The 144,179-nt window shown below is 33.9% G+C and overlaps 1 protein-coding gene and 1 long non-coding RNA gene across 3 annotated transcripts; one reads left to right on the top strand and one right to left on the bottom strand.

Annotated features, from left to right (window-relative positions):
• Positions 1–41,586: 41,586 nt before the first annotated feature.
• LOC113503486 (serine/arginine repetitive matrix protein 2-like) lies at positions 41,587–96,481 on the bottom strand. Of its 2 annotated transcripts, XM_026885488.1 has the most exons (7): positions 96,414–96,481; positions 71,217–71,312; positions 49,752–50,181; positions 45,191–47,257; positions 44,599–44,743; positions 44,364–44,483; positions 41,587–44,257 (listed from the first exon to the last, which is right to left on the bottom strand). In XM_026885488.1, the coding sequence occupies exons 1-7, from the start codon at positions 96,414–96,416 to the stop codon at positions 44,071–44,073; spliced, it is 3,048 nt and encodes a 1,015-aa protein (XP_026741289.1). In that variant the 5' UTR covers positions 96,417–96,481; the 3' UTR covers positions 41,587–44,070. The 2 variants fall into 2 exon arrangements, with proteins under 2 accessions (XP_026741289.1, XP_026741290.1); XM_026885489.1 differs by lacking the exons at positions 71,217–71,312; positions 96,414–96,481 and adding an exon at positions 55,083–55,483.
• Positions 69,434–71,369, top strand: LOC113503488. The gene is made up of 2 exons (XR_003401450.1): positions 69,434–71,095; positions 71,228–71,369. It is a non-coding gene; the product is annotated as an uncharacterized LOC113503488 (long non-coding RNA).
• Positions 96,482–144,179: the final 47,698 nt, after the last annotated feature.

A 144,179-nucleotide genomic window follows, 5' to 3' on the forward strand; every position in this document is an offset into this window, starting at 1 on the left:
GGACAAAAGAAGTCGTGTTGTGGAGATCGTCTGCGACACTTGTCCTCGTTGTCGGCCGGCCCTCTTCAAAACACGAGTCGTTGCAGAACTCGATGTTAAAAATAAAAGTGTAGCGGAATATGGATAAGATATTCTTTTTAAAATACGGCTTTAATTAACTTGAATATTTTTGATAACAATGGTCTTTTGTTGAATAGTAAATAATGCAGAAATGGAATATATTTTTTGTTTTAGTAAAAATAGGTCTGCGAGTCATTTAGTCAAAGTTTCAAATAACACACCCATTTTCATTGTACTTTTTTTTCATGTTAAGATCCTGCTGCAAATACCCATCATAGTAAACTACCTATTGCTAATGTCTAAGTTGAAGAGATTTTTCTTAAAGTATTTAACAAAATTGATAAATTTGTTTAATTAAGAGTTTCCTAGCATGAAGTCTTTATTCGTTCTATGAGACGCCACAATATTTCCGCAAACCTGACGTCACATCGCAAATTCGTCGATGCTTGTACATCGAAATTGTGATGTTTGGAAAGCGCGTTTGTTTTCCCAGGGCTTCGTGTCAACAAAGATGATTCATTATGTACGCGCACGCTCATTAACGAGGTGACGTTTCGCGATGCTAACGTTTCATAGTCAGACCAACTCCAATAATGATGATTGATTTTATTCAATGCGAGCAAAAACTCCGGTTATATTTGTTTTTCAAGTAGTTTGAATATGAAGTTTGTTTTGATCGATGAATAGCAAACAGAATTGCAATTTGCAATATGTATTCGTTTTATAGATGTAGATTAATAAATTGAATTGATATCTTGTTTGTGGTATGAATATTGCAGTATTAATTAAACTTAAAATTTCAATAATGGATATTAATATTACTGTGGAATAAATTGTTTTGATTTCAATTACGTGCAAATATGCTATAGTCTTTCGAATACCGGACTTCATTATTAATTTTCCCTGTTTCTCAGAACAGCGTTGCGCAAAGTACAGGAAAATTCTCATAAAAAAAGATATGTACAATTTTCCACCTTATCCCGATTTTACTACTTTTCCTGGCAAAGAAATCACACAATAACACATACTAAAGTACTGAACCTCCGAAGATTTACACACGGACCGAGTCTAAATTATTTGTCGTAAAACTTTTTACGGGATCATCAAACTCTTATACCAATAACTTAAGAGAAAACGGTCAATAAAATGAGATTCGTTGGAAAGATTGTGACTATGAATCAAAAGTACTTATTCTGTGTTTTTTTCATCTATAATAGCTTAGACTGTCCAATTGGACTAAGAGCAAGTTTCAAACAAAATTGCGAACTGATTGAAATTGAATCGCAACTTTTATATTTTTATTTTATTTAGCAATTTTACTGCATATTTGATTTATTTACAGTCTCGAAAACTATAAAAGCAAGATTTTATTCCGTTGAAGTTATAACTTTAACACTTGAAATAAAAATAACAAGCGAAGGTATTTCTATCCGTCAATATTATTAAAACTTACGAATAAAAAGCAGATAGCCAAACTATTTTCTACTGTTTTGTGTGTCAAAATCTAGTAAGTAAGTACCATAAATCAAATCATAACGAATACAATATCGTAAACAGTTCTAAGTAAAATACAATATTAAATTATTAACAACTCGTATTCAAGTAAAATATATAAACAACTTACGTTCAGAAAACCGACCGTGGCATTTGTAAGGTACCTGAATAAATCAAACGTTGAATATTGGATTGAATTGTTAGCACCGCAAATAGAAAAATAATATTGAAAGAGGCGACACGTGTTTCATAAAACCCACGATACTCTTGTTCTACTTTTCTTATCAGCCATTGTCTGCAGGCTTACTGTAATGGCGGCAACGTGAAATACGACCTCCTTTATTTCGTACACCTTTTAAATAGGTGTTTGGTTTGGACATATAATAAAATTCTAATAATTTAAAATTGGACGTAAGGGTTTTCGTTCATGTTTTGAATAATGAACGCAAATTTAAAGTTTAATTTTTTTATGATTTTTACAAGTTTTAAAACTAATTAACCTTATTAAAAATTGATTTTGGGTGTTATTGCAGAATTTTGTACGGTTCGCTACTTGTTCACTACGGCTCTCACCAGGGCAAAATCTTGCTTATCGTTAAATTATCTTCGCCTGCTAGCTGAGATTTAATTTCCCTTCATCATTACAAACTTATCTACCGATACCTTGCTAAGATGTTATCAAAAATATAAGCAAATTAGAAGTTTATTAATACAACAATAAGTTTACAATATTGTCAAAGCAAAACAGTTAATATCAGTTAACCATACGATAACAGCTACAAGAATTAAATAGGCAGACAAAACAATAGGTCTACATCAAAATCCTAAAGTAGGACGAACATTAATTAGCTAAACACATAAACGTACAGACATCACTTGGATGTGACAATAATACATGTTGCCGGATGACTGTGAAAATAATAAGTCTGAAATAATAAGTAAGTTATTAAGCTTTTAGCGATAAGACCGCCATTGTACCCAAACATTGTATGTATTAAGAATCACTGCTGTAATTCTATGGTGTAGAATAAATCTAATAGAATAAAAAATATTCTAATCTAATCTAATCTAATTAACCAATTTCAAATTGTGAATAAGGATTTATAATTAAATGGGGAATGGCTTACGTCGTCGATCATTCCAATTCTATCCTTTGCCTGAAATTGACTCTTCTAAGACTATGATCCATTAAAGATGTGCAATGGAAGAATGATAGAAAGATGTGAATGGTAGAAACCAGAGCTGTACTGACCGAGGCGAGGTAATTGAAGCGATTGTATTGGTTCTTTACAAACATCCCTCGCTACGCATCCTCGCTCATCGCTGGTGAAAATGCAGTCTTTATGTAGATTTGTTGCCCTTGTGCGAGTAAGACAGCGCAATACGCGTCTCATAGGCGTCTTGTTTCCATATAGGCAATTGTTATTATGACCATTGAAGTTTTTGTCAGGGTGCTGATCATAGCAGCATTCTCATAAATTACAATTATATTTTTAAAGTCATCACGCCCTATTAAATTGTTTTATTTCGTTTACAATTCGTCGTCTGTAAATTTTACCTCCTAGTATTTTTACTAAGTGACGATCTTCACAACAGACAAGGTAACATTATATTATTGTCATAATGAATCCATTTTATCGTGACAACAGAACGCTGTATTAATGAAATTACTTTCGTTTTCACTCTTTGAGTAATTGAATGTTACGTGCTTCAATGTGTCGCTGATAATGTATTCAATTAACATTTAGTTATAACACGCAATTGAAATAATTTAAGTTAACAAATAATGAAATTGATTTTTGAATTTAAATTAAGAAACTAGCGTCGAGAAATTTCTGTTATATAATTAGGTTTTTTTTATTGCTGTAATAAGACAATATTTCCATGGTGCCGTGTTTGTCTGATCTGTCTGAATCCTTCTGTCTGACCAATCGATCAATCTGATCAGATCTTCCTTTGAAAAATAGAAGTACTGCTATCATAAAATAAGTCGTACAAAAGATTTTATATGTATTCTATTTTATTTTTCTAGTCTCATAAGTATCAAAACGTGTTCCAAAATACCGTATTCAATCACAACGCTTCATTCATCCGTGTTACCTCACAACGATGGCTGACGACCGTCAATTTTTAATTGGAGACATTTCCTTTCACTTGGTTTTTAGGTCACGTATCACGGGGCCCCTAAAATATGTATCGGGGAACTTTTACACGGCCCCGCACGGCCCCACGCGGCCCTACGGAACGTTACTATTGGATACTGTTTTGAAAACTTACTCTTTGTTGTGATTGAAGTTCAAGGGTCATTCAAAGTTTTTTTGTTTGATTCTTGTTGTTTGTCTCTTAGACGAGTGGTTTTGTTTTTTTTACTATCAATCGTTTACGTTTGTATGTTGTTACGTATGTTTGTGCTGTGAACTTCGCGATTTTTGTAAGTATGATAAGGTTACTGTCGTGGTGTTTAGCTTAATAATTTGTGTTGAAGCAAATTCATTAGTTTTATGAAACAATTTCTACGTGTCATGTTTTTTTTACTATTCTCATTATTATTTTTATAACTATAGAGCTCAAAAAATAATAATTACACTTGACCTGTAATTATAAAACAACTTATTGCCAAGCATTTTACATTTGCAGCAATAAACTAACCACAGCATCACATTGTGCGGGCCATAAATAAGTTTAAATGCACATAAAGTATGTATTTAACTACAACAAAACTGCATACTGTAAACCGAGGAATTTTCTAGTTATTTATAGTTTATCTTTTTATTACAATAAGAAAAAGAAATTAAATTCGAATTCCTTGGTAGGAATTGGGTCAACAGTACGTTGAAATGCAAATTTTAATGTATTATTTTTATTTGTTGAATAATTTTATGTCCTCATAGCACGCTATGGATTACTGTGGTTATGTTCATTCTTAATCCTAGTGACTACTTTTTTAAGTATATTTTATTCTTGTAATTTTTTAAATCGATAATTTATATATTTTACATTCAAAAAATTCGAAAAATAAAAAAATACGACCAATATAATTTGTTATCGGTTAATCGGAACTTCTTTCAGCACTAAAGAGAACGACTAATATAAATTATTATGGTTAAATCGGGATCTTTATTGATAAATGAATTCATAAATATCATGACCTTTTAATATGTTTTATGTCACCTACTCACCTCCCAGGTTATTTAATCGAGACAAATAAACCAATATAATATTCAATCAACACAAAATGGTTTTTTTTTAACTATACATAATTTTTCATTCTAAAACTTCTCTCGAGACTCCAATTGCAGGAACCTCAATGCATTATAAAGTATCGGTGTAGTTGCAGTACAATGGTAACGAACGATCCTGCAGTGTAATACAATCGAATATTCAACTGGAACTTGCGGGAACAATTCATTACAGGTACTGGTCTTGGAAGGTGTAACACTGGTACAATGGAAATGAAAAAAAACGGAAATTCAATCATTAATTAATTTTTTAAAATCACATTAAGTTCTTAAAGCGAAATACTGAAACGTCAATCTGTTTAAGTCTACGATAGGTCTTACGTAGTGTTAGTCACTTAAAGACAAAGCTGACACATTTACAGACTGAGATAGTTATAGACGTCTGAAAGTTAATTTGCGTTTTCGTATTTGGGTGTAGGGTTTAAAATCACTTGTCAATTAATGGACAAGTCAGTCAAATGAGGTCGTGTTTCCTAACTTTTCACTTAAAATCTTAATAAAAAACCGTTTAAAGTAGCGTATTTAAATAACAAACATAAAAGGTGTCGTGCGTGTCGTAGCACTATTGTAGCGCTACGCCGTAGGACATGATAACATTTATCATAAACATTATTCGTAGCACTTGTAGACACGCACGATTTCACTTGTGATAAGGTGTCTTCTGTCAGATTGAGTTATGGTACCAATAAAAAAAATTATTAAATGCAAAATTTATTTCTAAAATGTATTAAAAGAAATAAAGTGGAAAAATATCTCACATCTGCATCAGGTCAGTCAACAAATAACATCGAAACACCTCAATTTGTTTGAATTACGTCACAAATACTACAAGCGATTCGAGTAATAACAAACCATTGACATTTTCCAATAACAAGGTCTACGCAACCGTAGCAGCATGTCCTTAATGCCAACACACACATATAAATAAATACATATGTTATCTTTTGCACTCACACACCTTTAGACAGTACGTTCGATGCTTCGAAACAATATTGACACTTCAAAGAGCTTATACTTTATACAAGGCTTTAAAAGCAATGTTTACTCGTGACGTATTTTTTGTATGTTTGATGTTAATATTGATTTTATTATTAATCGCGTTTGTACTCTTTCAGTAAGTCCGATATTTTTCTTGTAAACTACGTTAGTATGTGAATTGACTGATGAAACGTTGTAAAATAAAACTTACCATTATTAAGAAAGTCCACAAAACCACAGAGCGCAAGGTGTACGGGTTCGATCCACACATGTTTTTCCTAAGTCTGGTCCACAACAAATTATTTATCTAATTATATAAAACGCGATTAAAAAAAAGTTAAACTGTCCAGTATAGTAAATTTTTTAAACAAAAACAAAAATATTGTAAAATTCAATTTTCCTCTTCGACTCGTTTCCAAAACTCTGTAAAACCAAACAAAATGAAAGCAGAAAAGCAGGAAAATATAAAATGTTAATAATAGGAAGTTCATGACTCTTTCGGTACATTTTCTCCACGTTACAGTGAATTCTATTCGTGCACGTTTCATTTTGTACACAATACTATTTTCGTACGTGAAAAGCCTGGTTTTCCGAGATTTCCTTTATATCCAGTTACATCTAGTTTGATTAAGGTCTTTTGTGACCCTGCCTCTACATTCTATGCGAAGTTTGTTTTTGAAGGATTCCGCGGAACTCTTTCCAGTAATCTTATTTTAAAACTTTGAACTTTGTATTCATGGATTTGCAGGTAGTTTTTAAAAGATTTTATGTGAATTTTTAGTCATGAAACTTTTAGTTTGTATTATATGAATGGTAGTATTTTTGAAAGAAGTAACATTTTAGTAAGGGTACTGAAAAGGAGTGGGAAACGAACGATGCCTGTTGAAACACTGATTGAAAGTAAAATTATATTCAAGAGCATAAACTCTTTGCAAAAGCCACAAAGGTACTTAATGCTCTTTTACAAATCATAAAAATCCAAGAATTTAAAAAAAAAAAAAACACAAATAATCAAACTTCACCTTTCCAATCAAAAGTTTAAAAAACGAGCACTTAAATCCTCAAAGTAACGTTTCGGAGATCAAAATTCAAACAGTCATCAAACTTAAGATCCAGGTCTGAGGAAGGCAATTCAGCTGAACTACACATCAAAGGTACTAACAAGCTTTATATGTCAAGAGTCATACTCCACGCTCAAAGACTGGAGACCCACTTGTCTTTAGTATTACATCACCAATTTCTCAAATAAAATTACTTATTCTGTAATTCTTTTGTTTTAAAAGTATGAGTGCTTGTTGTGTCGTTTTCTAAAAGAAGATGAAATTTAACGTTAACAATTTGAAATTTCTCTGTGTAGCATAAAATCATCAATTGAATTTAAAAAAAATTAAAATAATTATGAACTCAATTAAAATACTAAGTATAAGTAGAAACTGATTTTCTTCTGATTTCAATATTGTTTTATTACTACGCCTAACTAATATTCGACAAAGAATGTAATAAGTTTCCCAATTCGTGGAAATTAATTTATATGTTTATAATACCAATATAAACATCCCCAGATATTAAATATTTACTTTTATAATCATCATTCATTAATTTAAGAACTCAGTTTTTGCGATTTAAATTAATTCTGTACTATTATATCAAAAGCCAATTCTTTGGACAAACAAAGTAATCTTCAAAATATTTCACAATATCTCGATTAAAAACGACTCATTTAGTTCTCTAATATATTTAATCCTTGGAATTAAAAAAACTTTATTTATTTTAAACGACAATTAAACTCGGCTGTATATAAATATGAATAATTTATTGTTATAAATTTTCATTACATTAATCGACAGTGGTCCCCAAACCTATTACTTGGGGGCATGAGTATTAGAGGTACTTAAAACATTTTCTAATTTGGTAAAACAAGATTTTGCCACAAAAACAGTAAAATTGCATATGCACTGTGCACAGAACGAGGTTAACGTCCTCGTAACTCACCAACAGCTGTCTAGACGAACGTCAGGCCTACGTATGTTTGAATTTAAAGTATTTGTAGTAACATAACGTGGTTGTACCGAGACGGTAAATTAACCGGCTAGACACCACTATCTGCCGGATATCCGGTGTCTATAAATTAAGGAACGCTTGTACAAAGGATACTGGAGTTACGAAAATGCGTGTGCTCATTATTCCAAGTGGAAAATAATTGTTGAGTTAAAAGTGTTAATGTTCGAGTTTCGTGAGGATAAACAAAATTTGTGTCAGTAATAATAAAAAATAAATTTTGTTATAAAAAAAAAAAAAATTCTTCAAAATGTTCATATACCCTGAAAATGGAACTGAATCTTATGGCAAATCAATGATAAAACAGCAAAACTATCTACACATGTATTAATAACTTCAACACAACATTCAATAGATTTCATAACCTCCGCACATAAAAATATTCCTTTCATCTCAATATCCGACAATCCGAAACAAATGTTTTTCCATTACAAACACGTTGAATCGGCAAAGTTTGAGGGATTTCGTACCGTTGTCATGTTATGTCAATATACATAATATGCCATGCTCACAATCTTGAAAAATGTTGAGTGAGGCAAACACCTTGTTTAACTCGTCTTATATAATGCAATCCAAAATACTTATATGATCGGAGCTTTTTTGCAGTTAAATAATAAAATATCTTTCTTTCCCAAAAATAAAGGTAGTGCCACTATCTGTATTTTTGGGTTGTATCATAGGTGTTCATTGTAGTTATCATCGGTGGTGACTTTCTAACCGACGCGCGAAGTTGAAACTGAAACCTAAGCAACAATCCAAAACTATGCTTCAAAATAAGTATCGTTTATGTATTATACCAACTCATTGCTTCCCCTTATTCATACCTTTAAGTATATTACAATCCATTAATGCTTCCAAAACAATTGATTCCTTTTCACGTCATTTAGAAGCAGTTGATCCCGCAAACGTTTGTTCTACTTCTTCGAACTTCACTACTACTCAGTAAAATATTGTTTTAAAGATAGAATTTTAATTATAACTTACTTCGAAACTAGCTTTTCGCCCGCGGCTTCGCCCGCGTCGATGTTATCGCGTTTCCAAGAGAACTCTTCAAAAAACCGGGATAAAAACTATCCTATGTTCTTTCTCAAGGTCAACTCTATCTCTGTACCAAATTTCATTAAATTCCGTTCAGTGGTTTATACGTGAAAGCATTACAGATAGACAGAGTTACTTTCGCATTTATAATATTAGTAGGGATTAATGTTTTTTCTAAAAAAACCCAACCATAACTTGTCTAACAAAAAATGGGCATGTCTTTATCAAAACTTCATCGGGTGTAAACATTTCAATTTATTTTGTTTTCAGACGTACAATAGACGGTCAATGACTGCCCAAATAACGATATTGTCTGAGAATGGTGTTTGACACCCGTCTGTGGTTTGACGAAGGGCGGGAACTGATCGCACACAATAATTGTTCAGATGAAACTGAGGTCATAATATTTACAAAGAACTATAGAAAAACAGTCGATAGACTTCGACATTCTTTTTCAATTAAACATAAGCGTCAATCAGTATACAATATAGCATAAAACTCGTAGTTTGAACATTTAATTTTGATTAAATAATTGATAATTCAGTTGAACATGAAAGTTTAAATGAATAAATAATTTGAGTTGCATAATATAAAAGCCAGACCATTTTTAAATCATCTTTGGCGTTTTAATTAGAGTCTCTCGAACACCTTTCTTGCCGGCAATTTGCAAAACGACAAAAACAGAGGAAACCGCACGTCTTCTATCTCAATTGAATAATGTATTAGGCATTCACGTCCAAACTACGTCACAGACTCTAGTGTGTGTCGTTTGCTTAATTCACAGCACGTACAAAAAGGGATCGTAACTCGTAAACATAAGGTCTCGGCTAATCAGTGTTCATTAGATGCGGACATGTACTGTACCTATATCTTACTCTTAACAATGATTAGTGGGGACGAGAGTTATGGAGGTGATGTTATATTGCGTTTAACGTGATTTGATGAATATTGTTGGACTGTCTTTAAAATCCAAGAGCTATTACGCAATAAGAGTATGATTCATGTATCAAAATTTTCTGGAAAAAGTGTATGTAATTGAAACAAAAACCTTGTGATTAAAATGTGATCTTTCGGATAAAAAAATAAATGAAAATAAGAATGCAATGCACGCTCACTGGGATAGTATGTCCATCGACTGAAATTATAATCGCGGTACTTTCATTACAACATATATTTTTTTTGTAAACAAAATTTGGATTTTTTGTGTAGCAAGGAGACAAAATTTACAAGATTGAAATTTGTTTAACATTACTTTTGATTTTAAAAATATTCCAATTTTTAAAAACAAAAAATCCTCATGTATAATGTTTGTTGTAAGTTTAAAATACCTCATTCGCATTAGCTACCCACGTTTCGCACATCCACGCCATTGCAGCCTGAGCGCAATACAGTCGATCACGCAAGAGTTCCTTCACCTTTGACCCGGACAAACAAATCCAATCCAAGTCATTATACTCTACCCCATTTAAGTAGGCTTTACTTAAATGCACTATGCGGTATATTACGGGTTTGCATGCAATTCAGTTACATGTTTAAAGGTTTATGAGTGAATCTAATTTTATTATCAGTTTCGAATTATTTATGAGAGGTAGGAACTGTAAAAAGTCACGACAGGCTTACTCAATAAGTCGTGTATTTTATTCCTTACAGATTACTGATAGTCAAAAGTTTGCATTTACTTGTAAACCAACATGGTGACTGCGCGACGCCTATAGTTTTTGAACTGAAAACTTCTTTAGCCGCGTTGCATACTTTTTCTGTAATAGGTAAAAACTGTTAAACTCGCGTCAGGACATGTGACCTGATCGAATATTCGTAAGACGAAAACTTCTTTAGCACAATACTGCATCGATAGCGAAATAAATAAGTATTGTATTCTACCCCATAAATTATAGTAATTTAATAGTGATAATTACAACAATTTGTGCAAAATTATTCTCTAACCAGAATTCCAGAATATCAAAAATGCACAACGTTAATATTCAAGTTTTCACTTCTGCCAGCACTCCCGGAGTGCAAGCCGTAGCTTTTTTTCTAAACTACAATATCTCTACGATCATTAAAGGTATGTCACTAAAGTACCTTCTTAATACTAATCATTTTTTTTATTACTTAGATTTTACGAAAGTGGGTTTTTTATTTAATTAATTTACACTTGTTATGATTATTTTGTCCTCGCGTGAATGCTGTGGCCCGAAAAATTACACCGAACCTACTACGGCACGCTTTGACTACTACATATGACGTGTAACACGTCCCATGCTTGTCCGTCAGTGTCAGTTTTTGGCTGTTTCCTTCAACGACGTGACCTGTACAATCCGGTGACATATTTTAGCTGAAGTTTTTGCTATTGTTCTTGTTTCCTGGCTTGTTAGCACAATAATTGGAACCGTAGCTTTCCTTTTTTCACCAAAAAATTACTTGAGAAAGCTTTGTATTAGAGATAACTAGGTATATCAGGATTTTTATTAAAACCTTAATGTTTGTCTTTTTAGAAAAAATCTTCCGGCTTAAGGAAAGTAATGCTTGTGACGCAGGCGTTTCACAAACGCTCAAATCACATGCACCAAGACACTCAGGACAAGCATTGGTGGATCACATAAATGCGTGTAATACGCGAGGATAGAACCACTTGGTTATAAGTGCAGTATAAACACAGTCTAAATACAGTATTAAAACATTTATAACAACGAAATCAAACATTTTACAAGAAGAAGTCTAATGTCTTTATTTCGTTATCGCTAACATGTCAGATTAATATAAGTCGCTCAGTATGATTAGCATTTCAATACAAGTTACAAAATCCAGGAAAACTTTAGCTCTTTGCGTGACCGGTAACCTGCATTTTGGCTTCACCGATAAGCACTTGCCAACTTGTTATTTACAATTATCGTTCACGAAACTTACAAATAACATTAAAACTACCGAAATGCCGCATGACGGTATACTTGTTCAAACGTGTCGCAGGAAATAAAGTTTAACAAGATTAGATCGATTTAACGATATTACCGGAGCATGCATTATAGTAAGGAGGCTTATTATAATTTCTTAAGTAGTCAACAGACCATGCTTATGTATTAAACGTCACTTTTGAGAATGAACATAAACGAATTATCAAGAAAGTAATAATCTACATAATGAAGTCTAAACATGTTGTTCCTGGTACATAAATTTACCAGCTGATAGCGATTTCGTATGGACAAGCGTGAGTGAACACTGTTGACTTTTATGATTTTTCCTCTTTGAAAGTGATATGTTAATAATTTTACCAGGGTCGGTTAAAATATGTTTTATATCCCGTGTGATATGTACAAAGGGAATATGGGGATAACTCGAGTAGCTCTTAAGTGTGCTCTATTACTGGACGTGCTCCATACAAATGTCAATGCTTTCTGGGGTGCCCTGTATAACGAACAAAACAAAGAAATGTAGTTTTTTGCATAAACTAAATTGAATATGTACTAAAATGATATGTGCCAAAAGTTCTGGAAAATTTCTGCATTAACCCATTAACTACCTAACTTTGTCGTAATATACGTTTAATAATTAAAAAATAAGTCTCCAATATCTTTAAAGAATATTATACAATTTATTGGTCACTAAAATTTCAAAACACTATCCGAAATACATATTCTATTTCCGTAAGTTTTATTTTATTTCCTTAGCCGTCAAAGTTTATACAAGAGCATAAAAGTTAAACAACCGAGATCCAGTTAGAGACTCGTACGATAAGATGAGCGCTGATCAATTTATCTATTCAGGCGTATGGCGTATGCCAGTGATGCCCGATTGCACTACAAAAGCCGCCATTAAACTTATCAGATTAAGTTGTGTTTTGTTTAACAACCTTGCTAAAGACAAGTCTTTGAAAACTTACTCAATTGCTATAACTTTTGAGTTCTCTACTCGCCTATTGTCTGAACATTTGAAACTTGTTTCAGATTATCCTTTATCTAAATGCACGGTTAATCAACGTTTATTTGGTATATTGAACTGTATCTAATGAACTATATTTTAAGCTATTGTGTTAGTTAGTGACTTTGTTTAGCTTGGTTATTGTTAGTTTATCGAGCAAATCTAATATTAGGAAAGTTTGGATCTAAGTAACAGTACAGGTCACTCAAAATTGGATCTCTGGAAAGGAATATGTTAATTCATTTTATATTTTATCTGTTTAAATATAACATTATTTTAAAAAAGCTTCTTTAGAAACGTTTACTTAAATCAATATGAGATACATAATTAAATAATGACTCAGTTTATGTTATAAAACAATACATTTTCATGGATCTTTGTTTTTTCCAACAGAGATTGTATACTTCTGAACGTTCAAACGTACGAATACGTACGATTCAAACATTCCAATTTAATTCCATAATACGAATGCTGGAAGAAGGGATCTTTTTATTACGCTCCAGTTATTTTGAGGCAGATAATGATGACATTAATTTGTTGTTTTGCTATAATTAAATTAATCTTGCACGGGTTGGATGTTTACCTCAATATTACATTTTATTGTGATCGTAATATTTTAACCCTTTTTGGGTTGAGTTATCCACATTTTGGGCAAGCAAAGGGGTAATTTGCCGGTTACGTTGTTTCGTGCCATGGACGTAAAGGATTTTTCAAAGTTTTTCAAAGCCATATTAGATTCAATCAGTTTTTCTCACGTTTTTATGCACTCACTTTCTTGTTTGGTTGTCGTTCTAGTTAGATTGTTGTTACTCCATTTGAGGGTTTTAATCTATTATTTTTTTATTCAAGCACATACGTCAGATCTTTCGTTGGTTTAACCCTTGATTTATTCGGAATAATGCATTATCCCAACAAAAAAAACCTGAACATTAAAGAAGTACCAACAAAAATATCCATAGCAATCTTTTGTTCTTTTTCCAAAATGACAACATAAACCGCCCATAAATACGTGAGATAATCTCGCCTTGTTTCCAACAACATAATCTACCCAATATTTTTGTGTTGAGATTAAAATGAAAATCACATTTCGTGCAAGTTCGCAAAAATTATGCTAAGTCTTGGGTTGGATGATCCAAGCGTGTCTTTCCCAAGGCCTAAGGGATCGGATACATCGGCTATGAATAATGCTTCGTCATAGGTAACAAACATTGTGTACTTAGGCTTATATGTGGCTATTGAACTTTATATGAAGTTAAGTTGATGTTTGTTTTGTTGTCTGATAGATACTGATTGATTGCCTTTACTTAGTAACTGTAACTTATAGTTGAGTAGACCACAAACCGCTTAATATGGGAGAGGACACGTGATATTGTTTTGTTCACGTAACTATTCGTAGGTATATACTTGGTATAACTAAGCTTATATATACATATCTTAAACCGTCTAGGTCTAACTTATACAAGAAATGTTAAAGATAAGAAAATCATGATAAAAATTGTATCTCAACAATTTCATAGCAATTTTAAATTACGTATCAAAGTAAGCCAATTGATTCTAAACTTAACCACATAACCGTTAAAATTCAAAATCGAACATTAAACATTAAAATCTCGTAAAAACAAAAAGCTTTCAACGAGAGTGTTCTCAGTATTTCCATGATACAGTAATATGGTTGTTTTCACACTTGCGCTCGGGTCGACGATAAATCCTTTCCTCGCAGTATTTTACGTCAAATATTCAAAACAAATTGTTACTAATCCTCAGCTTTCCTGTAAAAAGCGTGCAGATAGATTATTCATGTTTGAGTCGTTATTCACAGATGTACAGGGACTTTGCAGGCTTTTATTTGAAACCAGCGTATTAAAATTGTACGACTGACGTGTAATTCAAAAATCATACTTATTTCTTTTGTGAAGGAAAATATTACAAGGAATTTTTGGAATCGGCAGCGACAGTGAGCAACCTGGTAATCAATGATCTATCCTATACAAGAAGAGACAATGGCCAGCAGTGGGACATTTACAGGCTTATTTCGCTTTCAGTAACTAGATTCTTCTCCTCTTTTTTGTATAATGAAAGAGTTTTTAAACCACTTGAAGGGGTCTGTTGCAGTTTTAAATACATCGTTGAAGAATTCTCAGTTGTGCTGCGTGTACTCAAGATGTTTATCTCCACTGCATTTTCAAGACAAAATTACTTTGATTTGACCCTACCTTCGAATTAACAGTCCAGTGGTCACACCACTAGGCTATCATTTGCTAACTGGCAATAATAAAGTTGGGAAATGCAATCCAAAGTATATAGGGAAAATAAAAACACATTTTCTTTATATCTCAAAATAAAAATCTTGCATTCCGTATAAGTTTATAAGCACTTACTTGTAGAGCAGAGGGTTAAGAGACATTCTCAGAATTGTTTAACGGACGTTATTCGCCAATAAACTGCTTGGAAACGTAACATCTACTGCTTCTTCAAATTCTTTCATTAAGACGACTGCAGCTCGCTAAAAGCCACCTCTAAAGTTTCACATTATATTTCAGGGTTTATTTAACTTTTTGAAATTTTCTAGACTTGTTCCAGCATTGCTAGAAATAACTTTTGCATTTTCCTGAATATACAGAGTTTTGTTTATCCAATATAAGTTAATTTTGTTCCGTGAATTTTTTTTTTACTTTTTATTTTAGTTTTCTAAAAGCGACGTAATATTTTTTTGGACTGCACTTTCCAGATTTCTCTGATATTTGTTTGTTTGATGTATGTACGTGTATTGTGAGATAGTTCAACCTACGGTAAATTTATACGTATCGTTGCGGAACCCGATTGGCGCGCGGTGAATTCGAACATTATCGAAGTATTACAAAGATCTGTATGACGTCTTTTTAGAAGTCTATAGAGATTCAATATAGATGTTCCTTGTCCATATAATTATAACCATACCAAATATTTTTGGGCACGCAAGTGTGACTTACGTAGTGACTCGTGACAAATTGAATAGTTCGTCAAGTCACAAATCATCAAGCAGCTCCTGATTACCGATTCTTAAAAATTCACTTAACGAAAGACTTTTTTACTTGGCATTATATAGGTAAATCAAAAGCCAGGCCAAGTTTAAAGTAAAGTTCATAATCTGATTACCATCTAATTTGCAGCCATACAACCTTTGTCGCTAATATAGATTCTTAATCAGGATTCTTGGAGTTTAAGCCACTGTAACTACTTAATCCTACAAAGCGGAAGGTACTAATCCCTTCATAAGCCTGGCTTAATGTCGTTCATTTAGCATTGCCGGGCCAGTTATGAAATTAATTGAATCATCAAGAAAGGAGTTTTGTTTAAGAATTTAATTTTGTTGATTAATTTTAAGTACGATTGTAATTTTATATTGACTTACTGTAGTTCACGTTCGAGTTATTGAAAACTATGTTTGTATATTACCTCTAATGTACTGAATACCATCATGACGTCTTAACGCAACTTTTCTTGTGTAAATGCCGTTACCCACAACTACAATATACATAGGTGTTATACTGTCACGTGAACGTCAGTAAATAAATTAAAAAGAAACAAATTTTAATAGTGTTCTTTTGAAACATGGGTGTCGTTGTGTACGTAACACAGGGTTTAAATTTAAGTGGAAGTCGTTTAAAAAAAAAAGTTCTTGTTTCTATTCCTATCACCCATTGTAACCAATTTGCCTTTGCAACGACCTTTTATTATATAAGTCCTAGTCCAATTGTTTTCGTAATGTTTCATGTCAGACTTTCCTGTTCAATTGACAAACAAGGTAGACTGGGAAAGGTCGACACGTTTTATAACAAATGTATTTTATTTTTATTATTCTGTTGTTAATTTCTCAATGGCCTTTTTTTCTTTATACCCATTACTTACATAGTTCTCGTGACAGTGTTTTCATTTTTATTTAACCCTGTTCTATCCCGTCAAGGCGGTAATATGTTAGAAGTTTCCAGTCAATGCCAGTCAAGGGCTGCTAAAGATTGACTTTCATTTGTTTTCTTTATTGTGTTCTAAATAATTTGTATTTTTTTAGAGCCGAGATGAGTGATGGAGAGCGTCACCTTATGATTAAAGACCGGTTGGATCGGAAGTTAGTGATGAGTGAGTGAATTGCTTTAAAATAAATAATTATAACATATTTACCTCTGTTATTAAAATGGTATATGCAGCAGTCTTAGTACAGGATTACTAGCGAGTCCAAAAGTAGCAAGATAAAGCTGAAAGTATATAAATCAACTATTTACCTACCTTAAAAGAAACTTGCATTGTCTATTTATAATATTCTAAAAACGAATTAAAAAAAACATCTATATAACTTCATCTCAACGTTACATCAAATAAAAAACACAAACATTTTTAATCTACCCGCGTTCAAGCATTCACAATTTTCCCCGTCAACTTTTATGAACAATAAAAACAAGCTTATTAACTCTAACTTATCTTTGAGTACAACTGTATCACCCGGTTGTTGTACTAAATGCGTTATAAAGATGAAACGTGGTACAAACACAGTCGTTGTCACATTACATTTTGCGGAATGAAATCGCTTTTGTATACTTTTCTCTTTTTGTTCTAGTTCGACGGGCCTGTTGGTCTAGTGGTTAGTGACCCTGACTGCTATACCGGAGGTCGTGGGTTCGATTCCCGCCCAGGACAAATGTTGTGTGATGAGCATGATCATTTGTTCTGGTGTGTGGGTGTAATTTATCTATAATATGTATGTATTTAGAAATATATAAGTAAGTTTATCTGTTGTCTGGTTACCATAACACAAGCTCTGCTTAGCTTGGGATCAGATAACCGTGTGAGAGGTGTCCCCGGATATATTATAAAAAAAAATATAGAGATGTATTTTATCTTGTAACGTATGTTGGAGTATCGCTATTTACTTAAACTAATGCCCTGTTTTTTTTTTTGTTATAGGTGCTCATAAGATGACGTCCTCGTCCTCGACGTAACCGTCATTTTACATGCAACTATTGAGTCTGGATAAATAATGTAACGTTTGGTAAGAATTGGAGAAGAACGAAAGAGGTTACCCACTTCGTTGCAATTTTCCTTATTTCTGAAAAACATGGCTTAACGATAATCATTCATATTTCTATCAATGTCTCCATTCTTTTTCTATTGTCAGCATTTCTTAGGTTGTTACAGAGAGTCAAACGAGTGCAGTTCCTCAGTCAACATCATTGATGAGATGATGGACAAGTTATTATTTCTCTATTTTTCTCGAAATTTAATGTGGTTAAATACAATGCAATCATTTTTAAAGGCTGTTCAATTAAAATTCTAAGCAAAAGTCTTAAATAAACCAGGTTTCATCAACTTTCTTTTCAACCAGCCCGCACAGGATACACAGATTTAGTGAATACAAGTGGCCAAAAGGCTCCCATTCATCCTGGTCTCCAAACAAAAATAAATGTCAGAATAGGTCACTTAAACATCGCGGAGGCAAAGCTTTAAGATAACGAACCTGAGATCTGAAGGCTCGCCGGAGGCTGCGTCGCGACTTGACTCTCGATTTACATGAAGCGACCGAGACGTGGAGGAAACCTAATCAAGATAATGTTCCATTGACGGTATTTCTCATGGTAGATGTGACAAATTGTTTTTAGTCTTTGACGAGCTGTAAATAACGTTAGTATTTTGATAATTGACTAGAATGTAATGTTACAAATTAAGCCATAAACTAGTCACGTTATTAATGCAATTACGAATATTTGTGGCATCTACAATCTACATTTGATACATGATATCGCAAAGCGTAAAGGACATCTGATATGTTGATTAATGCCTACTATTACAGTATTCAAATACTCATGAATAATTGCTAAATATAGGACCAAATATGTTGGAAATCTATGCGGTATCTACTATCGGGTGTAATTCGTTTGCCATCAATGATATCTGCAAAGCGGCCGCAATCCTTTGACAATTATTTATTTACAGCGCATTTAAATGAAGTTGGGTTACATGACGCTGATTGGATTTACCCACGACGTGGATTTCATTCCAGTAATTTTGGGCCGATTAATCAATATTAAAATCCAATACAATTTGCTTTCGTTTCTGTCAAATAAGTTTGTACTTCTTCTTTGTGAAGTCACGGTCAAAAAAAACAAACAAATTTATGAGAACGGCAGTCCTACCGTTCTCATAAATTTGTTTTTTTTTTAATAAACTGTTATTATACGGTCTAAGACACATATTCCAACTGGCAGCGGACGGAAGGACAGACGTCGCTTCTGTTTTTACCTTTAGCGTATACCAACGTAAAATGAATTTACTGTATTTTAAGTTTCTTTTTATGTTATTCTATGTTATTACGGCATAACAGACTACAGTCCATCAGCGCTAAACTACCCATCATTATGTTTACCCGCGAATACTTCACAACATCCTTTAGAAAGTTTAGACAGCTGTACAAAATTAACCTGTTTCTATCTAGCACCAACAAAGAGTGTAGAACGAATAGCACGTGAACAAAGCCTTTGCGAGTATTGTTTTGAAGATGAATGGTTTGCGAGATATGTGAAACGACCTCCTAAAGTAAGACAGCTGGAGTTGTGGAAGCAAGATGCCGCTCTACATGATGTAGAGTGCTGTCTCGCTTGCACGGTAAGAGAGGAACTTTGAGAGCTGATGGTAGGTCCCGTGCACTACTTTTAGTTGAAAGTCTTTATTTGTTTTCGTACGTTTGTTATTTTAATGACCATTCTAGTGTTGAGTTGTAGAAATGATGAATTTATACCAGAGTAATGTCCTATTGATAAAATCCAGTATATGAAGAGTTCCTGCAATGCATTATTGTTATAAATCGTGACGAATTACGAAATCAATAAGATATAAGATAGATAGCTTTAGTATAATGCATATCTATAAATAATTCATTTTTTCTACAAAATTTATATTTTGGATTCGAATTATTTTAAAGATATTTTTAAGGAATTTTTTGTATTACTGTTCTTCTAATCAAGATAACTTGATGTTAAAATTAATACAAAATTGGACAGATGCAAATATGTTCACACCAGCACAAGAACAGAAAAGAATCAAGTTTAAAATAAAAAATCTCGATCTTTACACAGTGTGCGGAGATTAAAAACTTTTGTTACTCAAAGTTGTTAACGTTTCTCGGTACTGGTGTTAATTTTGTTCCACCAAAGTTTAGCATCGTTACTGGTGAGCGCATTATTACTACAACTTTTAATTTTCACTCAGAATAGTCAAGTTTCATTTATTAAAAAACTGGTTGAATCGTAAAGAGTTGAGAAAGGGTTTAAACTATGAGTTCATTTAGAATTATTTTTTCTTATTTCATTTTTGAGAAAGAGTTTTAACTACGAGTTCATTTGGAAAATTAAATAAAATATTTTGTTTACATTCATTTATGCATATTTATGGTTATAGCTGAATAGTTTTGGAGTTAACCAAGGAAGAGACTTATGATTTCTACATAAATTATTAAAAAAGAATCGAATGGGAGTAGCTGATATTTGGATTGACATATAGGCTACTTTTATACGACCTTTTTTTAGAGACGATTTTTTATGCGACATTTTATAGCCTTAACAGTTATCCAGGCAAAGGAAGCCTCAAACAAAAATATTGTTTAAAATACTTTGTTAAATATTTCCTAACCATACTTTATATTTAACAGTTTATAACCTGGCCGTTAAAAACACTTTAAAGCAATCATAATCACTATAAAAATTTGAAACATGACGCCACTAAAGTGTTTCATAGTAGTTTTACACCAAAGTAACATTAGAAACATTCTACAAAGATTTTAAAAAGACTGAAAAGCTTCGAGAATTACTTTTTTTTTCAATTATACTCATAAGTACAACTTCAACAATATTTTTAATGTAAAGTAGTTTTTTTTAATATTTACAATAGGTAGAACAATTTATAAAAAAACGTTATCTACTTTTATCTGATTACTTATGTTTCTTTTCTTAATCTTGGACATAAAACCAACTCATCTTATTTAATGCTTAAATACACAGTAAAGTCCGGCGTTTAACATTTAAATTCGTGCGCGAAATGTTCATAAATCAAGGCTATCTGGCAAATCTGTGGTAAAGGCTTAATTTCCGTAACGTCTCGACAGGCTCGCCTGGCCGTCTTCGTTGGATCTCTGTGGTAAATTGTTAGGCATTCTCACAGACTACATTGTATATTTAGACCTTAGACTAACGCAATTGTACCTGGATTTTGCATTACGACTGTACCTAAAATCTCTACCAATTATTTGCTTCAGAAAAAATACAATCGCGTAGGTATGTTTGCGAATAAACATCAAACTCAAATAATAATATATTTTATTTTAACAAGAAAACTGCGTATATTAAAACGTGGGGAAAATATGAGTATGTACATAAGAAGACATAGAAAGATACAATTCAGCCATATGTCGACATACGCATGGAAAAATACTTATAAATATAGATACTTTTAAGGAACAGGCACAAAAATACGTCTTGTTTCGCGTTATTTAAATAGTAGAATCAAGATCAAATTGAATTTAATAAGTAAAGTCAGTAATATACGTCGATAATCAAGAGTAGAATTAGAAACTACGATAAATGAAATAACTATCCACATTGATCTCCAACAAGTTTTTAACAGAATTTTGTTTTTTTTTACGCTAGTCTGTTTCCCATTCTCAAACTCAAGTTTTATTTTTTAAACAGATATGAACTTTTAAACTATTTTATAGTTCAACACGATGAAGTTAAATAATGCAGTTTCTATAAAAAAGTATTTAATAACAATAGGTTGAGAGCTTAACTTCATTAGTCTGCGTCCTAGATTGTGGGGTATTGTACCTGTCTAGGTTTAATATTTCCAACCAAGCTACCTTAGAAATTTAATTTGGTGACAACAGACTTACGCTGGCTTTGGACACAAATGAAACTCGAGACATAAAAAGAAAATAAGTTTCGTTAGCTCACTGAAAGAGATGAGGTAAAGATATTAATGTAATTTGTTTTTACTATTCCAAAATCTCTTTTTTGTCATAGGTTTTTAATAAATTAAATTATTATTTTAATTTTTCGAACGAATAAACACCAAGACTTGACCACAGGATTTAAATAAAAAAGTATTAAATCAAATCTTCATTTCAGCAACGTAAAGAACATAAATCAGCAAACATTTCAATTAAAAATATCTGCACAGGTTCCATTCATAATTACAAATGCTGAGTACCAAATACCCATTCTGTTTTTTAAATAAAAAATATGCTCTACATTCCATAACGTATAAAAATCTCTACACAACATCATTCTATTTCCATTCTCTATTCCGGGAGTTTCGCATTCACTGCTACAAATTGGACTCTAATTAGCGTAATTGAGATCTCCACAGTGAGCGTCTAACCTCGGACGGTGCTTGAAACTATATTGCCAACAGAAAACAAATGAAAACTAGGTGAATCTCAATGTGTAGAGATACTACTGAAAAAAAAATTAAAGAAAGAAGAAGTATTGAATGGTATTTCAAAGGACGATATTATAATTAGAAATGCCTTAACAATTTACTGTTAGGAGGATTCGCGAAAGGAGTTTTGACTGTTTTAGAAATGAACGAGTCCGATTTCACAAGACGTTTAATGAATGGAATTGTGAAACACATTACAATTTTAAAAGGTTACATTTTATTGATGAACTAGTCTGTTTCTTAATATGCTCAGTTTTTCATTTAAACTTTCATTTAGCTTTATAAAATTTACTGATGCCGAAGTTGCACCTACAGTGCAAAATCGGGAAATAGTCTTCTAGAGCGGGAATCTATACCTATGTACATTTTAACGACGGCTAACTGAACAATTTTAGTATTAAAATTTACTTTATCGTATAACCAGGAAATTTATCAAAGCAGACGACATTAAATATAGAGTCCATTAAAACAGTTGTGGCTATTTCTGTTATTTTCCTTTCATCTACCGTCCTGCAGCAAAATTGCTTTTATCTGTTTTCTCTCACTCAGCAGTTTCCGCTCTACAGTTTCTTAGTGTTACTTCTTGTTTATTGTGATGCCTTAAACATACTATTTACACTACTTTCGCATGGAGACCATGTATCCAATGGAAGTCTTAGGGCCTGTCAACACCCTGAAACCGGGGGAAAAATTTTAATTGTGGAAGCAAGGTGCGAGCGAGATGGCGCTCTACATCATGCAATGTGCCGTCTCGTTTTTGCAGACGGTGTAGTAGTCTTTGTAGTGGTAAGTCGGTTAGCTTTTGTATTCTTATTCGTTTCGGGACGTATTTTCTCTGGAGATTTGAAAATGGAAGGATTTAGTTGTTGCGCGTGGATGTGTTGTGTGAAGGTGCGAACCTTTGAAAAACGTGCGGTGCATGCTTGTATAGTTAAAAGTGATATTCCGAGCCTTAATTGTAAAGTTGTGATATCGTAAAGTTAGTTTTATTAAATGGTAACAAAGTTAAAAACATAGTTCTAATCTTAACAATTTTAAACGATGTTTTGCAATCTTAAAAAACATGTTTTTCGGTAGGTACATATTTATAATCTCCTTCTGTAGCTGCTCATACTTAGGATAGTCCATTCTTATAATCTAAACAAAAATATATGTATGTACTTCCATATTTTAAACCACCGAGACCTCGTTTCCTACCTCCTTGTTAGCGACCCACTGACCAATATAGTTTACCAAGTTAGAATCACACGGCTAAGTAAACGTCAGAACATTTAACATGACAAGCCGTGTAGAGTTAAAGCTGGTTCAGACAGTGTGAGAAATATCGTACCAGCGATACATTACCGGCAATAATAAGATATTCCACAATTTTTACACAGCGCCATCTAGTTCAAACTAAGCAAAGGTAGTATGATGAGTACAAGGCAATTGATAAACACCCCTATATATTTTTGAGTACATACATACACTTATCTGTGTTATATAACTCAACCCGCGACCTCCAGTTTAGCAGCCAGGTGCATAAACCAATAGACCAACAGGCAATGTACTGCATCTTTCACGTTTGCTCCTGCATCGTGTAGATAAGCCTTTAAATGTTCATCACGGTACATTACAAGCAAATGCTGAATTACATTTGAATATCTGAACAATAGTGTTCGTTATGCCTTTGTAATTATTTAGACTGTAACGTGTAGCACGTGTAGGGGTCAAGACTGTCTGTTCATAAAGGAGCCTGTAGAGATAAGTCTAATAAAAAGATACACGTTTAACACACTACCAATTATTTTGACCATTTTCTATTTCTAAGGTCAACAACGCAAGTGGATTTTTACAACAACGAAATTATTAAAATATTTTTTTAGTAAAAATTTATGATCTGGGTAATCATTAATAAGAGACAAAAATATACAACCAAATTTAAATAATAACTACTGTCTAAATGAAATATTTACATCTATTTCACGTTAATTGAAAAATTAATTAACAAAATCGGTGCAATTAGTCCAAGGTACGAGAAGAGCAACATCTCGTTCAACAAATCGGTCTGAAAAAAACGATGGTTAACGTGATTTTATTGAGTCCTAAGACTAAGATATCCAAAATAATTACATCAAGGAACCTTGTAAATAACACTGTCGCAACCGACTTCTCCTACCGACTGTACCTAGTTCCAAACAATATCGTTATATGAAGTGAATAGTACCACATATTGGTGCTCACGATTTAGTCCTAATAGTTACACTAATTGCTCTTCACGACGTTATCTTGGCCTGGTTATATACGGGTGTGGTTCACCTTATCGTCAATGTTAACGTAGTGGCAATTTAACTGTTCGTTTACTAATTTTAGGTACTATGTAATGAGAATATTATGGAAGGGTTATTATGTAATTGGAACATTTATCTTAAACTGTTTTTTGAAATCGCCACAGTTGACAGTAATTTTTAACTTTTAACTCGCTATCCTGAGAAGAAAAGTTGAAACAAATTCAGACGTCATGTCCTCTATTGTAGTCAATACAAATAGTAGATGCAAATTGTGTAAATAATTACAGCTTCTCTAAAAGTAAAGTTTCCCAAACAACTAATGACTCATTTTATTGAAAAGAGTTGCACGACTCCTGGCCGCAGAAATGTTTGATACTTTTAGTAATAAGAAAATACTTACGAAATACCTTCGCTGCGTTAATACATAGATAGGAAATAGTAAAAAAACCATGAGATTTGAAAGTCTGTTCATAATATTTGGCGATAACAAAAGCCTATCAGCTTAATCCCTTAACAAAATTTGTTCAATAAAATTCATGTTCCTGACATTGTTTGGCACAACGTTTACAAAGCCAATATCAAACTGTGAAAATCCATTTAAAATTCGAGAACATGGCTTCAAGTTGATGTCATAAAACTCTATCAAGGAGAAAATCATTTTATAACAAGTAATTTAATAGGCAGACAAACTTGTATTATACCTGTGGCTCTTTTATTGAAAGAGTTCATAGACACGTCGTAAAAAGAGAAGTATTTTAGTAATTCTTGGTTTATAATCATAGAATGTAAAGGAAATGAGTTTTTGATGAGAGATGTGTTTTTCTGAATTTATAATACTGTTTTTATAAAAAGTTTCATGGAGCAAGACCTGCCAATAAAAGATAACTATTAGATTTTAAAGTAGAATCCATTGAATTTCCCGTGAATTATAAGAATCATTTATTTTTACTTATTAAATCAAGATATTGGCAGAAATTTCTGGACAGTTGTCGGCATAACACTTAATTACTTGTTATTTTTCGATAAATTTAAATGTAGTATAACCAGTTTGAGAGCTCTAGAACACAGCAAACAAAAAAGAACGAATCACTTTTAAAATATTTTGCTCACAAAATCTTGTTCTGAACAATCTCAAGCAAGTCACCACTCCAAATTAATATCACATTACATTTTCATTACATGTAAAACAATTTCACAGTATACTACCAAGTTTATAGCAACATAAATACAAATTCGTAAACAGATCTCATGAAACAATACATACTTTGACATTACAATACATTTTCGACATACAATAGACTCCACACAATAGTAATTGGGAAACAGTTAACAGTCTCAACAATTCAATGCCTATATTTACATAGAAACGTCATTATATGAATTTTAAGATTACTTTCTTTTTAAGAAACATATGTAAGTTCCTCTGTTTCGACGTAAAACAAGATAATGATCAATAAAAAACCCGACAGGAAAAAATTGTTTGAAACAAAGATTCAAAAGCTCCAACATCAGACCAGCTCTATGTCGGATATAACATTATAGTGTCAAAAAATTTCTTTAGATCGATTTGATCATAGAAAGGCAGACAGCGGGACAGGTGACTAAATAAAAGCTTGTATAGAATGGTGTTGCAGGAATATCACATAAAGTTAGCCGTCTTTAAGTCATCTACTGTACCATAGATATAACCTTAGATTATTGAAAATTAACCCGGAGATAGCTTATAATATATGTAACACCTTAATGTACTGTTTTCTAACAAATAAATTTATCTTTCTTTCTTTCTTTCTTAGGCAAAGGTGGAAGTAAAAAGAATTTAAATTAGGTACCGCTTTTCGGGAAGGGTTGTCCGTCCATCGACCTTCCAGATGTTTATAAGGGTCCTTTAATCAAATTATATGAAGCAACGTGATTCCTTTCCTAAAAGATATTTGGTCATAAAAACAAGTCCTGTAATTGCCTGAATACCTTGATCCCTTGGCCTTCCGTCACATTTTGATCTAAGTTATTTCCTTAATTAAATACTTTCGTGTTACCTTTTAACCGCAGTCCACGAAACTAAGCTTGTCTTGAGATTATTCTGAAATTAAGTACCGATAAATAAAAATATTAAAATGGGTATAAGAAAAAAAAAATGCGTTTTTAAAAAAGTGGATTTTTCCACGATAGACCACATTGATAAAACAATAATAGTACATTTTCGTACGACGGAAATAGGCAGTATATAGGTACTCTTAAATATTATTTACAAGGAAATAAAACGTAATTAGAAACCTCAGAAACAAAAAAAGTATCAACAATAAACACTCACCGCATTAATTATCTAGTAGTCATAAAAAGGACTTCAAATAATCATATTTAACCTGACCTACATACCGTCTTTATTTGATCAATATTCAAGTATTATCGTTCAAACAAAGGCGTATTATTTATTCATCCATTCTGTTTTAGTTTCCATCGTCTCCTCTCATTTATCTGAATAGATTCGATCTTCAATGAGACCTGTTCCCATTATAAGCGCTTTGGGCTAGCACCACCTTTTTAACTTAAACCAATGCACTTGTGGAAAAGAGACGCAAGGTCTCGGTTTGTACGCTGTCACGTTTCTACAAACCCACGTTTTTTATACTCATTTTCTTGTTTGTTAATTTTTTATTTTTTGTTCCGGTTGGATTTATGTCACTCAATTTTGAGGCACTTCCCGATAAGCTTGCAGGCTGAAATTATCAGGGTAGCTTCAAATCCGATGGCAATGCAATTTACAACTTTAAAAACGGCTGGACCGATTTTGATAAAATTTAAATGTCATTTAAAAAGGTGAGTTTTTAGATTTTTTAAATCTATTCGTCATTCTATGACGTGGCGGTAGGTCCCTTGGACTTTTCTCATCGTAGAAGCAAAGCAGCGCAATCCACTGTGCCAAATGTTATCTCGCTTACGTACCGGCAACAGTTATTTTACGATCTCATAGTAAAGGCATCGAGTTTGAATTGAATTGTTTTCAATGGACGAAAACTGAGGTACCTTCATTGTCATACCCAAATGGGAATTTAATTTGCCGAATCTGTGAAAATGGTGCACGAACTTTTGATTTTCAATTCATGTGTGATGAAATCACGCGCTGCGAAAATAAATTACATTTTATTTTTATATCGCAAAATAATTGTATCGTGTTTTTAATTTTGAGTTACAGTTATACTCATCGATAAAGAAAATTAAATGCGAACATTAATTTTTCACGCGAATCATTTTTAAAGCTTGAGATATTAATTTTTATAAGTTTAATAATAAATTCAATATTTTTTCTCCTAAATAAAAGTATTATTCATATTACCATTTAGTTTTTGCGCAGATTACTATGAATACTATGTTAAGAAAAGCCTTAATGCTTTGTGAAGATCACATTAGGTAGTCGCTCCATAAGTACCTAATATTCGTCTTTGTACCGTAAATACACGACCAACGGTAAATACAATATGAATCCAACAAAGCTTAGAAAAAAGGTTAAACATAAGACAAAGTTCAATAAGCATCAAAAAGTAATGTTTCCAATCAACTTTGTACGTGAACTTTCTTTTGTTGCATTCCATTCAATTGTTGAGTTTGGGACAAAGGCCCGACCAGATTTACGACTGTCAAGGGTTCGTATTACACGCCTATATATTTTATCATTGAAAGACATGTAAGCCAAAGAATCAAGTTGATTGGAGGTATCTAATGTAATATCGATAATAGATTTCGATATTTTGAGATAAATTGAGCAGTTATTTTTATCTTAAAGTCAAATTACACAGCAAGAGATGAAGTGAAACTCATAAATTATACAAGATAAAGGATTTTAGTGTTAAATTTTCTGATGAACTACGAAACTGTTTGGTTTATAGACCTAACATTAACTATAATTGACATCATTTTCAGATGAGATATGAAGACAAAGATGATTAAACATGAAGTTTTGGTTTGATTCGAAAACGTTTCATCATTTACACAGCTAGCTGTTTTGAAAGATGCCAGAATGAGGGCTGGGCCACAAGTTAAAAATATACATAAATCTTCACATACATAAGATGTATTAAACTATGTAAAAGCAATATATCTCGTACCTCAATAACATCTGTACCATTTCTCACAAATAAATAAGAATAAATTCACCCGCAAACCGTTTCAAAGGTGGAGTGTATCCATTCATTATATCAGAATATTTATTTCGATCCCCAGAGATTTATACTTTAGAACTGCTGTATACTATCCTCCTGAGGCGACTACATCTTCCAACAAAGTTCTCTTAGTATTAGTTTAGCTGTTTAGTACCTTGGAGATTTTTAGTTATTACTTCGGAAACTCATTTTAAATTGAAAACCTTTTTGCAAAGTTAAAGTCCTTTTATTCTATTTTCGGTTTTCAAAAGCACTTTATTTAAGACTGTAGTCGAATAAAAACTTGGTATACGAGACTTGGTTTACAAAGTACCTACCTTAGTAAAAATGTTGAAATGTTTATTCAAAAAACGAAAAATAAAAGAAAATTAATGCACTGGATCAATTATTTAACCTTTTTTTTTTAAATCTACAAATCTAAGCCACACAACAAATGAATCTTGAACCTAATAGATATTCGCAATGTCTTCCCTCTGTAGGGTGTAATAAACCACCTAAAAATTGATAAAAACCAACACATTTTTGTTTCCATAACCTGACCTACTTAATATTATGTTTATAGATGCCACACAACTGACCACATTATGTATCTTTGATCACTTAATATTATTAGTTTTGGCATAATGTGGAACTAATCACATTGGTTGTTAATAAATGTATATGTGCGTATAGGATGACATTTAAAAATAACCATTTTTGGCAAACTTTGTATTGACATCTTAGGGTTAAATGCGTGCATTTGCATGCACAAAGTGCAGATTTGGTTTGATCTTTAAAAGTTATATTTTCTGTACTTTAATAATTATTCTATGACATCATCAAAATACAGTAAAGTAAAGGAAAACATTGTCGGCACAGAGCTAGGTTGATGATTATTTTTCAAACCCTCCGTTCGTGGCAAAAGGGCTGTAAGGCTGCCCGGGGGTAAGAAGTTTATAATCTAGTATTATTGAATGATTTCTTTTGTATTGCGTTATGAAATCTAACAATTTAATGTCATCAAACGATAAAATAAACTATGGATCTGCAAATGACAGGATCCTTCGATTCAACAAAGGTACGGACTGGGGTTTAAAGGATTGCTTTTAATTTTGTCAGATAAATTCTCGTAGAAAACTGAAACCTAGTCAACTTTTCTTACATTATTCGAAGAAGATTCCTAGATATTCGTTAAATATTCCAAATTACGGTTGATGTCAATCTAAACTTGATATTTTGATATTAACTTTTAGTGTATTGTCTATGTGCCGTAATAGAAGCAAGACAGTATGTCAATATCAATCTTAATATTTCTAAGTTATTTCTTTTTTTGACACATGTGTGTCGTGGGAATAGAGAAAGAAATAAAATACTAACATTAGGCTGATGTTTATTGGTTTTTTTATGATGATATGTCTAAAACATTTTTTGATTATTGAATAGCAATCGTATTATGAAAACGAGTGAAGTTATAACAAACAAAAATTTTATTTTATACTAGCTGCTGCCCGCGACTTCGTCTCCGTGGGTAGAAGATATAAGTTATCATTTATACCTGCCCTGAATTTTTCACATTTTCCATTGTATCTTCGCTCCTATTAGTCGCAGCGTGATGGTTTATAGTCTAAACCCTTCCTCGATGAATGGTCTATTCAACACAAAAATAATTTTTCAATTTGGACCAGTAGTTCCTGAGATTAGCGCGTTCAAACAAACAAACAAACAAACTCTTCAGCTTTATATATTAGTAATATAATATTTTTTTTAGTTCGAAGTATAAATATTTTTTCTGGCTTTCAATTGATATCCTATGTCACTACAACAATTCCAACAAATTATTGTCACTAATATTATTATGTTTTCCATTATTTTTAAAGCGACTCCCGCGTAACGTTAACCTTATGTCGCTGAGGGTTTTACAAACACCCACCAGTATCAGGAAGTATTCATGGATCACACAAATGCTTGTCCTACGCAGGAATCGGACCTGCAACACATCGGGCTCAGGGTTTTGAAGTAATGACCTCGACAACTCGGCTATATTTCAAGTTAAATTAAACTAAACAAATAGTCTAATCATTTGGCAATACTAACAATCCATACTTCATATTAGCATAACATCAAATAATATTGTTCTAGTATAATGTCTGTTATTCCATTACTATCAGGAATCGATAAGGCCGCATCTGTCTGTTACGGCCTAGCTCATAATACTAACCTGACAGGCAACACGGTAAGCTAATTTGTGTCGAATGTCGGCTGTGACGAAATTAAATTATCCAGCGGTGATGTTTCACCGTTCGGTGTTAGATTGTGTTTATGTTGAATAAATAATGTTTTCTTTTAGGAAATATATTTGCAGGAGTAAAAAAGACAAAAACATTTTTCTCCCCCACTCACCCTTCTCTCACCCTGCTGTTATGTCTTAATGCTAGGTTGCTAAGTGTCAAACGTTTCCCACAAGGCCACCCTCCTATTTAAGTGAAATAAAAAAAATGATTACGATGACTCTCGCGCTAATGAATTTAATCCTTGCGTCTGCGGTTTCACAACCTTTCAAGTCACATGCATAAACACACCGTAACAGACTTATAACAAACATTGCTGGATGAAACAACAGCTTGTCCTACACGGAGATCAAACCCGCGTCACATCGCGCGCTGTCAAAATTCGTGTTATTTCCTAATGCTGAGTTACCTAATATCAAATTATTCCCGTCATATTTTAGTCCCAATGCAAAGAATAAAAAAAATACTCATACATTTTTTTATTCACAGCAGAATCTCCTTTTTCGAATTACCGCAATGATATCTGAAGGCTCATCAAGATTCTAGAAGAAGGCCTGATGAAGTCAAGTAAAGGACCTTTCTAGAAGATTGATAGGATTGATAGGGCCTCTTTGGTGTTTTATGTCCAATGTCAGTAACCTGCGACAAAATGTCAAGTTGAGGTCAACCTGACCTTATCAATGCTCTTATCAATTTGTTCCTATGAGCTGTCGAGGATTGAAATCCCGACTGATGTCACCATTCAGCGTTATAAAGATAAGATAAATGAGGTTTTTGACCGAAGAATAGGCTTTCTTTTCATGTAAAATAGTAAAGGGATCTGTCTGTCAGGATATTCGGGAAAGGATTCGGAGAAATAGTTGGAGGTGAATGACCTGAAATCAATATACAGTAATCAGTATACCTAGAGTAGATGGATAACTTGTGTCACTGAGAATTATATACAAGTAGGCTTAACAAAAACATCTATCGAAAGAAAATGGTCACCCATCAAATTTATGACCGTACCAACGTTTCTTAACCTCTATCGTGTATTTCATAATTTATTGATACTGCAACAACGGCCATATTCATATACAACTTCAAATAAGTAATAGAAACAAATAAAAGACGTTAAAATTATCTAAAAAGCAAGACAAGTGAAATTTAATCCCTGATATAATTTAAAAAGTGCTGACTCACCGTCTGCTCCTGAGTTTAATGGCTGAAAACAAACACCTTATACCCATTACCTTGTATTTTCACAACTGAATACACTTTATTTTATCTACAGCGAACATTTTTGTAACTTCTTGGCCGTTACTTAATTTCATTGTTTTAACTCTACACCAGTTCTGGTACTTTAACATTTTATCCTCAAACGTCGATGTTATGTTCCTTCTGGATGAGAACGACAAAACTTTTGACCTGCAAAGAATAAATGATGCAGTCACACTATTTATTGAATGTTGAGAACAGGTTCCCGGTACATAAAGTTGAATTAAATGTTTAAATACGGATACGAATTTTTTTAGGGTTCCGTACGGAAAGGAAGAAAATGAAATCCAATTACTGAGGCAACGCTGTGTCTGTCTATCTCTCCGTTCATCTGTCATCAGGCTTTCTCATGAACTGAACTGGATGGTGAACTTCTGTTGCCGCTCTAACAAAAAATAATTAGTATTAACACCGAATATAATCAATGATTGGTACATACCATCATCAATTTGATAAGTCCCAAAATTTTATTGCAAACATGTTTTTTTATTCTTCTCCTATTTGTAAGGAACCTTCTCCGTCGAGAGTTCAACTCGCTCTTGATCGGTTTCACTATATTCTTACTGACATCGCATCATACATCGTAGCATAAATATGTCGTTTTTTATTTAATTTCAGCAAATACTTCTTAAAACTCCCTGGTATTAATGTTACTTTAAGTACCGTCTAAACATACCGGAGTTGTGTTGCCTAGTATGACCTTAATGTTTCAATAAAGTAACATTTATTGAAGCATGAAAGTAAATAAATAATGAGTTTACATTACCCTAAAAGGTTGTTACCTAGGCTAATGTTTTCTTTTGTTCTAAGATTGCTGAAAGTGCTTTTAAGGTTTATTAAAAGTATCTTTACTTCTAATTTTGATGAATATATTAATTGGAAAAGCTTTATGCTATATAATTGTGTGAATATTTGTATTGGAGCAGCCTATTCTTCATAAAGTAAGTGAAATGTGAAATGTAGTCCTTTAAGAAAAACTGAATTTTCAATATATTGCTTGGAAATAATTCAAAAAAATTAAATTTTCTTTAATGAAGTTTAAAGCAAGTACTTAAAATATAGTTTCACGCTTCGTCGAAAAGAAATGAAAACAAAAATAAAATGGAAGTGAGTAAGATATTTTGTAGAAAATAAATTATCCTTGGAAAATTCATACTGAAATATATAATTTTACTTTCTGCGAAATATTTAATTTACATTTTTACAGCTTTTGATGAATCTAGGAAATTCGGGAGGAAAGCTGGATCACACAATACGTAACCAAAATTCTTGTGAAAACAATTTCGCCCAATTACCTGAAACAATAAAAGCGATTACTTTTCGTTTATTCCTCTACAATAGACGCAACATATTTAAAAACTGAATTTTATAGTATTCACTACCTCAAAAGATGTTTTGAGAGTAATCATTTTCATAAATTGGCCAGAAACTGTCTTAAAAGAAAAAATATTCAAAAATTCCATTAAACCAACAAGCAACATAAAGATGAAACAAAAGAATAAAAAAAAACAACTTAAAACATGTCAATAACCAAAACAAATACTTCAAATAATTTCAACGTAACAACTACAAAAACTCAAAAAAAATAACATCAGCAACAGATGCTCTGAAAGGAGCAAGATACACAATCAAAATGACAAAGTAACAAAACAACTCAAAGAAGTTAAAACATTTCAATAAGCACTTACAATTTGTTGAAAAGCACCTCATAATAAAGACTAGCTGAACACAAATAGGCCGTAGCATTATCCGTTTCAAGCGGATATTCAGCCCGAGGGTTGAAATATCACTGGGGTAACTCAACACTCGTGAATGGGATCTGTTTACTGAGGTGCTCGGAAACCTCTTATGGGGAGGGTTTTCATGTAAGAAATATGAACTTGCCATTTAAACAGGTTGATTGGATGGACTTATGGATTTTTAAATTGACTGTTATTTTTTTTGTGTGGATGCAAGGAGTTCCTTAGAATGCCAGATTAAGCAGTGCATGAAATTTGTTTTTTTTTTTTAATTTTGGGCCGAGTCAATTTCTTGTCTACCAACCAACTTCACATTAGGTACTTACATTAACGCAGTCACCATTTTGTCTGTTTCTGGATATTTTTGCCAGCTCCTAAAATGTCTAGAAATAGACAAAATTGATATTCATTACATTTCATGTTTTGTATGTGGAAAGAAATAGAATCAAGGTGGATCCAAATATCTCATCATCACTATGTTAAAAAAAGATGAATGCCTAACCCTAAAAATATTGAAAAATCGAGACGACACTACAGCGAGCATATTGCCATCTCACTTCGACAACACATTCGTATGTCAAGAGCTAATAGTAATATAGTTCATTGTTTATCGGAATTTCCGCGAATGTTTCAGTATGCTCTTTGAACTATGCCTGTTAAATTACAAGTCCCAGAGGCTGTGTATTTCATGCAACCTGCACAATTCCCAGAGGATGTCACAGATATTCGGTGTTGGCTACACGATGGCAACTTAGGTGAACAGATTTTCCTAATTCTGGAATTCATAAAAGTTTTATTACACTTGCTAAAGTAGATGATGCATTGAATCAGAGTGAATTTTGACGAACTGACTTTTTTAAAAATGGTGTTCAAATATTAGATACATGTACGGGTACTTTTCAGTTGAATTTTGGTTAACTAATGTTTTCATTCCATTTCGAAGGTCATTACATTTTCATAGTTGCTAAATAGCAATTTATTTCTTAGTTAATGGCAGAAGTTTAAATACCTTTTTATTAGTTACAAAAAACGTCATTAGTGGTAATGTATTGTAATTAGCCGTCATAAGTTACAAAGGTTAGAAGCACGATATTTTATTATGTATGTATTCATAGGATTGCATGGCGATATTTTTCCATTTTTATTTTAGTTTTTAGGAGTCATTAAGCCATAATTAATTGCACAAAACATCTTCTACGTGCTTACTCCATCTCAAACCACAAATTTGCTTCCCAACACGCAAGACCGTAATTTAAAGCCCACCGCAGCGAATAAACAGACGACTGTGGTACAAATGTCTTAAATAAAGAATAGAGAAAAATGTGTAAAGAGCTTGTCTATTAAAACTGGTTAAATGCGAGACAAATACACTAAAAAACAAGCTACATTCATAGGAGAAGTGCAGTAACGAAGGTTATTACCAAAATAGGGATAAGATACTTACACATTATAATTATGGAACATATTAAAAAAAAAATCTTCATTACCACGTGGACGAAGTCGTTTGCAACAGTTAGTATCTCATGAGGTTAATTTAATAGATTAACCAACAAAGGATAATATTCCTCTATTGAAACCCTTAGCAACCTTAACATTTTCCTACTTTTTAATGAAACCCATAATTTTTCGGAAACGATGATTGAGGAACGAAAGTGCGGCTGGTACAAACTGTTACAGATCCTGATTAGCGCGTGGCAGTTTGTAATTACGGGTTTCTTTTAGACAGGCCATTAGAGATCGCACGCAATCACTCTAACATTTTGGAGGGGTAATGGGAATTTTGATTGTGATTAAATGGATACTTTACGAATCGATCAATCGAAACTAAATGATCCGTATGAAATATTCGAGGGGTGATGTGAAAGATACTAGTCATTAAGAAATTATAGTATCGTGTAATGTTTTACTAGACAGCAATAATTACACATATACAAGTACATTAATGTTCTTATTTCTATATTTCGGCTTGAATATCATAAAAAAACCATATTGAGAGAGCGAAATGAGACATGCGAATTCTTAAAAATTAAATCACTGGAATGATAATATTTATTTGTCTGCGACAAGAAAGCAAAATAAAGTTAAGGAAATGGGAAATTTAAGATAAATAAACTTTAAGAATATAATTTTCTTTATTGTTCACCACAGAATGACATCACTGAAATTAATAACAAACAGTGCAAGGATACAATGGTGCCCTTATCGCTAAAAACCATATCTTCCAGCCAAACGTTGGTAGGCGACTGGTGCACTATTTCAATTACATTATTAATGCATACTAGTGAGGATGCTCCTTTTGTACTGTCCATAACGTCAATCCATTTACATTTAATGGTTTAACGTTTTGTAGAAATAAACTATAAATTGATCACAACAACATTGCTCGCTGCCACGACCAATATAATAAATACGAAACGAGATAGTTTAAAAAAGTCTCAAAGGTATTCGATAGCCCCTTCGTCTAAATAAACAATCATATACGAAGGCAGCTTAATAATATTTGTAAGGGGTCATTCCTATGGGTATCGAATACTGCGAAGGTGCTTATTTCTCGGCTCTGAAATAAACTTGGCCTCAGAGGTTTGTTGCAGAAACTTCGGATAGCTTTGGAGGGCAGGTGAACTTTGCTGAACTTTCATTTTACGGAGCTGTAGTAGGTAGTATAGTTAGGTAACTTTCCTAATCTCGGCTTGAGATTAGTTACAAATTGAAAGTGTAGCTAGAAAGATAGGAGTTAGGTTCAAGTGCGGTTGTTTAATCTGTTTGTGGATGAGCACGATTATATGCACTTTGGTTTCGTTAGATACTATAGTAACTTACGTAGAAGTGATTTACACTAAGTTGTAAAAGAAGACTAAGTAGATTGCCAGGCTAGTTACGAAACCCATTGCCCTTAATCACCTGCTTACTTTACTGTGATCGGTGTTTTCTGTAACTTCTAATCGGTCGATCTCGATAAATACGGGCAGTTAGGCAATGTCAGACTTTCAATGACTTCAGCATTTATTAATTAAATCGTTTATATCCACAAAATAGTAATAAAGCAAAGTACTCACATAAATAATGATTCGACATAGTTTATTTAATCGTCATTATATTTGAATTGTTTTGAAAATTTGCTGCATCATTAAAACATATTTTAGACTTGTACCTAAGACTTAATTTTAAAACTCCTTCAATCTTGAAGATCAAAGAAGAATTCATCATTTTACCGCTTTAACAGTTTCAAATGATTTCATAATAAGTGGTCTAAACAAATTAGGGAGAACTCAACGATCGAAGTTTCCACATGAAAAAATAATCAGTTTCGAAATTATAAATGCTTGACTTGTTTAGAACGCGAGACAGAGTTTGTAAATGTTTTAAAAACGGAAGAGCTTTCACCGTATTTTGTGAACTGAATAATTAACGGAAACTCATAATAGATGAACGACAGTGATTTTTCTCAGCTTTTGTAAATCTCTCTGTCGTATGAACCGTTCATTATAATAATGCCCAAATTATAAATCTGGTTACCAGGAGGTAATCGGTTGACCATTCAAGGTTCATTCATAAAATAGCTGCATTTTTATACTTTCCATTAAATTTATATAAATGTTACTTTTGGACTATTTTTCCCACATTATTAAGACAGGGATATAATTTTATTTTTTCTACTTCTTTTGTAATAACTTGTAGGAGCTATTGCCGCTTTTGCTCGTACTAGTTGTACACATTTAAAATGAAAATCTATCAAAAAGAAGACACTTGTAGTTCTGTTCGAAGCAACTAATCATGTAAACATAACACAGGTCGTGCTTTATATTATAGATATATATCGTTTACCAGCCGCGTGACCCAGCGGAATTGTGATGCGGTAAGGAGTTTACTCCGTGGTTGACCGACTGCCGCAAGTTCAAGTAACTTCACCACAGAGTTAGGTCGGCAATATAGGCCATGACATAGCTTAGGTACCTATTAGTACTACAGGGGCAGGAAATTAAGTGGAGATACCAATTTTGCTGTTCAAGAGGATTCTTTACACTCTGAAAACAGCTTTGATGGTATAAATTTTCCAATCGGCCAATTGTCTCTTCCGGGTAAACAAATCACCGATAATATATAAAAATATTTACGAAATATACTTAGTGCCTATTTTCACAGCGGAGTTCAAACGGGATACTCGGGAATCATTCATGTGAATTCAAGGATACTTTCAGACCCTTGACATACCTAATACTTATCGGGAATGCGGACAATTATTGACAGGGGAATCATTATTGAAAGGTTTTTCGCGTTTATTCTCTCTCCTAAAACATTAAATATCTTAAAATAATGCAATGAAGAATATCAGTTTTCATGTTTTTTTGCCTCTTCAAATATTAAAATATCTACTATGTACTAAAACTAAGATGGACACAGGCTACAAAGTAACTTTAGAAACATAAACCTTTATTTTAAGTACATGACTTTTTCTTAGGTTATGTTGGAATCTTTGGAACCAGACAGAATTGAATTCTGTTTCACTCAAATTTGGATCGAGTTGTTTCTCTGAAATCTGACACAGCCCCTACTAATTCGTTCAGTGAATATCCACTCGGACAGTTGAAACTACGCTCAGTCGACAGCTTACGTCACTGGTAATACTTGACTGCCAATCAATCTCGTATTAGATAATACCGTTTTAGGATCAAATTCAAGTTGAGTACTAAATGCTTTACGGGAGTAAGTCTGCCGTTTTTAGCTCTCTACGACCCATTGTACATGGAGCTCACCACTGACCAGGTCCATGCCGGACTTCGCATTCGTGTTCCACTCCTCAAAGTGAAGCCAGCAAGCTCTATAAAGCCCACTAGGGCTGATCAATGGCAGGGCAAGGGGATAGTCTGAAAGGGTAAGCGTTGCCCTGGTACACGAATGGTAAAGGAAGGAACAGGGGTGGCTTTTAGTTAGTAGAAGTCCGACACTCCCCTCCGCTCAACCTAAAACGGAAGGAGTTATTTAACCATTTACCATCCGAAAAAAAAAACTCTTGTAGGTACTCACATTGATACAGGTTTTTTTCATGTCTGTCATTCCTCATTTTACAATAATATGTTTTAAAATAAATCATTTATGGAAATCATTATCTCTTCCGCATATCTTTAACCCTCTATTAGTCGCGTAATGACCCGGTCCGCCGGTTATTCGCAGCAAGTTCATCATAATTATTCATTTTAAAATTACACGCTTTCGGAGGGTTAATGAAGCTGTGCTTTGTAATTACGCCGTCGTATGGATGCGGAATTTTAATGTTATTAAAATTAATGAACAATGCCATGTATCATTTTCCTTAATAATGATGTCAGTTGTGAGGTTCGAGGAAGAGCTAGTGGCTAAAGAATAACTGCACGAGTTGATCGATCACAGGTTAAGCTACGCTTGACACGGTCGGTCCGTGGATGGGTGGCCTATGTCATTACAAGTTCCTCCGTGTTTCGGCAGGCACGTTTACTGTGATTGTGTTTCCTACATGTTTGACAGTCGCTACGGAAGTAAACAAGCAGCATGAAAAACATCGCCAACTCAACAACTTCACTTACAAAATAGTAAAACGTAGTTAATTATAAAATTAATTACAAAATGTTGCGAAACAACTTTTAACATGTTTAATTAGTATGTTGTTACTTAGTAAAAACTAGTCCCTGCAGAGCTCAGGGGTTATTAACTTCCATACATAATAACCATATTCTTTTCATTTAATCTTAATAATTATAATAATTGACTGACAATAACTTGTTATGAAAGCTTGGGTGAATCGTTCATGATACAACGGATCCGCCATTCATATAAATGAAGTGAACATTATAGAAGCACTTAAGTACGTACCAAGTTAAAAAAAAAAATGTTTAAAGTAAAGTAAAGACACTGATAATGTAAGGTAGGTACCCAGTTCTTAAACTTTTAAATACTCATATGCTATACACAAATAAGTACTTACACTCAGACATAGACAAAAAGATTGTGGAATTATGACTCGTTCGAAATCGTTCACGGGAATCGAAACTACGAAATGCGGTTTAGGCGTTAGCAGTCAGAGCCACTAACTACTAGACCAACAGGCCAGTCAATGTATTACCCAACCAATATTTTTTTTATACTTTTACACATCAAAGTTTGCTCACAAGCGAAATCGAAAAAAAAATAACTCATATTAAAAAAAAATGTGTTACGAAGAACAAATCCCATGCCAATAAAACTTTTTAATTATTGGACCCGAGATTGGTTTGCTCTAAAAGTAACAGAAATTATAACTTACCTGACTAGAATCAGTCGATATTTGGTATCGGCCCATTTCTTTTTCTCATGCTTAACTGTATAATGACATGTCTTTTTTAAAAACTATTCTATTTACGTTGGACTTTTTTTTTAAGAAAACGACTCCCGCACTAAGGAATTTAATCCTTGTGTCTGGGGGTTTTACAAACATACAAATCACATGCACAATGACACCCAGACTCAGATCAAGCATTTGTGGATGACACAAATACTTGTCCTACGCGGGGATCGAACCCGCGACACGACACGCACAGTGGTTTTGGCGTGGTGAACTCAACCACTCGGCTATCCGTGCAGTCGAAAAATATGGGTCTGGACTTGTAGAAAAAGCGCCATCTAGGATTTTTATGTGAACTAATGCTACTCACAATGTACTCTCAACGGCAAGTCTTAAAATGCTAGCACAAAATATAGATGGCGTTAATGTACACAAACTTAGCTTTAGCGCCATCTAGTGGAAATAATTTGAACTAGTTCCAATGCTTACTGGTTACGGAGATTTGGTGTGATCCAATAGATGGCGTTTTAGGAGTTTGAAATCTAAAGAAATGATTTAAAAAAAAGTGAAAACTGAGTTAAATGTAGCAAATGTTGACCGTTACTTTATTATTTTAATTATGATTTGAATAAACATGTGCCTCTTGCATTCTGACCGATGAGATTTATTTTCTTTACTTCGTGACCATGCATTCCTTATAGAGATATTTAATGTTATATAAGACATTATTAGTTAAATATACTTAGTAGAAGAAAGTTCCCATAAATTGAGAAAAAGAATATATCACAGAAGTTAAATGGTACCTAATTTCGTGTGAACGATAATAAACAACCTACTTATTGAGTGAATCACCTACGTTATCACATCTCATTGTTGAATGATTATCGCAAAACAATTAGCAGGTGAAAGAAACATTCGCAACGTATCGAAGTAGGTACTTACTTATCTTCTGCGATACTTATGCGCAGTATATTCATAAGTAGGTAGGTTACTTGCTTTCTGACTGAGTCCGTGAGTCTGCATGCTCACTTCATCGTACTTTCACATAATTTATATTACAAATGCAATACCTTAAGAGCTATGCCTTACCATGCACCAAATGCAGGAGACGGTCCTTGGCGGTTCAGATTTCATCGCCAAACCAAGAAAAAAGGTTTTGTATTATTGTGGAATGTATGTTTTCTCTGAACTTTACTGTGATCTAATGAGATCAATTCAAGGTATTTACTTAAATTTTGAGGTAAGTAGGTACCACCTTAAATGCAGTTATTAATTGAATTGATGTGCATGTAACAGTTTAGTGTGATTGTGTGTTTACCAGAAAAGGAAGAAGGAAAGGGAAAAATTTAATAAAATCATGTTTTATTTTTATGGAATTTATTCATCGTCAATTTCAAACTACACCTTCAAAATTACACTTGATTATAACTACTATAAGCTATATTTTTTACCTAACTCCGTATCGGGACCTACTTTGCTCATGAAAAAGAATTTTGACACGTTTTCAAAACTTCCAAATATAAGAATTTCATCCGTTATCTTTAGCCTACCTTCCTTTACGCGTTTACTACATATTCATACTTTGCACAAAGTACATGAGATGAGATGAATAAGAAATTATCTTTTTCTACAAAACGTAGATGTTAAAAATCGTCATCGACGATGATTCTGGACCCAAAATGATTCCCTTTCTCATGTAATAAGTAGCAATGCTTAATAATAAATCGGTATTAACCTCTATAATAAAATTAGTTGCTCGCTTGCAAAAGCTGCTTCGCGGTGGATAAGTATTATAGTTATAAATGTCCAATACTTTCGAAAAATTCGTTCATTCCCATACATGTCTACATTAATATTAATCTAATGATCACTAAATTAATTAACAAAATAAATCTGTTAAAACATAAATTTTTAAGTCTCAAACAACGTTACTTTCAAAAAATCAGGTACAAATCAATCAAAATTAACACTAAGGTAACTGAACCATCCAGAAGAGGTTATCATGAGATCTTGTTGTACATTATTAGATAAATGAGAACATACAGTTAGCATGAATAATAATATGCGTTACACAATAAATACGATGAACTTAACATTATAATACACAACATTTTTTTGGCTTTTATTGTATTAAACACAAAATCACAGAAGAATCTATTAAATATAGCTGCTAGACCATCGTTCATTAGTAACCACTGGCTGGCGAACATGTCGTTGTGACTACCAAGTGATACATGAAAGAGGAACTAAAACTATCCGTTACTGAGGGCCCCATAATCCATCCCGTTACACTACTTAAGTTCTAATTAACAAAAAATATAAATAAGTCATCATGTGAGAGTTACATAACATGTGCAATCTTCATCTATGATCTTACATTATATTGTTATGTGCCGTTATTAACATGATTAGCTTATTTAACTATAGTACGAAAGCTATATCAAAATTACTATTAATATCGTTTTAAGTTGGCCAATTATTTGTGAGTGTAATCGCTTCGTTTAATAATGTGACATCCAGACAGTCTGAGTATTTAAAACTTTGCAACCGGGCGGGATATGGGCACATTTTTAAACGAACCTTCACACTTTCGGTTTGATATAAATAAGTAGTACTAAAATCTAAGTTTGACATACTGATACAGTGTATAAAAGTTAAACTGACATCAAGTCTAGTCCGTACAAATTTGTACTAAATCGATATTATTTTCGTGTCAATCCGACCCACGTGCTTATGACTCATGGTCTACACGATCTACAAAACTCAACCTTGTTTTAATACAGTTAAGGTTAGAATTCTATACGTACTTGTCGCTGTGACAACTATACCCACCTATTTGATGTTTGCTACATAAATATTCCACCATTTGCAATGTGATTTGTTTTTAACCTTGCTGAATACGTTTTATAGTTTGCGTAAGCATTTAACGCGTTTTTAATATAAAGTTGAATGTTTATACAGTGAGTCATTGCGTTAAAACCAATTTATATGCAGGCGTTATTTTTCACACCTGTATCTACGTGATTTCTGAATCTAAATTATGACAAGCGTTTCTCGATTACAACAACTAAATTAAGTATCATCGTGATAAAAGTCAATGTTTTCAAAAACAAAGGAATATTTCTATATTTTGAAACTTATTTAATACGTTAAGTAATGTTCGATATGAGAACAATATTTCCTTTATGGCTATAGACGTCTTTATCCACAGGGGTAAAGATTAAGTCGTTAGTATACTAAATAAGCTTAGGCCATGACAGCAAATGAATACAGAGGTCACATAAGTGTATTTTATGATTCATTGCAAAATGTTTTCAAAAGTTATTATCACGCATTATAACTACTAAATATCATCGTTTGCGTCAATATCAAACAAACGTACAATATACATATATTAAACACTGATTAATAAAAGATATACGGTATCAATGTATAAACAATGAATGAGTAATACGAAGCAAGACAAAATAAGTACCTATTTCGTTACACAGTTCTTTATATATTAAGTTATGCAAAAATGATTATATGCGAATAAATAACATATTTATGTATATTATTATGTGGCTGCGATATTCTGGACTAGCATAATTACATTGCTACCTGAGCGAATACAAAAAATAATAATATAAGCCAGTTTTTTTAGCAAAAACATTCCTAACTCTTTGGTATTAGTCACTGGGTTCCTAAATCTAACGTCTCTTTCTCTTGTGCTTTCATCAGCATAAACAATAAATAATCACACCTTGGTTTTCCGACGGCTGCATATTTACACCTTTCCGAACTTCGAGCCGATCATTCGTGACGGCTCGTTCAAATTAAAATCCCTTGGTTCCATTTGGGATGTTCAGAGTAGGACTGCTGGCAGGGGCGTGGACAGTGCCATGTGTTCCGCGCCTCGGACTGGGAGCCTCTGAGCTGTGACGTAGTGTCGCATCAGGGCTGGCACTGAGGGGAACGCCGTTGCTGCACCCCCTAAAGTGTAGCCATCAGTACTACGGCATATGCGCATATGCATAAAACCACGTGTGGACCTATAACAAAGGAAAAGGAAATTAGCAAAAATGTTACAAAAAGTGCACAATTTAAAAGTAAAGAGTATTCTGACTTGTAAGCGGAGATAGTGTTGTTGGTACTCACTTTAAACTTAGTGAATAGTCGTGTTTTGCAGATTCACTGTTTCGAACTAAAAAGGCGCCCTCATCCGCATCCCTTAATAAACTTTCGGCTTCAACGCGCGATAAGGTCCCGTGGTACCACCTGGAAATAAATAAATAGTTCAATTAGACCTGTAATACACCAAACTCGATCATCTATTCAACAATTAATTAATAAAAAAGACATACATATTTTATGGAATTGATGATGAACTTACCCTTGTCGGTCAAGTGGGAGGGAAGCGTCAACGAGATCTCGAGGCGGAGCAATAGGTCCCAAATTTAAATGCAGTCCCTTAGAACTGCCAGAACCAGCGCTGCCGCTATCAAAATTCAACTTCAGATTGGGTTTGTGTTTGTTTCCTGTAAATAAATAAAAAATCTGTCAAGTTACACCATAAAACTTTTCTTTTTTAGCATTGATTGAATCTAAGATGCCACATCCTCTTATACGTCAAACGGCACGCAATCCTCTGCTACACTAAGCTCTAACTTAACTGAACGGTTACAAATTGCTCCGAACATGTACAGGAAAAAGTTCCCTCAAAAAGCACTCAAGTAAATTAAATATTGGGATGGGCGTTGGACCAAAGATTTTGTGTGGAGCGATCCAGAGTCATACGTCTTAATCGGCATAATGCGTTGGCGGTCGCTTTGAGTTAGAAGAATCTAACAACTTGAGCAGACAGCCCCTTCGTGTATACTTTATTTCCTCGAGATTGACATGTAAATTGGACTGACTTTAACAGAAATAACTTATTGGGTATTTTCTCAAAGATTACTTACAAAAATAAATATAGAAATACTAACCTTGATTTAAATCTTGTACGCTTTGGCTAGAGGAGGCATTGGATATTGCCCCTCCAAAGTCGTTATTCAACTGTAATGACTGCCCGCGTAATTTCCGACGCAGTTTAGGCATATCAAATGGCAAGGATCGTAGGTCGGCTTCGGCTTCAGCCTTTCGTCTCCTCAACTTGGGCATGTCGAAAGGAAGATCAGACAGATCAACATCTTCATCTTTACGTTCTTCTTCCGTATTACTATTTTTGAAATTAATGAATGCATTTCGGGAGTCCACACCTTCTCTTGAATGAATCGATATGCCGCTGTCAGAGCCCTGAATTTCCGCATCGCCAGTTGTTGAGTGTCTGAATGTTAAGTTCAACAGGTTCCTGTTTTGTAAAGCCCTTCGTTTTGGCTTGGCAACGATTTCGACTGTGGTTTGAATTGTTGTGTTTCCAGTTTCACCGTCTTCAGGGGACACTTTTTGCGAGTTATTATTTTTGTTGTTGTCGGATGTCTCTGACGCAGGCTCTTGAGATGATTTATCGGATATTGGGCTTAAAATGTGCAGCTTAGCTGGGTGGTGCCCAAACCCCGACAGTTGCATGTGATGGTGTGACTTAGTGAATGGCACGTTTCCCGAATCGGAGCTGTGTGAACTTAGCGAAGAGGAGTGGCGGCTTTCAGAACTACTACTACTCCTGTCACCTTCGCTATTACTACTCCTCAGTGATTCCATACTGCCTCCGCTGCTACTCGTAGCCATGCTTTCTGTGCTAGAGTATTTACGCCGCGGACGTACTGCTGTAGGCCTTCCCTTAAACTCCATTATAGGGCCGACCCCCTTTGGCCCCGTGTACCGATTCATTTCAGGTGTGTCAGAATCGGAAGTGGGCCGGCCCTTAATCTCTAAAAAAATACCGTCTTTTGATTGCCCCCCTTCATCATCACCATCGCGAGATTCGCGACTCGAATCCCTAAGACGTTGTCCTAGGTCAAGTTCTGTTGAGACGGATCCTTTAACGTCAGCCATACTAGCATCACTACTTGTAGGCGTGTCTCGAGCACGCAACGACTTTACAGGTAGTCTCAGGTCCTTCAGACGAGGGTGTGCAGGCTGCGATTGAGGCAAGTTTGGAGCACTCTTAATACTATTCATTGCAGAGCCGTCTTTCTGTTGAAACTTAGTGGGCAAGGGTGCCGTTGATGGTGGCGATGGAGTATAACCGCGTAGTGGCAACTGAGATGTTGACGCTGTACGCCCATCTTCTTCAATGTGAACCTTTTCTAATTCCTCTGACAAGGCACAGGCGTTGGTTTCATTCTCTCGCTTTTGACGGATTGTTGGTATTTTAGAGCGACGGACACTGTCTGTCTTCATAGTCACCTTACGACGACCTTTATAATCTGGCTCACCGCGTTCAACAGCTTCAAAAGCCGATGACGCAGATGAAATGACTTTTCGATCTTCAGCCTGCAAAAGAGCAGGGTGGTTGCTGACTCTGTCAAAGTCATCCAAGTCATCATCTGATCGTGCAATTTTGCAGTCAAAGGCTGTTTCGTAGATCTGTCTGGTGGTCATCTCTTGCGGCCAGCGGGGCAGCGGCGCCGGCACGTAAAAGACGCTTCGAGAAGGACGATGCTCCTCTACATCTTCGGGCGCGGCGCACACGCAGCCGGCCGCGTCGCGCCCGCGACGCCTCGGCGGCATCCACGCGCTCTCACCGGACGAAGATGATGACCGCTCTAGCTCACGGAAACCATCTTCAGCGACTGAGAATCTTTTGGGTAAATTAGGTCGTGGGGCCACGTGTGGAGCGTCAAGACTAGCTGATTTTCGGTACCGAGGGCCCCGAGATGAAGACGTCGTAGAAATGGTGGGAGCCGATGGGGTTGCCTGTTGTTGAGGTGTCTTGAACAGATCACCGTAATAGTACGGGCTTGGGTTCCTGCGAGGGGCGTTAGCGTATCGCGGGTCTGAGCGTCCGCTGTCCGGGGAATGTAGAGAAGGTGCTGTAGCGAAAGGATCGAACTCGCCAAATTCGTCTTCGTCCTCCTCTGATGACGATGAGCGATCTTCTGAAGATGATTCTATAACAAAACAAAAATATAATGATTCTAGAGACTTTAAGACAAGTATGCACCTACTAAGTGAAATTGAAGTATATTTAAAAGAAATTCAAAGTCACGTAACGAGGCAGACGTGGGTTCAAGATATTTCGCCTATTTCGGACGTCGCTCAACCTGTCTCAAGTGATGCTGTTTAAGGTACAACGTCTGGTTTGTGAATTGACATCCCCTTAAGAGCGCAACTGATTGTTAAAGCAACGAAATACTTTCTTCTGAAACTTTTCATTTCGTTAAATGTAAACATTGAATATTTTCAGAACGCTGAAATAGAATTATAAAGAATAAAATACAAAAAGACTTGTTCCGGTCGCTGGTTCCATACCTTGCTATTATATTCATTACCATTTCAATCGAATTTGAAGTACCTCACTAAATGAATACGTTAAACCCCTCATACACGTGCCTACACGCGGAGCTAATGTTATTTCAAAGGCACGACGAAATACCCTAATGAGAATTCCTTGCTTCGTGTAACAAAGGACTCCTTCTGAATGCATCATGCACATAAAAGTCTGGATTTTAAAAGCCACGACGATAGGAAAGAACTAACGAATCGTAGGCGGCTGTAGTATGCCATTTTATAATAAACTTTTTTTAATGCGCTCCCTAGAACAAGGTCCGCGTCTCTTTTGTTTTAATACCGTATTTTGTTGTCTCATTTAAATTATTCTGTTGGGTATTGTTCTTTGTAGTTCATAAAACTTATTGTAATACCCAGTTTCTGTTATGTTTTTTTTAACTCGTCGTCATCCTCTAAACCTTTCATCGTGTCTGAAATGCGGACTAAATAAAAATAAAGCTTAAGCCCTATTATTTTTTATTGTAACACATTGTCATAAACACAATTGTGAACAAAATTGCTGCCATCAAATATAAGAGAAGTCCCAATACTCACAACACGTTTCCTCGATTGAACAAAATGACGTCAAAAACTGTGCAAATTGTCTATTAGCGACGTGAAGAGTGTAGATGGGAGGGTAAGTGACGTCATTAGGTGACGTAATTACTTTTCCGCGTGGATGACCAGGCGCGACTCGAAATTTGTTAAATTGCGGCGATTAACGTGTTGAATGTCTTTTCGAAACATATTGGCAGTGAATAGGAATCGCTCGGTATGAAGTGAATTGAACATTTAAATTATTTACTTATTATTCTAAGCCTATTTTCACAGACGAGTTAGTCCTTAAATTGAATCCTTGTACTACAAATGATTACGTTACTCTACCTTCGTATAAAGCATTAATCGAAACAGCCAGACCAACTTACAATAAAAGCTTCTGTTATTATAAAATCCCGGACATTTTTTCAGCCTAGTCTAGACGGACGGACAAACGACAAAAGGGCTGATTAAAACTTGCTATTGTTGCTTCAATACTAGCTGGTATTAGCGAATGAAAGTCCCTGGATGGTAAAAAACCAGAATCGTGTAATTATTGCTTGGTACTCATATTTCTCGATAACATTGATGTACTTTGCCAGTGCTGCCAAGACTTGGTAACACGCAAAGGTATAGTTTTATGAAAATAAAAAGTTGCTGAATACATGAATGTTTGAGATTCTTTTCTATTTCAATTTTTCGGCAACATTAAGCTTATAGTGAAAACTATTATAACAATACCGATGCCTCTGCTATTTTACCTATAAATTCTGGATAGCATCCAACCAAGCCGTCATTTATTTACTATACTCAAGAATCACATACCAACATTCGTACAAGATTAAACTGACCTAATTACGAAGATTGTGGAACAAAAATCTTTAAAATCTGAGGAGTGAGTTTTTCTTTTTAATAAAGGCAGGACCGTCTGGCTCTAACCACAGTGGAAACAATGGCCTAACTAGGCTCTACCACGATTGTTGCACCAGAAGAATGGACCCTTTGTCCCGAACGTCCTAGATGAGGATGTTCTTAAAAAAGTAAGAGCTTGTATGTAAACCGAGGAAATGAAGCGCGAAATTTTGTTGTTTTTAAGAAGTCATTCAGCAGTTTTAAGTAAGTCCTCAAGCATTTTCGTTTTTCCCGCATTTGTTTTTTTTTCTACCTCGGAGTTATGCAAAACGGGCTTGTTTACTACACTCTGATTTTTATTTCTGTTGATTATTACTGTAATGTTGCACTTTTTTTCAAGGCTGTTTTGTCAATAAACTTGCATAAATTGTGAGTCAAGCAAATTGTTGCAATATCTCAAATGCTAATCGGAAATTAAGATTCATATTACATGTAATTAATGAATTCTTGACGTTATTAAATTTAGGTAGGTAATGTGTTGACGTGGTTAGCGAATTTTAATACTCAAAAAATATTTGCAACAAGACAATTTAGATAAATTATTCAGATAAATTCAGGGCTAAGTGATACGTCATTATGTGAAAGATGCTATCTTAATTTCAAGATTAATGATATATATTTCTAAGAAAAGTAAGTTGAACAAACACGTATGTATACTAAACTTACCAGATTCGTAGTATGGTTGAGATCTGTGTCTGGACTGTTTCTCGTGTCTTAGTGGCGCTGCTGGGGCCGGCTCTGGCGGAGACTCGACTGAGCCCTCAGGGGCACTTTCAGGACTGCGCCTCGACACGCTCGGCGCCGACAAATCAAAGTCGGTCCTTCTTGCGGACTCGTAATCCGCGCGTCGTCTCGCTGACCCCGCGTCAAACTCTGCTCGTCTCCCTGAATCCCCGTCAAACTCTCGTCCGTAATTCCTTCGACTCTCGTATTCGTATGGACGCCGGCACGAGTCAAAATCGTAGTTTGTGCGGCGGGAGTCGTAACGCCATCTGGTGGCTTCAGGCGAACGACGTGGCTCTCGGGAGCGGCGGCTGCGTTGTGGGGAGCGGCGGGCTGTGTCACGAGGTGTGCAGTATGCTTCTATGAATTCAACCTGGAACAACAGAAAATAGGAATTAATTTTGCAAATTGCAGACCCTTACGTACACATTAGTCTCAAGCGGTATTCCTTTGTAATTTCGTAGATTAATGGGAATAGATCGAACAATTAAACCCCTTGTAACTGACAGCTTCAAATACGTCGGACAAGGGGCATCGCATACCAACCGGCTATTAGTCGGAAAGAAGCCCTTCATCATGAAGGTCGATTATGTGGCAGAGTAAAGTGGTAATAAAATGCAGCGGTCACATATTCAGCGACCGTAACGGCCGGTTAGACGTCCTCTCTCCCCTCAACGGGGCGTCATTACCACGACCCGTTTCTGTTTATGGGGACGGATATAAAGAATATTATGAGATATTGTGTGCATCGACGATACTATGAGGTGATAACATTTCGGGGGACGCTGCCAAATTTAGTTCAAGAGCGGAGACAAATTTTTATAGCGCGTTTCTGAAATGTTTGTTGCTTTTATTTTATCCGGCTATGTCAAAAGGGCAGGAGTTTTTTAAGCAGGTTAAAATCTGCCAGTGATGTTCAGTGTTTGATAAATCATTAACAATATGTACTTGCGTCATAATACGTATGCGTATTAACAACTCCGCATCATTACACGACATTATTATACAAACAAAAACTCATGAATAAAAACCGCCAATTAAAAATTTTCACGTACCAACAAAATAATGGGCGAACAATTCAAACGGAATAGCATGTTTTTATTTTGGAATCTGTTTATAAGATGATATCTGTTTAACCCGGGGGTGGTTTCGAGCCATTAGAGACAGTGATGAGTTCCCGCTTCCGCGCCTCCGGACACGAAGGGTCTCTCGTACCAAGTCTCATTAAGGGTTAAATTAGTAGCAGCTCAGATGGATTCCGACTCGAGAGTTGTTTACGTAAACATCTCAACGTACGCATTCGTACTTTATGTAATCGATGTTTACGTAACAGTTTAATGGCAAAATTTGATACGCTTTATTGCATGAAAAGGTATAACGAAACACAGTACTAGTAAAGCGTGTTAATAAAATGGAATGTTGTCCAAAAGTTGTGCGCAAGTACGTCAAAAAGAACAAAAGGGTGATCCGTTTTTGCCCGAGGGGCAGTTCTCTTTTAAACTTTGACTATAGAAGGGTAGGTTCGGTTCATCTGGCGCATTGTTTAACGATTCCTTGCTATGCATGAAAATTTATTTACATAATTAAACGTCGGCCGTGCCACCCTCGAGTTTTGATTTGCGATGTCTACACAGATTTCTACGCTCTTTATTTGCATATTTTGATGCTTAATTAAATCTTCCATAAATTTTACTTAAACTTCTGTGTATTTGTGCGCTTTCTTTAACTATTAAAAGAGCCCTATCTATTAATGACCTTCAAAGTTCCGATTCTCTTTATAGTTTGACTTTGTCAAGGTTATCTAATCTTCGCAGATATCAGATCAATAAGATTCAACTTATCGTATTCAAACAAAAACCCAGTTCTTTCAACAGACTACATTCACCGCATCGTCCAATCGTTATCAGAATATTTTCAACCAGTGGCCAGTTTTATTTACAGATTCAAATCAATACCGGCTTTCAAGCGTAAAGGGTTAACTCTGAAAGGGATCAAATTGAATTCTGCTCAAGCACACATGTTCACATCTGGCTATTCATCAATTGTATCGCATAATGGGGGTAGAGTAGTCAACAGCTCACTTCCTGCACTCGTATTACGTATACATACTTACAATGGTAGCTATGATTGTACTTTTGCCATTGTAATTACCTTCCTGCTACATTGTACGACATTTTCTGTGAGTGTGATCGTTTAAAACACGAAAGTTTTAAAGTTGAAAAGGCAGAAATTAAGGCAAAACGAACTCTTAAAGAATTAATTAATTAATTAATAGAACCAGATAAAAATGGGATTCTGTTCTGTTTAAAATTTGGATTATCTTTTTGTGTTACATCAGATACCCATAGAAATAAATTGAACTTTGATACCATTTAACTAAGGGCTAAATAAACATTCTTATAATTAACTGCACTTGGGCAACGAGTTTGCCAATTTCAAAAGCAAATTAGGGGAGCGCCAATGATTACTTCTTTAAGCTAATAGTAATCTAAGGAAGGAAGTTGAAATAAATAAACAATACTGGCCTTCAATGAGACCAAGTTGCGACTCGAACAAAGAGCAAACGAGGAAATAAATAAATGTCCATTTTATATTTAATACCATCGATCACCAAGAGGACTATCATTAACATTTTATGACTAGAAATAATCGTATTTCTTGGAAACATTGGGTCAGCCTTTTGGAATTCAGGATCTTAAATAAATACGAATAAATTTTCGAAGCACGTGTGATCCTTCCTTAGTGACTCATCGCGACCTTAAAAACATTTTTTGCAATGTTATAAAATCTCTTACAGACTTTTTTATATCCGACCGAGATGTTTGGGAATGTGTTGGCACCGACGGGGATTCCTTCTTGTTTGGTTATGCCCACGTAATTGTACCATTTGTCTTGGACAATTGCGTTAATAATAAACAAGCTCTAGATGCCGGCAAAGTCGTCCATATAAACGATTCCGGGTTCACCCAGTATGAGTAATACAAACAGTATGAAGGATGTGGGACAAGACGGAGCTTTCAGACGGCCAGATGACTCACCGGCCCGGCCCGATGTATTAATACCGGAGACACGCCTCCTGGGATCCCGAACTAAAATAGCGCGGTGTCGCGTGACTTCAATATGGTAATGTGTGCTCGTACCTATATATTTTCGTGAAATTTTTCCGCACTAAAATATTTTTAGATTATGAATCAATTGTATCGAAATTGGGACAATATTATGGAAATAGACGTATGTGTATATGTATGTCATTTATATTTAGTGGTAAAACCAAATATAACATTGTTGGTATTATATCATCTGAAGTTTTGATTCATTTTAAGCACTTAAACGCTATGCCTAACTGACAATAACAAAATAGCAAGTGGAGCCTATAAAACCATTCAACTACACTAATTGGAAAATTCCCTCTAGTATCGCAAACAATAGATGAACGTTTATGGCCAAAAAGACATTACGAACTCAAAGAAGAAATAACTACCAACTCAAGGACTACAGAGATAGTTACTAATTAGTGAAGCTTCAAGCTACTGCGTCTGAAGACAAAACGTGAGTCACCGTCCAATTACCAGTTTTGTTTACAATAACATACGATGACGAAAGGAATCTCACTATCGACGTAAGAATTTCAAACATAAATAATATTTACGTGACATTATCTTCATTTGATGAAACACGCCGATATGAATTTTATGGCCTTATCGAAAAGTCCATAGATTTGCTGTTCCCAGATGTGCAAACAGAAGAGATTGCACTCAAATATAAAAAGGAGCAACATGAAAATTCGTTAGGTGGAATTGCATTTGCCGTCGACAATTGGCACGGTCATACCTAGGCAGCCGTCAGCTACCGTCTGGTCACGTTCAGCAAACCAGAGACCGCAAACAGGCCCAATACAACTGAATTAAATAGAATGCCTTTTATTCTTTTCACTTTCGTGGGCTTTGAGGACGCATTTCAATTTGATATTGGCGCAAAGCCCTGTGTCTGTGACATGTCTAGTCAACGAGTCATAATATTAATGTTTACTTTGGCACCGATAAAAATTGAGAAATGAGGTATCATGAAAAGGCTAAAATTATTTTCTTCAATATCATTTGGACCTGTTTATATTTTCGTATTCGTTAGCGAATTCAATTATTTTGGCGAGTGTTTTCGATGCTCATTTCGTTCTAAGCTTTGAGTCTAAGCAAACAATTGTTGAAAACGATAAAACAAGCTGAGGAAATAAGCTTAATTACTCAGTCGCAAGTCCGAGTCGTCAAAAGGGCCGGGGGTGTCCTTAAGTAGACCCTTACGAATGTTTCAGTGGAGGGAACAATTATGGAAGAAATTTTCAACACCTTGAAAAGGTCATCGCACCCTGGAGTAGAGTACATCACTTGAACAAATAAATGGAATTATAGTACACATTCGAATTCTTATCAGACTTGAATGAATTCCAAAGTTTTATTTTTCATTTCCCAACAGTTGCTTCGCTAGAATGTACACAATGAGCATGACAAGCTTTTCTCAAACTAAAAATGTTCGTTGAATAGTCCTTTATACTCGTCATTGTGTCACTGAAAAGGGACACATCAGATTTGGCTCTTTTGTAAACGGTGTTAATCTGTCACAGAAGCTTTTGTTGGGCAAAAAGTTTTATGCTCATAACAAAGTTTGACCAAACCGGACGGACCAGAGATTTGGTGATAAATCTTTTGTAATTGACAGAGATGGGTACTCTTTAGAACAATAGTTTTCTTTAAAACATAGCTGAGAAATTAATACTTAGGTAGTTTGTTGAGATTTGTCACTAGGTAACAATGCTTCTATTCTTTATGTACCGCAGGTCCGCTTAATTTTATTCAAAGTTGATATTAAAGAGATCGTTAAAGTTGTATGGCATTTTTTCTTGTATTTTAGAAGTGAAAAGATTGCGCGTCCCGTATCGGGGAGTAAACTTTGCTCTTTGAACTTGTAACTAAGTTAAGTCAGCCCCCGAGATCGCCCGAATACATCTAATCAATATTTACTTACTATTTTACTTAATTCTTTGGTTACCAAACACTTGAACAAACAATATATTTGCGTTGATTGAAACCGTCCTCTTATTTGGTTCAGTTAAACTATGGCATTTCATTCGAGACTGTTTAGCATATTTTTATGGGTCCTACCACATATTTGGAATATCTTATATACCTACGCACAAAGAATGGTGGGTATCTCGTTCATCTCATAACTAACATTAGATAACGTGATGTTAAAAGTGAATGAATTGAATGAGCGACTCACCACATGTACAACCAAGATCCACTGCGCGATCTGGCGCATTTTAGAAATCAGCTTCTTATTCGACGGCATTGTCAAATCATTAATCCAACTTATCACAAAACAAATCCAACAGTTAGTATGTAAGGAATCCACAAATAGCACAGAACGATCACCAACTTTATCGACCGTTTCACTACGGACACGCACACACACAGGCTACAAAACTAGTCCTACACTTTCACACAAACTCGTTCTTGTTCTTAGTACACGAAATGTTTGTTACAACTATAGCTTATCACACCAATTATGTGTAAAGTCTAGGCGCTTGGCAGTAAACCCTGCGATATTAACGCCTAGGACGGTTCGGTTACTTGACGAGTCCAACTGTAGACTGACAACACTACTCAAACGCTATACGCGAATGTGTAAAACGGTGACTCATCGCCCCGCATACTGTTTACCGAGGCTTGAGTCATCGCGGTACAAAATGCCCCGGCAGCGATGTAGCGCTGTAGAAAAAGAACGATAGCAAACACGCTAGTAAACGGACCGGATTTGTAAAGCGCTGGAATGCTTTGTTGTAGATAACCGACTCCATTAATACCTCCATTCCGCACGTGTCCCTGATTACAAAAGACGATTATGGACTTTATCTGTTTGAAAATAAAGTACAAAATATTTTTGAAGTTGGTTGGGTAACGAAACGTAAACTTTCGCGTTTAGATTTCGATCCGACTTGAGTTATGTTAGATTACGCTCGACTAGGTCGAATGCCGTTTTGAGGTCGTTTACGCGTTAGACACGTAGAACAATCTATGTAACAATAACAATACAGAATACTATAGTGATCAATGTTGTCTTTGGAATGTCGGTTCTGGTACTCTGTGCGTAATTAAAATAGATACGAACTAGATTAGAAATAGTTGCAAGCGCTTTCGAAACAAATGTACCCCGGTACTGCTAGTACAGACACCGATGCCAACAATAAATCAAGTTTAGTGACCAATGGTTCTTAACATCTGGCCGTTAGACGACAGAGCAGTAGTTAGCGAGCAAGTGATAATAAGACGAGTGGAAAAATGGCGAGAGTTGTAGACCCCTTGAGCTATGTTTGAGGCGGTTTGGCATTTACGTGGCGACCTTTTATGGTCATCATGTTTTTGCGTAACTTGATGTGAGTTAATTATAAACAAATATGTGAGAATAGCCTGAGTTCTTGAAATTCGGGGTATCAGATTGTATTATGCAGAGTGTGATATTGCCTAATTACGGGATACTATTCCAAACAATTGAACAATGGGATATCTGTTAATTCTCAGTTTGTAAGTACGGCCAAGGATATTATTGTTTCTCGCACGCACCTTTCACAAAAATTCTTTATCTTGACTATCCGGTGTCAGAACTCCTTTGTTTCCAACAATAGTGCGGGCTAGTGTTACCTTTATGATTCCAAACCAGAATTTCCTGTTAATGTGACTGGGTTCGGAACAAAGAGGATTATATTGTTGTATTAACTTAATTTTAAGACCATATACGTGATTAGGTATATTTTTTTAAGATTCATATTTTGAACAAGACTTACCAAGCTATTGCACTAAATATCAATAAAATAAGGATTTTCCTATTTTCTTATTGGTTTTAAAAGTATCAAAATTAAACATTAGTACCTAATGTTCAATTAGGTACTAATGTTTAATTTCTAACGACGCTCAAATAATTTTTACTATGGATAGTCGATTCGTAAGTCGGGTAAAAATCGATACTATCTTTAGGCGACTGTCCCTACAATTGTTATATAAATGATTAAAGTTACAAAACAGCGTAACAATTATATTGTAAATTACATAACATAACAGCAGATTTTAGTTCGTCATGATGTTATTCAATTCTTATCGTGGGACAATTTAATCTTTGACTTACTATTTAATGATGACAGATAATATTTTGTTTCTCACTGTACCATCTTGCCATGGAAATTCCATTGTTCTATCCAAATATTTTTTTAGTATTTAGACTTTACAAACATTCAAAGGATTATTAAGACTTGTCTAATTTTTGTTTTAAACTTTTTTTGATGGTCTAGAAGCCCGAAAAACAAATGAATATCTGAAGTCACATTCCAATTTCAAATGTTTCATTTACCCAAAGTAGTAAGTGGCCCAAAATAGTGTTTGACTTTTGTGCCACTTGTTCAAACATGTTTGTTTGTATTTGTGGTGTTCCAGACTTTTGTGGTTGTGGAAGCGAGACGAGGCTCTATACCGTCTAGTGCTGTTTCTCTCTTCTACATTAAAATTTGTAAAAGACTTACGAAGAGACCCAGTTGTTAGTTGCTCTATCTTAATTATACAGAAAAGGAAGATGTAAAAAGCCGTGGATACAATATCTGATCTCTCAGTAATGTTTATATTTCCACCCACTCAGACCAAATCACAATAAATATTATTTGATAATAATGGTATCCAATGGCGAGTCTCTGATGTCATCCTCAATGAAGTTATGTTTTACCGTTAGGGATGAGCAACGCTCAATGCGTGGGCGACGAAGATTAATAGTAACTCATCATAGGAGTTCCCATTTCTATTACTAATTATATAGAATTGAGAATGTATTGTGAAGTTTTAAACTGACGAGCATATACATACTTCTAAAAACATGTCTTCCAAAAACCGAATAAATTTAAAGAATAGAACTTTAACATAGCTTCGTTTCCTTGTATGATCTGACATCTATTTTACATCAACAAAAAGACAGAATGGACATTTCTACATATTAAAAAAGACATATAACAATAAAACCATCGTCCGAAATAATCCAAGAATAGAAAAGGAAATAACGCCGAATTAATTCTATTCGCAATAAAGTTGCAATTGGCGCCGGGCGATTCACGCGGTGATGATCTAAGTCTGAATAAGGTGAATGCACTCATTTATTCCAAGTCAGTCGACCTCTTATCGATGACTTCACCCAACTGAATGACAGTTGTTAAGTAACGTTCAGTACCAACAGTTTATTCTGTTTTCATGGTAATCTGAGCATGTTTGTCAATCAACAGCTGTTTACCATTCTTGTAAAAAGTCTGAAGGAAATAGGTTTGTATGTTGTTGGAATTCACAATACATTCGTATTTATTTTTGTTTTGTATTTGGCTATTGTGAATTCCACCATGACATTCTTAATAAGATCAGTAAATGCATTCAAATTTGAATGGCTAGAATTATTGATCCATCTACAATGTCATCTAGTTTTGAAACTTGTAATATTTTATAAAAGCAGGAAATCCATCTGAAGAACCTTGAGATGCATCGTCATATTCGACATTAAAAACCTTGATAAAAATCAAGATATTTTTCTTACTACCATAAATCTTACTAAATCACATCTAAAAACGTTCCAAATGTTTCCAGCAACGGAAATCTACGTCAAATATGTAAAGATACGATTTAATCCCTTGATTACCCGTTTCGGTAATCACAGCCTACTTACCATCATTAGTCACACATACCTACATTACATTAAAACGTATTTTACTTGTGTTATCAGTGAGTCAACGGTGCACGGTGGTTCCCAACCTTTCGCCGGGTCACATATGGCAGAGTAACTCACATGGATATAATGAGTCATTCAGTCGCAGGTGTTCATTGCGAAGCTGGCGATGTCGATGATAAGAGACAAGCGAGTTTGATACAGTTTTATAATCATTAAGCTGAGTATTGAGGTGTTGTATAAGTCTTTGATTACAATATGTGAATCAAATTTAAAGTTTTAAAATTTTAAGAGAATATGCGTGATGGCACGCTCAATTTAGAACTAAATAACGTTGAGTCCAAATGGATTTTGTTCGATTGCTGATCCTCGTAAACTTATATGGACTCATGTTCCCATCTCATTCCTAACATTAAATTGGACTTTGCCTGTTTGTGTAAAGTCATTTCGGACTTTAACATTACCTAAAATAAACACGTCATTTGTTTTGAAAAAGTTCGTTGCATTATTTGCCACCTCATCTGTCGTTATGAGTCATGCACTTGGGACACAATACTCAGCGTTGCAGAACCGTAGCATACGTTAAGGGTAATGTACCATATTGCGTCCCAAAAGCTGCGTTAATATGTGTTGAATATTTTAAAGTAAATATTCCTTATGAATACTGTTTTGTTTTGTATTATAACAGTTGGCTGTTACTCTATCTGCAGGTGTTTCTATATCCATCATGATATCTTCATATTGTTGATGAGAAATTGTCCGATATTAATTCTAAATATAATATGACTTCTTATAAATCATCCAATATTTCATTTCACGTTTTCGGTAATGCAAATCGGATAAGTTTTGATAAAACTACATTTTGGAAATTATCTTATCTACTGATTTCATAGCGATACTTTTGAATGGAGAATTGAAACCAGAAACAGTTTAATTTTTTCGCTTCTAACTTGATTCTTGGAACACACAGGATGCCGTACCTAAAACATGACCAACTGCGGCAAAACGCGTTAGGGGCAGTGTGACTCTGCCCTTAAATTACGAGAACGAAGCTTTCTGTGAAATTATTGCGTCAATCGGGACAGATGGAGTTGTCAATGAGTAATAAGGATCATTACGAAGGAGGATGACTCAAATAACGTTGTAGGCATCATTATTCATAATTAGCGATATGCCCAAAATATTTTTCGAATAACGCATCAATAATTTGTTTTTCTAGGTATAATGCTTTCTGTTCTCCGTATCAGTATATTTTAATTTGTTATCAATAAAATTAAGCATTAAGTGCATTATATTTAGCCAAATTTGAGTAAATAAGTAATTGTTCGATTACAGACATAAGTCTGTATCTGTTCTGATCAAAAATTATAACACAGAAAAAAGTTTCTATTCCATACAGCAAAGTATTTACAACATTATAATAATACCAGTCCACATACGTACCACTACTGGGCTCAAGCCTCTTCTCGTGAAGATTAACATTTTACATTGATCACTAAGCTAGCTCATGGCGGTTTGGCGATTTCTGATTCTAATATTTGAAACCCAAGTTTAAAATAAATTCTTTATTAAATAACCTTATAACCGTTTGTTTACAGTTAAATATCGCGTCTGTATTCAAAGAGAATGGCATCACTCCTTTCCTATTAAATATAACATGAAATAATTTAACTTCGTTTATCAAACCACGTCTTTCATTAATCTTCATTCCCAATGGTCCCTTCGGATGTTGCTAACAACAAATTCTTTAAAACACTTACTCATACAACCCGAATACGTTCAATAGAAAAATAACTCATCAAATAAACAAACACTAACATTGTTAAAACAAGGCTAACTAACGCTTACTCACTTTAACAAAAATGTTAATGAATCTGAGAGGAAACCCTGTTACTCATAACTATACGATTGCGTCAGTAGTTCATTGTAAACCGAACTGGAGAAAAAGTGACCTAAATCAAGACGTCACAATGTTATGTTGTCAGGAAGATGTTGTTATTAAACTTCCATCTTATTAAGTCAAAACGCAAGGCTTAAGATTGTGTGACGCACGCAAAAAAGGTCTTATAGCTTTTTTAATATCAAATTCGCTTGGTATTTTTGCTGAGGCAAATCTCGATTCGACTAAATCCGGATCGTTCTCCAAGGTCGTTGTAATATCCAGTATTATCGAGCCTTTGAATTGATACTCATGATAAATGTATATAGTTCAAAGTAAATTGGACCATTTTACTGTAACATGGTAGTTAGCTCCTTTAGACGAGTGATACTTCTAATGGTGCTGATAACATCGAGAAGATCGAGTACTCACATGTGCATTACATAAAACACGTATTTAAAATTATGCATAAAATGATAATTTAATCACATCATAATAAAGTAGTTTCAGTTTTCCTATTGTCATGAGTAAAATAGAGTGACTATGATCAGACCTATAAATGTAGTCCAGTGAACGGGGATTTCGATCAAGTAAAACAAGCATTTGTGTGATCCGCAAATGCTTGATCTGAGAGTCTCGGTGTCTTGTGCATGTGAATTGAATGTTGAAAAATCCTTCGCGACAAAAGGATACTCCTCAGTCCGAAAGTCGATTCATTAAAGAAGCGAAATAAAAAGTTCAGGAAATGGAACTACATTAACAACGCAACTTTATTTAAGGGAAATCTCGTTATGAAAACCCATTCTAAACTTCTAATAATCAAACATCACGTAACACATTTGGTATTTAACTCTTCTCAACGGTATTAATCCATTCATTATTAATAGTACCTACTCGGTTTCTCTATAGAGTCTGTTTCTGAGAACTATTCGTATTGATTATTGCTTACAAAGCGTATTATTCCCCTGGGATGAATAGTTTTAACGGTCTTTTGATAAGTTACAAACGTTTCTGTACTAAGGGTGTTGGGTAATGTAGCTATGTTCGATAACCTTAGCTTTATTGCAATGTGAGTATTTTTGACTGGTCTGTTGGTCTAGTGGTAAGTGACCCTGATAGCCATACTGGAGGTTGTGGGTTCGATACCCATCTAGGACTGGTGACAATATACATTATTTATATGTATTTAAAACTGAATATGTTGACTAGAACTCATTGAAGCTGGGTTTCATTTGAGGCTACGAGTATGGTCATTTTTAAAGTGTTTTGAAATAAAATAGATAGTGCACAATTAAAAACAGATTGAAAAAATAATAGGTAATTTACCTTTTTGTTTTTAAACGATTAGGTACCTATTTAGATATCTACGTAGGAGATAATTATATAGATACAGAGTCCTGTATAAAACTTCCATTGAAAACAAATGACAAATCAGCAAACCAAAAACGAAATATCACTTCCTGTCGATAAGCCTCACACGTGTCAATTTTACACTCCTTATCGATTTAACAAGTGGTGAAGATTGTGAAAATGTCAATTGTCTACGAGATAATTGTACAGAAGGCTTGTTTCCGATAGAATCAAGATCTTTTTCAATCGAATTGAGATCAAATTGGTACTCGACCCAAGTTGGAACCACGCTCAACGGACCGCCAGAAAACACACTTCATTAATAATGTGTCTTAGTTTGGTTTGAAAGAACTAAATCAATAGCATAAACTAACCTGTTCCGAATACCTCTAGATCAAAATTTTATCAGTTTTCCTGGTATTTTTTGTTACGTGAAATTGCATTCGTCGAAAAATTGGATTGCATTCCAAAAAAAATATCAAATTAAACTTCATAGTCAGTAAGTCCGGAGCTAGACACTACAATACAATAGTTCGTTTTAACTTATTAACGTTTAACAATTTTCAATCAATTTTATAGGGCGTAGCCAATAAGCATAGTATACAATACGTAGAGCGGCATTTCTCTTCCACATCTGCACTGGTCCCTTGAAGATTATTTACACGCATGCCAACCGTCACTTGATTCTGTCAGTCTTTATTTAACAAACAATATCTGAACCAAGATTGATTGTGACGGCATGTATAGGTAAAGCTATTGTTAGAGATGAAACAATTGAATTAATAGAACTTATTCAAATGAATAATGTCAGTGATGTATTACCTGTTTATGTAATACTCATTATTACGTTTGTAATGATTGAAGAACCAATGACGCAGAAAAGAGAAGAAATTTAAATTAAGGTAAATGAAATTTATGGTGCCATTGACGTCATATAAGTAAAAAAACTATTCAAACCACCAATATTATTGGAACCTTTCTTAAATCCACTATGACTTAAAATATACACCACCGTGATCTCAGTCATCATTTTTTAAACAACTTATTTACATTAACGAATAAAAATAAAAGATTAATCAATTAAAATGCTAAATATAACACGTTATGGAAGGTTAATGGGAGATGATCTCACAACCAATATGGTTGGGATTCCATCAATTACCACAGATGCGTCAAACATTATTTATGATCAGACCGTTCATACCATAATTGTTCGTAAAGATACGAATAATTCGTTTCAAAAGATCTAAAAGAAGGTAATGGAAGGGCGGCTTTAGCGCCATACTACATTATTATTACTTTTTATCTAGTTTAGTAAGTCTAGCTGCTGAACAAGAGCCTCTCCCAAATCCTTCCCCGCTGCTCTATCCTGAGCCACTTGGAACCGACCTGGATAAAATTATAAGAATGGCACATACAAAAATATGCAGGTGTTTTTTTTTCTTACGTCTCTATATAAATATAGAATAATATTTTTTTTTAAATGTCATATATGTCAAGGATTTCTTTGTTGTGTTTATAAACGTGACGTCAGAAGTTCCCATTTCAAAATTATAAAGTGCTTTATATACTATACAAATCTATAGTATCTAGTTATGCATGAACCTTTTCAACTAAAAGAGCTGCTAATAATACAACAAAAACAAAGAAAGGTTACAAATCTACATAATCTATTTTACCAAGCTTATTACCTGATTACCAAGCTTATTATCGGATTGGCTAATTAACCCATGCTTTGTATTTATAAATGTTGATAACCTTACAATCAAATCGACTTTTTAGGTTATTTATCACAGATAAAAGTATATTACTAGAAAATTTAGTATTTATCATCATCTATTTGTCCAAATTTAGTTGTTTACTCATGGACATGGTAAGTGTACTAAAGACTTGAATCAGTATATTTCCATTGTTTTCTAGACAACAGTACAAAACAATATTATCTTTATATTAATCGTTGAATAAAATTGCAGCTCTTGAAACATAACACCGCATTACTCGGTGTAGAGCGCTGCTTATTTTCAATAACTGAAATTATGTAATTTTAATAGTAGGACTCTCAGTTGGCGATGAACTAGTATGCGTTGCAAAGACTAAATGCAGGAGACGTTCTACAATGGTTCAAGTTTAGTCAGTAAGAGTCTCCCTCTTTCCTGCACGGTGGAGGTTTGTATCTATGACAATTTCCACACCAAAAAAAGGACCCTCAGATCAAAGTAGAGTTAAATTAGAGTTTCTTCAACTCATCTCACCTAACTTCGTCAAAATCGCTTGAGAATTATATGGAAAGAACACTTACATCTATAACACATATGCAAGTACTCGATAAAAACTGAGTCACCTATCACCCAGACGTGTTTAGAAATGTATGTTATGAAATACAAGTAGTAATTAGCTATATAAGTACTCATAACAATAGGTAGTCTAAACAATGACACACCCCCGGCACATGGCCGCTTTGCTGTCATGTAATACTTAAGGAGATTGACTCATTACTTCTAGACCATTTGACAGGATTAACTCCGTAGTACCATTGCTATTTATGGATCATCGAATGAAAAAAAAAACAATTGAAAAGAAACATTTTTTTTTTAAATTAAAAACAACTTTGTTGTAATACGTAGAGGCTGACAGTGAATCTGCCAGCTCTTCAGTAATATGATTGCAATTGTGGAAAAGGGATGCCACTCTACCCCGTGTAGAGCGCTGTCCTGTTCAAACCTTAACAGCGTCACCGACAAGTGATATTGCTACAAGTCGCTACGTTTTAGTAGATATAATGAAAAGTTGTGACAAGACTAAGTCACGCCGAAGAAAGATATGTAATGTTAACTTTTTTTATGTTTATTCAAGTGATATGGGTTTACTAAAGCTGAAATTCGGCACATCTAATAAATCAATGTTGTATTAATTACTCTATCATTTTCATCATAAATTTACTAAAGTTGTTAGCGTTTAACAAAAATAACAAAAGACAAATATCACTCATATTATTTAGCTGTTAACACAGTGACCTCAAATCTAATTAGATTAATGTTTAACCTTGAACAGATTATTTAAATTCGTTGAGATATGAGTTCGGTTGGCGGCCTCGCGTATAAGAAAATTCTTTAGCAAATTTTGTGGTGTTCGTATGAATATTATTACTTCAGCTGCCGGTTAAATGCTGTTGAAATGTAAAAATATTTGAACAAATGTTGAAATAAAAAACAAGGCACGAATTCTTTCGCTTTTTCTAAATGAGATTTTTTGCCAAAATTACTTTGCCTTTAAAAGTGTAATGGAAATACAGACTTAACGTCAGTAACGTACTATATCTGAGGACCTATCACATAATACATCTGACATATTATAACATCATATTGAAGTTGCGAAAAAGAGACGCCGCTCTACACCTTGTTTATGCTATCTTGCTTCCACAACTACCAAAGTCTTTGTTAAAGACTCCCAGAATTGCGTTAGAATCCGTTTACGTAAGTATAGCTGTTTCTGTCTTCAGTCTTCAGTCTTCAGCATTATAGCCACAAAAATTCTTCGTTAACGAAGGTAAAGTAGCCTACGCCTTAATGCTTAGTGTAAGCCACCTTCACAACAAAATTCATCAAAATCGGTCTACCCATTTAGGCGTGAAGAGGTTACAAATATACACACACTGACATACTTTACATTTACAATATTAGGCAGTAGTACATAGTACAGATACGTTATAGTTGTTTCAATCGGCTCTTTTGCCATCACATTATCACATTGTAAGATGTCACACCTAATCATGATTGATTCATTCTCTTGTTGAGTGGCATTATTGTAAGGTATCTAATATATATAGGTATATTATAACCACCTGTTTCCCGTGGTTTTACCCTCGTGGAAAGTAGGAGGGTTAGTTATAGACAAATAATTATCAAGAAAATAATATTGCGACAATTAATTTGCAATGGGAGTTGTCCTATCTTTTTGGGTTGGATCAAGCTGCATACGTTGTGTAAATTTCATTGAAATCGGGAAAGTAGTTTAGGAGGCCATAGTGAACAAACAATGTGACACGTAATGAATATACACGTATACATTAAGATTTATAGTACTAAGTTAATGGTGGAGATTCTCAGAGGTATTTTGTAATTACTCTACCTGTATGACGACTTTGATTGTGTTTCCATGTAGCAGAAACCGTGGGTTTTTACTTGATTTAATCTTGATTAAATTCTCAGTATAAATCCTCATTTGGATTGTCCAAGTTATGACAACAGGTTGTTATGAATTTTATTGACTGTTATTTAAAAAATATAAATCCAAAGGAGTTTGGATTCGGAGTTATTTTGTTCCGAATTCGAATATCCGTTTTCTCATATTTTAGAAATTAACCATTATCTGGACTACAAAAAAACAATATTAAAACTTCATGACCACACATTATTATCTGAATACAGACTGACACAAGACACAGATTAGCAGACATACAGTCTAGACTCCTGTCTTTTGATCCACATACGTATAAAAAGTATGTACAGAAAAAAAGTTGAAGATCACTATGATTAATCAAACCGCATACAGGACTACTGTCTCGTAAACACTTAGTGGAACTCTAATGAGTAAGTCACAAGTTCACGCCTGACTCATCAAGGAATCGAACCGGCCAAGTCAATAGCATGTTTTATTAATTGGTCACTGAATCATTTAGCTATAACGTTTGTAAGTCGTATGTAATTATGAATGAAGGAATGCGTGATTGTAATTCTATGGGCATCATTATAAAGTGACTCAAGAGACGAGACGAACATACTAATGAAGGATATTAGATTATAATAGCTTTGGAATTAATTAGATAATTTTAATTAGTTGTTTTAGCCTTGTTGCAACATTTTTGAATAAATTTTGGTATAAAAACTTCTGCCTAAGCCTAATAGACCAAGGTTAGCGAAGCTAAAAATAGTGTATTGGGTGAATATTTCATTTCTTTAAGTAGTCTTTAACAATGAGGAGGAAATACAACATAATTTAATACTGATTTCCTTAAAAATAATTGTCCATTATATTCGCAATTAAGTATTTAGGATCTTCGTGAAGCTAGACTTCTTACTGGCTGTTAACCATTAACACTAAATTAAAACAATTTTTCACTCGATCTCTTTCAAATAAGGAATCAATCTGTAAATTAAAAGTAAAACACTAAAATAATTCCTCTTTAATAAGACACACCTCGGCCAGCATTCTCTCATTCGTAATTAAGTTCCAATTTCAAAAGTAGGTGACACTGTGATCAGCCAGTATTGAAGGCAATTTATTTAAATTTCTACATACCAAATTACCGTCACATGTCATACATACCTCCCTCATTACTTAAGTAAACATTCCTCGTTTTAACTTAAACTGTTGAGTCATCAACTTAAAAAGGATAACTACGTTTGAGTCGATCGACCAAGTAGACTGACCGACTAACACTTGTGAACTCTACTCTGAAAACTTAAGATATTTTCGTACATTTTTGTTTGTTTTACATTTCGTTTTTAGTTCAGAACTTTGAATGAAGTTTTAAAGGGGATGAGTATTGGATTGTTAATAAGAATAAGAGTCGTGTTTCGAGCGTTCGTAGTAGAAATTCATCGGAGAGTTGAATGACTGAATGAGTCACTCTTTCACAACGCTACGTTCTTGAAAAGGTCATCGAGAAGTTTGTTCATTGTATTTTTTTTTATTGCTTACTTGTATGTGTGTGTCACTTGTAGTAGGTGAAATTTATTTAAAGCTTATGACTAAGATGTTACACTTTCGTTTGGTATTTTTTATTTTCGTTCAAGCTTTGATCAGATTGCTGACTAACTGTTAAAGTATGTTACTGTATTTATAAAGTTTATGATACGTAATTATTATGCCGTTGCACCTTAGTTATTGGCTTGAGATAATAATAGGAAGTAGCGTTTGAAAAACAATTGAATATTTCATCATTGTTTTAGCTTGAAGAAGTTGCTTTAAAAGTTGGGGAAGAAAGTCACGCAGTCACAGTAAGCAGGAATAATGAAGTTTTCTTTATTTTTCATTTTTGTTGCTGTTACAGCAATTAAACAAAAGTAAGCTGAAACGCGGTTGATTCAGCCATAATTTTTAGTTGATTACAAATCAGTAATTAAGCACCAACATGTTGGTATTGAAAACTATTTTTTTTAAAACAAGATTTATTAAAGAATACAATCATTACTTTATTAATCTTTAGCTTTCAATACAATATATTTTTAGGCAAAGTTGCAGCCACCTGCCCGGCTTTGTTAACCTCTTCTATCACCGCATTATAGTTCTATATCTAAGTAATCCACAAACACAAAAACGTAGGTTTATTCATAAATCGTGTTCAAACATTAATCATAAAATCAACAAAGTATTTTTACGATACCTAATTCGAAGGTGACTTAACAAGTTCAATGTCAAAAAATCTTCGTCGTGCGATAACATAAATAGCAGCGAAAGTATAAAGTATGAGTTTTATAAGATTTTTATGAGTTCCATTAACATTTTATGAGAGTACCCAAATCGAATGGGATCATTTCAACAAGTGGGGTTGGATTTGGTATAGGCATCTAAACTGCTTTTGAAGTTGGCGTAGCAGATTATGCAGAACGTATTTTGATGTAAAATAAAGCTCTCTAATTGAAGATCTTTTGGTAAGTGTCATGAATTGTTTGAATCGTTGATTGTACCTCTATAGAACTCCTAATTTACTTTTATGTCATTGACAGAAAAATCGATTTATTATTTCTACTCTACACAAGACTAACTATACTAATCTATACTTCTATACTTACTAATATATAAAGCTGAAGAGTTTGTTTGTTTGTTTGTTTGAACGCGCTAATCTCAGGAACTACTAGTCCAAATAGAAAAATTCTTTTTGTTTTGAATAGACCATTCATCGAGGAAGGCTTTAGGCTATAAACCATCATGCAGCGACTAATAGAAGCTAAGATACAATGGAAAATGTGAAAAAAAACCGTGCAGGTATACCTAAATCATAAATTATATCTTCTACCCACGGGGACGAAGTCGCGGGCAACAGCTAGTATTATATAACAGTCTAGAAACTTCTCATACGTATGACCTTAAGTGTTTTCATATGTGACTTGCACTTACAAGATACAGAATCACGGTGACAAAGCACAAATCGTTGTAAACAAGTCGCTGATCGAAGATCGCGTAATCCTTTAAGAAGTAGCGTAGAAGGCTTCGTACAAAAAGGCCAAAAACAGAACCTTATTGCTAAAGCTCTTATGTTAGACAGCTAAAATTTTCTCAAATAATGTACGAGTATTTCTATTTCCGCTATAAAAATAAATAAAGCGGGGTATGTTGGCATGGTCATCAATTTGATAGGTCTCCGTTTTGCGAGTCCGACTCGCACTTGTCAGGTCTCTATTAAAAGAAAAAACGTTCAGTCCTTTTTATCATAAAGATTACGGTGTCTTGTAGGTTGTGTTGCTTTTCGGACCAACACCTATACTGAAAGTAAGAATCCTTCAGTCGTAGAAGAGAGATAGCGCTCTACGCTGTGTATTATGCCGTCTTGCTTTCACAACTGCAAAATTACTTTAAAGATGTGGAATACAGTGAATCTCTATTGTATTAAAAAAAGTGCTTAAGAAAATAGGAATAGTTTCAAATTTAAATCAATTGCCAGTCATTTATCGGCCATTGTAAATAGCAGGATCGAGGCCCTGGTGTTCAAAGTAACAACCCACTTGTCAACCCGTTAAGAAGAATTAGTTCACTACAATAATAGAAAACCGGAAGCCTTTGGACCAATTTAAAATGATTAAAACTAAGTACAAATACAATGGTCTGATTAAAACGATGTAATCTTACCAAATGATAAAAACGATTTAATACAGTGATATACCAACAAATGCCTGGTGATCTAATCATGCACTTTCAACGTATATTATTAATGCACGATAATCTAGTAAATTAGCCTACTCAAAGATATGAATGACTGTAAAATTGATAAAATAAAAAAAATCGATTGAGTTGGTAGGTATCTATAATGTAAATGGCACCACATAGATTATTTTGATAAAAATGTGAATCATGAGAATATAAGAATGGATATTTGTAAGGTAGGTAGTTCGATATGTATTTTGTGGCCAAGTACATATAAAATGAGATAGCGCTCTACAATGTGCATCGTGACGTCTCGCTTCTGCACCTGCTTGTACCATAATTTCGTACCAATGCATTGGTATGAGCTAAATTGTTGGCAAATTAGTAGTCAGAAAATGTATCGAAATTATTTTGAGATTTTAATAAGTTAATAATATATTTTTGGCAACAAAAACGTACAACCTACTTGAATAAAAACTATTGAGCCAAAATTACTGATTTTTATGGGAAATCACAGCAAAATCAACAAAATCTTTTCATCCCGTCCGAGTTTCTGAGGAAATAAACAAAAAAAAAAGGGATACAGACGAATAGAGCACCTCCTCATTTTTGAAAAGCAGAGGCCTTTAAAATAATCCTGAATCTTGTCACTTCTCGTGAGATTTTTTAATGTGTTTGCCATTCTCTGTAACTAGTCTGATAATACATGATATTTGAAATCTGATACCACATCGTTTTTCACTTCAACGTGATGGTCCCATATCTGAAGTGTATTTTTCCAATCGATACTAAGTATAGATTTAGATTAAAACCGATACCATTCTTGGGTATTTCCAACACCGAAATAAGTTTATTATTCGGTTTGAGACGACGACACTGGCACAAAATTCAAATGACTGACCGCAGCGTTCAAGACAATGGCAAGTAGTATTTTAAAAATGGGATTTGGTACATTGTATTACAGAAAAAGGAAACTTTATTACACAATCCAGTGGCAACCGAAAGCTTACGTCTTAATATAAATTGGATCCCAAATAATTGCGACGAAAGGTTCTTTTAAAAGGATCCAATCTTCCACTCTTTGAATTTAGAGGATATTTCGGTGGACCTTGCGTCTTCTTAAAACCTATTGATTTTTTTTCAAATGTTTGTTTCATTCGACATCGATTTTTTTTAGGTAAACTGCCTAACTGGGCGGCGATACACCTTCCCACACACTTCCACCGCCGCTTCGAGCAATAAATCCTTCTCTATTATGTTAGAGTGATGCTGACCATTGTTTTTCTTCCAAAACTGCATATTAATTTAAGACGACGCGTTAGAACCTCTAGATATTATTATTTTATCGATCTTAACTTTTCAGCCTATGGAAACATACTTTTATAAGCATAGCAGTGCACTGCGTTAGCCGATTTCGTGGTCTCCATTAAGGACTCGTCGGCTCCAACGACCATCGGTAAGTCGATATACAGTGCACGCTTCACTTCAGCTTGCCAACAGCTATATACGTCACTCCAGTTTTTCCCCGGATAGTTACAATTAAGTTTTAAAATATGAATTTAAATCAATTAACTTACTTTGGGAGCAGAGATTTCGTGAAAGGAGCTTGGTCTGGGAGCCGGGCCTGCCGCAACACAATCCACTGGCACGCTGTAGTCAGCGCACAGAGCAGCCTGGAACAAACGAATACAACTTTTATTCACATGCCCATAAAGTCGGTTTTTATTACACTTGAGTTTGTTATTGGAAGTTCCTAGAATTATAACGTGATGCAACTTGGGAAACTTATTTGTAATGTTGAGTAAGCTTTTGTTGAGCTTTTTTAAGGTCTTTGTACTTGGTTGTTTTATTTCTTTAACTTGAGACTACATTCATGCAAACTTTTATAGAAAAGCAGAATGCTTTATTTGCTAAATGTAGAGTAAATTATAAGTAACATTATTGGCCTTTATTTCATATTTAGTAAAGGCATAAATGGTTATTCGATGTGCTATTATAGTGTTCTCTGAAGGAAAGAACGCATCAGTTCATGATTAAGGACTACGATTACGTCCCAAAAGTAAGGGCTATCCCGATAAAGACGTGTAAGTAAATTGTTAGTAATAATCATTATATATTTTATTTACCATAAAAACAAACTACTTTTACTTTATTTGTTCACATATTACATTACAAAAGAAATAAATAAATAGCTAAACAAATACGAAGACTCGAGAGTTATCGCTGCAGACACAAATGTTTACACTTAACTTACACACTGAGTCATACTTATCTACAAGACTGATTACGAGGTACTTTACATTTATTTTAACACGAATGTATAAACAGGTTTAGACAGTTTATTTGAATACATTTTTTCACGCATTTTTTCTAAGATAATGTAATTACGTGATATTTGAATGTTTCGTTTATTGGCTTAACTATAATTAATTTTAGTGTAGATCTAGTCTGTAGTATGCGTAAGTTATCACAAACCAATTAGATATTAAAAATGTTTTTTTTTAATATAATCTTATTAATTCATTGTATTTACTTAGTTAAATTAAGTTATTATTCTCTTAATGAAATTTGTATTCTTTTGACCTCTTACGTAAGTAGATACTGCAAAAATAACCGAAAAAAAAACAATAAACATTGTTTTTTTTTTAAAACAACAACCTACAACCTATGTGAACAAAGCACTTCGTTTCTAAATACTCATAAACCTAACAAGCGAGTTCCACATGTAAACCAATAAAAGAATCCTTAAATTTGTTAAAGCGTCCATTAAGATTAATGCTCATTGTAACTGCCGGCTAGAGAGCGTCTAAAGAAAATTCATTACAAAGTGAAAACGTAAAACAAACAAATCGGTCGAACTAAATATCGCTTGGAACCAATAAAAGCGTAGAGGGGACATAAAAGGACCCACCCTCATTTGCAAGGAGCCAAAATTAATTGGGCGCAATTATCTTTTTGTTTTGCCCCGAAATGAAACCGTCTGTGGCAATTAATAAAAACACAGCAAAATGCTAACTTCTGCAGCTAAATTTCTTCATAACACAATACATAAAGCTTCAGCTAAAGTTTTAAATAATACCAATTTAACACTTTCAAATTCTCCGCGAATAGTTTCGAGATTTTCATTTGTTATTAATGTACCGCTCCAAATTGAATTGTTGTTAAGAATAATAGAACTGAATTTATGATAATAAACATTATGAACAGCAATGTTATTCATGCAAATAACATTCTAAAATTCTAATTTATGTTAAAGATTTTAAAATAACATTTGTTGAACATTAACCGGAATCCAAAGCTAAAGTTCGGTTCGAAGATAAATTACTTGATCATGCAAATTTCAATTTATAAATTCTTGTTAAATATTTGCGGGATAATGACATATCGTTAGGTCGTCGTCGACATGGTAGACAAGCGCATAGTTATGTTATTGAGTTATGCAGACAGCGAGTGACGGAGATATTGAACGTCTGGCTATTTCGCATGATATGTCGATACTTCAATAACATCGTTAATACCCCATACGAGATACATCAGATACTTTTAAAACAAAAGAGCATGAAAGAGTTCTGATTACACTACTTTAAAATGTTTGGCTTGAGATTATTTTCCGTGTATGGATACAAGAACCTGTTCAAACATTTCATACTTAAATCACTATGTCATTGAAACAGGAATTTCAGTTAAAAACAACGTAACTAAATTGTTTGATAAAACACCTGAATCATCAAATAAAACAGACTGATATAATGTTTCCCTATCTAAAAGTAAACTGTGAGTAATGAAACTTTCGCATTTTCTTTTATACTTGACGGGGACGTTTAGAAAGTTGAAGCAGAAATCAGTGAGAGTCCCCCTCAAATCAGATTATTATGAGTCACAGCCCAGTAGAGCGGATAGATAAAATTATCAACGACAAAGGGAGGAACATTGCCCCGGCTAATAGCTAATTATTTTATCAACTGTCCACAGTTCCGTGACGCGTTCAATTGAAAGGGAAGTGACTTTAAATTGAGGAGCAGAATTTAAATGAACTTCAAGTACTTAAGCCAAGAAATATAATTCACGTTGAATAGTTAAAAAGGTATTTCAGAATTTTACCGCACGTAGGTATCTTGTTTCTTTATTGTTTGATAAAGCAATTTGTAAATATCATAACATAATATGGTAAGGAATACATCAAATTTCTTTAGATTAACGTCAATAATATTTACTGCAAAAATCAACAAACATTGCTAAAAGCTAACCATTGCCTATTATTATTATAGAACTGAATAAATTGCTAGAATATTTAATACTCATCTAACCACCAAAACATCACAAAGCCAATTTGAGGCAAAGTTGAAAAGCAGATTGTACCCGAGCACAAATAATGTCTAAGCCAGCTTGGTCAACAGTCGGACGTCTCGACGCAAAGCCTAAATAATCGCCATAATCGTGAAGGAAGGAACTGGTCATGCGTTTGATAGCGCATGGCCAGTATCAAAGGTAATAACGGGCCTTGGCAAAATGCCGAAGGAAGCGGTTGGTTAACGGAAAATACTGGTATAGGCATAAGTGATTTAGTCGATTCCATAAAATGGTTCTTACGGAAGCCTTTGATACGGTAAGTAATTCGATTTTATGCGTACTCAAAATATTTACTTCGAGAACATACTTTCTTTGACAAATCTAATTGTAAATGAGAATATCTACTCTAGTATTATGTTCTCCGTATAGTAGGCATGGGTTGCGTGTTCGATGTCGGCGGTTTCAAAACCTGTGGTTAGGGGTGTCTGCCGGGGCCCCGATTTCTAACCCCGATCTGTTTTTGAAACATGTACGCATAATGTAGATACCTATCGAAATATTTCTCTCCAGCAAGAAATAATCATTAAAACAATTTATAATACTCTTGGAATTTGGAATGTGCATTCATAAATTCCTTACAGTCGTAAATATTTTGCAACGAAGGTTATTTTGCATGACGGTAAAAGTCATCCAACCTGTCCTCAAAGGTCCAGCAGTGGTTTTAAGAACTTATTTGTAATTTTTGTTAATGGAATTAAAAATTGACAATAAAAATGGTTCATTTCTCAACACCACCAAAAAGTTCGGTATACACATATGTATACTGCGTCTCAATTCTGCTATTTACAATGGAAATAGCAGAATGTGATTAGAGCAGTGAATGATTAGAAAGCAGAATAGGGCCCTAAATACCTCAGTACCTAAGTAGAAGTCCCTAGAAATATTGACTGGACCGTCAACCACTCAGTTTAACATTAATACAGTTATAAAATCTCACAATACACTAAAAAAAAGTTATAAATTGAAATCTTTGCAAAATTCTTACCGTCTCAAATCTGCTAATTGGAATTATTTTTGATAAGCGATAGCGTTCAACATGTTTAATCTACCATTTTACGCGTTTAAACAGTTGGCGCTCTACTGTTAAGCACGACATCTACGTTGATACAACTACAGAATCCGCCCACAAGCTTTTATCCCCATTATCATAATGTAGGGAACAATGGACCTTCAAGCTAAGTCAATCGGCTGACCAAGCCATCAGAGTCATAAGCGGCTTGATTTATTAACCTCTGAATTCGTAGGTTAATGGTGCGAAATGAACGATAAAGATTAGCCCTTATGAATATTAATGGCATCAAGTTTCTGATCCAAACCAAATCTACATTGATAATGGAGGGTCATCGTATAAACTTGAAACAGTCGAATTCAAATTCAGGATGAATTTCAATGATAAAAGCTGTTCAAAGCATATTGAATGTACCAACTGAAGCAGATATTATTGTTCTGAACTTTGCCGGTGAAAATTTAGAAAACACATGTTTCAGTTCTACCCAATGAATAATAAGTAGTAAAAACAAAGACTTTTCTAAAATATCATTTCAAAACTTGAAAGAATATTTAAAACAGAAAAAAATACTTTATAGTGCATACACGGATTAAGGCAGTGCAGCGAATATCCTGTCATAAATACCTGAATAGCATCGGCATGCATAGTACACCAGGTGTAGAATGGCCACAAGTGCTTATAATAGCATACACAAACCCAGCCACCGTAATCCGAGATACGTTGTAAGTCATGCTCATACACGTAACAAAGGATTTGTCTCTGGGACCAACACACATGCACGCCGACATTAATCAATACTCAGGTACGTCAAATTGATGGGATCTATCACCTCAACGTATCCTGTTGTACCCGCGATGGACGTCAATCTAATCGGGACAGGCAATTCAATTATTATTATTGAGTTGTGCGGTGTTGTGGGGTTAAAGCTTACCTAACTAACTTGTAGGTGCATTCGATCTTAATGATGTTTCTTTGTGAACAATGTTCATTCCAGACGATGTATTTTGTGATCAAATAATGACCAAAAAGTTTTAATGACACCTATCTCATGAATACCATCTTTATCTAACGTCTCCATTAATAAAGTTTATGTCTCTAAAACGCTTTTAAGTTAAGTAGATTTTGAAACTGATACTAAAACATATCATCCCACCCTCTTTCGTTATATTCCGAAGATTACCCTCTACATATTTAGGGTATCCCCTAAATAAGCACACACGACGCCAACACATCTGTACCTGCTCGGACATCGCTGAAATACTAGACGGTCTGAAATTTAATTAACTACCCCTAGCGAAACCCCTTTGGTTAACTGTGATGGTTTGGATAACAATAGATATGTATTTTAACTGCACGTAGATTATCGTAATTTCATCAGTCGACCCTTTGATATATTGATGAAACAAATTAGTATGCTATCAGACAAGTTTTGAAATTTGGTTTCCCCAAAACGGTTTTTTTTGGTGGTATTCCAATTTATTCACATAAACTATTAAGAGAAGATGTAACAAATTAAAAAAAAGAAAATGTATTTTACCTTATGTGAATTAAAAAAAGGGTTAAAAATTAAAAAAAAACTTAACCAAAGCATTTTATACTCTAAACTCAGTTAACATTCCCGTATAAAATACTTAACGATCAAAGGGAGTAGGGTGTAGTCAGGATAACAACAGACAGGATGTCGATTAACTATCGTACGTATATTGGAAACTGTGAATCAATTAATAGCACATGTTACGTGCAGCCAGTAGGTAGTTTGTACGAACTCTGAAAGGGAGGTTCCACAAGGAACTATATTAGCCCCAGCCACTGTAGCAAAACCAAATTTATTCTAGACAAATTTCGACTTGGAAGCGAACAAAAATAGAAACACTGTTTGCAATACCTTACAAATGGAAAAGGTGGAAACTATTATTAGAATTTTACCAAAACATTTTCCTACAAAGAAACAAATCGACCTCCTTATAGAAACAGAAGACATTTCGAAACAAAATAATGCGAAAAGGATTGCGTTTCGCTCAACCAATATCCATATAACTTTTATGACTGAGATTAAACGACATAGCCCATAAAATATTAAGGAATAAATTCATATCCAATTCAAGGCCCTTAAATTACCTTGTTTAGTGCAAAAAGTTCGATAACATCACCAAGAACGTACTAAACATACCTATCAATGCCATATGATAACAATTATATGAAAAGATAAAACTTTCATAAATAGTACTTAACAGATAGTATATCTGTGTCGTGAGAACGTTTGGACATGTTGAAACTGTGATAAAAATGTACGATAAATAATCTAGAGTTTAAGTTTTAGATGACTCAGTTATAGCAAACTCGGTTACTACAGTCTTTGTGCCTACATTTTTAGGTGATGTTGAACAAGCTTATTAAATATCATTGTCACTACTCAAATACAGAAGGAAAACACAAGTCCACATGCATATGAGCAAAACCAACCTTATAATATATGAAGTAGACAGCCACTTATGGCTTTTGGACCACTAACTAATAATTAAGTAGACGTTCACGGTCTGAAGGCTTGATCCAAAATTGATGACAAGCCGAGCCGAGCTATCTTGTTAACTTTCTACCATACACATCTTGATGTAGACAATTTTTAATTAATGCACCACTCCTTCGGTCAGCAAAAAATACTATCTTAGCTCAAGGCTGGTTAAAAATTGTCTAGTTGACTTTATTTGACTGTTAGTATTTTTGACTCGTATGTTTGGATTGTTGTTCCGTCTGTCAGCTTTTTAATTTAATTTTGTATCAAATACTGACAATCAGCCACTGAGGACTAAAACATCAAATTCAACGCATAGCAGAATTTAAGGGTTTAACTACGTGTCATTAAATTCTATCCCAATTAGGTCCATAATTAGCTTTAGCACTAAACAATGGTCAAATGAACAACCCATTAAACAATGAACAATACGAGGTCCCTTCAAAACTAATTACATACGAACATAATGTACTGTCTAAACTAAATCACTGGACAATACAGGCTGCATGCGCAACTATTGTGAATTACTCATCCGATAAGATAATAGCAGACGCGTTCGCTATCTAACCATGGGTCACATCAATCGGATTATTGATGAACACCATATCTGCTGATAAATTCTAATAAGAGAGACGCCATATTGGATTTAGTGACGTCAATGTCCTAAGCTGCGAACTAAATCTTTATGTAGGTATGAAAGATGAAATTGTTTTTAATTTAGTAGTTCCAGTTGCAATTAATGCCAATTCAAATGACATACAATATTTGTAGCTTACAAGTTCTTGTAGATCTAATATGTACTCTAAATACAGAAGTGTTTATCATAAAACATTCAACGGGTTTGGTTTTTAGGAAGACCACATACATAATTTCATTCAGCTTAAGTAACCATTTTACGTAAATACACACGAAGACCCCAATAGCCACAACCCTTCATAGAAAGATAATGTTAGTATTAATCACATTACTACATACAATACTCACGTAATCACAATAAAACAGGGAGCATGTGTGGTCAGTACAAAACAATTGCTCTTCATAAACACCATTAGCCCTTAGCGACACAACAGCACTCCCCTATCCAGTAGAGTAGTGGTACATGTATTAAATCCCGCAAATCTGGACCTAAATTATCTACGAGGGCAGTTTCCATACACCGCAAAACAAGGATATCTCATTTAATTACATGTTTTGTGCAACCAATACCTTCACAGTTCTGATTTAATAATGGCACAAATGGATTAAACCGGTATACCGTACGACCGCCGCACAAATGAGTATTAATAATGAAATTTCCTATCGATCTCTGTTTTGTTTGCGATTGTAAATAGTCATTTGTGATATTAGCATTGTTTGGAATGAGACAATCCTCGTTGTTTAGGTGGTTGTGTTTTTGAATGTGTTAATAGGTGTTTTCTGATGTTACTCAATGTTGTTTTCGTTCATTATGTTCATTGTACACACTAAAGCAGTTTTTTTCTTTTAATCTTCAATTGTCCACTCATTCACTTTCAAGTTTTGACTAAGGTTTGCACGAGCTGATATTCGAATAGAATAAAAAAGTGATTAAATGCCGTAAATAACAGAAATCTTTTGCTTTCATGTGTTTAATTATCTTGTATCGATTTTATCCATACTTGACGACATAAATAAATTGATTTTCCCAAAAGTGATGTCAGTTTTTCATGAAGTAAAATTAATTATAAAAATTACATCAACCGTTGATTGTTGTTAATATGATAAAACAGATAAAAACTGAAAGGGAGACTAATAATTTGATAATCCGCGATTCTGAAGCTGTTTGACATCACAATCTGTTTTAATCCAAAACGCAATTCTTGTCAACGACACATTTCAAAACTTCGTTCTAGAAAGTTAGAGATTAAATAATTATCTAAATACACACTATTAAACTTAACTAAATATTTTATATAGATCAACGAATATTGATATTAAATTCAAATCGCTCGAAAAAAAAAAACAACAAAAAGGTTCATGTAATCATTAAGAAAAAAATTTGTTTTATTCATGATCGAATATAGCAAAAGAGTCATGTCCAAAGGGTAACAAGTTGAAACAACTTTAATTTCCGGTAAATTAACATTTCGACAGTGTTCGGAGACAGGAAGAGAGACGTGCCCTTTGAATTAATGCGAGCCCTTTGCTATGGAGCTCAACCCTTTTTTGGTTGATGTTGATTTTGCATGTTATGTGGATGCTGCCCGTTTACACACTGTTTAGAGGGAATATTTGAATTAACTTGTTTGATATAGTTACGTTTAGATGTTTTATTTTGAAGTATTTATTTATTGCTAAATCTATATAGATATAATTTGAATATGTTTAAATCATTGGCAACTTATTTTAAGTTACAACATGTTAAATGAACTTCTCAACTGCATAATGACGTAAACTTTAAAGATATTTACTATTTTCTCAAAAATATTTATGTATCTGGATTGCCGAACTAGTTTTGATGTCACGACTCGCGGAATCATAATCTCGAAAGTAAGAAAAAAAGGTTCTATTATGTGAAACCTCCCTTATTTCTGTAATTATCCCTAACCATACTAAAACACACAGATCACACTGCAGACTTTTAATCAAACAGCCGCAGTAACTCAATGAGCATAGAACTTTATACCAACACAACTGCAAAGCGAAACAAAAGTATCTGTTGCTTCAATCCGTAATTAATCCACAGTCGGGAGATAATTGCGAACCATTCCACTGAATCTGTGACTGAAACAAAGGAATCCTCGCTACAACTATCAATCTCAGTCAGTCTTTTCATTTGCAGAATGTCTAAACAGTAGATACCTAGTAATTTACACCGCAACTCGCAGCAATGTCCAGTCCCCTTCGCCGCATTGACCACATTCAATCGGCAGCGCCCTTTGCCCTAACCTCAGACATTGAGAACCCTTCAGGGAATCCGAGGCATCCAACGATGGATTTTTAATTCCGCCTCAGTATTGTAGATGCACATTGTACTGAGGAGATAAGAATGAACTCTTTTGTTGCATTCCCTTGCTACTTACTGCTTAGACCATTGTAGAGATGGGGTGTGTTGGGACGTGATAGTATTTTGTAAGTTATTTGAAAATACGAGTTGAGTTGACTACATTTTCTCCGCGAAATGTTCAACAATTGTACATTATCAAGCTACACACACAAGGACTTGTACAACGACAACGGTAATGCTGTTTACGCGAAATATAATCACCATCACTCAAATGGCAAAGAATATCATTGTCGTGTTATTTAGCGAAATCAAACATGATAAAAATCGATTCTATTATCAAAACTTTGTGCATCAGCGTAAGCCTCTTCGAAAGCAGAATTTTCTCTTCATAAATATGATTGAATAGATACGAGTCGGCAGCAGTTTTCCAGTAAAATAATCCACGTTCATTGTTCAAAAGTTATACCTAACTTTGAATCAGACTCGGTGAATTTCAAGCTAATTCCGAATGGAAATCTTCGGACCTTGCCGGACTTCGAATAGTTTGGATTCCCTAAAGATTTGCCTCGGGATTGAGCGGAATATTGGAATGAATACCGAATAACGAGTATTTTTGAAATCATTTCGTTTTCCTATAAGAAGTATTTGAGTGAGATAAGTTGAGAAAGGAAATGCGATACGGGTGACAAGCAAAAACCTTTTTAGAACAGTCTAGGCAACAGAAAGTGTACGTCATTGTTCCAATGTTTATAATTAAAGTGATTATCGAATAAAACGTTTTGTCAGTCACCGTTTACGTAATTCACTCAAATAGATTCTCTATCATGAATTAAGTCATAAACTGAAAATGTGACGCTTATCAACTAAACAGTTGAAAGTCATTGTTGATTATATTGCAGTATTCAATCATTACTCGTAGTTTTTGTCTAAGGTATCAATAGATATGGTGTGTATATATTTCATCATATTTAACTTTAATCTTTGGACAAAACCAGATGGTGTGATACCCTTATCACTGGTGGGTGTATTATCTTATTCGAAATAATATGGATTAAGTGTTATAATGGTTTTATCGATTGTGGAATAACCACTGTTACTATAAACTAAAATGAATGATACAAGGTCAAATTATAGTAATAAGTAGGTAATAAGATACTTGTTATATTATGTTTTTTTTCCTTGAAACGGCACCTGTACGTAACTTGGTATTTTTGCTCTTATTTATGCAACGAAATAATGTCCGTAATTATTGCACAAATTCAAGTTGATTGATAAAAACAATAATTATGTTGTTAGGTAAAAAAAACAGCTACTAAAACTACTAAATCATTTATTAATCACGTGCCCACGTTTCCTCAAATCATTTAAAAAGGTTCAATGTACATTAATAAGTAAGAGTTCCGACCAAGGAGGTTGTATTATTTCCGCTGTGTATTCAATCACAGGCTTCATACATAAATCATTAAGTTTTTATACGGTAGTATTTAAAATTGCAATCTTGGTTGGTTGCGGTTTCCGGCTGATCATAAATAACGACCCGTTTTTGTCACTTTTTACGATTATTTTTTATTCCTGTCTTCGTTTATTTTAATAAAGAGGTTTTACTCGGATAATTATTATGAGTAAAATGTTATGTTTTCTGCTGAGTCGATTGAAAAGTTTGTAGCATAACAGATTAAATTATAATAATAAATTAATTAAACATATTTTGTAACACCTGAAAGTTATTCAAATACGAGAAAATTATAACTATTTCCGATCTCATCTTTTATCAGCTGATAAAAATATAGGAAGTCCAAATTTCTTCACCAATATTTGTATCTATGTGCATATAGCTTACGAGTAAACATGAAAAGGTATCCCATCATCATTATATCAATAGCAGAAAATATCTTTCATATTGCGATCAACATAAAAGAGAACTAAGTATGTTGGTATATGTAGGTATGAAGGCATAATATATCACTACCACTTACGGCCATTTTCTCAACACTTAGTCAAGGGGAAAAATCTTCAGATAAAACTGTGATAAATTATATCTATGATAGCATCGACTTAAAATATGGTAGCTTTATGTTTCCCATAACTGAGGATTGCGAGGGGAGCTAAGCATTTGATCTATATTTTCGTGTAAAAAGTAGGTAATATTAAAAATACTGAGTGCTTCTGCCATGATTCTCTTCATCTTCTTAAGGTAGAAATACCTGTTAGTATTAACCTCGTACATGTAACGAAGAAGAGTTGAAATCGTCTCAGTTCTTCAGTCATATTGGAATTGATGATAATGTTGAAACAGTTAGCTTGAAACAATGCTAGTTCAAACAGTTTTTCTTTTGTTACTACACATTTTTATTGTGATAATCTTAATTTAGGTGATCAGTGTACATAGTTATAGCGCTCTGATTCTTTTTCTAAAAAAAAATACATTTTTTAAATCAATTTTTGGTTTGACTTAAAATACTTAAAAAGACGTGAATACGTCTTTGTAAGTGTGCTTAAACTCAAAGCTTGTTTGAAAATAGAATTGAACTTATTTTCTCATTCGCATTTTTATTGATCTGACAGTGATTACAAAACGTGATGTTTGATATTATTGGTAGTCTTTCAGAGCGCATCAAGAGTTCCATTTCCTTGCTTGTTGTTTTTACCCTACTGCATGGCTTAAGCATCTTAACTATTGATAACAGTATCGAGAAATTCGATCAATTTTCACTCGAACCTACACTCTACTACACGTGTCACAATTCCTATCTCAAGATTTCATATCGTACCTAATTTAATAGTTTTATCGATCACTTAAAATGTAGTACAATAATCTTAATTAGAATTTAGGTACGTCAATTAAGATAAGAATAGACAATTAGAATGAGTTATTAAATCGATAAAAATAGAGTAAGAAAAATGAGGCACTACAAAATTATTTCTTTTATTATTTCTTATTAATTTTTTATGAGAGCTCGGTAAAAAAGTTAGTTTCACAAAATTAAAAAAAAATACGAAAATTCTGAACATAAAAGCAACTTGAGACATAATCTTTTTAATCCTTTCTTTGGCGTTGTTCCAAAAAACATTTTTTGTGCTTAAACTAGGGCGAACCTCATGAGACAAATGTAAAAAGTAGGTGACGCTTATGACTTACAGATACACATTTTCATAATCTTCTACGTTTTACATGAAAGCAAAATTTTGTAGTTAAAATTTTAAATAAGTCTCCCATTAAGAAATTAATCGTTTCTTTGTCCGCCCTACATAATATAGTATTTAATAGTTTCAATACTAAAGTTTTATGGAATGTCTTGTAGTGTCACTAGAGTAAATGTTAACGTATCGAAAGAGAATAAAAAGGCCTCCTTGAAATAAAAACTTAAAGATTGGGATTTTGGAGTGACACTTTGCCAATAGCTGAATCAACTTTACTTGTATAATTGTACATGTTTAAATGTGTATACATAATATACAAATGTAATTAATACGTATTCTGTGTATTAGTATTTCCTTATTTCTCAGTCGCGAGTACGATGCGCTCCTGGCCCATTTATTATTTCGTTTTAATTTCAACTTTGTTACTGACTGCACGTTTTAAGTTTCAACCTACAACTTTATGGCATCAAAGTACTCATGTTCCATACATTTATCAACGCGCAGGGCTATTCGCACACAAACTGATTTATTCTGGTGTCAGAAAAACCCTGAGGCCCATTTGTATGGAGTTATAAATAGAGGTAAATAGGCGGTCAGTGTGGGGTAGATAACGTGTGATGAGGACCCGTTGATGGTCATAAATAAAATGCAGGAGTGTTCGAGAAACTTCTCAAGTGTTTACTGAGAAATCATATTTAATTATTACGACGACTTTTATTATTTCCTTTTAATAAATTAATTCTAAAAATAAGAAAATGTGAAATATTAAAGAATTATCTTGAGATAAAACTGATTAAGCATGATATTATTGAACGTGATAATAAATTAAAATACATTAAGATAATCGATAATGTATTCGTTAAAATATAAAATGATCTTACAGTTTCCACTACAGTAATAGTACAAAATATTGTTGTCAATTCAATTTCAATTCACGACGACTTTATAAGCAATAATTACTCGTAAACTGTCACGGTCATTACCGCCCGTTTCAGTCTCGCTGTGATTATACGATGCGACATTTACTGAATAGGCTTAATTGTATTACAATTTAAATACTGGACCTTATAATATGGATGTTAATCTTTATTTTAAATCTAAACTGTTCTCTTGTCAAAAGGGGTTTACCGTCACATCTTAAAGTTTACTCCATGTTTTATTCTTCAGCTTCATCTTTGTACACCTTATGAAAACATTTTTTTGTTGTTGTCATGGGTAATGAGCATGATCATGATCATTTGTTCTGTATCTTGGTCTATTTTATACCTGAACTATATCTGTAAGTTAATAGTTGTCTAATACTCATAATAATCTTCGCTTAGTTTGACTCTAAATGGCGTTGTTCGAAACTTATTGAATATCATTTATTGTAAGGATAACACTTACTACACTATCAAACTACGACTATTATGTACAACATATGGCGTCTCGATCATAAACCTAACCAATATCAACAACTTCAAACCTAAACTCGTACTCAACAAATTCAATTTACAAGCGTGCTTTCATTCAATACGCAATAAAGAGAGAAGCAACAAAAAAAAATAACTTCCCTTCGCTTTAGAAAACATCACCTGCGTTCGTTTACTTTTTTTTATTAACCCTGCGTATGATGTACCTTTTGCTAACCCCCTCTGTTACGCAGTAGACTGTTAACCCTTCGGTGTTTGTCAGCGGACGATGTGTAGGTGCTTAAAATTAGGGATGTTCGAACTCTTTTATTGTAAACATGGGCTTAACATTTTTAAAGAGTTTTTTAGGTGTATAGATCGGTGAAAAGTTTCTGTAAGTATTGATTATGTTAATTGTTTTATTTCGACTACTGTCTAGTATTTATTGTCAGCTACATATCTATGTCGAATCCTATAATTATTAATATTGGTGTGCAATAAAGAATATTCTATTCAATTCTATTTTGGGGATTAGTTGAATATGATATTGCTGAGTCTACGCCGTAATTTGGTTTGCTTCTCATTATTTAATAAACATAATCTGTAAAACATTCCCTTTTACAACTCTTGTATAATAATATTCAGCCTACATAACTCCGCATCAAAAGCTCTACATTACCATCGTAAACCAAATTAATCCTTGTCAAAAATTAACGCAGCGCTTACTAAAACATTTCACCTAAACCCAATGCTAAGGATTATGATTAATTTCTGTGATTTATTATCTAAGTACCTACGTGACCCGTTTACGTTCATTTGTATAAAATTAAATGTCAATTTCGGCTTCCAAATATAGGACTTTAGGTAAGCAAAGGACAATCTGATAACGACCTTATTGTTCTGAAAAGTTTAGGCAGAAAAGCAGCTTAATACTATTACACAGTCAAAGAACAAATATGAAAACAGTAAGTCCTCAGAGAATGTTAGATTGTTGCACAAAAACATCGCGCCAACAAAGAACCCGGGTGTTTAAGCACTCTTTGACGTACCACGCCATCACGAACAGATGCGTCTGTGGTACTCGCTCTTTGACAATGTTTTTTGATGACGCCACTCAAGTATCTTATGTCATATCCACGGATATAACACAAAACTCATTTCAGCAAAACGTTGTTTTAACTTTAGAAGTGTTTGTGCTTTGTTTTTGATACACAAACAATAACCGCTGATGTTTAGATTGTTCTATTCAAATTGAATTGTCGTCGTAATTTGGAACGCCAGAAAAATATCTTTGTTTTATTAATTACTTGAGTAATGTTATAAAACAGATGTATTTTAATGTAGCGATGTAAGTCAAACAATAAATAAGCTAAATATAGTTTTGAATTTTGATATTTGGAACCATATTTTTTCGAATAAATAGACCATTTGCTGTCTGCGCATCTGTTTTATAGGTGTGATACAAACATCAAATTTTAATACACTATTTATATTATTTATCGATAACAGAAAACTCATTTCTAACAAATTATTCATCAAAATTACTGAAATAAATGAGAACAGTGTTATTAAATTGTGAAATAAAAACTTAAAGTAAAATTATTTGAAATTAATATTTGAATATCGAACAAATTCTAAACGAGAATAGAGATGATTAAAAAAGATAAATATATCATACTAGGTACCGCGCGACGTAACAGTTCCTTGCACGTAATATCAGGAATACAAACATAAGCTGTTCAGCCGAATGAAGTTTCCTCGTTGCATCTGTTCCGCCTTGTAACAGTTGAGCTCCTGACTGAGTTACCTACATAATAGGTTACTTGCTAATTGAGTCTGTCTAGACGGTACTCAACTGTTAATCGTATTACATCTGACTGCCGGTCCTAGTGTTGTTTTCATTAAGGCAATAATTTCAAGTTTTGTGCTGTTTAGCTGCTAGATTAGGTAGAATTTTGAAGTAAAATTTCAGGAGGCAAGATTTCGTTAAAATGTCGTAATTTTAACAGTTTTTAAAAAGAAATTTGTGCTGTCAATACAATTATGTATATAGTTCGTGAGTGTATTGTCAAAATCATTTTTTATTAGTAAAAAACAGACATATATACCATAGCACACCATGCACTCAAAACAGTTTTAAAAAAAGGTTGAATTTCGACTTCAAATGAAAAACACGAGACCCGTAGTCGGCTTTTTGCATGTAACCCGATTTCTGTATTTTCCGACTACAAAGTTCTAACAACCAAAACATCGAACCAGAGGCTGTAGTTAAGCCCTGTGTTAGAAAATAACAGTGCCTAGTAGTAATACTAGCTAGTATCTATTTTGTTCTAAAATATAGAGAATCCCGAAAATAACAGTGTTGGGTAGGTTACTATTTCGTAACGAAAATTAAATCAACGTTATTTTGCGTTTGAATTTAAATTTAATAGTAATTTGATTTATGGCAGTACTTTGTTAGACCAAAATAATTCAACTCTGAAAAAGCAAATGTTCGAAATTTAGTATCATTTTTTTTTTCTGATACGGGGCAAAATATTTTTTATGCTTCTGTTTAGATGACCGCGTAGCTTATTGCTTTCTTTTTTGGGTTTTCGCTAACAAGAACAACCCCTCTTAACTTGTCCACACCAAAAGTCCTTATAAAACAAACTTTATGTATATTAAAGAAATCAGGTTCATAATTTTTATAACAATACAACTCCAAACACACATCTAAAACTCCCTAAAATTTGATAGGAACGATTATTAATAAAGTTTCTAAAACTCTTGGAAACGCGTATACCTAACCGCCACTAAAACTACTAAGCTTCTACATCAAAAACCTACTTTATCACCTTGTAATAAGGACGCTATTAATTGTTACTAAATGGTTGCCTGTACGAGTTCAACTCGTCGTCAAATTATTCGAGTGAATGATTTTGTTAGTGCTAATAAAATGTTTGAGTGGACTCAAGTGTCGTTGAGTTTGGCATAGGGAGGAAACGGTAAGAGTAAACGTGAAATGATTATTTTGTACCTATGTTTATGACTAGACTGTTACTATGAAGTAAACAACTATCCTACTTAAGTTTATGGCACGAAATTTTAATATATTTAGGTATGTCATTTAACACTCAAATGCTAGTTCCGAGTCTGGGTGATTTTTGCATGAGACTTAATATTTGTTAAACCAAGGCAAGGCACAAGGCTTACTATCCTTGCCTTTAATTCCTTACAAGACCGATGTAAAGTTTTGTTACAACAATCTACCATAGAACCGCAGATAATTCACTACAATAACATCCATTGCTTTCAATAAACTATGTCTAAATTCCTATTCTACCCACCCTAACGAAAACACACGGTTTACCCATTCACAAGTTTCACAAAAAGTAGAGTCTTATAGTCGTATGAGTTTTATACTAGAACAGTAGAAGTAACTATTACTTGTCGCGAACGACAAGTTCGTTCATGAGTATTAAATCTCTAATTTACATCATCTACTTTTGACTGTTCCATAGGTAAAATGTTCACTAAACACCGTCCCGTCAAAGCGTCTCTACAAACGAAATAATTAGAGCGATCCCGCCGCTGTTGTCTTCATTTACGGAAGGTCATGTCCGGAATGGCTTACCTTTGTCTAGTTTTTGTCATCAACCTACTTGCTACAGTTTACCTAAACATTAATTTAAGGCTGTAGGCAAGTTTTCAGGTAGACTTGAAGTAAAAAAGACTATTATAGTTACGACGGATGATTACTTCATAGTTCTTCTATTGCTTTCAAAATGTTAATCACTTTGTATGCCAAATAAAGAATTAACACTTAAGGACAGCTATTAAAAGTCAATAATGACATAGGTACTTAGTAGTATGATTATGGTAAAAATTTTTGGTTGTTAATAATAACTGTCTGTGATTGCTATAAATATCTTCAATTAATTTATTTGCCAAATGAGTAAAACCAATTCAAAACTGCTCAAAATCAATCTAGACGAAACAACACAGACTCTAGAACCAAATAATCAATCGATTTCAATTACCTCGCACTATGTATTAAGATCTGCCGACTCGATTAAACGAGCAGGGCCGGATTAGGTGTGAAAAATACCATTTTCAATTAACACTTGCTTGTAACACAGGGCCGACATAGACGGGAATTGGTGAAATTGCCCAGCACACGGTGGCGACACGATCACTAAATTGCTGGGAAACAGTTTTCACGGAAAATATATTTTATTTTCGTGTTGTAATCCTCGTTCCGTGTTAACTAGTGCAGACACTTCCTTTTTGGTACATAGCGTTGAGTCGGCTTAATTTTGTAACTTTTTGTTTTGTTCGGTGGTTGTTTTTTGCGGATTAATGTTTTTCGGTCAACGCTGTTTGTGAAATTTTAATGTTGTTAGTAAATAATTTTAGTTTTTTCTTGTTTAAATGACAACATGTAATATTTTAAATACGGATGTATTGCAAATATAGATTTTGTATTGCTAATGAATGGCTCCCGTCTAAAAAAAACCAGTATCCAATGTAATACTGAATAGAAGTAGGTATAAATAAAAAAAATAATTATAAATTTGATTGACGGGCCTGTTGGTCTAGTGGTTAGTGACCCTGACTGCTATACCGGAGGTCGTGGGTTCGATTCCCGCCCAGGACAAATGTTGTGTGATGAGCATGATCATTTGTTCCGGTGTCTGGGTGTAATTTATCTATAATATGTATGTATTTAGAAATATATAAGTAAGTTTATCAGTTGTCTGGTTACCATAACACAAGCTCTGCTTAGCTTGGGATCAGATAACCGTGTGTGAGTTGTCCCATGATATTATGATATTAAATTTATACCTACCACTAAAATATATTCCAATTTTATAACCCCCAAAACTATTAAAAACCAATGAAGTTTTACGAACTATTTTACGACTCAACTTCACAGTGCAAAAAGGACATAGAAAGAGCATTATCTCCATTTGAGTTTAGTAAAAAAGCTCTCGAATCGACGTCGTCCGGGAACCGCCACGTGGAAGATTGGCTCTATGAGTACATCTGCTTTGCTACTAGGGTTGCTAACGTACGATAAAAATATCGATATGTCGATAAAAAATCATTTTTATTTTTATTACCTATAAATCTGTTTAAGTTTTGTTACTTTATGCCTTCCTTCATTTTAAGTACGTTGATAATGCTACATCTCTATAATAAACCTAGTTTTCAGACGAAATGAGACGCTGCTTATGTGACAGATCCTATCCTTAGTACAATTAAAGTCTATTTTTGCCTGATTAGGTAATTCATTGTTGTTAAAATCCTGGAGGAGGAAGTTGGACGACCGGCTAACTATCCAGCAGTGGATAGATTAAATTGAGAAGACCCCCGAAGAGCTAAAAAGCGCAGTGGGATAAACATTTTAGAACGCATAAAGCCTTGTTCAACTTTTCCTTTAAAGCAATCAACATAATAACACAAACATATTACATACATACGATTTATAGGAATTGCCTTTTATTGCAGTTCCAAAAAATATTAGCACGTTTTAACCTCGGAGCTTTTTTCGTAGAAAAACCACATGCCGTCTAACAAGGTATTAAACATTGTGTCAGTGATATCATAGTTATTTTCTGACTAAATTTCTTATAATTTGCATATTGTGTTAAATGACTAATGTCTAATGTGTTTTAGTGTTCTTAGCACCTAAACTTAGCATTCTCATTTGTTTTGGACAGCAAGAACGGCCATAAATTTTTGGTCGACTTGTTTCAATGGTTTAGATTTCTTAGTATGAATTGTTTAAATTGTAAGACGGGATGTTTTTTTCTTTTACGTTAGTTTTGAAAAACTCCTTACTACAAAACATGTTCACCAAACAATAATGGGCTACACATCCGTCGGATGTCCACTCTCGAACTAAACTGTATTCCGAAAGCTACCAGCCCTAGAGGAAGGTAGTATAATCGTTTTCCTGCATACCACTTTTGTACACGGTACTTTAAATATGGCTGGTGCAGACGCAAAAAGTTTCAATTGCTTTAACGGCCACTTGCGTATAATTGTCGCTGTAACGACACTTTACAATGGCGAAGCACGAATCTATTGTAAAAGCAAACATGCCAGTATTTATGGACTTTTACGGTACGATTAAATAAAATTGTGTATTTGAATACCTACTGTTGAAGGCATTCCTGGATAGCGTATTGATCGAGGCTTTTAGAGCTGCAGTATTGAATTCGAAAAGGTTTTATATCATGAACATACTTCTTGTTTAAAAAGAAGAACGAATAAATCTACAATACATCTTTTAACTACAGTTCTATTGAGTAATTGAGGCTTTTTCAAGTGGGGCTGCAGTCTGAATCCAAAAACAAATATATCATTAACATACTCTTTGTCCCAAATAAACGCCTAGTTTCTTCAACTAATTGTGAGCAGTTTTTATATTCATAAAAATCGCAGAAACGTAAATCGAATTATTTTCTCTAATTAGTTAATTTAAACTAAGCTTTATCTCCTATGTTTTCTAGAACTTCAAATATTTAAAAGTTGCTGTAGTTTCAACATTAAGCTTACGGAACCCTACCAGTCAACGATAATTTAGATGTGCCGCGAGGTAAATGACAAGTATTTAAAGTGTTTTAGCGTTGAAAAGTTTTATATAAGAGGTACTGAGGACACAAATTACGGGTGATAAAATGCATTACGGAGTAGTTTTATTTGTATACGGCACGTTTTAAGTCAAATATTTTGCAATTTGGAGGAAATAAGTCATTAAAGTCAACTTGTAGCGGTATTTTCATTGATGAGGTTAATGGGCCTCGTTCGTTATGACTAAAGCTTAATAAGTACTTTGTATGTATTGTAATTGCTCTTCCCTATATCGGTGTAAAATTTACTGCGTTAATCATGGCTTAAAAAGTCAACTATAAGATCGAAAATATCCATTGACAAAAATTACCAGTATAAATTTCGAGGAGTGCTTTTTTAACATATATTTTCTTATAGTTTATCTACCAAACCAAAAAAGATTCAGGAAAATTCAAACGGCTATCTGTATCACTAAAAACTTAACCAAAAACCATTCTAAAACAGAACTTCAGAAAAAAATACCCTAAATAACATTTAAATGTCTCAATAACAATACAATGGTTACGTAAGACGTCATTAAAATGCGTCGTCACGCACAAAATGCTTAGATTATTGACATAACAAACATGAAAAAAATATTCTCGGAGGATTTTCATCCGAGCCCCAATCAAGGCCAACTTGTTTGTAAGCAAACAAAATATCCCTTTCGACGGGTATACTTAGTATGGGTACAGTCGGGTACAAAGCTCTATGAACACTATATTGCTATTCTTCTTTTCGTATGTTTGATGTACCTATGGTGCCAGAGTTCTGAGCTGTGGGCTTCTGACGTGGTGTTAAAGATACCATTGGGAATTTCCCGTGAGTGATGTTTTTCTTTCACCACATTTTGGGCATATGATAATTCATTTGTGAAACACAGTAAAAAGTTAAAATTCTGGTGTGTGCCGGGATTGGAACTTACAACCTTTAGCAGTCAAACGGTTATACCAATAGACTTTCGACGCTTATATAATGTAGATGTAGAATCTTAACACCACCACCCATATCGAAGAGCGGCTTAATAATATTTTGTAGAAGTTTTTGTGCCCCTAAAAATTAACTTCATACGATTCAATAAAATAAATACCTATTAGAGACAAAGAGGTTCTATCACTCCAGAATTCTCGATATGTAACTGAAAACTAGTATTATAAATGGTCTTGAACAATTTTGTCATTTAGTACGAGTATGACATCTGCAGTCGTTGTTTTTTGTCCCTGACTGTACCTACCTATATTGCTCTCATGTTAGGCATGTGACGCACATAACCTCGTAAACTTGAGTGCCATATGTATTCAGGCCATTTAGGAAAGAGATTCTGTTAATATATACGCTCGCATATATTTTTATATATAAAAAAATATGACTATCTCTATGTAGGTACCACAGGATAAGAGTCTCGTTTAAAGAAAAACACCACAAGGATCGAGACATTTACTGAATGATATCGATTTGTATATTTTCCAGTTAAAATTTAATTAAAAGGTATTCTGTATATTATTAAAAGTATAGAAAGAAGAAGAAGAAATATAGAAAGTTTTCTGATTTAAAGGAATATTATGTCGTCACCAGCTGATAAACATAACGTTCATATTTATTTATCGCAGTTTTGTGAAGAGTTTGTTTGTTTGAACGCGCTAATCTCAGGAACTACTAGACTGGTTGGCAAAAATGGTGCAATGTTTTTTTAAAGAAGGTTAAAGTATGAACCATCAAACTATTATTAATAGGAGCAGAACAACAATTTAATGAAACATGTAACAAAAGCAGGCCAAAGTGGCGTGCACTCTAAAACCGTTGATCCGATTTTACAAATTCCTTAGGCGTATCTTAAAAAATACTATAAAACGATCTAATTGTAGGTTTTCGACAAAAATAAGCACGAATACTTGCTTATTTGTGTAAACACAAAGATCACACATAATTAGTACCCAATACATTCCTACCCAGAACAACAGTGCAAAAATATGATTGATCATAATTATTTCTCATCGACCCTTTCCCTACCTTCAATATAATCTTATAAATCAACAAAAGAAGGCTTTCTTTACTGATGTAATAAGGAATGCGTGTTTACAAGGCGCTTGCCAAAAACGTTTACTTTAGCAAATTGGTTTATGTATTACACCGAATCCAATCAATGTGGGCCAAGACGTTACGTCGTGTTTTGTTTGTATATTTTACGTGATTTTTTACCTTGTATACAAATGTAAAAAAAACGACTATTGGAATGGAGATAGACTTATAACGAAGAATAAGCTGACTATAATGAGGAATAAGCTGAATGAAAATATATTTACAACAACAATGGTTACCTATGAACCTCAATATTTTTTTTGTTCTGAAATCAACAGAAATCATGTCTCTAGTTTTCATATTTCTTCAGCCTGACAACAGACAGACGGACAGGCGGACAGGTAGTCAGACTGCGCAATAGGTGATGTGTAAAACTCAAAAGGTGTGTATCATTTTGAGTTGAAATACTAAATCAAAGTTCTAAACAGAAATATTCAAATAAAGTGTAAAAATAAAAACGTGAAAGTTCTCCAAAAGATACATTTTTTATTCCGTCCCACCAAACAGATGAAACCGCGAAACGTCTCCCGTTAAATATCGCAAACACATTTTAAATAAGCTCCTATTCATAAAATCTCATTCAGAATGTTGATTTGTCTGCGAAGCAATAATAAAAGCCTCATAAAACATCAGACGAAAATAAAAATATTTTTCACTTTAGCGTCTCTTTACTCGTATTTTTTTAATTTACCTCCTCAAAGTAAGAAGGAATAAAACAGCTTTATTCTAAAAAGAACATAAAGGCTCACATCCACTGTTAAGTGTTTTCTACCAGACGCACTCGGTAGAAAATTGATATAAACTTGTTGTGGGGCCGCCCACGTTAGCTCAGGTGACGACGACGGTGACTTATTTGTTTTATTTGCAACAGACGAAAACCACCCCAAAAACATAACCTCTAAGATCCATTTTCCAGTGTGCTGGTAAGAATAGAAGCCAGGAAAATGCACCCTGCACACGGTACGCATAAGTCTTGAGTATAAATGTTGTTCGCGAGAAAACAAGTAGTGTGAAATAGTCCGCGCGCGGAGACGGCGTACATGTTTTAAATATTTGAGTATGTTATGCTTTCGGAATATTTATTTGCTATGACGCCACTATAAATTGTACCCACTTGGCATATAAAACATGTTTAGATGGCTTAACTGACCAATTTATACGATAAATAATGAGGTTCTTGTTTTCTTTATTTCATACTTTTTTTTTCTACTGACTTCTGATTCTTATAGTATTTTCATAGCTTGTTATTTCAGACATTTTGTTTACAAAATTTAAGCCTTTCGTTCGCTGTCTGCAATGCTTAGATTCGTAGTATACCTATCAGTGCCTGCGTACATCTTGTTACTCAGATTTTTAAACTTCACCACAATTTACTTCAACTCTCGCTGTATACCTCCAAACGCAACAAGTGTAGAGCTGTCAATTTCCTCGCCTATTTTCTCCATGTGCCTCTAAACGTCCAATTTCCTACACTAGATTATAACGAGTGTCGCGCAAAATCTAGCAAATAATCCCCTCAATAATTTAACACAAACAAAGGGACATAATAGCCACCGTTGACAAATCGTTCTCATTCAATTAGTGAATGAAACCGCAGTGTTTCGCTCGATAAATTGAATTCGGAGATCAAAATTCTGTTCGCGCGAGCAAGCATGTCGGAATAACGAAGACAAATCAAAGTAGCGCTGACCTGACTCGGCTCGGACGGACACCCTTTCTAAGACAAGACGGAAACCTATTAAGTCGAGATAGTGGTATTTATCTTTTCTGTCCCCCGTCTACCTTCTGAAGTGACGTAGACACTTCGATTAAGCCTGTAAATAACGTGTTTGTAACGAAAACTGAGAGTTTTAGGAAGCAAAATTGAAAGTGGATGGAATTTTAAGTGTACAATATAGATGTACATACATATATACCATCAATAACAGCTGAGCAAATGTCGACGATTTTTACTTGACTGACGTCAGTTTTACACAGCCGTTCAGTACACGTTAAGTGTACGTTTTATTATTTTATTATTTAATGACTCATGTTTAGTACTTAAAATTCTTGAGCACTAACAATGCCCGCACGCGTTAGTCAAACACGCAAATCATTTAGCTTGCAAAATCTTTTTTTAAATACATCGCGAATTTTGTTCTACTGTACCTACATTTCATCCACATTGCTGTTCAGTCTCATTAACATGCAAATTATTCCGACTCTGCGCACGCAATGAATAAACCTTAGCCGTTTTAAACGTAAAAATATTCATTCTTTCGGTTTTATTTCTTAGTTTAGGTCTTAGGTATTAAGGTTAAAAACGAAAATCAAAAACAAATATCAGATTGAAGAGACTCGAGAGAGCCATAGTTACGTACTCATGTGTAATAATAATACCAACTTATACATGTCCCATAGCTAAGCCATACTACCGCCGCCGATCATAAGCATTGCTTCATCTATACTAATATACAAAGCTGAAGAGTTTGTTTGTTTGATTGTTTGTTTGAACGCGCTAATCTTAGGAACTACTGGTTCAAATTTAAAAAAATATTTTTCTGTTGTATAGACCATTCATCTAGAAAGGTTTTAGGCTATATACCATCACGCTGCGACTAATAGGAGCGAATATACAACGGAAAATGTGAAAAAAACAGGGCTTCAAAAATTCCTAACTTATATCTTCTAACCACGCTGACGAAGTCGCGGGCAACAGCTAGTAATATATACAAAGAATGGACTTACCATGCAAAATTATCTGTTGCTCAAACTTCATGCATAATAAGAATCTTTCTTTAGTACTATTGATCAGATTTATGCACAAGAGGAAAAATAAACAGAGTTCCGCTTATACAGACTTATCCCTCAACTTAAGCCGCGTTTTTCGGTACCGTTTTTGGCAAAGAACCCTCCAGCCACCCCTTGAGGGTCGTAAAAGGCACTAAGAGATTCAGACAAGAGGACAACATTTACCTCCTACGTGCTAATGACGACTAACGATCAACATATCTAAGCCAAGTGTGGTGGTGATTATCGTTATAATTCCCTGAAGATTAATGTGAAAATGACAATTAAATATAGTTTGGTGGAAATTGAGGAAAAGCAATTAAATGTTAAGGTATTTTTTTAAACCTAGTAATTTATATTAAGGTAAAATTAATGGACTTTCCCGGCTTATATTTACATGTCTTTGACAGTCGTTATGGGTGGTCAGAAGCTAGATAGTCTGACTAAAGGATGTCGTGTTACCCAGGCAACGCGGTTGAGAAGGTCACTAGTATTTAGCTGCGTGGGGTTAGATTGTAAGCCAAGTCCAATATAATTAGGAAAAGGCTAGGCTAATGATGAAGATTTAGGTAAACCAAAGACCTTACTAGGTTGTATCTTTCAGTTACACTAAAAAAAACTCCCTTTATCCGTCCAATAGTGAATCTATTCAACATTTGTTATACTGTAATTAAGAAAATATGAAACATGATTACAGTCACCGACAATTACAAAATACAATCCATACAATTTCGAAATTAAATATAGATTTGTGCGCCACCTTATCGTGAAAGAGAAACCCTTATAGGACCGGCGTAAGATCATTTATTTCAGCCGTGCGTGTTGCTATTGCGTGCCATTGTAAACCACCTAATATATGTAAATAGTATGGCTATTTATCGAAGTACGGCAGCTTATGTATAAACGGCGATTTTGCAGCAAACATTATATTTACGAGAGGTTATTTTTCTAGGTACACTTAATCATTGTGGTGTTATGAATTGTCATGTTAAGTTATTTTGTGTTTTTAAATTAGAATCATGGTGAATTGTGACGAAATAAGGATACGTTCAGTAAAATAATGAAGCCTTCCTGCTAATTTCATTAATTATTTGAAATATTTTAAAAATTGTTATTTTTGCAATAAAAATTCTTTAAAATTAACAACAAAGTTTATTTTTTCCTTGTTAACCACTACATGAAATACAACTAATTTCAGCAGAATCTGCCATAATAGGAAAAAATTAATATATTTTCAATCAATGACTAAGTTAGTCTTTGTCTATTCTCGGATGCCATTCAAACTGTTCTTCAACTAAAAATAAAACTCTAGGCGAACATAAATCAAGTAAAGTGCTATCAAAGTAAGAGTCATATAATTTTTATATGCGAGAGCGGGAAATAGATCTATGCCTACACACCTACCTGTTAGAAATATATAGATACGTAGGTATAAAATTATATATTATTTTTTTATGTCTGTTTATTCGATACAATATAACACCAGTATAGTATGCACAATGTGGACATTTACACGTCGCAAGTTAAGCACGATAAATAACACAATTTGCGATGCATTGCTGTCAATGACTGATCACTTATAACACCGCAGTTGTACGACTACGCAATATAATGCAGCCCGCGCGTTGTTTCTTGAATATTCTACGGTCTTTAATTTAAGAATACACCTATCACTATAAGTTACAATAGTTTGATTTAAAAACTTCTTTGACACAAAAGTGTTGACTTGTAACAGAGTATATCGGGGACTGGACTCTCATAGAGGTGTAATACAGCTGAAACATTATTGAATGCTCTAAACTTAAATCGGCTTGTGAAGAGAGATTAAACGATTTGTGTATTTATTAACAATCATGATAGAAAATTCTTTATTAATTCTATCTTGCATAGATGCACTATTTTCATTTTAACCGACTTCTTTATTGATGATCCTTGGAACAGATACATACTTAAGATATCTATCAGAAGTATTCACCACCTGTCTTTATGACATTGCGCAAGATGGGGCAAGAAACGATTACGTATATAATAATGCAACTATCTAAAACGAGACAATCAAGAAACTACTTCGATAAATTTACTTAAGTACTTAGATACTCATATGTTTCGTACAGGATAATTCAAGTAAAATTATCGAATCAGGAAAATCATTGACAATTCTTTTAATCCAGTCATCGGTGTTACACAATCAAAAATGATTATGATGGCACTGATGTAATAGAAATAATTGTCAATGAAATTATCTTTACCTAATCCTTCTTCGAACACATATTTTGGCACTAATATACCATTCATGTTTTTCCTTAGAGCGATAACAGTCAAGGTGCAATCTTATCTATATTACGTACAACATATTATACAACTATGGAAAAGTAAAAATATTATATAAATGAAATCTTTAAAAAAAAATATTTGCTGGTCTTCAAACGAAATACAAGCCAAAAAAAATGTTTTTCTGAGCGTTTGTAGGCGCTAATCATAGCAATGCCTTTGTAAGGGGCGGTTTTCATTTGTATATTGGGGTACATGTTTCATGATAAACAATTCATAAATATTTTATTAATAGCAACGAAACTTTTTTTAAAATTATAAATATACTTTTTCTCTGTTCACGTGCTACTTCTTAAACTACAATATAGTATATTAAAGTTATGTTTCCTACAGCCTATAACTGTAAGCAAAACCCAATCTCCTAAACAGATTTATGTTGTCAATAACTCACTGCATTATTAATTTAATATGGCAATCGATACCGTGTGAGACAAACATGGCCTTCATTCAGGGGTTGCGAGAAAAATCGTACGGGATGCAATACATCGCGGAGTCTCACAGCTCCAGTATCAAAAGTGATACTACATTGCCAGCAATGTAATAACACTTGCACGATTTTTTGCCTCGTCTAAGTAAGCCTTCTAGATCAAGCGATGAATCAATCAAGGTTTCAAAACCGGGCAATCGATGACAGTGTAATCTTTAGTCATAAAAAATGACTGTTTATAGAAGCATTTCCTGAGATGACTAATTTGATATCCTTTATATTTTCCCGTGCGATATTCTCATGGATTTCCTCTGTAAGGCGTAAAGAAATCACTGAGAAATCTTGCACAATGACTGAAGCCGATATTCAGCACTTTTTAAAAGGCTTTAACCTATTCATGGCAAAATAACCCGATGACTAATCCACAGTCCTACCCCAATCAAGGGTAAATATAAATACGTGATTACTTAACGGTATCTCAAATTTACATCATGACTCACACAACAAAAGTTCAAGGATACACACAAAAACTACTATAAGCAACAATAGCTGTAAATTTAGTACATTTTCTAATATTAGTCACGAGCAATTACCCCGCCTAGTAGGTGAACACGGCGAAATGCCCCAATTCCAGTATGAGTCACCAACCAACGGCCTTCGCTGTTTATAAATGATGCCTTTTATTTTGCATATTATCGATCGTTCTGGGAAACGGTTATGTTACCTCTGTTCAGTTTATTTATACTCATGTTTTTTTTTTGCCTTTATCGATATAAAATGAAGCTGAGGGTAGCTTATGTCCGAGAAAGGAGTAGAAACAAGGGAATGAGGAGTGCCGTGTTAAAAGTAAAAACTGGCTGAAAAAAACAAACTTAATTTGAAAAAAATGAAACAAAACACAATCGTATTCCATGTCAACTATTGTTGTAATGTTTAGAGACTCGTTGATACCTCCATTTATTTTCATCGCCTTTGAATCTAGGATTAAAAGTTTCTGCTGAACTGGCAACTGTTAATCACATCACACATAATAGGCTTTACAGAGCTACGTGTAGTGGATTAGGTTGACCTAGATAGGATGGTCTAGTTTGCTCCTGGCCGGGATGATTCACCATGAAAACGAATAAATATCTTTCATTCTCCTTTGAGCTTTCAACCCAAAAAAAGAACCAAAGAGATTAAATGATTTTGATTTTTCAGAGGTTCGTAAGTCCACTTTCCACTTCAGAAAGAGGATAACAACTATCTATCGAGCTTCCTCTACATGTTCTGTTAACCTTTCACTTTTCATCAGTAATTTCATAAATCGATAGTAGCCTTGGTAGTCAAGGCCTGTGAGTGAAAGTACATCATAATATTATTACCTATCGGTAAGTTATTAAGTGGTAGATCGCTTCCTGTTTAAGTGATAAACGAGGTAACACTGTTTTCCTTCTTACAGTAGAAATGGATGCAAAATTTGTAAAGTAACGCCAAATTAAATTTATTTTAAATTCAAGTGTAGATATATATGAAACACCTATTCAATAAAAACTTGAAACCAGTTTTATTACTATCTCCCCTTCAATTTATCCAGCTGATTGTCTGAAGCCTTTCATTCAAAGTTTCAAACAAAAGTACTAAATGAACGACCACTCATATTTCATTGAAACTACAGCGGAAAGGTCTGTCTAGTCTGGTAGCCATAAATAGTCAAGTTCAGCACTTCTAAAAACTAATTTAACTCATCATACTTTCTTGGTAAAGTGATTTTTAGAAGCCCTTTGATTTTGCAAGTGCCGGTAATGTTAGCAAAACAAATATTAACAGTTGAGGAATTCAGTATAAAAAACAGTAAAAATCACAATTTAGATGTTGTTGGACAATCTGGATTTCAATCTTACATTTCGTAATAAGGCCGGAAAATTTCATTCATCGAAGAAAAAAAACAAATTAAGCAATTAGCAGACGGCTAGTTCACTATATAATAATTTTTTAACTGAAGGTAAAACTAATTGTCTCTCCTTATATTTTTTCCGATAAACCATATTTCCACTTCCTTAACTGAAAAAAAACGCAAAGACATCAATAACTCTTGAGGTGAAAACAAAGAACGACGTATTTATCCTTCAACGCACGTTCTATTCCTTTGCTAACCATACATTACGCAATTGACAAAAATTCCCACGGCAATACTCATGGTTCTAAGATTTACATATAAGAATCACTGCAGAAAAATCTTCGGGTGCGTGCGTCATTACGATTCTTAGTAGCAATGGTACTTCGAAATGGTCTTTGAGCACGTAATAACACGCATGATTAATATATACCATGGTAATTTTATAACATTAGCTATGTCCGTTCTTGTTATAAATAAGTAAATAGTAAGTTGTATTAGAATGATTCAATGAGAGCTAAAGTCGAGGGAGAGAAAATGTTTGATTTTTATAATTTCAAGGATCAAAGTTGGTTTTAAAATAATAAAATTTAAAGTTTATAAATAAAATGGGTTTGTTATGATCAAGACAATGGGATTCATTTTGCAATTTCCTGCAGAGCAAAAACCATTTTCTGTTGCATAACAGAAAAACTAAAAAAATAATCATGGAATTGGGACGAAATAACAACTGATCTCTTTTTTTTAATAAAATAAAACAATTGGTTGGAAAGAGAACCTCTTTTTATGAACTTAAGTTATACATATGTAAATATTATAATAGTATCCTTATAATCAGTCAGCACTGGAACATAATCTAGTACTTTCATTCACTAATGTAGTTACCAATGTATCTTTGTCTCACTGTTATTGGATTCGGTAAATCTCTTGAGAATTAATTCAATGGACGTATATGGACTGGGACTACCATGCAATGAACATAAATACGCAGTTACATGCATGAAATACGGAAAAGCCAAAGGAATATGACTGTCAGGAATATGTTGCCCTACATTTTTGACCTAAATTCAAATAAAGAGGAAAATATTTTTTTATGAAATCATGCATGCGCTATATTACGGACAGTTTTGGCCGTGAGAGTTGAAAGTGGAAAGTAGAGATTTTTAAAAGCTAAATTTATTTTTTAATGCAACTATTAGAAAATCTTCAATGAAAAGATTATCTCATCATCTTTATCAGTTTGATGAAAACTTATCATAATGCTAGCCTCTCAATCGTAATATCAATAATGGCTTCGAGTTAAGAAAAAACAATGACTAATTTATTAAACGCATTCCAATTTTAAATACGGCTTCTGTATTGGCTATAAAAAATTGTCATCAGCTGATCAAAACCTGCAATGCTGACAAAGGTTTGATAAGACACGTAAATTAATAGGTTTCTTTAATAACTGAAAACTGAATGGAAAAAATTCGTCGTTCGCAGAAAATGGAAAGTTTCCTCCGTTTCAAAAATTCTCGCTTATCCTGCATACCGCGATTGCGAGGGAAATAAATTTCGTAAAAAATATACATTCATCATCCGTCGCATGGGGTTGATCTCTGCACGGATCAGTTAGATTTATGACGAGAATGACGTTCTTGATCAAAGTACGATGTTTACGTTCCCTTTGTATAGTTTCTACGGGTATATATGTCACAAGTTATGTAAAATCTGTTTTCAAAATGCGTGGTAGGTGTAAAACTCTTTGTATAGTGTAACAAAAAATGTTTTTTTTTTCTTGGGTCTTCTAATTTTCACTACTGGCCTTAAACGTCTTATTGATGAGAAAAAATAAAAACAGTAATCGATTTTCAAATAATTATTTGCTTGCGTTCTAATTTTGAAATGTGTTTTTTTTACTTATTTTATGGTTTGAAGATTTGTAGCTATTTAAGAGTCACATATAATTAACAAAATAGCAATTAAATTGATTAGCACGAATTTAAATATCGTCACCAAGATATTTGGTTGTTTATCGTAGCTTGTAAATCTATGCGCATTCCTTCCGTCATACACATTGTATGGTAATTCAATCAGATGATATTTAAATGTTGGCATGTGACATTCATTTTGATGTTTTCTGGCTACTGGTTGGAAATCTTCCGTTATAGAATCCTATATACATATTTGATTAATGTTTTTATTGTCTAAACACGTTTTTTGGGAAAACTTTTTCATGGTAAAACATTGGTAGGTTGATTCTTTAAACAACAACTGGTTTAGCCCTGGTCAGAGATATTGAGGAGAGGCTTATACAGTGAAAGAGGACATAAACGACTAGAAAAAATACTAAGCTATTTTGTATACCTATATTATTGTCTAGTATTAAGCTAAGTTTCATTTTATAAGAACAGTTCTTTTATTGCGGAAACGACATCAAACATTCATACCTACGCACTATTTAAAACATACTACTCATATTTTTCAAGAAACAAAGGAACGCAGAATTCTTAAATCACAATTTAAAATAAGCACAGTAGTCACAGCAGAGGGTCTACCACCTGCCTATAAAGTATAATTATTACCGTTTTAGAGACAGCACTCTAAACGTCATAGAGCGGCATCCCTTTTTCTCACCAGCAATAATATGATTCCTGTTGCTGTAGATGCACATGGTGGGGTTTTTAATATGACCCTGGCATATGACAATCTTGTTCTACAACTAAGGCTTCTCTCCTTTACGTATTCACGTGGCACTAAGTATGTTGTATACAGGGATTAAAAGTTGTTCAGATTTGTTGCGTAAAATGGAAGTTTGTTGTTGTTTGTGGGACCTTGTTTCGATATGGTTTTGTTTATCACACGTCATGGGAAAGTTATTGGGGTATTGTTTGACGTAGCCGTTTTTGTATTGTAGTTTGTTTTTTTCTTTGTAGTGGATTTCGAAACGTAGGTCTTTTAAGTTTAATTATGGCAATGTAGAAGTAAAATCACAGAATGCTTGCTTACTTGTCGCTAAGCGATTTTTGGTTTTTGTAATTACAGCGCTGCTTGCGCTTTTTAGTATTATTTTGATTAATTCTTCTCATTAAATGAATGATGAAATATTGAAAAAAAACACTTTTCTACATTAAAACATCGTTCACATTATCTTTTTCTTATTTATTTTAATTACTCTCACAAACGATTAATCAAGTTCATTGCTTTGAGAACAGGCGTCAAAGTTTTCATAAAAACGACTGGCACTAACTCTACCGAGTTGTATAAAAATATGCAGATCACGTAATAAACTTATTCAAGTGGAAAATCTTTTTAGGTCACCAATCTCCAGAGATTATTAAAACTTTATCTTTTACAGAGAAATGTCAAGGTTCAATGGTAAAATGGTATGAATCTTATGAAGCATGATTCAATTTGAGAACGTCTTGCATATTAATAAGCGCTGGGATTAAATAAGTCATGTTTTAGTGGAGGGAACAAAATAGGTAAGAATATATTTATAATTTTAGATCTATTAAGTGGGAGGAGATGATTATTCAGAAATCGACCTTAGTCAAAAATAATTGAATGTGCACTTTCGAATCATTTGTATCAAGCATAAAAATTTGCTATTGAAAACATAATAATATGTTATTTTATTTTTATGTAATTTCCAAAATAATATCCATCTCATGTGTTTACTTCAAAAAAAAGTATACTAAAAACAACACTAAACACAACCCACCCATTTTAAAGATATATCTACCGCATCTAAACTAAGTATATATTTTTCACTCTACCCTACACCCTCGGGGAGCCTTTCACCTTAATGACCGGCGGATCAATCTGCTTCCATCTGCAGCACGAGAGCTTGCGTGACGTCACACTCATCCAAGAAGCCAGCCCATCTGAATAATAGCTTAGAAGACACGCAATCTAGAGTGCTACTAAGTAACTAGCTTGATTAAATGTATTGCAGTTGCTAATACATTTAAAAAGTAACTAGATTTTGGGAATATAACAGACAGCCAAATATTCGATTCCATGCCTTGACTACAGTTAGTATTGATATTACAATAGTTGGCAATTTAACTATCTACTTCAAAAAGTTTTTATTTGTAAAAGTGACAAGTAACCAGAAACATAAAAATGCTATAAAAAGAAACAAATCAGTTGTCTATAATCTATAACTATAAAAAAAGAAAAGCACCGATATTCGAGGATTGACGATTGAGTACATATTTTCTGTGTCAATTGTTAAAGCTTAAGTTCATTATTTACCTATTAATGATATGGTAAAAGGAAAATATGACACAAATAAACTATAGAATAACCAAATAAGGACCTAATATTATTAATAAGTAACTAATTTATTACGAATACAAACAATACGTTTATGAGAAGTTTAACCGCTTTCATGCTATATGTAACGTAATGCGATAGGAATTTGTCCTTATTGAATTCCCGTGGTTCGTGGGAGTTATGTACCTACAATATATTATAATTGTTTTGATACATTATACAGTACCTACACTATGCGGGAAGATAAACTTACATATAAAGCCTCAAATAATTTAAATACAATCTCTAGATCTTATTAATTATAGATACAATTTTGATTTAAATAAACAACTTTCTATAAAGAAAAACGCTTGTACTTTGTGTAAGTGTGGGTTCCGTAGAAATAGTCTAAAGAAGAGAAAACAAAAAAAAATCAACCAAAAAATATTTTGCTTTTTTTGTTACGGTGTTAACCGAAATATATTATCTGTAAAATAACTAAACCATCTTGCTATCGTGATTCGTAAGATTCTGGCTTATTCTTAACATACGGACAGACATACAGCCATGGAAACAGACGGACAAACAGAATCGACTTAATAATAGGATTTCGTTTCGAACTCTTAATAAATAGATTATTAAAAAATGCATTGTAAACTAGATCATTTTAATAAAATCATTAATTTTCCCGTAAATACAGAAGTAGTATCTCACACGACTGTGATGAGTTGAAACACGTTGTATAATAATGAGTAATATTCGTTTACCAATTCATAAACATAAGCCAACAAGAGATATGACCGATTGACCTTGATCTTGAGGACTTTAAGGTCGTTGGAAGTACGTCTAAAAATATATTTTGTTACTTCGTTACGCAGGGAAGTACTGGGTTCCATATTTTGTTACTGAATTTTTGTCTAAATGTTTGAAATGTAATATCTTTTTTTATTATTCTTTTTAGTTTAGCCCTGATTTTTTGATGCTAAGTATAACACGTTTTTAAACTATCTATTTAAAATATCATAATTAAAAAAAAAAGAAATAAGAAAGTAATCTGGTTTTCATTTCCAAAAGTTACTCAAATAGCCAGTATTTAATAATAAAGTTTATAGACCTATCAAAATAATTGTATCTACTTATTTAGTCATACCGTTTGAGTAAATACTAATACAACATAAACACCGTTTAAGGATTTTAAATGACGTAAATCGTGCGTAATTCCTATCTGTATTATAGTTTTGTTTTGTTACCTTTATATGCAGTGCAAATAACATTCAATTCAAAAATAACAAAAGCCAATACGTAAATACACAAGATTTTTAACTATTACAATGTTCTAAAAAATATATTTAAAAAGACAATTTAATTATGTTAAGTTTCAAGAACTTTGAATGCGGAATGGATTTAAAAATTCAAACCACGAACATTCTTTTTCATTTTTTCAAACTCGTTCGGCGTTTCAATATTGCATACAAATAGCGCATCGGCCAAGTAATCACAATTAAAAAAAATGGCGGGCAAGATGAGTTCTACGTGGAATATTACCAGAAACGCTTATGTACAGTCAGCAACACTAGTCAGTTAAAAATACTGGATTTCAAAGGAGCTTTATTTTAAATGGTTTTACTATGCTGAGTACCAGCCTGTTTTAGCATCTAAGAGAACAAAACCAACTTATTGGATTCAATTGTTTATTTGCTTCGTAAATAATATGTTTGTGTAAACCTCTGTTGCTGACGGTACTAGCTGAATTGAAAACGTTTATGGTTGGAAGAATTAAAATGAGATTTGAATTTCGTATTCAGACTACGTGTGTCTGGATCGTAAATGGTAATATCTTTAGTAACCTAGACTGGGAGATTTGATCGTAATTATATTTTAGGCAGTCATACTCATATCTAAATGCATTCGAAAACGTATTTGCATAATGCTTTAAAGCAATAGCTGAATTTAATTACTCGAATTTAACAGTGTTAATTATTTGTTTACAATATTTTTAATGCCGAAAACTAACATCGAAAAGATCGCAAATGCTTAACAACAGTTTGGATTTCCATCGACTCACAATCCCACACCTGAATTCACACAAAAATCCCCAAAAACGTACCCAAACTGTGTTCCAATCATAACGAACGTTTCCAATTAAATTTCTAACCCTCTATCGCTACCAAAAAGGTAATTTCAATACACGGCCTAGGAAAAAAGTCAAGAGGTTTTTGCGCTCCATTACAGCCGCTTCGGATTACACCCGACGACGTGGAAAATCTCTATATCGTTAATTGAAAACAGAACGTTCCGTGTTCAGCGACAATGGAAAAGAAAAACAAACGCCTGTCAGCGGGTATTGCTTAGTTACGTCAGGATTTTGAACGTCGAATAATGTTACGCTTTATTTTAATGTTTATTAAGTTTGATGCTTTAAATTCAAATTGATTTATTGTGTTCTATTTTTTTCATATAATTGTTTAACAAAAAAATAATGCCTTCTTCGCCTATGCTCGATTTTTAAATTATGGCGTGCTTTCTTTTTTTGTATTTTAGCTTTAAAATTGCACCAGTACGGAATGTATAAATTACAGCAGAGCATGTAAAGTCCTACAATTACTCCAAAACTGAACTGCATACGTGCTAAAAGTAAGTTGCAAGCAAAACAACCATCTATTAACACTAACCACCACCTGCAACCACAATAATTACAAGAAATCTATCACAAAACATCTGACCACTTAATCCCTCCTGAAATACGATCGCCTGTGAAACTAACATTCGTTCAACACCGTATCCTTGCACTTGCACCGTGAGGGGCTAGTCAGAAACTGCAAGTTAATCGCCATATATTACAGTAATACATCATTGAAGGACCCTTAAGTAAGTTGTAAGAGGAAATAAATAAAGCACCCTGTCGGTAAATTAGGCACAATATTGCTAAGGAATCTGTCGGCGTTAATCATTTTTGGCAGGAACAAAATATATGGGCTGTTTTATTTTTGCGCTCAAGGTATCATGAAATAGGTTTGTTATTTTTGTAAAGCGAGCAACAGTGATATGACAAATTGAAAGTATTTTTGGAAGGAATGATTTTATGATTTTTATTTTTGTTCAGGATGTAGAATTGGATGTATATTTCTTTTCTTTTATTTATTTTTCGGCACAGCTGTTGGTAACATATTTTTTCTGAAATTATTTTTAATCTATTTTAATCCCTGTGCTTTGGAAGCTTGATAAACTAATTCTATTATCAATGAGGACTTTGTTTTTGTTGACCTCTGATGAGGTCCAAAAAAAGACGTTTCATCAGCTTAGAAGACCAATGACTTCTCAAAATTAAAAAGAGAAAGACGTTATTCACTTATAAAATTCGCTATTTAATTAAAAAGCGTCTATCTACATACAATGATGTCCACTGGCGTTGACTACAACATTTACATAATGAATACTGCGCATAATCACGTTCCGTGTCAATAGCGTTCGCACGATGCGCACATGCTGACGTCACGAGGCCGTCACGTGACCGCCTGAAGAGTTTTCCAGTCGGCTATGAGTCATGGATTGTGGTACAAGTAAACGAATGTTAACGGAATGATATAATGCGGCATTGAAATACTTGGAACGTTACTGCAATTTTTTTTCGAAGGTACTTTTGTTAATGTATATAGGCGTTTTGGTAGATAATATACAATAACGCTAGATAACACCATTTTTATAAGGAAGCAGTGAAATTATCGATATTAAAATATGAAGTAAAATGTCTATGCAGTGATGTGACCTAAGCCACATAATAAGACAAAGGATTCGCCAAATCGAAACCAAATGTAGCGGTCAATGTCCTGTTTTCCACAATTGAATAATTTTAGTAATTTATCAAAACGATAATCGTAACTTATCACCTTAAAACCACCAAATATTTTGAATTCCGAGTTCATATTTTTTTAGAGTGTAAAAACAATAAATAATTATAGCAATTACAAAACAAAACTCCACAGTGTACGCTGTCTCTTACAACACAGACCGAACTTCAGCCTTGAACTCTTAGTATGGAAATTTATACGTCGCACCTAGGAGCATTGTAGTCTGAAATAGACACGACACAACACCAGCTTTTGACGAATGAGTCTAAGTACCTGCCGGACTATTTTACCTTTCCTTTGTATTTTTAGTTCAGAGATTTTTAGATTAGAAAGATTTTATCGTGTTCACGTGTATGTTTTTAGGCTTACATTTTCAGGTAGAGTGTAGGTGTTTAAATTCAGAAATCATTAAGATACTATCGTTGTATTTATGTTATTATTTTTATATAGAAGCTTTCGAAAAGGTCAGTTTTTATTACTTTATTTTTGACTAAATTGTCAGTGAGTGTGAAAAACAGTGAAGCCATCATATGCCTAATTCATCTGATTCAAAAATTGTGTATTAAAACTATGCTAAAAAACTAAACATCATTACATGACAAGTAATAAGATACAACCGGCCCACTTTACACGCCAGACATGTTACATAAGCATAATATAATAACTATAATTAACAGTAATGTCGTTAATATTCAAATTGCGTAATATTCACACCACATTAATTGTACATTGAGGCAAAGGACATAATTCATAGTCGAGACAAGGACAAAAGGAGCCCCGATCCAACGAACATTTTAATCTATCCACAACGCACAGCTCGTAATGTCTATATGTACTTTACTAAATTACTTGCATAAATCATATTTAAACGTGACGAACGCCGGCGCCTACAAACCCACCAAAACATAACACACGCAATTACCTACTTTAACACCATAAGATTAGTCTCAAAATCGGTCGACGGTAGGAAAATCTGTCGGAAAATTCGTAGTGCTATTAAAAAATGAGATTTATGAGTTGCGATATAGAGATCAGTTTCGCATTTTCTGATGTGGTAGGAAAACGTTATCTAAGCGAGGATTTTTTCGAGAATTATTCCCTTCTCGTGACCGAACTGGGAACGTTCCGAGTGTTTTTTGGTCGTTAGTTACAACATTCTACAGGATTCACGTGAGAAGTAAAATACTATATTTTGTTACGAAACCGATTTTTAAGTGTTATTTTGAACACACGGTACGCCGTAACACAACACACTACCCTGTAATTTTGCATGCACCGTAAATTATTATCAAGTACTTGGTGTACTGGAAACCAACTATTTGAGACATTGCTTATTACTGAATAAAAAGGGGGTTAAATTGTAATTTTACATATTTTATGATTTTTTTTTTTGATGATTTCTGTTTGATTATCTTACACCGCAAAGAAAATTAACCAGAATACTTCTGAATATCATGAGAATTGAATGAAATGAAACCAAATGCTGAAATTATCTAAAAACATTTACTTCAATGTTAAGTAAGGTAACTGGAACGATGTAGATCGTAATATCGTTATCAGACAAAGTCAAAGGTTTGTATCCCAATGGACCTCCTTACTGAAACAGGTGCGAATCACTTCCAACGCACTTTAGATATTTTGTGTTAATAGAATTTTATTTTAACACATCATTTAAGGCGCGCACTTTAATAGTGTTTATCGCTGTTTTTTAGCCATAGGTTTAAATAGTTGTACTGCTTTAAATATGGAACGTAAATAACGTTTACGAAGGCTCATTAAAAAGCTTAAATTTATTGAACTGATTAGCCAAAGTAAAATAGTTGTTATTGTAATTACTTTCATACGGTATAAGAATATAATAGAAAACTTCTTTGACCCTCTTCTATGCAGTCTATTTTGAAAACAAAAAGCCCTCGAAAACAATTTCAAAAAGAGTCTTACTTTGAATTCACATTCAAACATTTAAGTCGGTAAAATCGCGATAAAACAGTTTTATTTTACAAGTCTTGCAATCTGTTTCTTCCCACAGGGAAGTTGGTGAAACATTCAGTCGATGATTTATTCCTACCCTTATCTGTGGTACATACTCCATTAAGATTAGGTATTCATGTTGCACACCTGATACTTTGAAAGCCTCTGACAATGTGTTAATATTGTCTTTGTGTGCGTTTGTAAGAAAGAGAGTTTGAATTTCGTTTGTGAAATTGGGCTGTATTTTATGGAATTATAATTTTGACGTTGTATTGTAATGTGTTCTGCAAATAGAGTCACATTTTGTAAGGATCTTTTGTATGAAAATTGACTTTTATACCAATAAGAGAGTTTTTTTAACGTAAAATTATTTATCAAATAAGCTAGTCATTAGTCCTGGTTTAATAATTTCTTTACGAAATAAAAACGGTGCTTTAGCCATTTCAACGCACCTTCTTTTAAAGAGGAGTTGCAATAGGGCTCACCACTATTATGAAAACTACACAACAGCAGAATTCTTTACCATTCAAGGTCGTACCTAAGCCTCTTACAGCTCAATCAAAAACTCAACAATAAACGCAGTTTACACCCAAACCATTTCTCACAGTTCGTGAAACTTAAATTCGAAAAAATACCAAACGTGAACACTCTTACAAGTAAAACAAGATAACAACACGAATCCAAAGTGAAATGATCTCGAACGCGACACACGTATCTCGAAAGTACTCGATACTGCGGAATAATTAACAGGCTCGTACGAAGTTTCACAACTCATGTAATGAGGTACGGAGATGGATCGACAGGTGAATATCGGAAACCTGAGAGCTTCATTTACTTTTGAAGTATTGATGAAAAGTTTGGATAAAATTCGATGTGGTTTGGGTAAAATTTTATGGTTCCAACAGTCATAGTTTGCGGACAAGGCGACTGTATATTGGCATGGATAATGTTGTAATTTCAAGATAAGGAAATATAGAATAGTACAAAGGGTACTACTACCTTTGCAACTCATTTATTGTATCCGTAGGTAGGAAAGAGTCGCTGTTCTACAAGGTAAAGTGCGCTGTTACGTTTCGGCAACTACAATAATATCATTTTGTGGTAGAATTCTTTAAAATGTTTCCTATTTTATTACTAAGTGCATACTAATTTATACCAAGATACTTTGATGAAATAAAACGTTCAAGTGCATTGTAGGTACATTTTTATCTTCTCCGTTCGAGCTTCACATTTAATTAATCTGTTAAATAATGAAGGCATATCATTTTATTTGCAGCTGCAATATCAATATCGGCTTACTCACCAATACTTGGATGATGTCCAGAGGATTATTATTTTCACTATAAGCTTGTCTTTTTATTAATGAAGTAGTCGATTAAAATTCAATACTCTTTATTCGTTGACGACTATAAAAAACTACTAATATTACTATAACTATAAATATTATTAAAAAAAAAACTAGCTGACCCAGCAAACATTGTTTTGCCTAATGAGCTATTTCTAGTTGTATGTATTTTTTAATGCCACATTACAAAAAAATAAAAAATTTCGTCCAAAAAATTCAATATTTTTTTTTAGTTTGAGCAACCCTTAACACTTAGGGCTATGAAAAATAGATGTTGTTCTATTCTCAGATCTACCCAATATGTATACAAAATTTCATAAAAATCGCTCGAGCCGTTTCGAAGGAGTACGGCAATTAACATCGGGAATTTTATATATTAGAAGATAAGATAGAAGAATATAATATATTGAGTATTTGTGGAACAATATGTATGTTTTCTTTATTAATAAGGCCCTATGGAGGACTCAGAACAAGCAACGTGGACCATACATATGCTTTTCCTACGTGCTAAGCGAACTTGCGATATGATGCTAGTACTGACAGACTCACCCAGTCTAGTGGTTTTGGCGTGGTGACCTTTACAACTCAACTGTCCGAGCGAAACCATCTCTAAAGCATAAAACCGTTAATATAATCAAATATTCTTTTACACTAAGAACATTAACCATATTTTATGGAATAAACCATCATTGGACATTAGTTTTTAAGGAGTAATTTGTATTTAATCCAGACTCCCTAAACACGTTGTACCTATATCTAATAGCCAAATAATTTCAGTACCGTCAGACTGGCTACCAAATAAAGAGCCTGACAAATGTAACAACCATGTCTTTCTCAATCCGATAGTAAACTTTGTGAACTTCGGACGAAACCTATCTGTTTCCAAGTTACTCCCTAAATAAGGGACAATCGGGCCCCCTTCCCTTAGTGACATCTGTAAAGGGTTTTCGATGTCGACAAAGTTGAACAGCCCTTAGAATAAATAACTAGAACTAGAGTTACGGTAGTAATGGAGATGTTTCTACCTTATTAAAGTGTGATGGTTTATCGAGGGATATATGTGTCGTTAATTGTACGAATACCACATATGAAAACAAATATATATGTTTTAATTATACGCACAATCATAAAAAGTACTTTTTTTAGCTGTGTTTAAACTGTGTGATGACCCATCATGTTTTTTTTTTGCAAAAGTGGGAAAATTAAGAATATATTACTCAATTGGATTTAAAAGTAAAGTAGTAGTAATAGGAAATATAAAGCAATAGTTTTATCAACGAGTCTTTAAAAATCCTCTCTAAAATAGATTTTCTTCAGTAACTTATCATTTCTATCTCAGTGAAAGAATGATATACTATGTATTCACAAACGTGTAGCTGCTACGTGCTACGAGCCGCTACGAGCGGTCGACGAGCTCTGCGGTGTGACGTCACGCGCTGATTTACAGCCTACGATGCTACGAGAGTTTATCGACCTCGCGTTTTATATGAAATATTTACAAACCATTATGAATCTTATGTTCACGTTGTTTGTGTATTTAAGAGCTATTTGCTTTGAATGTAGTTATGACTAATGTTTTATGCAATCTGCGGTCTGTCTTGACTCGTTATGAAGTACTTGTAATATGAGTAAGATTATCATAACAGTTTTTATATGGGTTTATTTATGCTTTGAGCCTTTTTTATCTGCTAGTATAAGACACTCAAATATTTATGATGCATAATTAAATCATTTTAACAGAGGAGTTTATTACACCGGTGTATTCCAATTACACCGAAAGTAGTGGTTTTGATTGCACCTGTCTCCACAGTACGCTCGTCAATATATTAGGCCAAATAACTATAAACAGCATACCGCTAAACTAACAAAATTCAACCTTATCCCTTTGTCATAAAGTGCTACTGACGTAGAAGTTTACGTGCGATTCGTATCAGCATGAGACGAAAACTGTCATTAACACCGTGAAGCAAATATACGTGATCAGTTTATTGATTTTATACAGAATATTTATTGAAAATCCATTTTCGTTATAGCGCAAATCAATACTTTATTGATTTGATTTGTGCTTCATTTAATAAAAGCGCTAAAATACATTGCCGCAAAACGTATTTTCCAAATTGTATAAATTTCTTATTTGTTAAACAAAAACATATATTTAATGAGTACAATAATAATTTCATTAGCTTTTATCAACTCAACTGATCTTGAATTTTGTTACATAATCGATTCACAAACGCATGATAATAAAAATCTGTAAAGTAAAATTTTGTTTAAAGAACTTCAAATTTCATAAAAATACTTCCAATAGATCACACTATCACAAAACAATACAAACAAATACTTAAAAACTATTTTCTAAACCTCTTCATATCCAAACTGCGAACTAAGCTACAAGTAAACAAGTACCGTAGTTTAATCAATTTGTTGCGAAACAGCATTTAATAATCTGTCAACGGCTAAAACGTTCCGTGAAAATTTAAACGCAATTTACAGCAAGAATATTTTACAGCGGGCGACGAAACAAAACTGCTTTACCAAGGAGGCTGCAATGCAAGCAAGATTTTTGTTAAGTTTATAATAAGGAACTGAAGGGCGAAAAGTTTTTATTATATTACCTAGAAATAGGGATGACGACTGGGTATAAAAAGAAAAAATCTCATTAGTCCCTCAGTTAGATAATTGAAAAGTATTATACACGTATTTTTTCCTTTTTCAGAAAAACTAGAATTGACAAAGATTAACTGCTAAAAAAGTAAAGTTTAGGAGAGGGGGCTTGTGACGTAACGATAGAGTAAAATTTTACACTCATTCGTGACGTCACGCGTAAGTTTCATTCACTGTAATTTGGTCAATTTATGTTTGCGGGACAAATTAAAAAATACGTATCCATTATTATACAAAAAACTACAAGATGGACACTGCAAAAAAAAATGTCGTCATCCCTATTGTATTTAACTTACGTTAATAACTCTCAGGTCATATTGACTATGATGTTTTTTGAATAAAGGTTTTCAAGTAGTATGAGAAAGAATAGTATGTGTTTTATTGTCGTTGATCTTTAGAGTGAAAATAAAAAAAATGATATGAGTTACCTTCGATCAAAATTCCTTGAATTTTTTACCATCTTTAGTCGATGATAGATATTAGTAGGTATGAGTATCGATGAATAAATAAGGAAAGCGCAAAAAAACATATATTCGTGTTTTGACTTATCATTCTTAAATACATTGCGATTTGTTATGACTATACTTTAAATAGATAATTTGTCATCATAATGCATTTAATATATCTAATATGAGTGTATGGAATTTTTATGAGACAAATTCATCCCCAAAAATTTAACCCAAAACGATAAAACCGAAAATTAAAAATCTCCGAACAATAAAAATACGTAAAACTTTCTTTTATGGCGTAATAAATAATAATAAATAATTCTATACATTTACCGCTCAGATTACAACATTATACTCGCAATAAATTTTATTTATGAACACGATATTAGGGCGTCAATCCACTGGGCTGATAGTACAGACGTTTTAGTACAATACGTCGGACGCAATGTCCGTACAACTTGACCTCTCATGTCCTCTAATAAATATGTCGTTACAACGTTTGAGCGCGACCTAACAAAAAATTACCGAACATTTTTTGTGGAAAACGATCCGTAAAAGTTTCGCAATCAAGGGTGAAAAAACAAGCGTTCGATGGTAGTTGGAGTCAAGTTATTGGGAATAACGGGTGTCTGGATATTTTTTTAGCTCCTGTAAACTTGTACTACAGGAATTAAAAACATTTTGCACCTATAAGTTGGAATTTATGCGACTGAAAAACAAACATTTTAAACTTATTCAAAATCAAATTTTCTTACTACTATTTTAAAATAAGTATTTTATTTCATTTTTCACAGTCATATTTAAAAACTAAAATGAAACTAATGGTTTTTCATATTATATCAACTAAAAATAATCCACTATACATATAAATATTTGACATGGTTAATGCTTTTAGGATTCAATCCCTGAAAATACTACTACCTATTTGTCTACTTTACATTGATGGCGACCCTCTAAAAACGTAAACTAACAGGACAGAACTAAAAAAATACAGGTAGCTACAAAATCACAGCGTCATCGACAAAGGCCGTCCATCTTGAGGCGGCATTAAACAAAGAGTGGGGGAGTAATGTGATTTAGGCCCGAGGACAGACTCGCCACGTTAATCTTTACGTCCTGTCCCTCGGGTGTCATTCTTACCGCATAGCACGTGACTTCACGTCCTAAAATATTGGCGAATTGATTTCTAGGTGGTAGGTTAATGTGTGTTCTGTCTGACAAAGAAGGAGGTTTGTTCGCTGTATGCGTTTTTCTTAGTCAGGCTGGATGTAAAAATGTGGTTAAATAAATAATTGGTTGGCGTTAGGCACGCAAAGAATTAAGCAGTCAGGTTATTTGAGTAGGTTATGCTGTCTATGTTCAAAAAAGGTTATGTGAAATAATACTGACCTACTGCGTGGTCTTCTTTCATAAAACCTTGGAAAAATATAATCACTTTAACCTTTAATTTTATTTAAGTTTCCATTTGTACGGTGACTAAAAATATCTCTAGGGTTTTGAATCACAGACCCATCAATTTCGAAGTAAGCATGACATTTCAAACCATTAACCTCAAATTTGGAATTTAATTAACCACACACCAACGCATTTCATACCATACATACAAAGTTACATTAAAACTATTCACCTTAAATAAAATAATCAACGAAATTCACCTCAAATAAATTAAATTACTTAACTGCCCATTTCATTTGATAGCATCAAAAAGCATAAATTAGACAATGCCTTAAAATGATTACTTATTCTGAGTGTAAAATATGTCTCCGATCCATTATCATAATCCTTGTAACCTTTTGAACTCATTATTAAAACACATTGATGGACTTAACGATGTACACTCGAAACTTCAGTCACTCATTTATAATTTAGTCCCGTCCCTTCTAAATTAATTACTGGCAAGACTTATCGATACTCATCTCTCTGTGTCGCCCTCACCTAAAATTTATATTTGATAAAATATACGAGTAACGAAGGTTATTAGGGTAAAGGTCTCCAACGTAATATCATCTCTCAAGGCACACATACGACACTGTGGTACACTGTGTCACAAAATTATTATCTTACATGAAAATTTCGTAACGATCCCTTAACATTGTCTCAGCTGGAAAACGTTTACATTGTAGTAAATTATTTATGACTCGTTCTAAAGTTTCGCTCGCTTTGTTTAATAAGAGGTTTATGGTTAAGCTGCGGTCATAGTACTGTTGTAAACGGATAACCGTCATTTGTTAACTGCTTTGAGAGGGCGATTTTCATAAAATGCTTTACTTTTATATTTATGTTAAAGGAGCTGTAATAACCGTATTATTTTAACCGACTGCAAACAGGAGGAAGTTCTCAATTCACATGTATTTTTATGTCTTTATTTCCGTATTACGGTTTGTTAGGTAAGAACTGCAGACTAAATAAACTGATTTCGTTGATAATTTTCCATTTAACGTGACATAGTTTTCATTTTGTCCACAAAAAAAAACATCAAATTTTGTTCAGTAATTTTGATTTGAACTCAGTTTTATGTCTATGTTGTTAAAAGTATTATTTAATACATATTCGTTAACATTTAAATTCTCCACATGTTCTCAAACTGTTTTATTCAATTTACCTCGATATATTCTTTTGAAACGCACTGTGCAAGCCAAATTCAATTAAGAATCACAGTTGAAACTAAACGAACTGCTACAAAACTTCTATCTTAACTAAGTTTCACCTGACTGGAGGCTAAAAAAAGAATAATTACTCACCGCAGAGAGCCAATTGAATACACCCACCTGGAAAGAACAGACATCTTCATGAATATTCTGAAAAGCTCTTAGTGAAAGTTTATTGAAAAGAAACGGGGGGGACATTAAAAGATTGTAAAGGCAAGACTACATTTTAGGAGCTTGAGGTGACAATATTTATTGATGGCCATTTTGAAATGGCTAAATTTTTTAAGATCAACTTTTTGTACTGAATTAGAATAAATATTTTTTATTAGAAAATTAATTTCTTATGTTCCTTATAAATTTGCTTTGCGTGAGCTATCTTCAAGTAAAAATTTGCTACATGCAGTAAATATTCAAAACAAAATAGATTTTGCTAGTCTTATACTTTAATAGTATTAGACTAGCAAAATCGTTTTTTACAAATTATAATACATAATTTTAAAAAACACATTTTAAAGAATAAGTACGCGTAATTTTTGTTTTACTTCTTAAATTAACTACACCGTAAAATCTATACATATAATAAAATTGTAGAAAAGTAAAAACTGTACATTGAATATTTAAAAAAAAGAATAATTGCAGGGTGGTCTACGAACGATTCCGATGCCGAAATTATAATTTTTAGAATTTTTGTCTGTTTGTCTGTTTGTCTGTTTGTCTGTTTGTCTGTATGTATGTCCGGAAAGATCTCGGAAAGTACTGGATAGATTTGATTCATATTTTCAGAGAACATCAACAAGAGGTCCGGTCAACATACTTTTTACTTATTATCTCGCTTTTCGTTACAGGGAGTGAGCAAGAGCCTTTTATATCTATAAACAAATATCAAATTATCTCATAAACTACTGAATATATTTCGTTCAAATTTTGCATGAACCTTATCGTAGACATGATACAACAAATATACAAAAACCAAAACGCTACTATGCAGGGGGCATGAGCAGTAAAGTTTTAAATATTTGGACTCACCCGTAACATCGTTTAATACAATTATGAGGTGTATTTTCACCCCATTGAGTAGTAGGCAGCACGGTCATCAATTTACACAAAAAACATCACGCTATTTATCTTAAGACTTTTGGCAGAGCAATAATAGGATTTTTCGAAAATAAATCATTTTCACAAAATTAGTGATTTCATTCTCTTTCAAGTCTGATATAGGCCTACTGCGACTATTTCACAAGTAAAATAAAAGAAACATAAACTATTACGTTTTTTTATGCAATTGTTACCGTAATCGGTACATTCTTGAAAGAAAGGAACTTACATTATTTTTATTTTTATTGATGTACTAAAATGACTCAAGTTCAAATGTGGAATGCCGTGATAGATTTTGTATTTATTTACGATAGGAGTATATACCTATGTCTTCAAGATCAAAACATTCGTAGTGACACTCAACCCAAAGTTGGCTGTCGTTCACATTGATCTCATCTATAAATATGCAACAATAAATTACTGAACGACACAGTTAATTATTACCTTGGTTCATCTGTAACAACTAGCAACAAAAATATAAACATTCAAACAAAAAAAAGCCTTTCAAACAATGAAATAATGTTTTCTTAAATTTGCAACATTATATAGGCCAAAAGTATTTCGGATAAAAAAGCCCAGAAAACTTGCATAAAACTGCATAATAGGTATGCAAAGTGAAGGATCTGTACGACCAAACCTATCAATGAATAAGAGCGTACGCTAGACGGTTTTTGACATTATGTATCTATTGACAGAACAATGTTTACTGATACCTGGGATTTTTCAACATTTTAACGATTTGATCAGTCTACATCCGCCATTACAGAGACCGCACACGTGGTCATCATCATTCCTCTGCCCTTATCCCAATTATTTTATTTGGGGTCGGCGCAACATGTCATCTTCTTCCACACCTTCCTATCGGCCGTCATCTCACAAGAAACACTCTTTACAGCCATATCGTCTTTCACACAATCCATCCATCGTTTCTTTGGTCGTCCTCTTCCCCTATATCCATCCACATCCATGCTTAACGCCTTCCTTACCACATGATTTTCATTCCTCCGCATAACATGCCCATACCGGCCGGTTACCACGTAGTTTCTCTGTAACCGGTGCCACTTTCAAACTTCCCCTTATATTCTCATTTATTACTCTATCCGCTCTCGTAACACCACACGTGGTCCTTCCAAGAAATCCTTTAACAATTTGTTGTAATCTCTACTTATTTAAAATTTTCTTCTTTCGTAGCCTGGTAAAAACAGAGGAAGGAACGAGACCGAATGAGTTTCTGAGATCCCAAAGCTAAGCCGACGAGGATTAGGAACATATTTTTGGAAATTTCCCCAATAAGGCTGATAATAGCGTGTAGCTATCAGCACTTACATCCGTCATACAATGTCTGGAAAATTCATTTTGGTTGTCGGTATCGACACCGTAACCTCATAACCAACCTCATGTAGTCTTTATTTAAGTTCCATTTATGCAGTAGGGATGACGGTATTTTACTTCAATGATCGTCAGGTAGGTTAACGAATAAAATTCGTAATTTTTCTTTGTAAATTGGTACAGTAAATAGAACTCATGCACATGAAGTCACTTTTATGTTCATACTAGCTGTTGCCCGCGACTTCATCCCCGTGGGTAGAAGATATAAGTTATGATTTATACCTGCCCTGTTTTTTTTACATTTTCCATTGTATCTTCGCTCCTATTAGTCGCAGCGTGATGGTTTATAGCCTAAAGCCTTCCTCGATAAATGGTTTATTCAACACAAAAATATTTTTTCAATTTGGACCAGTAGTTCCTGAGATTAGCGCGTTCAAACAAACAAACTCTTCAGCTTTATATATTAGTATAGATATAGATTTTGCTTTGTCGTAACATCAAAAATTACACATATCCTATACTTTAGATTTTTGTCATTGTCAATTTAAAAAAAGGGTTGTCTGATAGTTTTTTTTATTATCACGCTATTTATTTATCAGCAATTTAAAGGCAAATCATGATCAAAACACCAGGGGGTCAAGATAACACGTTTCCCACCTTTTTTATTTTAGAAATAGTCCAAATGTTTGTGAGGAAGATCAGTTTTAATATTAAGAGGGCAATCAAACGTGTTTCAGGAAACCGTTTATCTGGGCGCAGTTTTGCAAAATCTTATATCTTATGACACTATGTAAAATCCACAGTTACCGAGCCTGACTCTCACTTCACCAGCTCCGTCCACAAAAATAATTTGACATCTTCTTTATATCGTCAGAAAACATCGTGTGTGAAAATAATAACTGTCTGGCTATCACTGTCGAAATTTTATGATAGGTACCTCATAATCACTGTCATAATCCGTCTAGCAATTTCAGGTGTAGGCCGTCCCAAGAACAGACGTGCTCGAAAATCATAACCCACCAAGGGTTTTCCAATTAAAAAATGGAAAACCCTCGAAAGTAAAACATTTTTTGGCAGAAGTGTTATTATTTTTTACTTGCAACCCCCCCATTTTTAAACGGCTCGATTTGTCAAACATGTCTAAGCGAACACTTGCACATAATTCACGTTTAAATTAAAATAGTTCAATTTGTTCGAAAGCTATGATGTCACAGACAGACAGGCAGGCAGATATGTCAAAGTTATAGACCTCTTTTTGGGATTAAATAAGAAAAAGTCATTAAAACAGCTGTGAAATATTTGACACCAGGATAGTATCGTGAACGATGAAATGTGTTTGATTTAAACATTTGATAGTCTTTGGGCCGCTCAAGATTACTTATAATTTAGAAATAAAAAAGGAAGTTTAAAATGCAAAAAAAAATGTTTCATTTTCAATATTGCATTACATTTTTGCGATGATCGTTATTATTAAACTTCTTAGTTTTTCACATCTTGAAAATCACGCAGACAAAGTCGCGGGCAACAGCTAGTATAAAATACAATTTCGATCATTCAAAACGCACCCTTACTTCGCTATCGAAACCCGGTGAAGCGAATGAAAGTCGGTTCCTATTAAATAAATATCGAGTTAAGTATATGCAAATGCCGTGGAAGTAATTTAAAAGTATTTTAAACTGGTACCTGTATTGTTCTTAGATAAATAAGGGACGAAAAACTTCAAACTTTATTTATTTCTACTCAAGATTTGCATACCTATGTACCACCAAACCAATTGAAAAATAGAGTATATATAGAGTTCTGCCCGCGGGCCCGCCCGTTACAAATCGAAAATTAATTCACGGGAACATAAAATCGGTAAAATAACTATCCAATGTAACACATAGGATAGTTAATTTACCGATTTTATCCTAGTTATAAACTATCTGGGTAAAAAATTTCGTTTAAATCCGTTCAGTGGTTTTTGCTTGAAAGAGGAACAAACATCCACACAAAAACTTTCGCGTCTATAATATAATGTATAATATAAAGTAGGATGGACTGTATTACACAATAATAACAGAATATTCCAGTCAAGTACGAGTCAAACTCCCGATACATAGCCAAACAGGCGTAAAAATGAACAAATCATTCAGGAGAACAATACATTTTGCAGGTGAGGGTAGATTCCCTGGTTAAAATTAATTTATCACCCATCAACAAATGTGTGCAATAATCGTCGACTAAATACAGTCTCCACTGTCTGGCTATCACGGTTCTCAAAATACAGTATCCACATAATATCTAAGAAGAAAAAAACATGATGAAAAAATCAATAAAACATAGTCCTAAATTAGAACACAATAATCTTCTCTCATCCATTCTCCAACAAGGGCGTTTATTAATTAACGCTGACAAGATTATCACGTCAATTAATACAAGCATAACAATATCAACGGATTACGTAGCTATATCTCCATTCCCTTTATCTTTCCACTTCGCCGCCTCTCGTTCAATATTTGAGGCTATTACGTCATAACACAATTTACCGATTAATTATTTTTGTCCGAGATAGAATGACTTGCAAGATACTGTAAGAGTTGTGAGATGAGGGTTGAGATTTGATAAAGTCTTGCAACCTTGGCTCTTAGCTTACATAGTTGGGTTAACCCGGATAGTTGTCGACGGTTCAAAGAGACATTCTTGCCCAAGTTTTTGGTTGTGAATGCTAGATAGACAGTTGTGTAACTTTGTGACATAGATTGTACGACATACATTGAAGGGTTCTGATAAGTTAGTGAATTATGCTTCTTTAGTTAAATGTGATGTGGAATCTTGAGGCTTGTTTTCTTGATCTTGTTTTAATGTAATGTTTTTGGAGGTGGAGATGCCGCTCTACGCTGCGTATCGCGCTGTCACTCTTCCACAATCATTATAATATTACTTTTAGGGTGGTAGACCCTCAGATAGCTGACATATCTGCTGAGGCATGGTAAGTCTCATACTTTACAGATTCTTTTAAATGCGCGGAGAACCTAGTACTGAAGGTGACCCTGATCATTGGGTGTACGTGCCGCAAAATGCCTATCCTAGTCTGGTTTACGTTGTTCATGTGATTTCTACGTTTGTGCAAACCTCGTGACTTAAAGACTTCTTAGTGAGAGAATATATTTTTGTACTTCAGGAATTCATTATCGTTCAATAAAAAAAGCAAATTATACATTTTAGTCTGGAAAAGTCATTTCACGCAAAAGCAATACTTAACCTAACAAAAAGTGTAACCTTCTTGTTGCTATACTACAAAAGTGAAACTTTCAATGTAAGGGATCATTCACATCTGTTAAGGGCTGTTCATACAAATGTCTGTTGAATGCCAAAGCCTTTTCTGATGTATGTGTTATTGATACGTGTGGAGATTAAAATTTCTGAGAGTCATGCCTCAGTCTGTTTGGTAGTTTGTATTGTGAGATTGATTGCCTCTGTACTAGGGGTAATACTTAGGTGTTATTTGTATATAATAATTTTATAAGAAGAAAACATTACGATATGATGTTTAAATAAAAGTATTTTTGTTTTTATCTCGAGTTTTTTTTATAACTATTTTTGAAGTGGTTTTGAAATTAATTTTTCCATTTTGATCGTTTTTACTTAGCGCAAATACTCATTTATTGATTGAGTAACCTGTAAATGGAATTTATTGTGACTTTTATAAACCTATTTATTAACAAAATAGAGTCGATCAGGCAGCCGTAAACTGCCGAAATAACCATAATAATGGTCGTAGGCGTTTTCCAAAACCTATCATCGAAACATCATTTACATAAAAATATAATCTAGTTAAAAAAAAATTGCATCATAAAATCTCCAATAGTTTACCCGCATGAATGACTAATGCACCGCCCTAACGAGCAGCGCCATCTGCCGGTAATTACCGGGATACGTGCTTTGAGAAAAAAATTACGCGTCTAATTGTTTTTATAGCAATTTCGCGTCCAATGTTAGGGGGACCCGATGTAAAGCGGAGGTTGTTCGCATAATGATTATTTAAGTAGCGGTTTTACACATACAAATTGTGTATAAATGTATATGTATTTTGTGATGTGGCCTACTATTTATGTATATAATAATTTTGTTTTGTGAGACGTCAACAACAAATCTTATCATATGATTTATGTTTCCTAGTCTAAGGAAGCTACACACGCGATAATAACTTAAAATGCATAACGAATAAAAAAATCTGTGGTCATATAACTCGTTAATCCTGCGTTAAATAAATATTGCAATTTAACACCCCACGACATCAGAATCAGCGAAACAAAATAATTCAATTATCTTAATTCAAAACTGTTTCATAAACACAACACACAACGCTAAATTAAAACATGTACAAAGAAGTCCACAATCCCGTACACCTCATTAATATCAAAAAGAAGAATAATCTCGCTTTATTCACACAACAATTTTTATATCTTTATGACGCTACCCACAAAGGATGACGTCACAAGTTTCAACAAAGAGGGAGATTTACCCAAAACTGTCCTTTTTCTGTACCTATGGTATGTTATGCGCATTTTCATAAGCATTGTCATTGTCTCACTAACAGCGGTTAAAGGATTTCTAGAGATTTACTTGAGGAAAGTCTTTGTCGTTATAGAGGATGAAAAGAGATAGCTATATTTTTAACTAGCTTTTCGCCCGCAGCTTCGCCCGCGTCGAGGTCGGTTATATCGTGTTTTCAAGAGAAATCTTCTAAAGTCCGGGATAAAAACTATCCTATGTTCTTTCTTAAGGTCAACTCTATCTCCGTACCAAACTTCATTAAAATCAGTTCAGTTGTTTAGACGTGAAAGCGTAACAGACAGACAGAGTTACTTTCACCTTTATAATATTAGTAGGGATGTTTTGGAATAAAATGTTAAAGATGCTTTCACAAACCGTCGTCTACAATCAACCAATGTTTTTTCACATATAAGAAAATGATCAGCAGCCATGATTCGATTCAATTCAAAGAATCAACATTTTACTATAAAAACTAAACAAATATTTAAATGTTTCAAGCGTCACCAGGCACTGCAGTTCAAATATCAATACTAGGTAATACTTTCTCATTATACTCTCCGTGATCTAAGCCATGAATATCACTGCGATTCCAATCTCAATACTTTCTAATACTTACTATACTTGAACTAATATCCAAGCAGATGAATCACGTATCCACAGCCTCCATTCACAACCCTACTTTACAAACGTCGGCGGACGAAAACGGGTTTTTTCTAAATCCGGATTATGTTCTCATCTCGGACGGTATTCTATATTTATTTTGACCGGACGTTTTTAACAATGACCGCTGTATATATTCATGAAGTTTTTAGAGAGTGGTTTCCAGAATGTATCTTTGTAACGAGTGAGCGGAGTTACATAGCTTTTAAACTATGGAGGGAAGGTAACTGTTACCTTAATATAGACAGCTATGTTCTACGTTATTAACCATAAAGAGTCTTAACCATTGAAATCGAACTGTTAGGTATTGACCGCCTGATTTGAAAATGTGTTTATTATTAGGTACAATTTATCAAATTCTCGTATTTAAAGGAAAATGCCTTTTAAGACCGTGATTTATCTGGCCACTTAGTGCCTGTGCTGAATAAAAAGTAAAGAGAAAGGATCTACATACCTCTTGTAAATTAAGTTGTTAAAGAAAGTCCTTAATCTTGCAACATCAGCGAATAAATAAAGTAATAACAAAGGTCAAGTAAGCAATTTATGTGAATGAATAGACTCTCAGACGTTTTGTTTAATCAGCACCCTTACCACGATCTCTCAAAGAAACACCGTAAGCGTTGTGGGAGAAGGACAGCGCACTACATTGCTAGCGGCATCTCGCTTCAACAGCAAGTCTTACTTTAAGGGCTTATGGTACTGGCACGGAAGCGTTGATGAAGTGCGCTCCAAACACGGGGTTGACTTGACAAAACACTGTCGTTTACTGAATAGGACAATTATTGGTTTAGTCAATTGTATGTAATTCATTACACTAAGGAAATCCTGAGATGTTTATAGCATATTCCTATCATACTTATCAAACCATTTTTTTAACTTCAGTATAAAGGATTAAATATAATTTTATTTAAAATAAAATCTAGTTTCTTTTGATAAAACTATTATTTTTGCGTTACTATCTAATAATTTAATCTATATTAATCAAAACATGTCACCTTAATTATTGTATACACCCTAAACCAAACACACCCTTATCAAATGTCGAATTTGATTTCCACTACCCACAAAATAACGTTTGATTACAAATTAAATAAACAATGGAGGTAGAAACGAATCGTTCGCCGGAAACGCACAGCGCCACCGGAAGCGGCGACCGTCGCGCTATCAGGTGTCGTTCACGCGGCTTTATATTTCCGGTTAGCCGTCTATACAGCCTTTCGAATGTTGTCAATGAATCGATAACCTTCGCCGATTAATTTGTTTACTGTGTATTATTTATACCACTAAATAAAATATATATTGTTACAAACAAAATGAATCACAGGTTAAAATAAAGAATAAATAGAACCATTCATACCTACACGAATATTTAAAGATGCTGTGTAACAATTTCAAAATTAATTAATTACTCGTATACCTTAACACAACATGAAAAAATCAATCAAGACGAAAATCAAAAGAAATAAGATGTCAAATAAAACATTCACAAAGTGAAAACACTTGAAACCTCAAGAAATTCAAAAAGCCAAACTCGAAAATTAATAAAAACTTCATACAGCAAAATTAAAACAGTGACAATCTACACTTTACACCACCCAACATTAGAACAGACAAGAGCCACAAACAGCGGGGAATATAATAAATAAAAAATAATAAGAAAACTTTCCCCATCACAGCGAGACCACGCCGAGAGATGGCAATTCACCAATTTCATGCATTTAATAACGACAAGGTAAAACTAGTCCTCGCTTTAAGGTATAGAGTTCATTTTGGAAGTGGAAGTGGTGCTTTTGTCGCGCCATAGGTAAATCATTGAATGTATTAGTGATGTAGCTACATATGGCGATGTTCGAGGTTTGTCCCGAAGGTATATTAGTGCAGTTTCTTGCCATCTGGTTCAAACACATGAAATAAATATCAAACAACTCGCTTTTCGTTAAGATTTTAGTATTCTGTTTAGTTTTGTTCAAGAAGTACTGTCTTGTAAGTTTTATTGGGATCGCAATGTGCAAGAATACAGTTTCGGATCAGATTTGAGATTGTTTATCCCAAGTTTGATTTATTGGAACAAACATTGTACACAATATGCATGCGGGCGATTGAGTAACGTTAACATTTAGTTTTACTAAGCTTTTACACCAAAAAGAGGTCAAATTATAATTTCATTCAGAATCAAAACATCGTAAATCACCCAAAATACTATTCCGGAAAATTTTAAATGGAAAATCTCAGACACCTGCATAATTCGACTATCATCATAAAACTTAACTGTGTTGAGCTCAGACGCATCCTCAACATTCACTTTTAAAGAACATTGCCACAAGAGTTTAGGAACAGCAATCACTCAGTACGTAATCTCTCAGGATTTTCTTCACACCCTTGCGATAGTGTGCTGTGCCCTTTTTGTTTTTTAAAAAGTCTGCATCTTCCCGATAAGGGAAGCTCCCCTTTTGACGTCAGTCGCATTAAAATCTATCAATGGTGACGCGATACCACAACAGAGGAAACGCATTTGTCTTGGATGAGGTTCGGTGGATTTATTTGACAGTACGAGCTTTGGAAAAATACATTGATACGAAGAATAAAGTACAAATTGTAAGGAAGTGTGAGAGTCAAGGTGAATGTGACTATAAAAGGTGTCCTTTTTCGGATTTGAGAACATTATTCCACAGTCAGCAAGTATAATTATTAAATTAAAGGAATATGAAAATGTATTATTATTGGTACGTTTCGTCTTCTCGTCTCTCAGCCAGTATAGGGTGTGTTTCATGAGTAGCTGCGTAGTACCAGACTGAGAACAATTGACGATCGTGCATCACGTTTCATTATACCTACGTCATGTAAACAGAATGGAGACCGAATGTAACTTGTCATTTGGACGTGCATGTAGGCAACATTCAAGCATTCACTCATATTAATACGAAGTGAACGACGTACGTATATATGTATTGGAGTGTATTTACGTAATGAACAAAGCTTGTCCTAACTCAGGTATTATCATTCTTCGAGTATCAACCTTCGTTAAACAATAACAACTAAAAATTAGATTTCCCTATATCGTAGTATTAAAATCCATAATGCGAATTATTGAAGCTCAAAATACATACACAAAGGTACGGAAAAAATAGGAACCCATTTCCAAGCCCGCGCTATAATCACATGCAACATTAAAACCGTTTTCACAAACAACTGTAAACAAACAGACAAACAAAACAAATTCAAAATTACTCGCGATTATATACTTTACAAGAGCGAGGGGGGCTAAAATGGCGCAAAAATAACCGTAAGAACAAAGAAAATTATAGTCTTCAACGTTTACCACTATCGACGGCGCGTCAAAGCCATAACCCCGGTTTTCAGTCGCAAAAATGATGTCCCCAGCCTCCCCTCAAACAGCACAGTCGCTATAGCATTTTGTTTTTGACACTTCACTTTAATCACTGTGTGAAAACATAAACAGTGGTTCTCATTTCGAAAAGAGCAGTGTTCTCCACACAGCCGAAGTGCGTGCAAAATATGCAAGCCTTTGTGTCTATGAACGGGTAAAATTGCTTTTCTTGCTTCTGAACGTCTTATCGTGTTGTAGAAAAACAATACGGTTTTCTCTGTAAAAGATTACAAGAATGTGTTGTGTATTGTTTTAACTTCGGTTAGTTTTTTGTTTTTGCATATTATTTTTTTGATTGTATAAAATGACTTTAGCAAACTCTTGAAGCTATGGAAAACTTAAAAAAATACGAAATACGTTGTGCTTTTGTGAAACACAACCCGATAAAAGCAGATAATTTACAAATCTAATTTTATCCGTGTTACAAGTATCGAATATTTAATTGCGACCAGTAAAAAACTGTTGGTTACATATTTATTGAAACCCGATTTTTAACCGCAATCCGTCACTCACATGCAAATTTCAACGAAACCAACATGGTGCTATCAATTATTTTTAAACCATAGAGCGAGTTCGGTTAAATTGAAAATCAAGTTTCGACATACCGGATAACATATGTTATACAGTTGACACAAACAAATCGTCTGTCAGTGCTTCATACAAAAATATCGAGTATCGCTATTCGATTACCCATTTCACAAAACAATACCAGCAATTCAGTTCAGACGTCATATATCACTAAAAACGACAACACAGCATCGATTTATTAGCGATTTCCGAATATCAAGTGCGAGCATTAAAACGGACGCATTCGATTATCAGTATTCGAATGAAATAATCGATGTCGTGATTCAATAACGCAAATGAGCGAAATGAATACGAGCGGCGAACCTTTGTTGGACTCACGTACTGTGATTGTGTTGTTTTAACATTGGCGCGCGTCAAGGGCGCTGATTGGCGCTTTAACGAGGTGCATATATTTAACGGTTAAATGCGTCAAATTTGATTCGTTCGTATTAGGGGAGGCATTTGATGAGCCCCTCAACGTCACTAATTTAGTAAATTTGGACATTAAAGAGGTTTATTTTTGTAATATTCGATTTTCAAAACATTTTTTGTGACTTCAAGTGACGACTGTCTATTGCTTTTTTGTTCGTTTTGACGTAGACTGTTTCTGGTTACATTTGAAAGGCTCGCAGTCCTTTTATTTTGGGTCATTCAGACTAAACACCCCTTTATTTACTTATCTGCAACATATCACACATGCTCAAGATATAATAGGATTTTCATAAAACTCACTAAGTCGTACTTTATGGTAACACTAGAACTATTTCAATGTCACACTATCACAACGCTTTCTTTCATACTACATCAATCTAAGCATTTATCCCCTGTCAGTTCAAAGAAAGTGCAAAGAAAAATTGACAGTAACAAATAACCCTAAAAAGCTCAAGATATACTGGTTATCGATAAAATCGACTTACAAGCAATCTAACTTGTCAGAGCTTTAAAGAAACTTCAACCTTTTTGCTCGTTATATAAAAGCATTTCTTGCTTACAATTGAACGAATCTCTTCGCTTTTTAAAGACCAGCCCACAGAAGTTCTTTAGTTCTGCTTGTTGAGCATGTTTTTTAGGTAAAATATAGAACGTCCACTCACGTAGGCCAAGCAAACAACCAGTTTCATCCTCCTTCTGAAACTGATACTTTGAATGCCGCAAGCCTATTGGGTTAACTTGCAAAGAGACCAAGTATTTACTTAGTACATCGGACAGTGAAACAGTTCCAGAAGATTTCACCATCCTATGCAAAAGCTGGCTATATCAAACAGTTGGACTCTCAGCACCATTTGTGAAAGAAGATGTGATCACAAATCAATACTTAGATAGTAATAAGAATATTTTGTGCGTTTAATCTTGTAGCAATTATTGAAAGCATTCTAATAGAGGTTCTAAAGACCAATCTTTACCTGGAAATGTGACGGGGTACTAGATAAAATAGCAATAAATTTTTAAAAGCGGTTATAGTAGGGCTCTAAAACCGATCATCATAATTTAAAGACATTATTCCAAATGCTGACAAGTCAACAGCTTCATCCACAAATCCGTATCCACTAACGGCCGCTTTCTATATTCGATCCCGAATCTAAGATTCCGATCAATCCAGATTTTTTTCAATCCCTCGATTGAGCTTGAATCTGCATTTCTTTAATCGATCTCGTCTCGAAATCCATCGAAAAAAAACGGATAGATCGCCCTGCTAAACGTTTTGTTTTACGCATGTGCAGAAAAAGTACTTCATGATTATTAATGAGTAAAACGGTGGCTTTTTTCTTAAAGCTTATCTATTTTATGTATAATCACTAGAAATTCCACAAAATACAAAAATAAAAGATTGGGAAGTCGTAGCGGTAAATACTATAATTCTACCTGAAGATTAGAAAAAGCATAAACGACAATAAACGTTTATTGATGAGCAACGGAACGTCAGTCAATCGAAAAGTTGTCAGTCAGTTTGACATTAACATAATATATTTTAAAATCGCAAGTTTATTTGTTGTTTGTTTTTCCGATGTCTCAGCTATAGAATAGAATACAGCGGTAATATTCGAGCGCATTCAGAATAAGTTCACGCGCCATCTGTACAAGAAACTGTATTGGGTGTATCCGTTCTACCTACATGGATCCCACTCTGTTTGTTCTGGGCATGGTTGGCAATAATCAACTGTATATGAGACGGGAGTTTGCACTGGTCGTCTACTTGGTGAAGGTGCTTCGTGGAGTGGAGAATCACCCGGAAGTATTGCAGTGCTTGAGTGGCGGAGTGGGCGGCGAAGCCCGCACCTCCTGCTGGTTCCTACCGCGAGAACAAATTTGCTCACCAAAGCACCTCTTACAAGAGCTCTCCACACCACCAACTTCTTCAAAATCAGACTGACGTGTTTTTAATAATGTAATGTGTTGCAATTTTTGTTTAGTTTAAGTTCTTTGCTGTCGCATTAGGGTAAACCCTGTAATGATACTTCATGGTTTTAAATAAATAAATCAAAACGAGAATATTATAATCGTTATCTATTATTGCAGTATTACAGATATTGGTAAAAGTGTACTTAGTACACAAAAACTATAATACTGAAAGCAAAAAATTTTAAGCGGCAGCTTATGCTTAGCTATCCAAAACAATAACTGAGCGCTGGTCTTGAGCTTAAATCCTTGACCCCGTTTACAAGTACAGAAAAAAAAACAACCACTCGATACATCACAATCACAATTACAAATTTTGAGGACAGAGTTTGTTCTTCTTCGCTGTCACTACTATCCCAGTCCAATAGCTGAGCTAATACTTTAAGATCGCTACCACTATCACTTGAAAATATTTCTATTTTCACAGATTTCTCAGTACAATCCGTAAAAAACTGGGGATCGCGATTATAGATCAAAAACGTCAAAAATCGATTTGTCAAAACCAGAGATCGGTTATAGAAAACGCATAACTGTTACTTTCATACAAATACCAATCTAAAATCTCGATCCGCCCTCCCAAAGATAGATTGAAGAAAAAGATCGAGAAAACGATCCATGGATCGGTTATAGAAACACTAAAAAGTTGTAAATGGATTCAAATGTCAATCTCGATCCGTAAATTAGGGATTGAGATCGAATATAGAAAGCGGCCGTAAGAAGTCATCTCAGAACTTTCAAATTAATATCTCCGACACATCGTACACGGCTCTTACAGAAGGGATCTTTACAAGATAAACAGCCATTAGTTAATCCAGGGGCGGTCCCGCAGTAACTCAGCCGGGCAATATTACTTATAGACCAACCGCTTTAATGAAATAAAATTTGCATATTATCAAGATTTATGTAAGCCCAAGTAGGAGGCCATTGGAAAACAATGATGCTTCAGATAATTTTGGAGGAGGTTGTTGCAAAATGATTAGCTGAAAGATTCTTTTTTTAATTTTTGTTTTGAACTTTTTTTATTATGGTGTTTAAATTATACAGGTGTTTTATTTCAAAGAACTAAGCTACGAATAAATGAACCTTAATTTCGTTTAAACATTGTAGTATCTTATTTAACAATGCTAAAGTCTACATTGTTCAACTTAAAGTAGCTATTTAATGAAGCAACAGAGTTGCAGTTTATTAAAGAAAAGTAATAAAAATCTCAATTACTTTACAAAGTGCATTTAGTGTAATCTTACAATCTTGTAGTGAAAAAATCTCCGGTAGATACTTGCTTAAGTAAATTTCATCTCACAATAAAATGAACCAATTTAGCTCGGAAAGGATTAACAATTTAAAGCTTTGAAGCGGACATTCTAAACAAATGGACAAAATAAGGGAATCAAGTCTCCTTCGTATCTCTTTGTTGCGACGACTCCTTGTTCATTACGAACTTATTGTTTCACTTACGGGTTTCAAAAGATAATTATGTAATAAGATTTTTGATCAATATAGAATAAAAAATGCAATAAAAAAATCATCCACATATTTATTTTTATAAATTTAAAGTATAAATATGACTCTACAAACATGTAACTTTTCCAGATTTTTTTTTAGTATTCTTATTTACCTTTCATGTAAAAACCTATTTTCCTTATGTTAACCCTCTTCACGCACCAAGGAATGGGAAAGGAAATTTCGTATGCAAGCGGCTTATTAAAACCATTCTGGTCACATGTACAAGACAGACTGAGAACAACGTGGACTTCATAAATGCTTATCCTACGCGGCGATAGAAAGTAGATGCTGTTGGTTTTGTAGTTAAGAAGCTAAAGCAACTTATCCAATCATTTAAAACTTCTATCTACTGAAACGAAATTTCTTAGTTTTGACCTACATCAGCAACAAAACTTAGATTTCCGCAGTCAAATGAAAGAAAATGAAATCTGGAATAATTCAAGACGACTTCAAACAAAGTGGTTGAATCTGAATCAATTTGCATTTCAGGATCGACTTAGGGCTGGCGTACAGTTGGCGGAATACAGCGCAAAGATATCTTCAAGATACTCAGACTTTAATTGTATATATAAGCACAGAGATCAAATCTTCAAGAACACGCAAAGATTATAGTTGACATTGGATTTTTATGTAAAATATCCTAACTTTATGACGATAATCTATAATTATATTTTCGAATGTCAAAGAAATCAAAACGCTGCGGTGTGCTAATTGTGCGCCGGTCCTTACTTTCGATACAGTCTTTATAGAATGGAATTGAGCCAATCTTAATCTTAGGGCCTAAAACGAAGGGGCGAAGGACTTTCAATTCTGAAGGGTCCCAATGTCTCATGAAAGATAGGTGTATTGCATTTAATTATTATAAGACCCCTTGTGCTTTGTATAATAAAGCAATTGAGGTGTGAGAGAAAATTAATGAAGTCGTTTAAATATGTAGTGTATGTTTAGCTTTAATTACCATTTTGAATAATATTTGTACTTAATAGTTGTGCACTACCTTATTTGCAAATCTTTAATGCTATAAAAAAGCGTAAATGTATAATTATAAAAAAAAAATATGTTTTTAGGCATAATCCATCAAATTAAACAGAAGTCAGTCCAACCACAATTGTTCTATTTTATACTTTCTTAATAGCCACTATAACGCTGTGGACGAAAAGGAAATCTTTTGTGTCCTAAAATCTTCACAAAGATTTCTTTATTTTTTTTCAAAGTAATTTTAGAACCACTTTCCCTAATTTTTATCTTCAATAAAACTGCTAAGTCTTATCGTCATTATTCTGAAGGCTATACATTTTGTATTTTGAGCATTAATATTAATTCTTACGAGGTTAAAGGCCTTCATAACTCATTAACTTACTACGCCGGCGTAAGTTGGTACTTCGGAAAAGAGATAAAAATTGTTGGAGCGAGACAAAACTATACATGCAAATTGTGTGCGAGAAAGACGACAATATTTTGTAGCTCTTTCCAGACGTACCAAGTAACAAGGGCCATGATTGCTTCTAAACAGGGAAACAAAGCCTAATCGTATTAAACGTGGCCGGTACGAATTAAATATAGAGAGAACTTAAGTTGATATAATTTATTACTGTTAAATAGGACTTTGAAATTTATTGTTATTTGATTTACCTGTATTAGGATCCTTTGTTGAATTATCTGAGAGCTGATTGGTGTAATGGGTAACTGTCTGTGTAAAGCGGTGTTTTCGGAAAATCTGGGCAGAAATGTTGATCGTGATTTGTTTAAAAAACCAAATGAGTAGGATCAAGTGTGAGTCATAGCCGCGACACTGAGAGTTCTGTATAAAAATTGACCTTCAAAGGTTTAACCTTACCTACCGTTGAAAATTTTTATTTTTTGTTAAAGCGGCAACAGAAATACGTTATCTGTAAAATTTCAACTGTCTAGCTACAATAGTTCATAAGTCTTGGTGACAGACGGATTAGCAGTTAAGTAATCATCAGAAGTTACAGTTGAAACATTAACATTAACACAAAAACATTAACAGTTGCATTTTATCTCTGTCAAAAGCATGGCAACATTAACAACCTTATAGCAAACTTGAAATAAGTTTTCATGTTTATTCAAGCGTTCTAGACGAAGTTGGCAACACACAATACATTCAAACAATTATAAACCCCTAAAGCGTAAAGTTAACGCGTCTAAAAGGTGCCGATCTGGTTCAATTGTGCGGAAAATCGAAAATTATGAGCGATTCGGTACAGGGACCGTCCGAAACAGCGCTGACAACGAATTTACGGTTGCACGGTCCCGACCAGATATGAATATGAATGACAGTTAGGCGATTAATTCATTGAATTTATCCGATTTGAGGTTGGAGAGAATGTTCTAGAACATTAGCGTATTGGTGTACTTTGATTCCTAATTATGATTTGTTAGTAGGTACTGACGCGTAGTGACGAGTAGTTCCAAAAATGACACTGATCGTATATTGTTTCTAGAGTAAGCTCATATGGTATGTTCCAATGGAGTTCATAATTGTTCTTAATTTGGAAAAATAATATGGATTCCCTTATGCATTAAATAATATGGAAGATATAATGTTCACTTCGTTTACATAAACTGAGTTAATTGCAGTTTTTCTACAGCCCAACGTAGACTACAAAGTGTCTTTACCGTCTTTCTTGTTTAGTTTGAATAAAGTTTTGTCAAAGTACCTCATACTAATCATCCTTGCATCCTTAATTATATTCGTTTTGCAGAATGCTTGTATACCTCGTGTTTAAAGACAAGATTTTCGCCCGACGCGAATTTCTCGCCTCCGTATTCAGTTTAGACGCCTTTGAACTCATACAAATACTTAATTGGGCGATTACACTATTGTTCTAGCCCCCTCCTTGAAGCGGATAACTCATAGAATATCCCCCTTTATCTCACGTTGAGATCGGCTTTCATTGAGAATTTAATTTCATTTTCACCCTCTCTGTACCTTTTAGGAAAGAATGACCGGCTGACGTAAGGCTTCAACCTCCTTGGATGTGATATTAAGAGGGTTAAAAAGTCTTTCTCAGGATTTTTTTTGGCAGATTCACTTGAGAAGCGGATTATGATAATTCGGTATAAAGACGCAGGCTTTTTTGTGGATTTTCGGCCAGTTTCTTTTGTTGGACTAAGATACGTTTCCAAATATTACTGATGAAAACCAATTTTGAGATTGAATTCAATATTTGCGATGAGTATGACTCAGAATAAATGGCGTACGTGCGAATTTAAAAGAGTTTATCACGTTTTATGTAAAGTGATAATTTAATTACTCTTTAATAATATTAACTTTATTTATACAGCTGTAGTGTCAGCAAATATTTGAGACAGCTACTGCGTATCATTAAAATTGTCTGCATCACAGATGCTAAATTGTTGGTATTTAATCAACACTTTAAATAAATTGAAAATAATTATCTTACTATAACGTCCACAAGCATGTTGCGCATATAATTTAGTTTATATTGGTAAATACTAGTAAAAACTACACGATAAGGCAAAAGAATAGGTACCAATATTCACTTAATCTTTTCTAAACTAAATATGAGTTTAGTATGCGTTTGACAGGACATCACTTAAAAATTCAGTACGATCGATTAACTCGTACATTCAAAACAGCTTAAACCTTATGCTTGCAGGATAATACGCATGCAATGTTAACTCAGTAATATGGTTGTCGCACTAATATTATAAACGCGAAAGAAAAGAGGATGTATGTGTATTTGTTACTCTTTTATACATTAACTATTAAACGGATTTTGATGTCGGTTAGCACTGAAATAGATTATAGTCTAAAATAGCACATAGGGTGTTTTTTCGACATAAAACATAATAATGTGAACGGCCGCTAGCTTGTAGGTTTATTTCCTATTGCAAATTCGCTTTTTTAGTGTTACTTTGCTTTAAACTTAATGAAAATTTACTTTTAAATAACCCAATTACTATTTGAACGAACTTGGCATTCAAGCGAATAACCATTGCCCATTTCCAAGCATTTTCTCAGACCAAAAATTAAAAACATTCTTCCCACTTGAGAAAATTAAACTCCCGACCTTTTTCAACTTTCAACAGTTCACGAACAAAGAACGCAAAAATAAATATTACAAGAAAAGAAAAAAAAACAAATTCACAAACAAGATTCTTCACTTCTTCTTTCAAACTTATTACGAATTAGGTGTGCGAGTAATTAAAACTGTTTCCTAAGCGTTTGTGCCTGAATATTAAATTTAAAGTGACGTTACGTTTCACGGTCTCATGGTTTATTTATGAAAACGTCGGTCGGGTAAATTGAACTCAGTTCATGGTAAATTCATCTGGAATTCATACCTTTCTGGCATAATACCATTACGACGGTACAATGTTTTATTCTGAATGACATCGTGCCATTGTTTGGTACGGCTCTTATCCTTTATGGTGGTCAGTTACGTAACGTTGTATGTTTCTTTAAGTAATTGTTTGTACTTAAGTTGGGATTATAAAGTTGATTATTTTGGTGAAACCATTCATTTGAAAACACAACGTCACTGTGCAATAATAATTAACAGATAAAATCAAGATAGATTAATCTATGATAAAATCAAGCAAATTTATTTTATTTTTCAAAACAACCCCTTTCTTAATAATTTTTAAAAAGTTAAAATATAAACTCTGCGGAATCGTACTTAAAATAGTAGAAACTTGTTGAACGTAACACAAAAACAATAGTCGGAAAGGCATCTTATTATTTTTATTCACACTTTCATACTTTTCAAAAGTATACTTTGTCGATCTATGAAACATGCAAAGAAACGAATCCTTTAAAAACCAAAAATCATATTTCGCATCCAAAGGATTTTACATTCTTAAATATTCCGCAACTCTGGCTGAATAGCACCAAAGATGGAATTTAAAAGAAGAAAATGACCTTTATTTAAATTTTATCGTCGAATCTTCCATTTTTGCGGTTGAAATGAGAAAGGGAAGAATATAGTAATGGTCTTATTGAGCGAGTGTGGTCCCTTTATTAAACTCGCTGCTTGAATTGTTGAACGTAAAAATATAATGAGCCTATTATATTCACTTTTATTTTTTTAACAATCGTCTTCCCTTATTCTGGGATTGACGGAAAAAATGTTTAAATCCGTGTAGTCAATTCCACTCATCTCGGCGCTTAGCGATGTGTTCGGGTAACCTTCGTAAATATGCAGAGACATTTTGTACTAAAATAGTTTTTATTTAAAAGTTAAGTTAGGCACACAGATGTTTTGAACCAATCTGTACAAAGATGGAAAAAGTGTTTGCCGATACATGAGAAGGGTCAAAGGTATCAGCTAAACTAGATATATTTACATATTGTGTTTTCTTCTATTGTATGCTAAACTCGGTCAAAGGAAAGCTTTGTACCAGAACGATTTTTAGCCTCGGGTCGTTCGTATTGAAAATTTAGGTTTACGTGAGCTGTGAGCTGAAAGCAAAAATGCCTGAATTGAACAAACAGTAAACAAAAACAGAAACTAAAGCAATCAACCTTCCCAAAAGAACGATTTATATTCAAAAAAGGAACTTTAACTATAACCAAATAATCTTAAACCTCTCAGCAAAAAAAAAACAACAGCCAAGCGTTCTGAATTTAACATCAACCGTTAATGCACTAAAGTCACCTGCAAACTGTTCTCAAGTCAAGAAGTAGTTCCAACCTCTTGCTACCTAATCCAGGGATCAGTTTCGGCTGAAGTCAATTACTTAGTCCCGGTCCTAGGCAAATTCAGTCGGTGCGTGACTTGCATCCCCTGTTTATCCTTATTAGGTTTGGGATCACCCTTGCAAATGATCCCAACTCAAATAGTTTTAGAAACTTCGTTTTATTTTAAAGGTCCGGGTTTTTTTTTATTTAAATTCTTTATGTCTAGTTTTAAGAGAATGTTTGGTAGAGTCAGATTATTTGACGTCTAACGTAGACTCTTTTGATGTTAATTTACATACTTTTGTTTGATGAAAAACTTGTTCGCATATTTTCAGTGTTAGATATCTTCCGCTCGTTACATGAGAAAGGCGGCACATATTTATACGTATAATTAATCATTTGTTCTTATATTAAGACCTTGATATGAAAGAGATTTGTGTAGGTACCTATATTTTCCTACTTTTTTTACCTATTTTGTTATAAACAATTTATGAACTCGAGCAATACATTTTTTTACTAAACACACATAAAAAAAAATATTTTCACGCAGTAAAAATTTGTTACACTAAAAGAACTCTGCATTTATTTCTCTATTATGTTAACACGAAAATAACGCTTTCACTGCACACAATATATCAAAAGCGGCTTCTGCAGGTGACAAACAGCGTTATACAAAAAGTACCAGCTGACTGCGCGCCATTTTTCATAGCCTAAAAGCCTACAAAGAGTGCACGCTTTTCGCATGCAAATAGAAATAAACTCTACCCCTATAATCGTTACCATTCAAATAAATATGTATATTCACTATACTTAATGTTAAATAGGGACTTTTTATTTGAGCATAATTTAATTTTAATTTGGTTTCGGCTTTAAATTCGGCCTTGTCATAATCAACTCTCGCAGTATCAACGCTGAAATTAAATTAATAACAAATGCTGTTGACTAAAGACGATACTCAAAGACAAAGATATAACGTCCCACAAAAGTCATGCCTGATTGATAAAACCACTGTATTGGTGCCGTAAATCTTAACCATAGATCAACAGACACATTTGCACTGTATCGTTGATTACATCGAGTCCCAATACCCGACTGAGCTCCGACCAATCTTCGCGATACTAATCCGATCGAACGAACAATGAGATCGTATTGCTCGAAGCGAACATCGCACGTTATTGCCTCTAAATCTTTCAGTCACCGGGATACATAGGGCCCGAGGACGAATCACTAGTATTGAGAAAAAAATGGTTTCGGCCGATAGAAAGCTAATAGTCAAGGCCGAATCCGTAAAAAATCTTTCATATAAAATAAAGACTAAATAAAATGTTATATTACTTTATAAATAGTGTTGACATTAATATTTCAGTTTGTTTTTAACCCGTGTCCGTCGCTTTTATGAGTATCAAATAAAGTCTCTAATAGGTATATTTAAAATCAGAAATACAAGACTAAACATACTTTCACTAAGTACCGTCTCCCTTATGCTTCACTAGTTATTTCATTCCAAATCGAAATCAATTTCATAACATGGAATTTTCGTCCTAATGCGAAGCCGAAACCGAAACTCGGATTCGGCATATTGAAGGTGTGTCCCACCCCTCGTGGCCCGCGGCTATTGCACTAGGCCTTTAGTGTTACTTTTACCAATCGATGGGGGGTTACCTTTTCTGGTTGTTCGGTTCGCTTGGTTCTGTAAATATTTACCGTATCCCAGCTTTAACGGATACTTTTATTGCGTGTTAACAAATAGAGGTCTGTTTGTTTTCGATACGTGTTGTAATGTTCGTAAAAGGTTTTTGGACATAAATGATATGAGGATAATATGAAAAGTTGGTTACAATTATCATACGACGTGATAAAATTTGTTATCTTTAAAGTATTAATTTTCAAATACTATCAAAAATTGAGGATTGGAGTTACAGCTTTATGGTGAAAGGACACTTAAATCGCGTCGACATATCGTAAAACCTCGTATAAACTTTTCCTTAGACTATAAACATCTATTCACTCATATGTTTAGAAAGTGCACGTCATTCGACAGAGCTTTTATAGAGCACTCGTAAAGTCTCATTGAAATTGATGAACGATACTGAATTGAATACTCGTAAGGGCTCGTGCACACGCAATATATTTTGCATTCACACAATTGTGTTCGGTTTGCGACTTTTTTAGGTTTTATCAATAAAAATGTACGTATTCGTTTTGTATTTCCTTTTTTGCTCGACAATGTGTAATTTACAGTTGGGTTGTGTATGTATAAACAGATTTGTTTTATCTTTGACTAGCTGTTACCCGCGACTTCGTCCGCGTGGTTAGAAAATATAACTTAGGATTTTTTTTAATCGGATTCGTTTTTTGCGTTTCTGCCCTTAGTTGTAACATATTTCATTACTGATCTGCTCCTATTAATCATAGATTGATAGTAGATATATATCCTATTGCCTTCCTGAGTTAATGGACTAACACTGAAATATTTTTTCATACCGCTCAGTAGTTTCTGAGATTAGGGCGTTCAAGCGTGACAAACTCTTCAGCTTTATAATATAAATATGTATGTGTAGATTATGTGCGTGCATATAGGAAAAATTAAACTTAAGGAATGTTTTTTAAATAATATCATAAAGAGATAAAATTTGTGAGTCTGTGACATTGGGGGGGTAATCTCAACATATGCTGAACCGATTTCGAAAATTCTTTTACTAATAGAAAGTCATGTTATTTCTTTTTGCACCTCTGCTAAGTCACTTTTCCTTCAAAGATTGGACAGGGTTTTTCATACACACTGTATATCCCCAAACAAAGTCTAAGTCCAAATAGCGTGGGGACGTGGCAGCAAGTCCTCAAGATGATGGTATTGTTTCAATCCTTTACTCACCGATCGCGTGCTTCTGCCGGTCAGAAATATAAGCCGGTGGGTCATTTTCTCGTGTTGTTTCTGGTCATGATAATTCGATACGAAATGTATTTGTAAAACCTTTGGTTAATTTTTTGTCAATCATGGCCAATAAGGTGATAAACTTGGGCTTGCACATTCAATGTCAGCATAAATCGGCCTTCTTAAATCTGTTGCACCAAAAGATGGAATGTGAATGGTCACCGCTTAGCAGTCTTAATATTTCTGAAGGAATTTTTAATATTTCAATACGTACTTTCCCAACTGAGAAGAACATACTGTTTGTTTCTTTTTGCCATTTAACACCTTCATAAAATATACCGAACCATATCTGATGTCGGAATCTGTAGCGCAGTCAATCATAGGAGTAGAGGAAAATGCACTCCGTTCCTTATCAACCTAAGAAAGGCTGCCATGCCTTGCGGCAACATTTTGACATTCTGAGACACATCCGATACGTTATGTCAGATGATTTCGACATTGTTCAAAGAATGTCGAAGGCGATCAGAATTCAAATGTTCGTTGCGCTCTTTTTCTGTCTCTTAATGCCGTTCTCCAGTTATTCTTTCTTTCTGATTTTCTAATTGTTTATGAATATATTAGTGTACAATTTATGTTTATCTCGGTCAAACTGTTGACCATCACGTTCATCACTTGTTTCAAAAGACTTAGGTATTAGTAGATATGCAAATTCGCTGAGAACTCAAGCATAATTTTCTATCAGTAAACGTCTCCGACTCGCGATACAATGCGTGACGTTCACGATCAACGGACTGTCGCGCATGTTCTGCACTTGCCTCTAGAGATCTAGAAGCAGATGCGTAGATACGCTGAGATATGAAACGCAATTAACGCTACGGAGCGAGTTGCAGCCTGATGTTCCCGAACAGCATCAACTCTCTCCTGACGCTCTTCGATAGATTCTTGAGACCTTATGATCCTCCATATTTTAGCTCCTTTGAAACGTTGGGAAATATTTACCTTTTTTTAGTCATGGTTATAGTTTTATTGCGAAGTTACCTGATCAAGTAAAATGTAAGTGACAGGTCCGCTGGCTACTACGTAGGTTTTATGACAATATATAAGACAATAAAGACTTCTTTTAATTTAATTTTCAAACTATGACAGACATCAAAATATGTCAAATTTTTGACAGGAAAGTAAGGTAAAGGCACCTAATTCCGCGGTGTTTTCATTATAACTTAAAAGAACATAAATTGAGTGTTTAATATACCTTTCTGTAGAATTGGCAATTTTTATTAGAAGTGTTATTTATCTTCATTTTGAAATATACTCACAGTCTGAGGCACCTTATTCCGATTTAAAAATTCTAATTCCAATGCATTTTGTTCCTAATTCTGAGTGAGGCAAATCTCTTTATTGTCTTTGGATTTTAAATAAATCTTAGTATTTAAAAAGGCTCGGTATTTAAAAACTTAATTTTCTCTTCAATTCGTGAAGAAACACTTAAGATTTAAGTGTTTTCGATAAAAAATATAAACCTCATAATATTTTGAACTAAACAAAAACTCACACAATATAAAACTATCATCTTAAACACTATTTAGCAAATTTAGTATGAAATATGCATTCAAGTAGCTGCTAGCCTTAAACTGAGCGATTATTAGAAAACCTACACATACTAAAGCCATCATTAATTGTAAGACTATTTGTGTGTGTACATAAATTATTAAAAAAAACAGCTAAATTATTAATTAAATAGACCTTGCTTTGATAAGAGCGTTTTTTTTACAATATCGAAATATGGTGCCTTTACCTTAGCAAATTAAATTTGTTATTTTTTCGCCTTTTCCGCATTTTTTTCGAATTTTCTCACCGTTTAAACCTTCCCTGGACTTCTACGAATACTTCAAGACTAAAAAA

The sequence above is a fragment of the Trichoplusia ni genome, chromosome 19 (assembly GCF_003590095.1).
Source record: "Trichoplusia ni isolate ovarian cell line Hi5 chromosome 19, tn1, whole genome shotgun sequence".
NCBI classification, from domain to species: Eukaryota; Metazoa; Arthropoda; class Insecta; order Lepidoptera; family Noctuidae; genus Trichoplusia; species Trichoplusia ni.

What these genes read in the sequence shown, in the direction of transcription:
- LOC113503486 (XM_026885488.1), bottom strand. An exon ending in TCAACCATACTACGAATCTG is followed by an intron (nt 47,258 to 49,751) that starts GTAAGTTTAGTA and finishes GTTTTGTTATAG; the next exon opens with AATCATCTTCAGAAGATCGC. An exon ending in CGTACAAGATTTAAATCAAG is followed by an intron (nt 44,744 to 45,190) that starts GTTAGTATTTCT and finishes ATTTATTTACAG; the next exon opens with GAAACAAACACAAACCCAAT.